Genomic DNA, 137,173 nt, shown 5'->3' with positions numbered 1-137,173 from the left:
GGCATTAAATCAGGTGCAAATGACTCCCATATCTCTCTCTCCAGCCTGGCCCTTTACCCTAAGCCCCAGAGGCACATGTCTCACAACTCCTTCACGTCTCCACTGGGAATTCTAACAGGCATCTCAAGCTTGATTGCCCCAGTACAAAACTCCTGGAAATCAGCCCCACATCACTCAGTCTTCCCCACCTCAGTCCAAGATGACTTCTTAGGCCCCAAACCTTGGAGTCACCCTCAACTCCTCTTTCGTCTGCTCACACTCTACATCCTTTGATTTCAACAAACCCAAAGACTCTGCCCCCACCCTCCCACCCCCCAAAGATATTCAGAATCCATCTCCTCACCACCACCACCACCACCGCAGAGCCCGGCTCTCTCCTGGATTACAGAAACCACCTCTTCCTTGAGTGATTGTTCTCAACATGTCACCAGGAGACCCAGAAAAGGCGAGGTCAGATTCCATCATATCCCTGCTCAAAAACTGCCAGGGACTTCCTGGCCTTTCAATTAGACTCAAAACCAAAGTCTTTATGATGAACTTCAGCCAGAGCCCATATGCTCTGGTTCCCAGTCGCATCTAAGATTTCCTCGCCCTCCACTCATCCCCCCCAGCCTCCACTCCAGGCTCAGTTCCTCAAACACCTTAGGAGTGCTTCTACCTCAGGGCCTTTGCACCTGCTACTACCTCTTCCTGGAAGACTCTTTCCAAGAGATTCCTGCAGCTCAGCACCCTCTGCCCACAGGTCTTTACTCAAATGTTGTCCCCTTGTAACTCAAATGTCACCCATGGGCACCTTAATTTAAATTTTCACTCTACCCCTTCCCTCCCCAAAACCTTCATATCCCAGCTTCCCTGCTGATCTAGTTAGCATATTTCACTCCCTAATACACCATATTAGAGAGTGAAATATGTTTATTGTTTATTGTCTGCGTCCCAGTGTCAGCACCACAGTGGCAGGGCTTTAGTCTATTTGGTGCACTACTGAATCCTTCACCAGAGCCTAGCACATAATAGACCCTCAATAAATATTTATTGAATGAAGAAATAGATAAGTGGATGGAGGGGAGACAATGGAGGTTCCTAATTCCTCTATAGGAAGGGGGATCTTAAAGATGGAATTTTAATTAGAAGTTTCCAAACTTCCTCCAGGAAGGGACTAGAATAGAAAGAGAAATGAGTTGGCTTTAATAATGCAATCAACTGACTGATGATTTACTACACCAGCCTTCTGGTTTATCAACCAGCCACAAAATAGCCTTGCAGCAATGGTCAGGCTAGTGCTTGCCTGACCAGACAACTGTGCATCATCATTTGGCCAAGTTGACCCCAGAACCAAACCATCACGCTGTGGAAGAACTAAGGATTCAGGACACTGAAGGCTTTGGGATAGGAGGGGATGGGAGTCAGACAGGCAGAGGTGACAGGTAAGTCTTTTTACTCTGAAGGCAGAGCTCAGCCTAATCAGAAGGCAGAGAATGAGAATTTGAAGAATGCAAAATGAACAAATGAATAATTGAGTGATTCATAATAAACTATTTTGCTAAACTCTTTATAAAGAGATTGGAAAACGTGGATGAAATGGATAAATTTATATGGGAAAATCTGATTTACCAAAAAGATCCCTGTTCTAGTTTGCTAGCTACTGGAATGCGATATACCAGAAACAGAATGGCTTTTAAAAAGGGGAATTTAATCAGATGGTAGTTTACAGTTCCAAGGCCGAGAAAATGTCCCAATTAAAACAAGTCTAAAGAAATGTCCAATCTAAGGCATCCAGGGAAAGATACCTTGGTTCAAGAAGACCGTTGAAGTTCAGGGTTTCTCTCTCAAGTGAGAAGGCACACGGCGAACACAGTCAGTTTCTCTCTCATCTGGAAGGGCACACGGCGAAATGGCATCATCTGCTATCTTATTCTCCTGGCTTCCTGTTTCATGAACTCCCGGGAGGCATTTTCCTTCTTCATCTCCAAAGGTCTCTGGCTGGTGGACTTCTACTTCTTGTGGCTATGTCATGCTGCTCTGCTCTCTGTGAATCTCCTCATTCTCCAAAATGTTTCCTCTTTTATAGGACTCCAGAAATTTATCAAGACCCACCAAATGGGTGGAGACATGTCATCACCTAATCCATCTTATAACCACTTTTGATTAAATCGCATCTCTAGGGAGATGATTTGATTATAGTTTCAAACATTCAGTATTGAATAGGGATTATTCTACCTTTATGAAATGGGATTTAGATTAAAACATGGCTTTTCTAGGGGACATACATCCTTTCAAACCAGCACAACCCCTGAAGAGACAGAAATATAAATATACCATTTACTAAAGAAGAAATAAGGAAAGTTGCCCCAAAGCTATCTCTCCCCGAAAGTACCAGAGCTAGAGAAATTCACAGTGAAATTCTACCAAGTGATTTTCTACCAAGCATCTGTTTTAGTTTGCTAAAGTTGCTGAAATGCAATATGTGAGAAATGGGTTGGCTTTAATAACGGGGATTTATTAATGTAAAAGTTTACAGTTCTCTCTTTTATTGCTCAGATGTGGCCTCTCTCTTTCAGCCAACATGACAAGCAAACTCACTACCCTCCAGCTGTCTACATGGGACATGACTCCCAGGGGTGTGGACCTTCCTGGCAACGTGGGACAGAAATCCTAGAGTGAGCTGGGACTCAGCACCAAGGGATTGAGAAAACTTTCTAGACCAAAAGGGGAAAGAGCGAAATGAGACAAAATAAAGTGTCAATGGCTGAGTGATTCCAAACAGAGTTGAGAGGTTATCCTGGAGGTTATTCTTATGCATTATATAGATGCCACCTTTTTGGTTAAGGTATATTGGAGAGGCTGGAGGGAACTGCCTGAAAATGTAGAGCTGTGTTCCAATAGCTATGTTTCTTGATGATGATTGTATAATGATAGAGCTTTCGCAATGTGGCTGTGTGATTGTGAAAACTTTGTGTCTGATGCTCCTTTTATCTACCTTATGGACAGATGAGTAAAACATATGGATTAAAAATAAATAAATAATAGGGGGAACAAATGTTAAAATAAATTTAGTAGATTGAAATGCTAGTGATCAATGAAAGGGAGTGGTAAGGGGTATAGAAAAAAATAGGGGAAACAAAGGCTAAAATATATCGGGTAGATGGAAATATGAGCAGTCAATGAGAGAGGGGGTAAGGGTATGGTATGTATGAGTTTTTTTCTTTTTTCTTTTTATTTCTTTTTCTGGATTGATGCAAATGTTCTAAGAAATGATCATGGTGATGAATATACAACCATGTGAAGATATTGTGAGTTATTGATTATAAAGCAAGAACATAATGATCATATGGCAAAAAAAATAATTAGTTAATTAATTAACTAAATGGGTTATGATGTCCAAGATCTTTCCCAATCAAATCCGAACACCTTCAACCCACTTTCCCCAAAATCCTCTCCTCTCTAGCCTGGCTGTCTCCTCACTGTCCCTCATGAAGCAAGAGAAAAATACCTGCCCTTTTTTTTTTTTTTATCATGTGTAGAAAAGGAAGGCACAGACAGAAACCTAGCAGCACTGAGCGTCAGTTCTTCCTTAGCGTGTGGTCTGTGTAGATGGCACGCAGGCCTGCTCCCTGCAGTTTCCTCCCCACGCCATCCCCTACTGGAAGTCTGACCAGTGGACATGTGCTGAGTTCATAAACGAATGAGGGAGGAAAGGGGTGGGGAGAGGAACCCAGCCTCTACTCTCACCTCTGTCCCTGGTGTGCTGGGTGGGCCTCTCCCTTCCAAGTCTCATCAGCCCCTCCATATAGAGGCTGAATGGACGGACCCCAAACACGACTCCGGTTCTCCCGTTCTGGGGGTAGGACCTTGATCCCCGCCTCCTCCAAAAGCAAAGCCAGAAACTACTTGTCGATCAAACACAGTCATAAAAAGAAGACATAACCTGTAGATGCCAAAGCCGGCCACCAGGGTCCTGGTAACCCCTCGCTGCTCCACAGGGTGGCAGTGCAAGCGAGGGAGAGGGGGACCCGGCTCCCAGCACAGACCAGGCCAGGACCCGCCGGCCTGGCAGATCCCTGCCCCAGGCGTGCCAGCGAAGCCTGGGCAGTGACAGTGTCACCTGCTGCACCCATTCATCACACCTTATGGAATCAGCAACTCTGGGTCTCCCTCTAGTTCAGCTGCAACCACAGCAGTGAATTATTTTTCTTTTTTAATGCAATTTCATTGAGATATAGCCACACAGCATATAATCCATCCAAAGCACACAGTCAATGGCTCACACTATCATGACATAGTTATGTATTTGTGCCTGTTTGAAACTGTCATACCCCCCAGAAAAGCGATGTTCTTTAACCCTGATTCAGTATTGCTGGGTGGGATCTTTTTTATTGTTTCCATGGAGATGTGACCCGCCCAATTGTGGGGGGTAATTTTTTTATTAGATGGTTTCCATGGAGATGCATCTCCAACCATTCAATGTGGGGTTGCTTACTGGGGCCCTTTCAGAGGGAACCAATTTGGAAAAAGCTTTAGAGCCAGCACAGCCCACACCGCCAGAGACCTTTGGAGATGCAGAAGGAAAACGCCCTCGGGGAAGCCTGAGGAAAGGAGGAGAGACGGCTAGCAGACTTAGCCCTGTGATTTCTCAACTGACAGAGGTGTTCCAGATGGTATCAGCCTTTCTCAAGTGAAGGTAACCTCCTGCTGGTGCCTTAATTTGGACGTTTTCACGGCCTTAGAATTATAAACTTGCAACTTAATAAATTCCATTTTTAAAAGCCATTCTGTTTCTGGTGTATTGCATCCCAGCAGCTTTAACTAACTAAAACAGTGTTCATCACCATGAAATGTTTTTTAAGTACTTATTTATTAAATAAACCTCAACACCTGATGAGGTAGGGGTTATTATATGTTCCATTCCTCCTAGACCTCTTTTTCCTGCCAGCCCGTCCTGAACTGCCCCTCTGCCTGTGTTTTTCAATTGAGAAATTCTCCAGAAATCCAGTTCATTCATTTTCTATACCTGCTGTAGCAAATCTGTTTATTATCTTACAGTTTTGTAGGTCCAGCACTACACAGCTGCGTCCTCCGCTCAGGGTTGTATAATTTCAGCTTTGCTGTGTTCTCATCTTTTGCTCAGGATCCTCTTCCAAGCTCATTCTCCTTATTGGCAGAATTCAGTCCTCATGGCTGTAGGACTAAGGTCTCCCTTTCCTTCTCAGCTCTCAGCTAAGGGTGACTCTCAACAACTTATGGCTGATCTTCGGGCATTGCTCAGGGTCCCCCCCATGTTCAGAGCCAGCAATAGCATGTCAAACCCTTCATGTGCTTTGAATCTCCCCTATTTCCTCTTCTGCCACCAACCAGAGAAAGCTCTCTGCTTTTAAGTGCTCATGTGCTCACACTGGGTCGACCATATAATCCGGGATAGTATTCCCTTTCTAAAAGCCAACTATGCCATATAATATAGCAATCACATAATCACAGGCTCTGGGCATTAAGGTAGGACATCTTTGGGGTGGGTGTGGGGTGTTTTTTTTTTAAGAAATCCCACCTACTGCACCTGGTTAGAGACTCTGCCTCATTTCCATGCATCATACCCCCTCTCAAAGTCCCTCCACATCCTCCATATCACTCACAGCAGTTCCTTGAGCTCCCACCTCATGCTCACCAGCCCGGTCCAGGCCAGTCTCATGAGTCACCTCAGCCTCCACAGTGCATTCCTCGCTGTCGCCATATTTCTGCCCCTTCCCTAAGCACGCTTTCCACCCCTCTATTGCCCCCTTGGCACCCGACATCTTCCAAAAACACAGAGCGAAGCATGGTACCCGCCCCTTCCCCCAACATCTGTGGCTTCCCAGAAGCCCCCAGATAAAAAACAAAACCCCATGAAGTTCATTCATTGCAGTGTCTTCTGAGCACCACCAGGTACCAAGGTCCTGCAAGGCAGTCTCTGTCTTGGAAGGAGCGATCCATGTAAGCACAAAAGGTGGCCATCCAAGAGGGCCCTTCCACCAGGCCAGCCTGGGCCCTGCCCTCGGCCCACCTGCACTCCTCCCCTTCTGTGCTGGTTTGAAAGGATGTATGCTCCCTAGAAAGGCCATGTTTTAATCAAAACCCCATTTCATAAAGGTAGAATAATCCCTATTCAATACTGTATGTTTGAAACTGTAATCAGATCATCTCCCTGGATGATGTGATTTAGTCAAGAATGGTTGTTAAACTGGATTAGGTGACGACATGTCTCCCCCCATTTGGGTGGGTCTTGATTGGTTTATTGGAGTCCTATAAAAGAGGAAACATTTTAGAGAAAGAGATTCAGAGAGAGCAGAGAATGCTGCAGCACCACGAACCAGAGAGTCCACGAGCCAACGACCTTTGAAGGAAAATGCCTCCCAGGGAGCTTCATGAAACAGGAAGCCAGGAGAAGAAGCTAGCAGATGACGCCGTGTTCACCATGTGCCCTTCCAGATGAGAGAGAAACCCTGAACTTCATCAGCCTTCTTGAACCAAGGTATCTTTCCCTGGATGCCTTTGATTGGACATTTCTATAGAGCTGTTTTAACTGGGACATTTTCTTGGCCTTAGAACTGTAAACTAGCAACTCATTAAATTCCTCCTTTTAAAAGCCGTTCTGTTTCTGGTCTATTGCATTCTGGCAGCTAGCAAACCAGAACACCTTCTCACCTCCAGGTTTTCCCAATACCCTCGCCCCTCTCTGTCCAGCTAACGCTCGTTCATCCAACAAATCCCAGTAGGGAGTAAGTCTCCCCAAATCCCTTCCTAGATTTCAAATCTATATTCCTAGAGCTTCCAATGCTTCCCCTTCATGGAAGGCAGCACCGAATTATGTGCAGAACCTCTGGGGAGAGGAGGACTTTCTCCCCTTAGTTTACCATCGCTGATTTCCCTGTATAGCACAGTAAATGGCATGAGCTCCTATTTGGTGCTCAGTATGCATGTTTTTGGAATGAATGGGAAGTTCAAATTACAGTGGAAACCCAAACCTCTTTGGTGCTCCCTCCGATCCTGGAAAGGGAATTCCAGGGTCCCAGGTAACTGGATACAGTCAGGGGGTGAGGACACTTTCCCTTGACCTACAGATTCCTTACCCCTTGGGGAAGGGCCCATCCAGAGGAGGGCAGAGTGGGGGCCTCTAAAGCTCAGGCCCGCAGCAGGTGCCCCGTGGCCTGGGTCTAAATGCGAGTCAGAGGAAACCTCCACACATTCAGCACATGTTTAATAGTGACTCCGGAGCTTTCCTGACGGCACCTCATTCAGTTCTCATCCATTTTAGAGGTGGAGGTGGAGAAACTGAGGCACGGTTAAGTTAGATGATGTGTCTAAGGCTAAAGAGCTAATGAACTGTGCACCTGGGGTTTCCATCCTGGTCTATTTGACTCTTGAACCTTTGGTCTCTCTGCCATATCATGCTTTCCTCAAGAATTGGCTGAATTCATTAAACTACCAAATCTTATTAAATAATGAAAAACAGTTTAAAATTGCATTATAGCCATCAAAGCGGTGTCTTACTAGAGAAAGAACAGAGAGGCTGGACTTATAATAGACCCAAAAACTAACTAGAATAGAGAATACAGCAAGGTATTTTAAATAAGTGGATGAGAGGGAAAGAATCCAATAAATGGCCTTGTGACAAACTGGGTGGTCACCTTAAAGAAAGTAAAGCTGGTGCCCTGCCTTGCTCCTAACACTAAAACTAAACTTAATGTATTAAAAAAAAAAAACAGATATGGGGTGCACGGGTTGTTCAGTGGTTAGAATGTCCACCTTCCATGCAGGAGACCCAGGTTCAATTCCCAGACCATGCACCAAAAAATATAAATAAAGAAAGAAAGATATGCAACACTGAAACCATAAAATCAATAGAAGAAAATATAGGTGAATATTTATATACTCATGGTATGAAGAAGTTCTTTGTAAGCACTGTTCAAAACCAAAAAGTCATAGAGAAAGACATTGGTACATCTAACCACCTAAACATTAACTTTGATTTAACAGTCAAATGGTAAATGATAATCTAACTTGACCTGTCTGAATAGACCATTTGAACAACCCAAACACAGAGAGCCCAGAATGGAAATGATGGCCTGTAATCCTGTATAGCTTAATGTAATGCCTGGATACATCCAGAGTATATTAAGCAGATAATCAAAAAGTATTGGCAGGGTGGTGTGACTGTGGCTCAGTGGTAGAATTCTCGCCTGCCATGTGGGAAACCCAGGTTCGATTCCTGGTGCTTGCCATGCAAGAAAAAAGAGAAAAGTATTGGCAAAGTCCCCTGAGGGATGGGAGAAAAAATATGGAACTATTAAACTTTACCACTGGAGAAATCCCTGGTACTAAGTCAAACTTTAGGGACTCCCAAGTGAATAGGCAAAGCCCTTGACCTTGAGGCTTGTTCCTGTGAAGCTTATTTAAGTAGCAGAGAAGCTTAGCCTAACAATTATTTCCAGAGAACCTCTTTTGTTGCTCAGGTGTGGCCTCACTCTCTCTAAGCCCAACTCCGCAAGTGAAATCATTGCCTTCCCCCCTACATGAGACATGACATCCAGGGGTGAAAGTTTCCCTGGCTGTGCTGGTTTGAAATGATGTATGTACCCTAGAAAAGTCATGTTTTAATCCTAATTCCATTTTGTAAAGACAGCGTTTCTTCTAATCCCTATTCAGTATTGTATGTTTGAAACTGTAATTAGATTATCTCCCTGGAGATGTGATTTAATCAAGAGTGGTTGTTAGACTGGATTAGCTGGAAGAATGTCTCCACCCATTTGGGTGGGTCTTGATTGGTTTACTGGAATCCTATAAAAGAAGAAACATTTTAGAGAAGGAGATTCTGAGAGAGCAAAGCAGAATGACATAGCCATGAGAAGCAGAGTCCACCAGCCAGTGACCTTTGGAGATGAAGAAGGAAAATGCCTCCTGGGGAACTTCATGAAACAGGAAGCCAGGAGAGAAAGCTAGCAGATGATGCCATGTCCATCACGTGCCCTTCCAGATGAGAGAGGAACCCTAACCATGTTCACCATGCGCCTTTCCAGATGAGAGAGAAACTCTGACTGTGTTTGCCATGTGCCCTTCCACTTGAGAGAGAAACACTGAACTTCATCAGCCTTCTTGAACCCAGGTATCTTTCCCTGGATCCCTTAGATTGGACATTTCTATAGAGTTGTTTTAATTGGGACATTTTCTCAGCCTTAGAACTGTAAACTAGCAACTTATTAAATTCCCTCTTTTAAAAGCCATTCTGTTTCTGGTATATCGCATTCTGGCAGCTAGCGAACTAGAACACTGGCAATGTGGAAGATGACTCCCAGGAATGAGCCTGGCCCTGGCACCATGGGATCAACAATGCCATCCTGACCAAAAGGGGAAAAAAAGTGTAACAGATAAGGTATCAGTGATGGAGAGAGTTCAAATAAAGTCAAGAGGCTACTCTGGGGGCTACTTAAAAAAAATTATTTATTAATTAAAAAATAAAGAAACAAAATAAAACATCAACATACATAATCAGTAATTCACAATATCATCACTTAGTTGCATAGTCATCATTTCTTAGAACATTTGCATTAATTCAGAAAAAGAAATAAAACAAACACAGGAAAGTAAAAAAAAGATTATACCTACCATATCCCTTACCCCTCACTTTCATTGATCACTAGCATTTCAAACTAAATTTATTTTAGCATTTGTTCCCCCTATTATTTATTTTTATTACATATGTTCTACTCCTTTGTTGACAAGGTAGATTAAAGGAGCATCAGACACAAGGTTTTCACAATCACACAGTCACATTGTGACAGCTATATCATTATTCAATCATCCTCAAGAAACATGGCTCCTGGAACACAGCTCTACATTTTCAGGCAGTTCCCTCCAGCCTCTCCATTACATCTTGAATAACAAGGTGATATCTACTTGATGCATAAGAATAATCTCCAGGATAACCTCTCAACTCTGTTTGGAATCTCTCAGCCATTGACACTTTGTCTCATTTCACTCTTCCCCCTTTTGGTCGAGAAGGTTTTCTCAATCCCTTGATGCTAAATCTCAGCTCATTCTAGGGTTTTTCTCAATCCCTTGATGCTGAGTCTCAGCTCATTCCAAGATCTCTGTCCCATGTTGCCAGGAAGGTTCACACCCCTGGGAGTCATGTCCCATGTAGAGAGGGGTAGGGTGGTAAGACTGCTTGTTGTGTTGGCTGGAGATAGAGGCCACATCTGAGCAACAAAAGAGGCTCTCTTGGGGGTGACTCTTAGGCCTAAATTTTAAGTAGACTTGACCTATCCTTTGCAGAGTTAAGTTTCATATGAACAAACCCCAAGACTGGGGGCTCAGCCTATAGCTTTGGTTGTCCACGCTGCTTGTGAGAATATCAAGAATTCAACTTGGGGAAGTTGAATTTCTCCCCCCTCTCACCATTCCCCGAAGGTGGAACAAATACGTTTCCAGTCACTGATCATATCACTCTGGGATTCATCGGGGCATCACTGACAAACCAACAAAATCTCATGTCCTAGCTGAGATTCCAAGTACTTATGGCATTCAATCAAAGTATCTACATAAGTTATATTAAGAAATGCACTAGTCAAAATATAAATTTTGTAACAAATAAACATTTTTTTTGCTTTAGTCTCACACATAAGGTGACATTTTAAAATATTAATTACCATTTATTTTCAGCACCCTGCAATAATGACATTCCTTTGTTCTTCCTCATGCAAAAACATTTTTAAAATTGTACCTTGTACATTTCACTATTATTGTACACTCTAGGCACTCCTAGATTATACCATCTCAGTCTTTAACATCTATCTTTCTTTCTGATTTCATTTATGTCCTCTGGGGGCTACTTTTATACAAGCTTCATCTAGACATTACTACCTGTCATGGTTTGCCAAACCCTAACTGAAACCATTTCTGCCAACCCTCAGACAAAACCTGAAATTCTACAAAGGTTCCATGCACTGTGATTACATTCCAGAAAACTACACCTCCAGATGGGTCCCGGAATGCAGAGAGGCCAGCCTCTCCAGAACATGAACTAGTTCCATACCCCTATCCCTTACTGTCAACAGCCCTGTCATGGTCAGGTTTGTGTGTCAACTTGGCCAAGTGTTGGCATCTTTTCATCTGGTTGGGCAAGTGCTGGCCTGTCTTTTGCTATGAGGATATTTCATAGAATTAAATCATGATCATGTTGGTTACATCCACAGCTGATTCCATTTGTAATCAGCCAAGGGGAGTGTGTCTTCTCTAACGAGCGATGCTTAATCTAATAACTGGAAGCCTTTTAAGGAGGATTCAGAAGAGACAGGTTCTCTTCCTGCTTCAGCCAGTGAGCCTCTCCTGTGGAGTTCGTCCAGACCCTCCATTGGAATCGTCAGCTTCACAGCCTGTCCTACAGATTTTGGACTCTACATTCCCATGGTTACATAAGACACTTTTATAAATTTTATGTTTATGAATATTGCCCATTGATTCTGTTTCTCTAGAGAACCCTAGCTAATACAAGTCCCCTCCAACACAAAATAAGTTAGAATAGGCATAGCCCAAATACCCCTAAAGAGTGGGAGAAAGATCAAAGAAGATGGTGGAGTTATACAGAGAAGGCAATGTTTAACAAATGAGTATGAGTGCTGAATCATTATATTGATTTTTCTTTTAGTCTCCAGGGTCATGGAGCAGGTAGTAGTAAAAAATGAAAGTTATGGAATTGCAACCCATACTGAACTTGAACTCTATTCTACAACTAATTGTTGTGGCATGCTTTGAAATATATTGCTTTTATATGTGTATGTTATTTTTCATTAAAAAAATCAATTGTGATGATGAATGCACAGTGTTCTAGTTTGCTAGCTGCCGGAATGCAATATACCAGAAATAGAATGGCTTTTAAAAAGGGGAATTTAATAAGTCGCTAGTTTACAGTTCTAAGGCCGAGAAAATGTCCCAATTAAAACAAGTCTATAGAAATGTCCAATCTAAGGCATCCAGGGAAATATACCTTGGTTCAAGAAGGCCGATGAAGTTCACAGTTTTCTCTCTCAAGTGGAAGGGCACATGGTGAACACAGAGTTTCTTTCTCATCTGGAAAGCACATGGCGAACATGGTCAGCATTCCTCTCTCATCCGGAAGGGCACATGGCAAACATGGTGTCATCTGCTAGCTTCTTCTCCTGGCTCCCTGTTTCATGAAGCTCCCTGGGAGGCGTTTTCCTTCTTCATCTCCAAAGGTCACTGGCTGGTGGACTCTGCTTTGCAGTTCTACAGCATTCTCTGCTCTCCCTGAATCTCTCATTCTCCAAAATGTTTCTTCTTTTGTAGGACTTCAGAAACTAATCAAGACCCACTCAAATGGGTAGAGACACGCCTCTACCTAATCCAGTGTAACAACCACTCTTGATTAAATCACATCTCCGGGGAGATGATCTAATTACAGTTTCAAGCATACAATAATAGGGATTAGAAGAAATGGCTGCCTTTACAAAATGGGATTAGGATTAAAACATGGCTTTTCTAGGGTACGTACATCATTTCAAACCAGCACACACTTTTATGTTTTATATATAAATATTATATAAAATAATATTTTATATTGAAATAATATAAATGTTATTTTATATTAAAATAATAATATATAAATATATATAATATTGATATATCAATAATATTCAATTAAAATTAAAAAGGCAAATGATTCTCATCATAATAAAGGGCATATAAAAATCCACAGTTAACATCACACTCAGTGATGAAAGACTGAAAACTTTCCCCCTATGACCAGGAACGGGACACAGATACCCACTGCCACCACTATTTTTCAACAATGTACTAGAAGTTCTAGCCAGAGTGATCAGGCAAGAAAAATAAATAAAAGTCACCTAAACTGGAAAAGTAAAACTTTCCCTATTTGCAGATCTGAAATATAGAAAATCCCAAAGAATCTATGAGAAAACTACCAGAGCTAATTAAAAATCCAGCAGAGTTGTGGGGTATAAGATCAACAAGCAAAAATACGTTGCATTGCCATAAAGAAGTAATGAAAAACCTGAACAGAAAGTTGGAAAATATTTCCATTTACAAATGATCTAAAAGAATAAAATATATTGAATGAATTTAACCAGGGACATAAAAGTCTTGTATGCTGAACACTACAAAGAAAGAAATGCTGAAAGAAATCAAAGACCTAAATAAATGGAAAGGCATTCCAGATTCATGGCTTGAAAGACTTGATATTGTTAAGATGTCATAGTACCCAATGTAATGCAATCCTATTCAAAATTTCAGAAGCACTTTTTTAGAAATGAAAAAAATCATCGGATTCATATGGATTGGCAAGGGTCCCCAAATAGCCAAAAACATCTTTTTTATATACAGCTTTATTGAGCTAGACCATAGTCCATAGTTTGCAATAGGTACATTTCCCCCATGTATCCATCTATTACTATTTTTTAAACATTTGTTCCCCCTATTATCTATTTATTTTTAATCCATATGTTTTACTCATCTGTCCGTACCATAGATAAAAGAAGCATCAGACACAAAATTTTCACAATCACACAGTCACATTGCAAAAGCTATATCATTACACAATCATCTTCAAGAAACATGGCTCCTGGAACACAGCTCTACAGTTTCAGGCACTTCCCTCTAGCCTATTTAATACACCTTAGACTAAAAACAGGAAATCTATATAATGTGTAAGAATAACCTCCAGGATAACCTCTCGACTCTGTTAGAAATCTCTCAGCCACTGATACTTTGTGTCATTTCTCTCTTCTCCCTTTCCATCAGGAAGTTTTTCTTAATCCCTTGATGCTGAGTCCCAGCTCATTCTGGGATTTCTGTCCCACATTGCCAGCGAGGTTTAATCCCTGGGAGTCATGTCCCACGTAGAGATGGGGAGAGCAGTGAGGTCACTTGCTGTGTCGGCAAAAACATCTTGAAAAAGAAAAACAAAGTTAGAGGACTCACACTTTCCAATTTAAAACAATCTATAAAGGTAGAGTAATCAAAACAATGTGGTGATAGTGGCACAAAGACAGACATATAGACCAATGGAATATAAATCAGAGCTCAGAAATAATCTCACGTATCTATGGTGAGTTAATTTTCAACAAGCATTCCAGGTCCACTCAATAGGAAAGAATAGTCTTTTCAACATACAGTGCTGGGAACACTGGATATCCATGTGCAAAATAATGAAGGTGGACCCCTCCCTTACACTACATAAACAATCACCTCAAAATGGATCAATGACATAAATATGAGCCCAAACTATAAACTCTTAGAAGAAAACATAGGGAAAATCTTCAGGACCTTGCATTAGGTGACGGATTCTTAGATATGACACAAGAAGTACAAGCAACAAAATAAAATACAGATAAATTGAACATCATAAAAATAAAAAACCTTCGTACATGTTAAGAATGTTCGTGTTTGTATGTTGATATGTCAATAAAAATTTAAAAAAAAACTTTGTACATCAAAGTACATTATCAAGAGAATGAAAAGACATGGAGGATATAGAGAAATTGGAACCCTTGTACATTGTTGATGGGAATGTAAAATGGTGTAGCCACTGTGGAAACCAGTTTGGTGGTTCATCAAAAAGTTAAACATAGAATTACTAAAAGACTTGGAAATTCCACTCGTGGATATATACCTCTAAAGAACTGAAAGCAGGGATCGGACAGATATTTGTACACCAATGTTCATCACTGCATTATATGCCAAGGCCAAATGTGGGAGCAACCCAAGAGACCATCAACAGATGAATGGATAAACAAAATTGGTACATACATAAATAGAATATCATTCAGTCATGAAAAGGAATGAGTAGTGATAAATGCTGCAACATGGATGAACCTTGAAAACATACTTGGTGAAAGAAGTCATTCATAGGACACCATATATCATAAGATCCCATTTTTATGAAATGTCCAGAATAGGCAAATATATAGACAGAGGGTATATTAATGGTTGTTTAGGGCTGAGGGATGGGGGAGTCAAGGGGTGACAGCTAAAGGGTATGATACAGGGTTTCTTTTTATTAAGCTTTTTATTTTGAAATATGTCAAAACTTACAGTAAAGTTACAAAAGTAATACAAGCCCCATAGAGAACTCCAACACACCCCTACTCCACCAGATACCAAGATTCACCAATTTTGACATTTTGTTACATTTGCCATATCATTCTATCTATCTGTCTCTGTCTATCCATCCATTCATCCGTCTACTTGTTCATCAATCCCTTTTCTGAACACTTGAGTGTAGATTACACACGTCATGCTCCTTGAACACTCAATACTACCATGGTCGTTTCCTAAGAACTAGAATATTCACTTATGTAATCACCTGAAATACATTTATCATGTTCAAGAAACTGAGCATCGATATAAAGCTTATAGTCTATATTCCAATTTTTTCATATGTTCCCATGATGTCCCTTTGAGCCCTTTTCCTCCCTTGCTAGGGTCTATCCATGATCCTGTATGGAACTGCCATTGTCTCGTTGCTCTTTTTTTAAGCTGTGGAAACATGTACAAAATAAACTTTCCCATCGTAAACATTCCCAAGCATCCTTTTCAAAGGGACTAAACATATTCACGATATTGTGACAGCCTCACTATTTTCCATTATCAAAACCTTCCTATCTCCCCAAACAGAAACCCTACAGCCATTATGCATTAACACGCATTCCCTCTGGCCTCCCAGCCCTGGAAACCTGTACTTTAATTTCTGTTTCTATGAGCTTGCCTAGTTTCTGTCGTTTTCTTTGTATTTACCATGGTATGTTAGTTTGTAAACTGCTGGAATGCAATATAATGGAAATGGAATGGCTTTAAGAAAGGGAATTTAATAACTTTACAGTTTACAGTTCTGGCCGGGCCACGGTGGCTCAGCAGACAAGAATGTTTGCCTGCTATGCCAGAGGACCCAGGTTCGATTCCTGGTGCCCGCCCATGTAAAAAAAAAAAAAAAAAAGCAATAAGAAGTTTACAGTTCTAAGGAAGTGAAAGCGTCCACATTAAGGCACTAACAAGAGGTTACCTTCACTCAAGAAAGGCTGATGGGTCAGGAACACCTCCGTCAGCTGGGCAGTCACGAGGCTGGCATCTGCTGGTCCCTTGCTCCTGGGCGCCATTGCTTTCAGCCTCTGTTCCTGTGGGGGCTCCTCACTTTGCTTCTCTAGGGCTGGCTTTCATCTCTTGGCTTCCCTTGGCTCTCTCCAGGTTCTAGCTTGCTTAATATCCCATGGTGACGTCTGCTGGGCTCCGAGCATCTCCAAACATCCATGTCACTGTTCTCCAAGTGTCGACATCTATGTCAGCTCTGCTCTGAAGTTTCTGTCGGCTCTGTCATTTCTGTCACCTCTGAAGTTTCTCTCCAAAATGTTTCCCCTTCTAAAGAATTCCGGTAAACTAATCAAGACCCACCTGGAATGGGGAGCATCACATCTCTGTCAAAGTTCACACCCACAATTGGGCATGTCACATCTCCATGGAAATAATCTAATAAAAAGTTAATAACCTATTGAATCAGGATTAAAAGAAACGGCTGCCCTCACAAGATTGGGTCTGGATTATAACATGACTTTTCTGGGGTATATAATAGATACAAACTAGCACACATGGTAGTTTAAATTTAACATTCTAAATCTGCAACAATCACATTTGCTTTGATACCAATTTAACTTCATTAGTGTACACAAACTGTGCTCTTGTGCCCCTCTATACCCTCACGCTTATATAGTTCTTGTCACAAATTGCATGTTATACCATATGAGTCTAAAACCACTGAGTTCTCATTACATGTTATGCCTATACCTTAAAGGTTATGCTCATACCTCTTAAGATCCTGCAGGAAGTAAAAAGGTGAAGTTACTAACCTAAAATCAACAGTAGTGGCATTTCTACTTACCCATGTCATTACCTTCACTGCAGATCTTTATTTCTTCCTGTGCTGTGATCTATTGATCCATTGTTCTTTCCTTCCAGCTCTCATTAGCAGCTTTTAGAGGGTCAGTCTAGTGGCGGCAAACTCCCTCAGCTTTTGTTTCTCTGGGAATGTTTTCATCTCTCCCTCATTTTTTTTCTCTCCCTATTTATTGAAACACAGTTTTGCCAGATATAGACTTCTTGGTTGGCAGTTTTTTGCTCTCAGCACTTTGAATATGTCATCCCACTGCCTTGCTGCTGTCATGGTTTTCATGAGAGATCAGCACTTAATTTTATTGAGACTCCTTTGTATTTGACAAGTTGCTTTTCTCAGCTTTCAGAATTCTCTATCTTTGGCATTTGACTGTTTAATTACATGTGGTATGTGTCTATTTGGGCTTATCCCTATTTGGAGTTCATTGAGCATCTTGGATATGAATATTCATGTTTCTTATTAAATTTGGGAAGTTTCAGCCACTCTTTATTTATTTATTTTTTTTGCATGGGCAGGCACCGGGAATCAAACCCGGGTCTCTGGCATGGCAGGCGAGAACTCTGCCTGCTGAGCCACAGCAGCCCCGCCCTGAGCCACTATTTTTTTTAATATTCTTTCTGCCCCTTTCTCTCCTTTCTTCTTCTGGGATTTTCAAACGCATAAATTGGTATGCTTGATGGTGTCCCACAACTTCCTCATGAGCTGTTCACTTTTCCTCATTCTTTCTGCTCCTCAGACAGGATGACTTCAATTGCCTTATCCTCAAGTTCAGTGACTCTTTCTACTGACAGCTGTTCTTCAACCTCTCTAGCAAATTTTTACCTACTGTTGCTTTTTCATTTTTTTTGCTTTGGAATTGCATGAGAAGAAATGGCCTCTCCCATGACTCTTTGGCCTAATTTTATGTAGGCTTAGCCTATCCTTTGCAGGAATAAGTTTCAAAGGGGCGAACCCCAAGATCGAGGGCTTGGTCTATTGATTTGGTTGTCCCCACTGATTGCAAGAATATCAGAAATTCTCCAAATGGGAAAGTTGAATATTTCCTCCTTTCCTCCCAGTCCCAGAAGGGGACTTTGGAAATATTTCCTTATTCACTGCCCAAATTACTCTGGAATGTATTAGAATATCACATTAACCTGACAAACCAACAAAATCTTACATCCTACTCAAGATTCCATGTACTTATAGTGTTCACCTAAACTGACCAGACAAGTTAAATTAGGTAATGCACTATGACCTAAAATATAAATTTTGTGCCAAATAAACATCTCTCCCTTTGATCCAATGGCTTTTTTTTTGTATGCTATATACCCGGGGTCATATTTCATTCTTTTTCCATGTGTGCATCTCGTTATTGCAGCACCATTTGTTGAATTTTTGTTTGTTTTCTCTTTCTTTCTTTGCTTGTTTGGGAAAGTGCATAAGCCGGGAATCAAACCCGGGTCTCCTGCGTGGCAGGTTCTATGAATCTCAAGTGAGCAATACATTTTAACAATAAAATTGATAAAGTTACACAAGCCATCTTGGAATCAGCATAGGTCACTGAGGCTGGCTTTAGAAATACACAGTGTGGTTTACTGAGGAGACATTTGTTCTTGGTATATCATTGTCTCTTGGTTTAAGATGCTGACACTTGTGACACTTGTAGCCAGGTTGAGGGTCCTTCACTTTCACAGTGGAGCCATGTTTCACATCCTTTGAGCTGAAGTCAAACACCAGTTTACATGGGTGGGGAGAATCTGAGCTTTCAAATAGGTGGACTTGGACTCAAATTCAACTTTTTTTAAAAAAAACTTTTTTTGTGTGAAATATAACATAGATACAAAAAAGCAATAAATTTCAAAGTACATTATATACAAGTTATAAAACAGATTTCAGTTTAGTATGGGTTACCATTCCACAATATTAGGATTTTCTTCCAGCTTCTCCAAGACATGGGAGACTAAAAGAAATATTGATATAATGATTCAGCAATCATACTCATTTGTTAAATCCTATTTTCTCTGTTATAACTCCTCCTCCTTTGATTCTTCTCTCAATCTTTAGGGGTATTTGGGTTATGCCCATTCTAACTTTTTCATGTTGGAAAGGGGGATGGAATGGATAGAGGGATGGAACTATTTAATGTTCTTGGAGGGGCTGGCCCCTCTGGGTTTCAGAATTTACCTGGCCTAGGAACCCATCTGAAGGTTATAGGTATCTGGAAAGCAATTTTAGTGCATGAAACTTTTGTAGAATTTCAGATAGTGTTCTAGTATTCTTTAGGGTTAATAGGAGTGGTTGGGATTTGGGAAGCTTGTGTTAAGAGTAGCCCTCAGAACAGCCTCCTGGCTGTATCAAGTTCAGCTTTGTGTGAGCTGGAACTAGTGACTCACCTCTCTGAGCCTCAGTATATCGTGAATAATAATGGTAGTTTTCATGAGCATTGAATGAGCTATTTTATGTAATGCCCTTGGCACAAAATGTTAATTTCATTCCTCCTTCCCTATAAGACCTGAATGGTCCTCACAGCCGAAGAGGCCAAGGACTCAACAGTATTTGTTTGAATTGGGTTTCTCAGGGATGGATTTCTCTATCACGTCACTGGACAAACAGTCCATATCATGCCCTGTGTGCTGGTTTGAAAGGAAGTGTGCCCCCTAAGAAAAGCCATGTTTTAATATAAGTCTAATTTCATAAGGTAGAATAATCTCTATTCAACACTGTATGTTTGAAACTGTGATTGGATCATCTCCCTGGTTGATGTGATTTAGTCAAGAGTGGTTGTTAAACTGGATTAAGGGATGACATGTCTCCACCCATTTGGGTGGGTCTTGACTGGTTTATTGGAGTCCTATAAAAAAGGAAATATTTCAGAGAATGAGAGATTCAGAGAGAGCAGAGAATGCTGCAGCACCACGAAGTAGAGAGTCCACGAGCCAGTGACCTTTGGAGATGAAGAAGGAAGACACCTCCCGGGGAGCTTCATGAAATAGGAAGCCAGGAGAGAAAGCTGGCAGATGACGCCATATTCGCCATGTGCCCTTCCAGCTGAGAGAGAAGCCCTGACTGTGTTCGCCATGTGCCTTTCCAGATGAGAGACAAACCCTGAACTTCATTGGCCTTCTTGAACCAAGGTATCTTTCCCCAGATGCCTTTGATTGGACATTTCTATAGACTTGGTTTAATTGGGACATTTTTTCGGCCTTAGAACTATAAACTAGCAACTCACTAAATCCCCCCTTTTAAAAGCCGTTCCGTTTCTGGTGTGTTGCATTCTGGCAGCTAGCAAACTAGAACACCCTGTGTGCACACTTGGCAGCACTTATCACCTTTGTGACCATGGTACATTTTCACACCAGATCTACAAGGCTCAAATTGTGTACAAGAAAATCCCTTCGAAACACGAACAGAAAACCGCTATGCAGTTTATCCTGGGAAATGGTAATAGAAAACCACTCCATGGAGCCCTGCCACAAGGCTGGTCTCAGGCCCTGCATTCCACTGGAAAGAGTTGCCCAGGGAGGATCAGAATTGCTGCCACATAGGAGGTAGGAGGACAGGGGAGGGTTTGGGATGAGAAATGGTACTGCAAAATCGTCTCTAGTAAGGTGAAAGTTGGCAGTAACTCAGTGTTTCTAAAGCTCTGGGAGAGGCCTCTCTTCTCATGCAATTTCAAAGCGAAGAAAATGAAAAAGTCCATCTTTAAATTGGACACGTTGGCTTAAATAACCCGCCACCCCCACTGCCACCCACCCACTTCTAAAGTTGTGCTTCCTGACCCCTTATTGCACCACACAAATGAAGGACCTACACCGCATAAGCAAAGGCAATTACTTTGCATCAGTTAATAGCCATCTAGCATTCCACAAGATCAAAGAGATTTATCAGTGATGACGAGATCCACCCTTGGCATCGCGATCCACAGTTCTCCACAGCTACATCCGAACTGGTCTGTCTTCTCAGATCTGCCTCCCTTACCCTATGTTAGCCTCGCGTGCGTTTCGCTCCCAGGGGCCAAGGCTGCACGTCAGCTGCCTTCCCCATCAGCCCCAACTCGGTCTCAGCCCCACTCCTGGGTAAAGGCAGGCAGTGGTAAGAACCAGGAGGAACATACAGGGCTGGGGGATGCTGGTGGGGGGCTGCAGTTTTAGATAACGGGCTCAGACGGGAGCCTCTCCCACGGGGAAATACGTGGGCAGAAGGTGCTGGAAGAGAACGGGCGAGCCGCGGCGCGCTCTGGAGGAAAGAGCTCCAGACCTAGGCGCCAGTGATCCCTTGCTCTGGGTTCTTCCGGAGCTGTGCATCCGGGTTCCTCAGAGAGGGAGCACGTAGGAGAAATGATGCCAAAACGGAAGAACGCGTTAGCAGCGTCGGTCTTCGGCCCTAACGTCCAGCACCTGGGGCGCACCTCCCAGGGCCGTTGGGGAGCCTGTTCTTCCGCCAGGGCCGCCCCCCGGTCGTAGCCACGCCCCCACAGGAACGGCCGCTTCCTTCGGCCACCGTAGCCGCGACGCGGGAACTCTCAGGACGGCGGAAGCCGCGGTCCCTTTCCCTCCTGTCCCATAGGACGCCGGCCCGGCCCGCCTCCCCGCCAAGACTCCAGCCGCTGCCCTAGCTCCGCCACTGAGCGTCAGCGATTGGCCTGCGTCGGAGGTGCTCGCTTCCGATTGGTTGTCGTGGCCTGCCGGCCTCGCGCACCGCGGGCTGACCCGGAAGTGATTCCTTTAGCGGCCCGCCGCGTGGATTCGCCTCCCGACTACCCGGACTGGGCGAGTGCCCCGGCCGCTGCCATGACCAAAATAAAGCCGGATCCCGACCGGCCGGAGGCTCAAGCCGAGGCGTGCGCCGGGGAGCGCACCTACCATGAGCTGCTGGTCAACCTGAACCCCATCGCGCAGCCCCTGGCTTCTCGCCGACTCACGCGGAAGCTCTACAAATGCATAAAGAAAGGTATGCCGGGGTCGGGGTCCGGCCGGGACGCGAGCGAGTCTGGCGGGGCGAGAGCTCCTGGCTGAACCGCCCTGTCATTACAGCCGTGAAGCAGAAGCAGATTCGGCGCGGGGTAAAGGAGGTTCAGAAATTTATCAACAAAGGCGAAAAAGGGTAAGGATTCCCCTCCCCGCCGGATTTGTCAAGTCTAGATAGAGGGAAACCCTTACGGCTTAATAGAAGGATATTCCTAAATCGGTTCTGACTCAGCCCCATATGCAGAAGATAAAGCAGCCGACGAATCCCCTGCAGTACAGATTCCGATAATCACTTATACGAGCTCAAAGGGACAGTGGACTCCGGAGGGAAGCCCGTTGTTGACACGGACTCAGAGTAGACCCCAGCTTCATTCATTCGGCGACTATTTATTGGGCATCCTTTTCTTGTCTGGCACCTGACTGTGGGGATGAAACACTGATCGAATAATCGCATGCACAAAAGTAATTACAAATTGTGATAACCGTGAAGGAAACGTACAGGGTGCAGTGAGAATGACATCATCGCCCTGCTTATCTTACGGCATTTATCAGAACCTGTGGTACTTATTTACATTTTCATTCCCTTCCTTCCCACATAGGACTGCAGGCCCCTTGAAACCAGGGCCTCTTTATCCCCAGTGTCTGACCCAATAGATGCCCAAGATAAAATGCTGTGTGTGTGTGGGGGGGGGGGGGGGAGGGGGTGATGTTCAGATAGGAATCTGCCCTACTTGGGGTTGAGATAGGTGCATCAGCGAGTTTCCCTGACAATTCACATTTGAGCTGAGATCTGAGGACGGGGATTAACCAGTGGTGGGAGGGTTGTTCCAGCAGAAGAGGATTCTGTATAAAAGTCTAGGGCAGGAGAGAGCTGAGGTGGGCAGAGGTCCTATCTTCTCATGAGTCCCTGTAAGCCACAGTCAGGAATTTGGTTCTTGTACTCTGTGCATTAGGTGGACCATTAAAGTGGTACAGCTAGGTAGTACCCTAAGTATGTTTACAGTTCAAGATTTTCCTGGCAACTGAGAAAAGAAAAAATTAGAGAGGCAGGAATAGATGTGAGAAAACTGGAGGCTACTTCAATCCAGAAAAGGTAAGGGTGATTTTGATTAGGCTGGTGATGGGATGCAGATGGTGAGAATTCAGGTAGATGGATTTGAAATAACTTTAGTATATGAAGAGTGAGGAGATAGTGTTTGGTTTTAGACAAGTTTTTGCGGTGCCTTTGAGACAGTAGGCAGATTGTTATATGGGATTGGTTATATGGGAGTGACAGCTGGTCTGGAGAAAACAGATTTGGGGGTTGTCAGTACATAGATGGCACTGATGCCATGGCTGAGGATCACGTCGGCCAGGGAGAAGGTGTTAAGTGACACAGGGCAGTCGGAGACCAGGCTGTGAGGATTACCAACATTTCAAAGGTACTTAAAGGAAGAGAATCCTGCAGAGGAACAGAGCCCAAGAAGCAGAAGGCAAACAGGACACTGAAGCAGTGCTCTGAGCTGGGCTTCTCTCCTGCCTGCCTTTCACCCACCCTTGGAGAACAGATTCTTTCATCTGTCTTCAGGGCTCCGGAGGTCCTTGGCCCAGAGCCCAACCTGGCCAGCTAGGAACCCTAGCTGAGGATTCTCAGACAAGCCTTTAGTGGTGTCCTGGCACTCAAGGCCGTTGGTATGGCGCCTGCCTGCTGTCTAGCATTCTTGGCTACTGCCCACCTCATCCCCATCCTGGATTTCAAAGCCATCCAGGCTGCCAGCAGCCTCCATGCTGTATCGTACCATTCTGCTTCTCTTCGCCTTAATGTCTTCCTCGCACTCTGCATCCCCCATGAGCTGCCTGCCATTCATTCGTTCAGCCTTGGTTCAAGTGCTGGCCCCTGGCTGAAGCCTTGTCTGACTTTCCAAAGAGAATTACTTACTCCTTTGTGCCCCTGCCATACTCTGTCACTTTACCACTTGTCACACTTGGTGGCATTTACTTGTTGCCATGTCACCTCCCACTGAATCAGTGGGTCTTAGGTCAGACCTAAACTATTTCTTAGGTTAGAGATACATTTGAATCTGTAGTTAAAAAATAGAGATCATCTCCCCCAGAATGCACTCACCCAAACACACTGTTTTTCTCCCACTTTCGAGGACTGTAGACATCCCCATTAATGACTATGGGTTCCTTGAGGACAGAGGCACTTTATTCTGAGCTGTAACCCCAAGGCCCAACCCAGAGGCAGCACTGAAGGGCTGAAAAAAGAGCAGGCTAGAAATGACAGTGTTTTCTTTCTTCTCAGGATCATGGTTTTGGCAGGAGACACACTGCCCATTGAGGTATTCTGCCATCTCCCGGTGATGTGTGAGGACCGGGATATGCCCTACGTCTACATTCCCTCCAAGACGGTGAGAAGCACAGCACCCTCCAACGTTTGTTGGCACTGGGAGGGGGTCTGGGACCTGGACTGTGGCACTAGGCTATTGTGGAAAAGGACACAAGCTCTGGAGTCAGGAGAGTTCTGGATCAGTGCTTGGCTCTGCTGCTGCTTAGTTGTGGAACCGAAAATAAGTTACCTTCCTGCACTTTAGTTTCCTCCTCATAAAATCAGAATCTATTCCTGTGTGGACTGTGAGACTGAAAACCAGTAGACTCGAGTGTGTATGCTTTCCAAATTAAAATGTGGCACAAGTGTGAGCCCTGTTAGGTGTTTCAGTATTTTGGGAAGCTGCAGCTGTCCTTATCTTTACGTAGCAGGGCCAGAGCTGGAGTGCCGCAGAGTTAGGGGTGGTGGGGACTGGAGAACATAGGCTCTGCCCTATGGAGATGTGACTTGAAAATTTGCTGAGTTTAAAAAGTGGCAACCAATTCAAAATGCTTTTGAGCATAATACGGACCCAGTAGGACAATTTGGGCCATATTAGGCCTGGGGTCATCAGTTGTGACTTCTGGTGTACAGGCTGTGCGGCATTTCCCCCAGCCTTTCTCTCCCCGTTCTCTGTAGGACCTGGGGGCGGCCGCTGGCTCCAAGCGCCCCACCTGTGTGATCATGGTCAAGCCCCACGAGGACTACCAGGAGGCCTACGATGAGTGCCTCGAGGAGGTCCAGGCCCTGCCCCCGCCCCTGTGAGACTCGGGCAACCACCTGTGAACCTGCTCTGGAAGCGGTGGGACTGGCGGCTGGCCAGCTGGCTGCCCTCTTTGCTGCCCACATGCACAGCGTTTCCACAGTCCCCTGAGGCATTTTTTCTTCCCAGGCAGCTCCAGCAGCTAATTCATGAAGGTAAAAGCCAGCATCTTTTCCATCGCTGCCATTTCCTGTTGAGCTTAAATGAAGACCATTCCAAGAATTTGGTGTGGGGGAAGTAAATGCTAAGACTAAAATGTGGTGAGTGTGTGGGTGTTTTTAAGCAGCAGCTGCTGGGGGTACCAAGGAGTTGGTGGGCAGCAAAGAGCGGAAGCAGACTTTCTTGCCAGAGAACCCTAAGCATTTTGAGACTGTCAAGACCTGGCCATCTAAACTGGTGCTTGGACTCAACTGGGAGATGGACTTTTTGCTGCCCACCCCAGAGCTTTCAGCCTGTACTTCCAGAGCAGGTGGGATCTCACAGCTGCAAGATAAGGCAGTACAAACCAGACCCCATTTCTTTGAAGCCTGCAGCCGTTATGTCTTGGGAACACCCCCATTCAGTTTTTCTTCTTTCCCCAGGAGCTACCATTGTGAAACAAGGAAACAATTTGCCTACCCACACAGTAAAATTTAACCCCAGGCCAGCTCTCTTGTTTAGCATAATAGCCCCTGGCCCCATGTCTTCACACATTTCAAATCTAAGGTTTAACTTCCCTTCTCATTGTCAAAGATCTAATGTAGGACACAGGACACACAGGGACCCAGCTTCAAGCCCCCTGGGATAAATTTGGGCTTGAGGGTCAGAAGGGATTTAGATTTCAAGCAGCTCTCTCCTTTACAAGCTGTGAGCCTTGCTGTGTAAGTCATTTCATCTTCCTAAATCCTCTTACACTGATTGATAACATGGAGGTAATAAGATTTATATATATAAATATATATATATACACACACACATAAAGCCTCTGGCCCAGGGTCTGACATTTCCCACATTTTCCCTGCAAGCCTCTGTCCTTATCTGGTGTGTGTCCCATGGAATTATGCCTTCGTTGCAGGATTTTTCCCCAACCAGAGATGGCGAGTTGGATTCCTGGGCACTGGCATGCTCCAAGCGGCAGCAGTAGTGGCCACTACTTGCCAGGTGCTGTATGTGGCAGACACATAGTAATTGTCAAGTGAAGCTTAAGGCAGACCAGGAGAGGTTAAGGAGAAGGGCTTTGAATATATTTGCTCAAAGTTATAAAACAATGTTATTCAGCGCTCACGTGGACTATTTACAGTGGGAAATGGATATGTATGGTCATGATACTGTACAGTGGGAGGGGGTGGGCCACAGCTGGACACAACATTGGTGTGGCAATGAGAGACCTGGCTGAGGGCAGGGGTGGAGAGGGGTCTGCTGACAGCCACATCCTTTGCTGCTCTGTCAGTTGCTATGAAGTCAACAGCAAATATAAACAGAGACAGCAGGATTAGGGAGGCCAGCATCGCCCTTTTCTTACAGCGAGGGAGCCAGCTGCCCAGGGCACGGTGGTTCGCTGTCCTCTGCCCCTGCCAAATGTCCATGTTGCTCTTCCCAAGGTAGCACTGAGGAGCCGGCTGCTCTGAAGTGAACTGCAAGACACTGAAGCCAGCTGGACCAAGGCTCATGGGTCCAAAACCCCTTTCAACAAAGTTCCTTCCAGGCTGGAATCAGAATATGATGCGTTTCCCGTCGGCTGGGTTCTGCTCCATGGGGCAGTATGGACACTTCAGCCTGCAAAGGGAGGGGAGACGAAGTCTTGGGGCCAACCATCGGGGCAGCCTCATAAGGTGGGGCTGATCCTGGGGAACTTACTTTCCTCCATTAATGAGCTTGTTCAGTGCATCTCGGGAGATGACATGGCCACAGATGAGCTTGATGGGAGGGTTGGAATCTGACGTCTGCTGGCGGAGGATGGGGCAAGCAAACACCGAGTGGTACCAGCACTTCATGCCTAGTTCGATCTCGATCTGGGGAGGCCCAGCAAGGGGTGAGTCCCACTTGGTGTTGTGGCTGACTCCCCAGAGTCCCTCTGGCCTACCCAAAGCCCTGCCCAGCCTCACCGGTAGTTCGTCCTTGTGGCTCCAGACCCCGGTGCACTGCCTCTGCTCAATCACAGCTTTGATGTTCATCAGCACAGGCAGGGCCACGCAGCCAGAGGCAAAGCTGCAGGGGAACAAACAGCAGGGGCCAGAGTTGGCTCAGGCCCCAGGAAGCCAGCAGGCAGACAAAAGGAGCAGTGCACACACGTCTCAGCATGGGACTTGGGACTGGATTCTACAGCGGTTTCAGCCAAACTGGTCCTTCAAATTCCTTTATAACATACTGAAGTACAGGTAATACATCACTATATAGACCCAACTCTAGAGGGGAATTCTGATGTACCATAAAACTTGAGAACCTATGGGGAAAACAAAAGGAAAATCCAAAGGCAGATGTCTGCTCATGCAAACCTTTCAGAAAATCTGGGTGATGGGGAATCAGTGATCAGTTCTAAAGGGCTCCAGCCTGCCTGTACAATGCACCCCATTCTGCTGTCATACTAAACCTGTGGAACAGTGGTTATCAACCAGGCTACTGAGAAAGGAGGAGGGAGGGGGTGGAGATTTACTTCCCATGATTGGGGCGGGGTCAGCCTACTGGCTGGAACCGTAGATGCAAAATACCCTGCAATGCACAGGGCTGTCCTGCACAACTGAATTGCCTTGTGCAGACTGCCAGTGGTGCTCCTGCTGGGCAATGCTGTTTTACAACCTGAATGTATCAACAAATTAGATGAGAGTCCTGCCATACTAAGTGGGAGATATATTAGATTCTCATCAGTCTAAATAAAATGCATTCCTGGTAAATACCCAATGTGGTGGAGTGTGTGGCTTTGGAGTCAAGTCTAATTGCCCTTGGTGTCCAAAACCCTAGATAACTTGAATTCAAGTCTCAAGCCTCTGTTTCCTCATGTGTAAAATGAGGCTAATGGTACCTGTAACTCCTGGGCCTGCTGGAAGGGGTGATATGAGAGTGTAAAGGAAAGGAGCCTCCTAAACCATAGCTCTGAATAATGATATACAAGTGCCCTCATTTACATTTCATTCCTAGAATGATAGAAGTGGTGAAAATGGGTGGGCTGGAGGAAGGGAATGGGCTAGTTAGGGAGGTCCTGCAGTAATCCAGGGGTGAGATGCAGACACTGGTCCTGCCACTGACCTTGGGGTGACTTCGGGTTACAACTCTTCCTACTCTCAGTCTCCGTCTGTAGAAACAATTTGTATCTCGAAGAATGTCTGAGAGTGCTAACTGAGCTCTGCGACAGCATCAAGCACCATGAACCCGGCAGGGCCTCTGCAAGCTTTATTTCCCTCTGTATCCTGTTTCTGCTGCCCTCACAGGGCTGGCTATACCTGACACTGAGGGGGGACTCCACAGAAAGCCCCAGCAGGGAACAAGCGTCCCGGGTGAAGGTCTCACAGATCTCGGCCCAGTGGCTGTTGTCCAGGAGGTGGCAGTAGGGTGACTTCTCCAGACCCAGCCGTAGGTACACAAGACTGCCCATCATCACCTGGATCTCTACGAGGCAACAGGGGGCAGCTCAGGAGGCAGCCTTTCTGCGGGGGTCCAGGTCCAGCCCACACCCTGCAGCTCCCAGGCAGTGACTCAACTGAGCCGAGATTAAAATGCCCACAGGCAATATTGGTTTTCCCTAAAATCCAGGGGGAGATTTAGTCTAGGGGCTTTTTCTTTTCCAGAAACTGGAAGGAGTATGGGCAACATGGGAGGCCAGTGTAACTAACACACTGACTGGAGGGAGGCTGGTCCCCTTTCACTTCTCTTCCCATCCCCGTGATCCCTCTTGCACATCTCCAGAAGGCGCTGACATCTTTATTCTCCCTTTTTAACAGCAGACCTCAGGGTCAGAGCTTTCAGGAGGCAGCAGTATCTAGCTAAAATTTGCCAGCATTGCTGATTTTTGTGATATTTATTCTTAAATAAAATTTAAAATAATAAATATGAGCAGAGCTTAAAAACAAGTTAACAGTGGTTACTAAACGTAAAAACGAACAAGGTGAATCTCAAGATTTGGCAAATCCTGGTGTAAAGTAAGAGGGCTCAGGAAGGTCACTCAGGGAAGGTGCCTGAACCACTTTTAAACGAGTAGGGCTTTTCTAGGCAGGGAAGATCTGAGGTGAATGATGTGGCTCTAATGGGGTGCATGCACACGGCCAGCTTGTGGCCTGGAGGTGGCTGAGAGGAAACTTAACAAGTATGGAGAAGGTGGATGAGGAGGAGTCTTGGAGTTTGCCATTCACCTTGGAGGCTGGGCGGGGCCAAGGACGTTTGCAGGTGGGAGAGGCATCTCAGTAACATACAGCACGTTGTGGGGCAGGGACTGGCCACCTGACACTGCTGGAGCCCAGAGCTCCAACCCCACCTCCCGACACTCACCCCGCTGGTGCAGCCGAGCAAAGGGCTGGAAGTGCCGGGCATAGCTGAGGGCCTCCAGCTGCTTCTCCGGACCACCTGCCAGGAGGCGGATGAAGTGCAGTCGGTGCAGCTTGAACTCCAGGGAGCTGTTGAGCTCCAGCAGGCGCTGCCTGTGGGAGACAGCCCATCTGGGAAGAAATGGGCCAGATTAGTGTGGAGCTGGAACCCTTGGCAAAGCCAGAACTGGGCTGCAGAGGGGCGGCAGGCATGTCAGATGACATCTGGGTGAGGTGAAGACCACAGATAAACCCTGTGCCCCAGGAGGTCAGGGGCACATCACCAAAGGCAGGAGGTTGGACAGGCCTCTGTGGGGCAGAGTGGCTGCTGGCCCTTCCCAAGGGTCTCCTTACTCCAAGGCAGGCCCCAGATCTTGTTCGTGCAGAGCTTCCAGGATTCGATTCAACTCCAGGAAAGGCTGCTTGAAATCCAAGTCCACATTCAGGGTTGATTCCTGTGGGGAAAGAAGGAATCCAACACGGGAGGACAGCATTTCCAAAATTCCCCACTATGCACGTAATAAAACCTCACCTGCAAAGACAGGCTGGAAAGAGCCAGGATTTGCAGGAGTTGTGGCCTCATGCTGGCCATTTGAGCCTCTTTCATTCCCATTTCAATTCTGGAGGGACCCACTGCTCAGAGTGTGGACTGCACCCTGCTTCATTCACTGCTGAGGACTAAAGATGGTCCCCAGGCCTCACATGGAGTCACATGGTCAGGACATTGTGGCCTGCTCCATTCCTTTCCAACCCTCCTAATTTATTGGGGGGAAGTCTTGGTTACCACCAATGTGTTCTTTACCTCATAAGCGCTACTTTCCCTTTTTACTGTCTTCCTTTTTAATAAAGGGATATCAGCGCCTCAATTCAGAACCTAATCTCACTAGGAATTTTGCACCCCAAGCCAGGCTGCTACCTGGCAAAGCTCCTCGGCGACACTGAGCATGCCCTGCTGGTACAGGTGTTCCACGATGGCCATCTGCAGGATCTGCTGCTGCTTGTCCCGTGAGTCCCACACCGCGTCAGACACGACACCACAGATCTCAGAGTCAAAGTTCTGGCAAGGAGGAGAGCCGGGGCCATGACTCAGGCCTTCACCTGCTTTCCTGGAGAGCCCCTATCCACACCTGCTCCAGGTGCCCCTGCGTGCTCACCCTGTCGATGGCTTTGCCAACCCGGGAGACACTGCTGTGGATGTCCTTGTGGTCTGAAGCCAGCTTCTGCACCGTGTCTTTGATCTTCCGGCAGCACTGGGACATCACCAGCGAGAGGGTGGCTGAGAGAGGCGTCCCCTGGAGGGCTGTAGAGAAACGCTGGCAGTGAGTCCAGACACAGAGGCAGGTACCTGCTCTGTCCTCTGCCTCATCCACTTAACACCAGCCTGGAGGCCCAAGAGGCAGCCCTCATCTCAGCAGTGAAACACCTACATTCTGTTTCAAGATCCTGCCTCTTTTTTTTGCATGGGCAGGTACCGGGAATTGAACCTGGGTCTCCGGCATGGCAGGCGAGAACTTTGCCTGCTGAGCCACTGTGACCCACGCAATCCTGCCATTTTTCAATGGCATGATTTGGGACAAGTCATTTTATCTCTCTGAGCCCTCGGGTAGTATCACCAGCCTTGCAGGTTGTGAAATGAAGATGATTTAGCATTATGGGGTAAGGCCTTTTGAAATCTGAGCTTATTGAGTCATCACAACCATGCCATACAGGGGGTTCTGTTAGAGTCTCCATTCCATAGATGAGGAGACTGAGGCACCACAAATTGAGGTCACTTGCCCAGGTCCCATAATCATGACAGGTCTCAGGCCTGTGCCCCTCAGATCACACTGGATTGCCCCTTATTACCTTGAGTGAGGTAATGTGTATGAAGAGGCTTTGAATTATAAAGCACGTCCTCACATCAGCACCTCTCTTCACCCGGAGGATACCAGACAGGCTGGGGTCTCCCAGGGAGGCACAGGGACACTACTGGCTCAGGACTCCAGGCCTGCAGGTCTCCCCAACATGGCCAGGCCAGAGCCAGGCCTACCCCAGGAGCATGTGAGGCCTGTGAGAGAGGAGGGCACATGGGGCGTCCATCCCTTCTTCCAGTCCAACATCTCTGCCCCTTCTTTAGAAGACAATACCTTGGTTCAAGGAAGGGAATGTAACACGAGGGGCAGCTAAATGTCCCAGCAACAAGACTAGAAGCTATGGAAGAGAAATGTTTTCCTTCTGCCAGGTTATTAAACAGGTTTTGAAATGGTACCGCTGGAGCAGCACAGCCACCTCGGGGGAAAGAAGCTCTAAGAAGGCAGCCAACACAGAAGAATGACAAGAAACTGCTTAGGATGTCCTGAGCCCCTGGATCCAGTGGGACCTGGACATTTCAGTTATGTGAGTCGGTTAACCCACCCCAACCCCTGCTTGTTTGTCTAAGCTTGTTTGAGCTGGGTTTCTGTCACTTGTAACTGAATGAGTCCTTACAGATACAAACAGGAGGCAGGCACCACCTACTCCAGGGAGATGGTGCAGAAACCCAACTTTATTCCCCACCCAGCGTCTATACTGCCCTCCCAACCCCCAACTGCCACCTTGTTTCTCACTGTCTACTGCTCTCCCCAGATCAGAGGGGTAACCTTGTGCACATTCCCCAGCCACACCTACCCACTATAGGACCCAGGAACCAGCTCTCAGGAAACCAAAGCCAAAGCCTTTGAACCTAGAAGTTCCCAAATTCCACTTCCCAAGGTCCCTGCTGACTATCACTGCCCCAACAATTCCATGTCTGTGGTCGACCTGTAAACACACTACAGCCTTTTCATGATGTTATCTGTTAGCCAAGGGCACAGAGAACTAAAAATAAGAGCTTCTGACCAGCAGGAGAAAGCTACTTCTACCTTAGACAGTTAACAGGATGTCTTCAAAAGCAAGGCAACCTGGGTGTTTACTGCAGCACTGTACAGCTATACCATGGAAGGCTAAGCAGCTGTTAGTGAGAATGAGGCTGCCATGGAATATTCTCCAAGATACGTTGTTTAGGGGAAAAAACAAGGTGCAACAAAACTGTGTATTTTATGCTACGCTTTGTGATAAAAAAGGGAGGGGGCAATAACACCTATACACACACCTATGTGTTCACATAAGACACTGTCTGGCAGGGGACCTACAGACGTGGGGACGGGATGGCTTCTGGAGAGGGACATTAGGACCTGAGGGTTAAGAGTAAAATAGAGACACTTTTCACCAATTTTGACTTTGGAGTTTTTTTCATGTGCATGCATTCTCTGAGAGGAAAAAATGTAACACTCAGATTTTTCTCAGTATTGGATACTGGATACAGCGATCCTACAAAGCCCTTCTATATATTATAGAGCAAACGGTATACTATACTGATAGTGTTGGAAGCTGGGTTTCTCACTGTTGGCGAAGGGAGCTGCAATATGCAGTGGAAGGAACATCTAGGAACAACCCAGTGATACTGGATTGGAATTGCAGCTATCAGAGGCATGGTTGGTAATAAAGAGGCACAGAAATGGATGGGTGGAAGGATGGATGGATGGATGGAAGGGAAAGAAGGGGGAGGAAGGGAGAAGAGGGAGGAAGGGAGAAGGCAAAGGAAGGGAGTAAGAAAAGAAAGAGATCTATTTTAAAAGAACCTAGAAGTATTGACACCCCAGTAGCAACCCAGATTTTGGGTTCTCCACTAATATTAACTAACAGAAAAATTAAGGAAGTGCTAAAAAAATTTTTAAAAAATGGTAGGGACATGTCAAAAGGACACAGCAGGGAAAAGAATGTTTTTTTTGACAAATGGTATTGAGACAATGAATATCCCCATGCAAAAGAATGACCTTTACCTCAAAAACCTAAATGTAAGAACTAACACTATAAAACCCTTAGAAGAAAATAGAGGAGTAAATCTCGGTGGCCTTGAATTAGACAATGATTTTTTAGATATGACTCCCAAAGCACAAGCAATCAAAATAGAAAACAAATCGGACCTCATCAAAATTAAAAACTTGTGTTTCTAAGAATACTATCAAGAAAGTCCAAAGATTACACAGAATGGGGAGAAATATTTGCAAAAAATATATGTGAGATATATATATATACACACACACACAGAATATATAAAAAAAAATCTTACAACTCAACAATAAAAGGACAACCCAATTAAGAACTGGGAAAAAGATCTGAGTATATATTTCACCAAAGAATATTCAAATGGCCAATAAGCAGATGAAAAGATGTTCAACATCATTAGTCATTAGGGAAATGAAACTCAAAACCACAAAAAATACCACTTCATACGCAGTAGGATGGCTATAATCAAAGACAACAATAACAAGTATTGGCATGGAGAAATTGGAACCCTCATTTACTGCTGGGGGAAATATAAAATGTGCAGAGATTTTGGAAAACAGTCTGGTAGTTCCTCAAAAGCTGAACAGAGAGTTACTATAGACCCAGCAATTCCACTTCTGAGGATATAACCAAAGGAATTAAAAACATTAGTTCACACAAAAACTTATATACAAACAATCATGGCAGCATTATTCACAATAGTCAAAAAATGGAAACAATTAAATGCCTATCAATTGATGAACGGATAAATAAAATGTGCTATATCTATACAATGGAATATTTTTCAGGCATAAAAAGGAATGCTATATTGTTACATACAACATGGATGAACCCTGAAAACATTCTGCTGAGTAAAAGAAGACAGACACAAAAGTTCACTTATTGTAGGATTTCATTTTTATGAAGTGCCCAGAATAGGCAAATCAACAAAGACAGAAAGTAGACTGGGCGGTATCAGGAACTAGAGGGGAAAGAAGGAATGAAGGGTGATGCTAAAAGGTAAAGAGTTTCTTTTTTGGAGTGATGAAAATGCTATTATTTCAATTAAAATTAAAGTAAATTGAAAACAAAATATAAATGAAAATAACCTCAGGTAAATGACTGACTTCTGCTGGGCTTTTTGAACTAGCTCAGAGACTTCCTCAAGGAGGCCTAAGGATCCACCAACCAACGTCCTAACCATCATCCTCCTTAGGGTCCGCGGGGAGGCTGGTGTGGGGTCACCTGGGGAGATCACCCACCTGCACTGGCCAGCTCGGCCCGCAGCTGGCCCACATAGCGCAGCAGCTCCTCCAGGCTCTGCTCACAGTGCTGCCCGTAGGTCAGGAACTTCTGCAGGACCTTGTCCAGCTCTCTCTCCACGCACGCACACTGCTCCATGGTGGCCTTAGCCTGGGGAGAGGGGACAGTTGTGGCAGACCCTCTTCTTCACATCCCCTGACAATGCCCATTTAATGACAGTACCCAAATCCCTGCCCAAGATATCTATCCACAGTTCCCCATCACTCACAGCCAGCGTACCCAGCACCTAGCGGAGGGTACAAGCAGGTGCGAGAACTGGGGTTCTGTGAATCATAATGAGAAAAGTACTGTTTTCAACTTTTCCATTCTGTAATCCTTGTTCATCTCCCTTTTTAAACAAAATAAAGAGTAGGCTTCGCAGAGCCCTCAGCAGGCAATACTAGCTAACTGGAAATCAATACCACTGTATGTCTTCATGCATTTACTTTATGGCCTCCTCTTATAGTAAGTGGAGTTAGTTTTCTGTTTATGCTAATGACACAAGCCTTGAAGGCAGTACTTGAATGGCTGGTATCAGGAAACCAGCCTAGAGAGTAACTGCCAGCCACCTTGGCCTGACTGGTCTTGCCCCCGATTCCAGGCTCAGCCCTCCCTCACTGCTCATCCAGGGTCAGGGCCCTCACACTCAGCCACCTGGGGCCCCCTGCTCTCTCCCTAGCACCATGTCCTTGGATGTGCTGCTGCTTCCACCTGCTGCCCATCATTGATCCCTTCCTGGACTCCCTGAGAAGATGCACGTCCTTTTTTGAGTTGGCTCAGAAGTCATCTTCGGCCTATGCCTACCCTGGCTCTCTCTGCTCCCGGCTTTCCCATGGCACCTTGCAATTTGGATCACTGGGTAATGATCTGTCTGAAAGCCCGTCTCCCCACCAGTCTAGAACCTCTCCTGTAACTCAACACCCCCAACCCTCATTGCATCACTGTAAGAGTTGACTTCCCTTGTCCCACCTTCCCTGCCAATGAGATCCCCTTCCTTTCCAGCCTGGGCCACTGTTTCCCTGTTTTAGAGCAGGCTTTGACATTGAATACATGGATAATCCTTAAAATGTTGGTGACAGGATTGATTTCCTCCATTTATGAGACCTAAAGTGAGAGGACTCTGTCCAAATGTGCCACTAAACATTAAAATCTAACCAGTGTCCACTCCCTAAGAGAATGACATCACAAAAAGGATGTCCAAGGCAGCCACTGGGATTCTCTCAGTTTTACCTGGACCTAGATTCCCTTCCCATTCCTGCTGGCACCATTAGTCCTGGCCTCATCATCTCTACCCAGCCTGTGGCCACTATCTCCCTTCCAAGCAGGGGATGAGCAATGGGCAAGTGACACCTGGGGACTTGGGATGTGTTTCCATCTTCGCCTTAGGGCTGATGCCATCACACTAGAGTTTGCAATCATGGTGCCCAGCAGATAAGCACTACTCCATGCCACCTGAAATGGGATGTGAGCCTTTTTGGGCAAAATATAACAGGAACTCCTTTCTGAAATAATAATGTCACCATTATTATGGTTATTGCTATTATTAAAGCTAATGTTTAATAGGTACTTATGTGCCAGGTACTATTCGATTGTGACTCATTTACTTAAGTCTTATAAAAACATCATGAAGTAGATACAGTTATTAGACATGTGTATAAGGATTTTCATCCCAGCATTGTTTGTTGTGGCAGGGAGTTGGAGACAATCTAGGGGGCCTCATAACTCAGGGGATCTATAAGTTACAGGGGTAAACCTCGGGGATGCATCTGTGGAAACCTGTGTACCATTTAGCTGTGTTCCACATACACCCACGGCAACCTCAATCAGATGTCAGGACAGGATGCTGAGGGGAAGAAAATATATAAAACAAAGTCTAAGCAGAATACCACTTGTGTAAATTTAAAATATATCCATTCAACAAAGAACACATACAAACAAAAGGACATGCACCAAACATATCCAAGTGGTTTCATATGGTAAGGGAGGAATGGGGATAAAAGGGAATACATTAATAAATACTAAGGTGAAAAAGGTCCTGCATGTATCAATTAAATGTGCCATGCAATGAGGAGTGATTTACTCAATAAAAAAAAAACTTTTTAAATAAAATCAATGAGCTTAAAAAATGGAGCAGCTTGAAGGTATTCCATCCAAAACACCATTTTTTCTGGTCTGTGCAGATTAAGCTGCTCTGCCCAAAACTCAAATCTGACATCTTCATGAGGCACAAGGATGTACAAGAGTGTGCGTGCAGGTCTTTGACAAAGCTTTATGATCAATATGAATGCTGAAAACAGGAATTTCCTGTATATTGGTCCTTAGCCCTCGTCCCCAAGGTCTCACATGTTTAGAAGTTATCCACCAGTGATCCCTCAAACATACACATCAGATCATGTCACCTCTTTGTTCAAAATCTGCCATCGCCTGACATACAAGCCCTTTGCAAGCTTACATTCACTTTCTTTGCACAAGCCATTCCTGTGTCTAGGGTGCCCCCTCCACTTCTCTGCAGAACATAAGATACAGTTTAATCATCAGCTCCCCATGAAACCCTCAATGACATTGCTTTGCTTCCCTTTCTGTTTCATTCATTCATTTTGGCAAGCTTCTATTGAAGTTGCCCATAGCACATATGTCTGAGTAACAGTAACTGCCTGTTCACATGTCTGTCTCCTCCATCAGGCTGGGAGCTCCTCAAGGGTTGGAGTCCAGTCTCTCCTCCCAGTACCCAGCCCAAATGCTGGTCCATAATGGGTATTCAGTAAACATTTGTTGATTAAATGGCTACATCTATTTCTTAACTCTTGGGCCTAAGCTAAATCTGAAGGCTGGGGCAGGAAGAGACATGAGTGAAATATTAACATCCCCACCAAGACAGGAACAGGGGTTTCGTCCCCAGTCTTCAGCATCCTGAAGCAAGAGGGCCTCTTTTGTGGGAGGAAGAAGTTTGTGCAAACCACAGGAAGATCCTCTTTGCCTGATACAGAATTGGACAGCCTCCACGGACAAACAGCAAAAGAAAAAACGGGTTAATGGGAACTCCTTAAGATCAAGAGTTTCTGTGCTTCAAAGGACTTTGTCAAAATGATGAAGAGGCACCAACTCAATGGGAGAAAATATTTGGAAACCACATATCAGAAAAAGCTTGATATTCTGTGTACATCAATTATACAGATCAACAACAAAAGAATAAACAACCCAATTACAAAATAAAAAAGGAATAGCCACTTATCCAAAGGGCAAATACAGGTGGCTAAAAATTACATGAAGAAATGCTCATCTTCATTGGCAATAAGGAAAATGCAAATCAAGACTATGAGATTCCACCTCATACCTAAAATAGCTGCTATTAAACAAACAGAAAACTACAAATGTTGGAGAGGATGTGGAGAAACTGGGACACTTATGCACTGCTGGTAGGAATATATAATGATACAGCCACTGTGGAAAATAGTTTGCAATTCCTCAGAAAACTAAATGTCAAGTTGTCCTATGACCCAGCAATACTAATACTCGGTATATATCCAGAAGAGCTGAAAACAGTGACACAAACAGACATTTGCACACTGATGTTCACAGCAAAAAAATGGAAACAACCCAAGTGCCCATCAATAGATGAGTGGATAAACAAAATGTGGAATATACATAGGACGGAATATTATGCAGCAGTAAGACGAAATGAGACCCAGTGTGGATGAACCTTGAGGACATAATGCTGAGTGACACAGTCAGACACAAAAGGCCAGATAATATATGATTTTGCCATTATGACTCTGTAAAGGTAATCTCAGAGACTGCACTGTAGACTATGGCAGATCTAGAGGTATGCAGAAGCTAAAGCTGGGGGAAAGGCTACCCAACGAGGTTGAATTTAAATGCAAGGGAATGGACAGAAGTGATGGTAACTTATTAGTGAGGTTATAAGTGACACTGCCATATGGAAAATGAAAATGATTGGAAGGGGATGTATAATGCCACGTATCCCGCTGATTAAATTTACAATTGATCACATGAACTATTTCAAAGGTTTGACATTGTACAAAAAGTGAATAGTAGAGGGGTCATAGGGGGAAAACTAAAATTGCTGCTATAGCCAATAGTTAAGGAGGACATCAAGAGTACCACAGCACTACCATGGGCAACTAATTGGGGGGCGGAGAAGAAATGATAACAGGTAGTTTTAAACTGACATTTGGTGAGGCTGTGTTTGTTGGCTGTCTCTATGGAACAATGAAAACTGTCTAAAACTGAGAGTGCTGTTGATGTACAACCAAGTAAGGATACCATAAGGCATGATTTATTTATTTTGGATATCATCCGTGATGCCCAAAGGTGGGAGGGAGCCAAAGAAAAAGTACAATGACTGAGAAGCAAAATGGGGAACTGTGATACATTTATATGATGGAATACGGTGTGGCTACAAAAAGGAAGGATGTCAAGAGGCATGCAACAAACTGAATGAACCTTGGGGACAATGTGTTGTGCAAAATAAGCCAGAAAAAAAAATATATGCTAAAGTCTCTTTCAGAAAATACTTATAAGAAAATTGGAGCCTAGATTGTAAACCCTTACAGCAGCCACACTTCCTCTGAAGTTGTAAGTGTATTTCCAGATTCTGAGATCCTGAGCTATATGTGTATCAGCTGGTATTTCCCTGGAACTCTGAGTAACTCTGTGACACCTAAGACCCAGAAATAGAGTGCTGCAGCCCTGAGAGTTAGCATAGCCATAGACAATAACAGTTAAAATAACTGAAAAAGAGATCAAGCCTCAGTTAGAGTTTAAAACAAGGCCAGTCTGGCTGGGACTAAGGTAAATTAGGATACAGGATAAAAGATAATAGTGTATGTACTCTAGACCGTCACCTATTGTATGAGACCAAAGGCGCAGAGGTTTATTGCGTCTAGAACCTAAATCTTCTGTAACCCACAATCTAAATCAACCTGTCTGGATAGTTCATTTAAACAAGCCAAACTCCTGGAGTTCAGAATGTAATTCTGTACAGCTTAATGTAATACCTGGATACATCTGACTATGGTGGGCTGATAATTAAAAAGTATTGGTAGAGGCATATTATGAAGCCACAGTGGTCAAAACAGCATGGTATTGGCATAAAGATAGATATATCGACCAATGGAATCGAATAGAGTGCTCAGATATAGACCCTCTCATCTATGGACATTTGATCTTTGATAAGGCAGTCAAACCAACTCACCTGGGACAGAACAGTCTCTTCAATAAATGGTGCCTAGAGAACTGGCTATCCATATGCAAAAGAATGAAAGAAGACCCATATCTCACACCCTACACAAAAGTTAACTCAAAATGGATCAAAGATCTAAACATTAGGTCTAAGACCATAGAACAGTTAGAGGAAAATGTAGGGAGATATCTTATGAATCTTACAATTGGAGGCAGTTTTATGGACCTTACACCTAAAGCAAGAGCACTGAAGAAGGAAATAAATAAATGGGAACTCCTCAAAATTAAACACTTTTGTGCATCAAAGAACTTCATCAAGAAAGTAGAAAGACAGCCTACACAATGGGAATCAATATTTGGAAACGACATATCAGATAAAGGTCTAGTATCCAGAATTTATAATGAGATTGTTCAACTCAACAACAAAAAGATAGCCAACCCAATTACAAAATGGGAAAAAGACTTGAATAGACACCTCTCAGAGGAGGAAATACAAATGGCCAAAAGACACATGAAGAGATGCTCAATGTCCCTGGCCATTAGAGAAATGCAAATCAAAACCACAATGAGATATCATCTCACACCCACCAGAATGGCCATTATCAACAAAACAGAAAATGACAAGTGCTGGAGAGGATGTGGAGAAAGAGGCACACTTATCCACTGTTGGTGGGAATGTCAAATGGTGCAACCACTGTGGAAAGCAGTTTGGCGGTTCCTCAAAAAGCTGAATATAGAATTGCCATACGACCCAGCAATACCATTGCTGGGAATCTACTCAAAGGAATTAAAGGCAAAAACTCAAACAGACATTTGCACACCAATGTTTATAGCAGCGTTATTTACAATTGCAAAGAGATGGAAACAGCCAAAATGTCCATCAACAGACGAGTGGCTAAACAAACTGTGGTATATACATACGATGGAATATTATGCAGCTTTAAGGCAGGATAAACTTATGAAGCATGTAATAACATGGATGGACCTAGAGAACATTATGCTGAGTGAGTCTAGCCAAAAACTAAAAGACAAATACTGTATGGTCCCAATGATGTGAATCGACACTCGAGAATAAACTTGGAATATGTCATTGGTAACAGAGTTCAGCAGGAGTTAGAAACAGGGTAAGATAATGGGTAATTGGAGCTGATGGAATACAGTCTGTGCAATAGGACTAGATACAAAAACTCAAAAATGGACAGCACAATAATACCTAATTGTAAAGTAATCATGTTAAAATACTGAACGAAGCTGCATCCGAGCTATAGGTTCTTGTTTTGTTTTGTTTTGTTTGTTTTGTTCTTATTATTATTACTTTTATTTTTTTCTCTATATTAACATTCTATATTTTTTTCTGTTATACTGCTAGTTCTTCTAAACCGATGCAAATGTACTAAGAAACGATGATCATGCATCTGTGTGATGATGTTAAGAATTACTGATTGCATATGTAGAATGGTATGATGTCTAAAAAAAAATGGTCAGCACAATACTGCCTAATTGTAATGTAATTATGTTGGAACGCTGAATGAAGCTGCATCTGATCTATAGGTTTTTTTTGTTTTTTTTTCTTTCTCTTATATATTTTTGTACTTTTTATTTTTATTTGTGTTTTCTCTGTGTTATCACTTTATTTCTTTTTCTGTTGTCGTGCTATTTCTTTCTCTAAATCGATGCATATGTACTGAGAAATGATGACCATACACCTATGTGATGATATTAAGAATTACTGATTGCATATGTAGAATGGATTGATTTCTAATGTTGTGTTAATTTTTTTTAATTAATAAAAAAAAAAAAGTAACTAGAAGACCCAAAAAAAAAAAAAAGTATTGGTAGAGTCCTTTAAGGGTCTGAAGGAAAAAAAAAAGGAACTATTAAACTCGCCCATCTGGAAAACCCTGGGTATCCTCTAAACCATTGGGACTCCCAAGAAAATAGGCCAAGCCTTTGATTTTGAGGCTTGTCCTTATGAAACTTATTTTTGTACCTATAACAGGGCCTAAGAGTTGCTTTCAGGAAACCTCTTTTGTTGCTCAGATGTGGCCTCTCTCTCCGCAGGCCCAACTCTTCAAGGAAAATCATTACCTTCCCTACTACATGGAACATGACATTCAGGGGTGAAAGTCTCCCTGACAATGTGGGGTGTGACTCCCGGGACAGAAAACCTCCCCCTACTTCCTGAGACTAAATCACCAAGCAGGATAGAAATCAACAGTCCTAGGTCCACCCCTGCAGCCACAACCAGTCAGCCTACATTGAAAACAATACAGAATTGAAACCCATAGTTCTAGGACCTCCCTCCATGACCACACATGGTCAGCCTATCCTAGAAACACTATCACACAGCAGAACAGAGACTTACCATTAGCTTTCCCCTGCCAAGTTTTTATGCACATCAACTCTCTTCACCCAAGCCAGAAAAACCCTGTTCCCTAGCGCTCCAGCACAGCTGCTCCCTTTGAGTACTGCACGAGTGGTTCTGTTTCTTCCTGAAATAAAACCTTTGCCTGAACTCCTTCATTCTTGCCTCATTCTTGGAATGAGTCTTGGCCCTGGCACCATGGGATTGACAACACTTTCATGACCAAAAGGGGGAAAAGAAGTGTAATAAATAAGGCATCAGTGGATAGGAGAGATCAAATAGAGACAGGGAGCTATTCTGGAGACTACTCTTACGCAAGCTTCATTTAGATAGTACTATTGCCATGGTCTGTTAAACCCCAACCAACATCACTCCTCCTAACTGTTAAGAACACATGGGGCTCGAACTGAGACTCTATAAAAGTTTCATGCACTAAGTTTGTTTTCCTGGATCCTGTCATTTCCAGAGGCTTCCTAGGCCAGATAAATCCTGAAACCCAGGAACCAGCCTCTCCAAGATGATCAACTAGTAACATCCCCCTATCCTTTAGCGTGGACACTCCTTCTCAACCTGAAAACATCAGAATGTGCATTGCCTAAAGATCCCCGTAGATTGGGGGAAGGATCAATGGAGAAGGAGGAGTTATAACAGAGAAAGGAGGTTTTAACAAATGAGTATGACTGCTGAATCACTGTACTGATATTTCTTCTAGCCTCTAGTGTTTTGGAGCACCTAGAAGAAAAAATCTGAAATAGCCAAATAGCCAGATGGTAACCCAAAACAAACTCTGAAATCTGTTCTGTAACTACTTGCTGAAATGTACTTCCTTTTCCTTATATATATATTATATTTCACAATAAAAAACTAAACAAAACAAAAAACAACTCCAATAGCTCGGGGGTACACTGGTAGTTCAGTGGTAAAATTCTTCCCTGCTGTGCTGGAGACCCGGGTTCGATTCCCGGCCCAGGCACTTAAAAAATAAAAAAATAGATAAATCAACAAATGGTGTGTGATATTCACACTATACAGCATGCACTATACAACATACAAAAAAAAAAAAACCTGCTTCCCACTGTAGTGTACTTAGAATTCAATTCAAGCCCCTCTGTACACTTACAAAGTTCTAGTGAGTCAACCTAAACCACTTCCCCAACCACATCTCCTAGCACAACCCCCTCACCAGCCATACCAGCCTTCTTTGATCCTTGATTACATCAAGCATCTTTCTGTCTCAGAGCCTTTGTAGTTTCTGTTCCCCCTGCCTGAACGAGTCTCACTCCAGATATTCCCTTGGCTGCTCTCACCAAAAAAAAAAATAATAATAATAAACAAATAAATAAAATGAAATGAAAATAAAGAGATGCACTCCTACACCGCAGTGTCTAATGCTGACCCTCTCCCCCCACCACCATCACACCTGTCATTCTATCTTATCGCCCTGTGTCTTTTCTTCATTGCACACACACACATACACACACACACCCTTGCAGTTTAAACTCTTTCTTTTTCTCATTAACCAAAACTGGGGAGAAGCAAAAGCCCACCATTTTCCCTGGAGAGCATCCCCTACTGGGAGTTTCACCCGCATTTATATGCAAAAGACTGGCGAACTCCTACACACCCTTCAGAAAACTCTGCTCAAATGCCCTGCCCGCCCCGTCAACACCGGGTTACCTTCGACTGAGTCGGGTCCCAGCAGGAGGATGGGAGGCTTGGAGACCAACGAGTCCTGGGGCAGATGAGGGGCCTCGAGGGCGGGGCCCGGGTCCTATCAATCGGTGGGACGCCCGGTCCCGGCCGGGGACCGACGACTGCAGAGAGAAGCGTCCAAGAACGAGCGCGGTCGGCGCCTGGCCGGGGTGCGGGTGGGGGGCACTTCCCGGGGAAGGTCTGCGAGCCCGGCCCCGGCGGCTTCCCCGCCGAGCCCCTCACCTCCGCCCGCCCGGCGCGCCCCGCTTTCGGCCCGCACCTCCCAGCCCAGACTCGGCCCGCCCTCACCTCTTCGCGCAGCCCCGGACCTGGCTTCCGGCGCTGCGGTCCTCGGAACCGGAAGCCGCGGCAGTTGCACGGAGGGTCCGGACTCGCCCACTCGCAGGTTTCGCAGAGGGGGGCGCGTTTTCTTCTGCGAGCCTCCCCTTCCGCGCACGCCAAGAGTGGAGCAGCCCGCCGGAGCCCACCGTCGTGGGGTCGCGCCGGAGCGCTCCCGGGTGCCGCGTGCCGCTGGCCGGGCCCCGACGCTCCCCGAAGACTGGAAGGAAGAATCGCCCCGAACCAGTCTCGCAGGCGGGGGTGCGGCGGGACCTGGGGGTGGCGAGGCCCCTGTGCTTGAGCGCGCCCGTCCCTCTCCGCGGCCCCCTCCCAGCTCGCTCCGGCCTGGCTAAGCGCCGAAACGACGGTGCCGCCCCCGCCCCCTGCCCGAACTCAAAGTCTAGGCAATGCCCGGGCAGCACAATGCCCGGCAGCGGTCCCGCCGTTAGCCTTCACTAAGGCTCCCCTTTACCAAGGCTCCCCGATGCTGTTTTTGAAATCTCAGATGATATTTAAAAAAGAAAAGGAGGTTTTTGGTGCCCCAGCTTTGCTGGTCCCCGAAACACGTGCTTAATCTGCCAACTGGGTATCCTACCGGTGAACTGGAGACACAGCTGGGGGAACACAGGCCCTGCCCTGCTGCCCTCCGTTTGTCGCTCTCCTTGGGGGGTCGCACATCTAACCGGAGGGGAAGGGCGAGGGCTCCGAAAGAGGAGGGTGGAGGCAATGACCCCAAGCCAAAGCTGGGACTGGATTGTTAGGCCTTCTGATTCCCCCCAGCTCTGCAAGGAAGGTGTAGAGAAACCCACACATGTCTCAGGACGTGGTCTAGAAACAGCCTCAGAGAAGAGGCTGGGTCTCTGGGTTCCCAGCTTTATGCCCACTTTTCCAGGGCATCCTCCCTTCCAGCACTCCACATCCCTTTTCTCCCTGACAAAAACACCTTGGCACTATCTGGTTTGGTTTTCCTTGGGGCACTTGCACAATTCCGTTTTGTTTTCTTTAAAGCACTTGACTCGAAATTATTTTGTGTTTATTCTATCTCCCATTACGTAACTGCCCCCTCTCCTGTCCCCCACCCACCTACCCATCCTTTCTAGGACAAAAAAACTCCATCGAGGCTTTGTCAGTGCTGTAACCCCGAGGCCCTTGTGTGTAGACCACAGGAGGGGCTCAAAGATGGTCTGAGGTGGCCAATACCCACTGCTTATAAATGAGGAAACTGGTTCTAAAAACTTATGAAACTTGTCAGGGAAGAGGTGGTCCAAAACCCTACAAAGAGTCCAGAAAAGCTGTTGTGTGCAGGAGCCTGGGTGGTCCTGGTCCCAGGAGAGAGCCACGGGCAGAGAGTTAAGTGAACCTTGTCCAGGGCCCAGGGCTCCAGCAGCCTCTCAGTCCACAAGGACCGCACAGGTTTTGGAGAATGCCCCACGCTTCCCTGCTTCCTCTCCTGGAGCTCTGGTCCACCTTGCAGCCAAGCTGGGTGTGAACAAAGCCAGGATTCTCCCACAACTCTGACTGTGTGAAGGCTGCTCACATATCAAAGCCCTTAGAATTTGTCATTGTTTCTGTCTTGCAGCCATTTTGCTATTTTTCATTCTGCACCACATTTTATTACATGATTAATTTTGTCCGTCTTTCCTCCTAGGGATTGTGTTTTTGTTTTTGTTGGAGTGAGGGTTCGGAGCCCCTAACTGGTCCCCTGCCTTCTCTCCCTGTCTCTAACCCTCCTACAAGGCTTTGGGTCAGTCCAGGGCTGGGTACATAATCTGTGGGGCCCAGTGCAAAATGAAACAGCGGGAGGCGTTGCTTCAGAATTATTCAAGACTTCAAGACTGTGACAGCAGCGTCTGACACCAAGTGCAGGACCCTTCTGAGCTGGGATCCTGTGACTACACAGCTTGCATGCCCATGAAGCTGGTCCTTCCCCTTAGCTGTTTCTCAGGGCCACCTGCATCTTGCAGGTGACGTCTTCCTGTGCCAACTGACCAGGCTGCCCAAGCTCTGTCTTGCCTCTGGTCTAACACCCTACTCTTCCTCATGCCTCCCCACCCTGCCAAACCTGCTCCACACTGCCCCACGTCCAAGTTCAGGCCCATCCCAGGCCTCCTCTGTGCCTGCCCCCTCCCTTTGGAGTGACAAATGGGACACCTCTCCCCTAACCTCCCATGGTACTCGAGCCCTGCCTCTCTTGTCAACATTCGCCACTTCGGTTTTTGTTGTAAGAAACATCACTTTTTCTTTTCTAAATCAAATAGAGTGCTGAGCATTTGATGCTATTCAGAATTGTCACCACGGGACCTTCCGTCTTCTTTGGAGAAAGGCTCCCTAATACCTGTGTAACCCCCGCCCCCAAGTGTTAAAGGAATTCACCCTCATGCTTGCAGAATGGCTCCCTGTGCCAGACGCAGCTGCTTCATTCATCACTATAAAAGGCCCTCGGTCGTTTGCATGTCTGTGGGTCTGAGAGCTTCCGATTTCCCTCTGTCCTGATTTCCTGCCTGGTCTTAGGAACTGTCGGCAATGGCCTCCACTAACTGGACAAGTTTGTGTTATCTGTCTCTCCCACCTCGGGCAAGGGCCTCGGGCCACCTCTGAGATCCACGTTTGGTCCTGAGTGAAGCACTTAGTACATCAGTGGGAGGTGAAAGGCGGCTGGCCCTGCAGTATAATGAAAAACCTTGGCTGGTCTTTGTCCTCAGTTCCTGGGGAAGTAACCACCAAATCTCTGGAATTTCCTGTGATAGGAGTGTCTGTTGTTCATCAGCGTGAAGCCAGGACTGTACTTGATAGCTCATAAACTAAAGAATGGCAGGGATGGGCCAACCACACCTGTAGTTTTAGGGTGGGGGCTGGCTCCACCCTAGAAAGACCAACCAGGTATTTAGGGATTTGGGACCTTCAGCCACATCCTATCCATTCCCGTCCTGTCCCCCCTAACCTCTGGGATGGGTGGGGGGCTGCAGATTGAGTTCAACCACTGGGCTTTGTGTCTTATCAGTCATGCCTACATAATGAGAACCCCATAGGGGGCCCTAAAACCCCTATGAACTTCTATGATCGAAAAAATACATTACTGCTATGCTGAAAGAGACATGTTGTGATTGCATGGGGAAAGGATGTGGAAGCTTGCACTTGAGACCCTCCCGAATCTCATTCTATGCCTCTCATTTGTACACTTTTTGCTGTAATAAAGCTATAATTGTAAATATAGCCCTTGCAATGGATTTTATGAGTTATTCTAGTGAATGATCAAACCCAAGGTGGTGGGGAAGGAACCCTCGAGTTTATAGCCAGGTGATCAGAAGTGTGACCTGGGCCCCCCAAACTTGAAACTGGTGCTTGAAGGACAATCTTGAAGAGGGCAGCCCTTAACCCGTGGGATCTGTCCTAACTCAGAGTACTTAAAAACGAACAAGTCAGAAATGAAGTGGATTGCGTGACACAGCAGTCCTTGCAGTTGCTGATTGAAGTTTCCAATACCAAGACAGTGGATGTCAAAAGCTGTGTAGTCGATTCCATGGGTCTTTGATAATGTTCTCGGGTCCTCTGGAGCCCAGTGCTCCCCACTGACCTAGCACGGGGCAGGCACCCGCCAATGAGTGGATGTTCAAAGAGCCTTCCACGGCTGTGATGGTTAAATTCAGGTGTCAGCTGGGCTCGGTTAATGGTATCCAGTTGTTAGGTCAAGTACCCACTGGCCTGAGTGGTAATCTGAGAGTATTTCATAGACAAATTTGTATCTACAGTCAGTTGATTGCATCTATTGCTGGTTGCATCTAGAATTAACCAAGGAGCTTGCTCTCACAATGTAGGGAGTCTCCATGTCCAATCTGTTGGAGGTCTTAAAAGCCAGAATTGAGTTCAAAAGTCAGAAATGAAGAATTTCTACCTTTACTTCAGCCAGACAGCTTCCCCTGGGGAATTTAATTTTTTTCATCGGAGTTTCCAGCTTGGGGCCTGCACTACAGAATTCAGACTTGCCAGAACCATGCTCATTATTTATATATATATATGTCATTACTGCTGGTCTGGAGAACCCTAACTGATTGACCAGCCTACACCAACCCACCCCCAGCACAACTCCTCTCCAGGGATGGGGTTCTGATAATTCCAGAGAGGGATCCAGGGGATGATAGCAGAAGACATTGTCCTGTTCTGGCAATGTCCACAACCCAGTAGGGACAGAGGCAAACCAGTGATCACTGGCACATGGAAAGAGCTGAAGGAGAGGACATGAGGGTTGTGGGTATAGGGAGGAGAACCAACGCATGTCAGAGGTGGGCAAAGGAATGTCCCACCCTGAAAAGGCAAGGGCTTAGTGCTGGGAGGGGCTGTGCCTGGAAGAATGAGGGTCCAGAGGCCTGGAAGGAGTGGCCAGGGTTGAAGCAGGGGTGGGTAAGTACCATCATCAGTGATCCTGGAGCCCAGACCACCAGGGGCCTCAAATGCCAGGCTGAAGAACCCTAAGAGCTGCCAGAGGTTTTTAACCTAAGGCATGACATGATCTTAGCAGAGAGGAATAGGCCGGATAGATGCAGAGAGCCCCAAAGGGGCTCCTGCAGGGAAGGGCTAATATGGAAAGGCTGGGCCTGAGGGCAACCTGAGAATGCATCCCCCTACTTCACTCTGGGGCTGCCCTGAAGCTGTTGCCACTGCAGGGGCACCTGTGACCAGCTGGCCCTGGAGCCACCCAGCCAGCTTGGGGACCTGGGAACTGGTTTGCCCGGCATGAATGAGCCAACCCAGGGATCCGGTTCCGCTGAGACGCTCAGGATCCTTCGCGCCCTCCCCTTCTATCTGGGCCTGGCGTTGGTTTCTAGCATAGCTGCCAAGTTTTGGTACCGCCCACCCGCTCCCCGCTGCTGTGCTGGCCAGCCCAGCTCCCTAATTGCTGGGTGGAGGAGCTATTCGGCAGAGCTGGTACGCCAGAAGGCAGACCCTGGTCACTGCAGGGCATGCGAGCACCTCTATCTACCCACTCCATGAGGGTTGACCCTGGCTTCAGGCCAGCATCCAGTTGCAGGGGGTAGGGGGACAGAGGGAGAGTCCCTTGCAGAGGCCATTGGCCCAAGGGCCTTGGTTTGGAGTGGTCTGTGAAATGAGCACCTAAGCCTGTAGGGGACAGGCCTGGCTAAGCCATGTGTGCCGCTTTGTCCAGACTCAGGTGTGTGCCTAGGTGGGTTTCAGGGAGGCCACAGCCTCCTATCAGGTCTGGCTAATGTTGAAGGGAGCTGGGGTGGGTGAGAAGGGTTGGGGAAAAAGGGAAAGGACAGGAAGCAGCCCTGCCTGCCTCCAACCCATGAGCCAGATATTGGAGGCCAGGTGCCCCAAACACACCCCCTTGGACACACCCACCTCCCACGAGCACACACCTCTATCCACACCTGCCTCTCGTAAGGCCAAACACACACCGTCCCCAAGACAGATAGCGCACACACCCCATTTCCTGCCCTACAAAGGTAGGGCGCACCAGCCCACAGCCAGGCAACCATCCTCCATCTATATGCTCCATAGTAGGACCCTCCTGCTGGGGACTGAAGGTGTTGCTAGGTCCTGGCCCGGAAGGGGAGAGAGTCTGTGTGCACTCCTGGGGCACATCTATTTCAACCCAGTGCCCCCCCATGTCAGAGGGCCTAGCAGTGTCTGGCAGATGGTAAGCAATGTGTGGCAGCCATAAGGAAGCTGAGTTTTACTGTGAGGGGTGGGAGAGGCTCCCTGTGCACAGCCAGACTGGGTGGATGCTCCAGACCACCCACTCAGGAGGAGAGCAAGGGCCAGGGGTAACATAAACCTGGAAGAGTGAGGCTGTGGGTGGGGATTAGGGGCTCTGGGGCCAGCCTTGGCTGACAGCTATGGTCAGCGAGCACTGAAGGTTCCAGAACCCCATACAAGACAGGAGGTCCCCCTGGGGAGAACTTTCCAGAACACAGATAGGATCGCATTTCATCTGGGCTTAAAAAATGTCCCCTGGTCCTGCAATAGTCTAAGGGGAAACGTCCTTCTTCCTTGCTGTGGTGGTAAAGGCTGTTTTAGCAGCTGAGGACCCACAAACTCCAACCTCCTCTTCTGCATCTTTCCAGGGGCCTCCAACCCTGTAGTGGGAAGGGCAGGACCCCACCAGAGGTTTTAGATGCTCGAAGCTGTCTTAGGTCAGGCTGCAAACCCAGCAGGGGCCTGGGGGTACCCAGGAGCCCAGATTTCCCACCGAGAGAATGTTCTAGAAATGCCTGGTTGGCTTGCCTTTGTTTTCCTAGGCTTCCCTGCTTTTGTTCCTTCTGAAAAATCCCGCTGGAGCTGAAGAAAAGAATTGCAGCCCACACAGCTGCAAAGGAACCAAGTAAGTTTTCTCCACTCCCCAAAATACAAGCCCAGCAGCTTCACACCCAGGTCACACACCCTCCCACGACCTTGCATAACCTGACATGGACTATAGTCGTGTCAACAGCCCCCAGACCCAACCATCCACGATCCTTCTGGATTCAGATTGGATCCAGGAGGGCCCAATGGATCACGTAGAAAACCTGGTTTTATTCTGGGGGAGACCAACGTTCTCCCAGCCTCCTCCCTGAGAAGCCCCAGCCTGGATCTCCAGCCTCCAGCCCTCAGGCCTGCCCCACTTCCTCTCAGGGCTCAGGTAGCTCAGCCTCCTTCCTTGGGCCACTCCAGGGAGCAGGGAGGGGCCCCCGCGCCCTTCCACCAGGAGGGTCTTACCTGGCTCTTTCTCAAACCCAGGGCCCCACTGGACCCCCTCCTTTCTGCGGGCCTCCCCATTCCCCAGGCGGGCCACCTGCAGATTCTGCCCTGGACCCACACACGGGAAGGAGCAGGCTGTCTCGGGGTATCACCTATTGACAGTACTCCTGCCCCCAGCTCGCTTGGGCTGGCCTCAGATCTTGGAGGACTCGAGCCGAGGACTCCAGGGCGTGGGGGGCTCCCGCAGGGCCCGCAGCTCCTGCTCCAGGGCCTGGTTGCGGCGGTACATGTCCATGTAGCCCCCCTGGATCTGCCGCTGGTAGCGCAGCACCCGCTCCTTCTCCTCCTGCCACGTCCGCCGCTCCTGCTCGAAGCGCAGTGCTTGCTCCTGGCCCCAAAGCCGCTCCTGCAGCAGCTCGGCGCGCAGCTGCTCGGCGCCCTCCGCGGCCTCGCTGCCTCCCGCCTCCCCCACCAGAAGTCCCCGGCTCTTGCAGTCATCGGTCTCACAGCTGCCCGGGGCTTCCTCCCGAGGGGCCTGCTCCTGTAGGCTCCGCACCGCCTCCCGCAGCCGCGCCAGCTCCGCGTCCTGGGCCTGAGCCTGCGCCCGGCTGGCCCGGAGTTGCGTCTTGAGATGGAAGATCTCAGCCAGCTTCTGGGCCATATCCGTCTGCGCCTCTCGCAGCTGCTGTTTCAGGAGACTAAGCTCGGCCGTCTTCTGGCACACCTGGAAGGAGGTCACGGCATGGGGCAAGGACCGAGCAAACCAAGCAGGGAGAGGGGAGACGATTGGGTGCGGGCGTGGATGGGATCCACCGACCGGGCATTCTCCGCGCACCTGGGGCCCTCTCACCTCCCATCGGGTATCCTCCTCTGGGCGGGTACTGGGGTCGGCCTCTGGGACGGTGCCTGGGGTCCGAGGTTCGGGGCCCAGGCCCTGCTGAGCCTGCAGTTCCTTGTGCAGGCGCCGCTGCTCCTGCTGGGCCACGAACAACTGCAGCTGGAGGTTGCGCTCACTCCGCTCAGCCCTCTGGGTCACCTCGTGCAGCCGCTCCACATACAGGCGCTTCAGCTCTGACAGCCACAACCGCTGCCGCTCCTCCAGCACCTGCTGGGGGGAAGGGACGCCTGATGGAGCCAGTGCAGCCGCACCTGGATGGCTCCCTGCAGCCCAGCTTCCTGGATGGGTACCTGCCTGCAGCTACCTAGCTCTTCACCCAATGCCATGACCCCCGACACCCACATCCTGCCTGACCCAAGATGACCTCCACGTGTGACATGTCCCTAACACATGGCCCTTCCAGGGAGTCTCTCAATGCCCAGACAGGGAACCTCCAGTGACATGACATACCCACCACATGGGGTAGGGGAGAATTGCCAAGCCCCCTCCCTGTTTCTTACTCTTTTTGTGCCCAGAGCCAAGTGAGTAAGCTGGCTGGGACCCTCTTCCGTCTGCCCTGCACCCCAAGGCCAAGGAACAGCGCAGCACCCCAAAAAGGGGTCTCCCTCACTTGTGTGAAAGGGTTGGGGCATTCCTCATTGCCGAGGCCCCTCTTGAGCTCCTCGCAGGTCTCTGGCAGCACAGCCACTGCCTCCTCCGCAGCGGGGCAGGAGAACTCGTAGGGGGGAGGTGGCTCAGGCAGGCAGCTCAGCATGGCCAGAGGCCCAGCCTCCTTGGGGCTCCGTGAGGCCCGGTCCAGGGAGCCCCCGAGGTGGTTAAGGTGGCCCAGGGAGGAGCTGAAGGGGCCAGGGCCAGTACTGCAGCTGAAACTACCTCCACTGGAGGAGTCAGAGAGGCTGGGCTCGGGGCCACCCTCGTCCAGGCTGAGGGCGTGCAGCAGCTGGGCCCGTGCCTGTGCCTGGCTGGTGCAGGGCCCCGGGCTCAGGGGCGGGTGGCAGGCCAGGGTGTGCAGGCTGCCGTTGCTACGCCACAGCTTCTGGCCCTTATGGGCCGCCAGGCTCTGCATAGACAGGAAGCCTTTCCCAGTGCCTGCTGCGGGCTTGAACACCGAAGGGCAGATGCGGCACTGTCAGGGAGAGAGGGCGAGTGTGAGGTGTGGGCTGACTGCTCCACCCCACCCCGGCCACCCTCGTTAAGAACCCAGGGCCCCTCCCCACTATGTGGGACATGACTCCCAGGGGTGTAAATTTCCCTGGCAACGTGGGACAGAACTCCCAGGATGAGCAGGGACCCAGCATCATGGGATTGAGAAAAGCTTCTTGACCAAAAGGGGGAAGAGAGAAATGAGACAAAATAAAGTGTCTGCGGCTGAGAGATTTCAGTCAAGGGGTTATCCTGGAGGTTTCTTATGCATTATACAGATATCCCTTTTTAGTTTGTGTATTGGAGTGGCTAGAGGGAAGTACCTGAAATGGCTGAGCTGTGTTCCAATAGCCTTCATTCTTGAAGACGATTGTATAAAGATACAACTTTTTTTTAAATAAAATTTTTAATTTTTTTAAAATGCCAAAAAACACCAAACACAAACATTCTTAACTTTTGATCGTTCCGTTCTACATTATAATCAGTAATTCACAATATCATCACATAGTTGCATATTCATCATCATGATCGTTTCTTAGAACATTTGCATTAAAGATATAACTTTTACAATGTGACTATGGGATTGTGAAAGTCTTCTGTCTGATGCTCTTTTTATCCAGGATATGGACAGATAAGTAAAAAAATATGGATAAAAAATAAATAATAGGGGGGATAAGGGGTAAAATCAATTGGGTAGATGGAATACTAGTGGTCAGTGGGAGGGAGGGGTAAGTGGTATGGGATGTATGAGTTTTTTTCTTTTTCTTTCTTTCTCTGGAGTGAGGCAAATGTTCTAAAAAAAATGATCATGGTGATGAATACAGAGCTACGTGATGATATTGTGAGCCACTGATGGTACACCATGTATGGATTGTATGTGTGTGAAGATTTGTCAATAAAAAGAAAAAAAAAAAGAAAAAGGGGGGGTGGGCCACGGTGGCTCAGCAGGCAGAGTTCTCGCCTGCCATGCTGGAGAGCTGGGTTCGATTCCCAGTGCCTGCCCATGCAAAAAAAAAAAAAAAAAAAAGGACACGGGGCCAATGATGGAGTGGCGCCCAGGGCAGCACCTCAAATTCCAGCCAACAACACCCCAGGGTCTGCAAGCTCCCCACCCCCCAGAGCAGGCCAAGAGCCCGGGCAGGACGCACCTTGTCGAAGCGACCCCTCTCCGGCAGTGAGGTCTTGCTGAAGTCACCAGCTCGCGGGTGCTCACGATAGTACAGGGTGGCGTAGTCGGCGGGCTCGTTCCGGGGCGCCCGCTTGGCGGTCTTGCCGTCCTTCTTGGGGAGGTGCAGGTAGCTGAACAGCTCACGCTGGCCCAAGCCCTTCCGGAGGAGCCCATCAGGCTGGCGGGGGCCCCGGGACCCAGCCAGGGCTGCCCGGAGCTCTTCGGGGGAGAAGTCTTGCCGTTCCAACAGGCTGCTCACGCTGCCCATGGCAATGCCAGCAGGGCCTGGCACTGTGGCCATGAAGTTTCAACAGGGCACAGGTACCTGCTTCTGGGGGTCGGGAGGCTCCATCAGGGGCAGGTGGGCACTTGCTGTTCGCCCTCCCCACCCCCTTATGCCCCTAAAACCAGGAGGCATTTGCTCACCTGGCTCAGACCCAGGGTCTCCAGGCTGGCAAGAGAAAGGGCACAGGCCCCAAAGCCACCTGCCCCCCTGATGTTCTGTTGTTTTAGGTGAGTCTGGGGAAAATGCAGTGGGTATTGTTCCACCTGGGGCCCCCAAGACCAAATGGGCCAGCTCCACCCAGCAAACAGTATATGCTAACATCTACTCTCTTAACAGTATATGTTAAAGGGCATGGGGTGGGGGTGGGTCCTGACTCTGAAGCAGCAGGAAAGGGCCCCCGTTCCCAGGCCTGGGCCAGCAAAGGGCTATGGAGGATGGACTCAGACTGCTTGGAACCTGACCTTGTTCATTCTCCTCCCAGACTCCCCATCCTATTGGAGGGGCTGGGAGCAGAGGGCACAGAGAATCACTGTGACCCCAGACTCTTCATTCCTTCTTTCTCCCTTGGGAGGGGAGAAAACCCAGTTCTGCTGCTATTCTTTCCCCAAGGGAAACATCTGGCTTGGGTGGAGCCTGGGGGCTACAGGGGTGGGAAACAAACAGGAAGGACCCAACGGGAGGAAGGATGGAATGAACAATAGACAGTTTCCCAACAGGTGTTTGAGACTCTGTTGCTGGTGAAGGCAGAGGCCCCCAGCCAGCCCAGGCATACACGACCTGAGCCCCCCAGCCAGCCCGAGCACCCCCCTGCCAGCCCAGGCATACCCGGTCACTCCAAAGCTCACCACCAGGTATGGAGGTTCTCAAATCCTGACCGGGCACGGAGCTCATCTGTGTGTGACCTTGGCCAGCCTCAACCGTAAAATGCAGATAATAACTCTTAATATTCAAGAGGGGTGCTGGGAGGACAGGGTGACATGACATGACAGAAACACTCAGTCCAAGGCTGGCCTGGAGCCAGTGTCAACACATGCTGGCTGAAGCTGAGCCTGGCTAGTCAGACCCATGGATGCCAGCTGGCCAGGGACCAGGCTTAGGGATGGCCGCACATGGGTGCTGGGACCCACACTCTAGGGGACCTGGGTCCCCAAATGCCAGCTGGATGCTCAGGAAGGAGCTACTGGATGAATGAATGGTTCCCTCTCTGCCTCGCACACGCGCACACACACACATACACAACTCACAAATATATCACATATACACACCACAGTCCTACATGCACACATCACATACACACCACACACTTGCATACACATTTATGCACACGGGCGGCTGCTCAGGTCCCGGACAGATGCTCGGCAGGCAGGCTGCAGCTGTGCGAGCTGGTCACCCACCCAACACACTTCCGCACCCACTGCTGCCCCAAACAATGATCTTCCTCAACCATTTCCAGCTTTTGTATTTGTGGAAGACAAAGCTCCCCGGGAGTGGGAGGGAGGGTGGTGCCCTGCCTGCAGGACACACATCTTAGAGTCCGTAACCAAAAGAGACCTTTGCAACCATCTCTTCCCAGCAACCTGCCCCGAGGTCGAGAATCTGAAGTCACAGGTTCAGAGTTCCTATAGCAACGGAGGCCTGGGCAGAGGTCTCATTGACTCCTGTGACCTAGTTACGGGCCCCTTTTTAGGTAAGGACAACGTGGCTCGGAAATGTTAAGTGGCTTGCCCGAGGTTGAGGAAAGGACGCTTGTGATCCCGGCACTCACGGTGCCGAAGAATCGGAATCCAAGCATCTCGCCTTCCAATCTGATGCCCCCTCGCCGAGACAGTCCCACCCAGCCACAGATACTGGTCTTTCTGAGAACACCCAGAACTCATGGCGCTGCTTCTCCGGGAGGCAACCTGGGAGAGAGAACAGCAGGAAACCTGGGCTCCTGCCCTGCCCTCACCCGCTCTCTGCGGGACCCCTGGACTCGGAGGCACCTCCCTTCATCATGCTTTGGTTTCCTGCATCTGTGAACTGGGCAAGCTGCTGCCTGTCCCCCTTCCTTGTCATGTGAATGTGACACTCACAGGGGCAATGGAGGGGAAAGGGGCTTGTGAACCGCGCTGGCACCAGTGCCAAATACACCACCTCTCTCCCATGACACACCACCCCCCTTCACCTGGGCAGATCCCTCACCTTCTGATTTGGAGACAGTAACTGACACCCCCTTTTCCCCATGAAGGTCTCAGGGGCAGGGGGTGAGGCCCTGAACTGGAGACAGCCACCACAGCCACCCGCACACCAAGACACGTAACTCATGTCTTCTCCCCGCCACCCCCCACCGCCGGCCCAGAGGCACCTACGTCAGAGGACAACAGTAAGGGCAGTCGTTTCCACCCGCAGACACGATCATTCATGCACAAGATCACCTACATGCACTGAGCGTCCCCCCCACGCCGGAACACACAGGCATAGCACGTGAACACGTCGCCCCCAAACCCAGGCGCCCTCCCCAGCCCCTGTGCTAGGCACAGGCAGGGCTGTCTGCTGTGGAAAGGGGGGTGGGCCTGGCTTCTCTCCTCCAGTGACCCCAGCTTTAGAAGCAGCCACAGAGCCTGATGACGGGGTGCAGGCAGACCACTCCCTTTGCTTTTCCTGAAGTCCCTTCCCCTGCCTTCCCCCGGCCCCCAGCCACTTCTCTGGCTGTATCACCAGTGCCTCCAGGAGGGCGGAGGCCCCTGGCTTTCAAAAGCAAGGTCCATTCCTGCCCAGGCTTCAGTCTGGGGACTAGTCCCTCCTTCTAAAGGGCCCACTGCATTCTCTTTTTCACCCCCTCCCCCAACACACATTCCTTCCCGTTGCTTAGACGCACAGGAATGGGTCTGGGGAGGCCAGGGCAGCTGTGCAGGCAGGGTTGGAAAGGATTTAGCAGGGGGAGGAGAAAGGGAGGGGCAGCCAGCACCTTGCAACCTCACTGGGGACCCAGCAAAGCAAACAGCCAGGATTTCCTGCAAATGCCTTGGCTTCCCTAACCGAAGCTGGGTGCCCACCTTGGAGCCCCAAGCTGCAAACCCACCGCCACCCAAGCAGGCCAGACTTAGGCTGGACACACCTGCCACACCCTCCACAGGCCCCAGCTGGCCCCCAAAGGGCTCCTTCACTTCTGCTTCCACCCCCCACCCCAAGATTAGTCCACGGTCCAGAAAGACCTGGACAAAAAGGGGCGTCTCTTTTTTTTTTGGACAAACCCTTGGTGGAGATGGGAGAATGGGGCTGCCCTGGCCACAAAGCAGGGGGAAGATAGGACATGCAGAAAGGCATTCTAGAGCCCTTTTTGTGGGTGTCTTTTGGGTCAGGCCCGATGGTGGGGACTACCACGGCCTCACCGCACACACAGGGGTGGAAATTATTATCTCCACTTTTCAGAGGAGGAAGCTAAGGCCCAGAAGACAAAACAATGTGCCTAAGATCACATTTAACCATGCAGGGAGAAAGTGCACAGGTTTATAGAGCGCATGTGTCTGCCTGATGAAGACGCCTTCCCTGTCCCCACCTTGCAGCTCCTCTGGGGTGGGGGTCAGCCCAGTCTCCACATGGGCAGAAAGCTGCCAGGCCAGTCTTGGTTGCAAGAGCCCCTCCTGAGCCCTGGCCCCAGGGAAGGGTCTCACACCTGCTGGGGGATCAGCTTTGCTGGGGGGCGTGGCCGCAGCTGCCCCTGAGGAATGGGACTGGAATGTCCCAGTTCCAAAAGCAGGGGCAGTGCACAAGGGGGACCAAGAGGGGGAGGGGAGAGGCCCCACCCTGTCAGTTGAGGAGACAGTATCTGGTCCCTGTACGAAGGATTCTGTGGACTACCATACGTTCACTCAGTTATACGGCACGCGACAATTTTTCTCAGCCGTCATTTCATACGCTCACCTCAAATCCACAACAGCCCCGTGGAGGCTGGCAGGACAATAATTCCCCTTACCCTATTTTACAGAGAGGAAAACTGAGGCTCAGAAAGGTGCCATGAGTTCCTCAAGATCCCACAGTAACAAGCAATCCTGACAATCCTAGGCAAGGACTTCTCTATGGCACCAGCTGTCCCAGACAGAGGTCAACTCCTGACTCTACCACGCCCCCGCTTAGGAGACACACACACACACACACACACACACTATATTTCTGCCTAACCCCCTATGCCCATGCCCACTTCTCGAACCAAGGGCATCTGTAACCAGGCTGGTTTGGATCTCAGTCCCCTTGCCTTGAACCCCTCCCACCTGCCCCTGGGTCAGGAAGAATTAGTGGGACCACTGCCCATAAAGGGCCTTGCAGTGCTGGAAGCTGCAAGAGGTGGTGGTGAGAGCAGGCTCATCGTGTTCACTCACAGTCTCGCACATACACACACCCACACACAGCCAGCTGCAGAGGAGCCCTGCCTGGGAGAGCCCCGGGACGAGGCTGTTCACCCAGCCCGGGGACTGCCAGGCTGAGCTCCTGGGGCAAGCCGGTGGAGACCCCTCCCTGCCCCACCCCCGTGACTGCTCCTACCCGGGTTGCCCGGCAGGAAATTGATGGTCCCAGGTCTCTCCCATAGAAGGGCCCTGAGTTCGGCCTGGCCCCAGGACGGCCAAAGGCTATGGGCCAGGTCTGTGACGGTGCTCCAACCCCCAAGCGCTCGGAGAATTCCCTATCCGTAGGTCGGGGCCCCTGGCAGCAGGCCGGCAGCTGCCGCCCCGACAGGACACAGGACGGAGGAAGGGGGTATTCAGAAGAGGGCGGAAGGGGGCAGGCGAAGGGTCTCATGGGGAAGGTGGAGGGTCAGCCGAGGTTGGCATCCGCACCTAATTTCCCTCGGTAAGGCTGTAGCGGAGACAAGGGATCCCCAGATCAGCTGGAGGTCCTCGGGGTACCTTGGGGAGGGGGCGCGGCTCTTCCCGGCCCCTCCTCGGAGCCCGCCCGGGGCTGCTGGGCTGGGGCGAGGGCGTGGAAGGGATGGGGTCAGACTCCGCGCCCCGGCGCCTAGGCCACCCCGCCCGCAGCGCAGGACTCCCAGGCGCTGGGCCCAGGAGAGCGCAATAGCAGGGGTCGGAGAGGTGCGTAACCGGACACCTGCCCCTCCAGCGGGCAGTGGGGATCGGTCCCTGATCCGGAGGCGCCTGGGTGCCCGGGAGCCGGGGGCACGTGGGCAACACACCGCGCCCTGCCACCCCCGCCCATATCTCCAACGAGGAGTTCAGCCTGCGAGGGGGTACACGGCTTGGCCGAGGACGCCCGGAAAGCGAGTCCTCCGCGGTCCGCCCCACCCCAGAACCCCGGGTCCGGCCCCTGCAGGAGCGCGCCCCACTTACCATGCCGGCGCCGCGCTCGCCGCCGGGCGGCCGCTCTGCACCCCTCGCGCGCTCCCTCCCGGCCGAGACTGCGAGCCGGGCCGGAGCTGCGGGGCGGCAGGCGCCGGGAAAACGCGGGCGGGCGGGAGGGAGCCGGAGCCGGATTGGCGAGGGAGGGACGCGCTCAGCAGCGCTCGCTCGCCTGCCCCAGAGGCGGAGGGAAAACCCGGCCTGACTCACCCGCGCGCGCGCGCGCCGAGCCCAGATCCCGGCCCGGGCCCCCGGATGTGGGGTGGGGGGCAGCCCCCGCCTGCTCCGGGTTGACCCGAGCCTCGCCCCGCCCTGGCTGCCAGCCCAGCCCCGAGGCGCCGAGCGCGGTGGCTCCTGAGGCCCCCTGTCGGCTGCGCCCCGCGCACCGGGCCGCTCAGCGCGCGCAGGTCTCGGACCCGGGCAGCTCAGAAGCCCCGAGGCTAGCGCGGCCGACACCTTCCGAAGGCGCGCCGCCCGCCCCGCTCCTCCTCCTCCTCCTCCTCCTCCTCCTCCTCCTCCTCCTCCTCATCCTCATCTTCCTCCTCCTTCTCCTCCTCCTCCTGGCCCCGAACGCCTTTCTCGGTTTCCAGAACTCCACGGCTGGCGGAGAGGCGCTCTCGGTCCACGACCTCCCCGCATCCCTGCAGCGAGAGGTAAGCATTATCATCCCCTGTAGAGGCCGAGCCAAATAATACTCCGAGAGGTGAAGAGACTTAGTCAAGGTGCCCGGCCAGTGAGCTACTGAACTGGGCGCTCTCCCAGGTTTTCTGCTGGTAGTTGGCTTCCAGGGGACAACCAATTCAGATGCCTTCGGGGGCCAGACAAATCGTGAGTCAAGCCCGCCGGATTTAAGACAATAGGAAGAGATGCTATCGGTGGCATCCACCTAACGGCACTCAATATCTCAATATCGAAACACAGTGTCCTCAAAAAATTAAACGTGGAGCTACCATATGACCCAGCAATTGCTCTCCTAATCAGGGACTTAAACAGATATTTGTAGACCAGTGTTCATAGCATCACATGTGCAGTAGCCAAAAGGTGGAAACAGACCAAGTGTGGTTACCTGATGAATGGGTAAATGAAATGTGGTCTGTCCACACTGCAGAGTAGTATTCAGCCAGAAAAAAGGAGTCAAGTGCTGAAACATGTGACAACATGGATAAACCTCAAAAGCATTATGCTAAGTGAAAGAAACCAGACACAAAAAGGTCACTGTATGATTCCATTTATATGATCTATCCAGAATGGGTAAATCCATAGAGAAGGAAAGGAGATTCATGGTGGCCTGGGGCTGGAGGGAGGGGGGAGTGGGGTGACTGCTTAATTGGTACAGGCTTTCCTTTTGGGGTGATGAAAATGCCTTGGAACTAGATCATGGTAATGGTTATACAACAGTGTGAATGTACTAAATTGCCACTGAACTGTACACTTTAAAATGGTTATTTTTATGTTCTGTGACTTTTACTACAATAAAAAGACAAAACACCATGTCACCTGTGGAACGAATTTGGCCAGTTTGCAGTCCCTTCACTCATCTACTCTCCTGATAACTTTCCTCACAGTGGAAGGATGGATCTCCAGTTCCATACTCGTTGGAACAAATGAAGGTTCAGAGCACCGACAGATTGTACCTTTTTGCGACGGGAAGGAAAGCCCTCAAGGGGAGGGTGTGCAGCTTTTGAGATGACATTTGAAGGATGGAAAGCATTTCCATCAGAGAGGATGTTCCTAGTGGCACACAAGCCTAGAGACTGAAGAAGGCAGGGTAAGTTTAAGTGAAGGCAAGCTTACTGGTGAGACCAAAGCCCTGGGGATAGGAAAGGTCAGCAAGAGAGTTGGGGCTAAGGTGGCACATTGGAGCACACTCAGAAAGGCATCTTGAAATAGGTGATGTGAAAGCTGTTGAGGGAGGGGAATGCATGGCTCAAGCTGAACTTTAGGTTAAGTGGGAGAGGCAGGGAGGCAGGAGTATAGGAATCCTGGGGAAAGAAATGGGGTCTAGGAAGGAGTGGCAGTGGGAAGAGGATGCGATTGGGGGCAAAAATTGATTTGTCTTGGAAGACAATTAAATGTAGAGGAGAGGAAAAGGGTCAAAGATAAGTTCTGATGAAAATTCAAATGCAGAGGCCACAAGCCCGCCTCTCCCCTCTCCCCTTCCTGATTGTCACAAATGCAGTGACTTATTCAAGATCTCTTCTAGTCCAGTGTTCTTTCCCTGCACCAGGCCACCTATGGGAGGTGGGAGGGAAAGGGCGTTCAGTATCTTGGAACATCCCAGGAGGAAAGAAAGAAATTAGAAGACACCCTGGAGGGACTGGAGGGGCCTAATTGAATGGAACCCACTAAGAAATCGTTAAGGACTCAGGTAAGGGTGACTGCAGGTAGGAGGCCAGCCTGCCCGGGCAGCTCAGCAGGTAGCTTATCCCCACCCCACCCCCAAGCTTTTCTGCAACGGGTTAGGGTACAGAGCTCAGGGAACTAGAGCAGCCTGGGGTAGAGAGAGAGCAGCCAGACTCCATCCCTCTAGCTGAGCTGTCATCTGGAGGAACAAAGCTCAGGTGCCCAGTACCCTCCCACCTGGACCTGGCTACCTGTCCCCAACTTCCTTTGGTCTACAGGCTGCTAAGAGCACCCTCCCCACCCCTGCCTCTCCGGAAGCTGCAAAGCTGACCTGACAGATACTCCTTCCAGTCTGCTGTCTCTGAGCCCTTTGAGGTTGCTGTGGACACTTGGATGGGGAGTGGCAAGGCAGAAGGGACCAGCCACCCCAAGGCAGAGGCATCTTTGGCTCTAATCCAGAGAATGCCTCCTCCTCCCCCTTCCTCCTCAGTTCCATGCGTCCAGCGCCCACACAGCTTCCCCTCCGCATTTGCAAGCATGAATTGTAGCGTTTAAACCGTAGGGTGCTACACTGTACCCTTGAATCCCCTGGTTTCAGTCTCCCCTGATGGGAAAAATGAAGTCCCAGAGAGGGACATCACCTATTCCACCAACCGACAAACCAACAAACCAAAAACCAAAACACATTGCAGAGCTAGTTCCTGGCAGAGCCTGGCTGGCAGCTGGGACTCTTGGCGCCTAGCCTGGCACTCACTGTCTCCCTCACTCCTCCCTGCAGATGTAGGCTTCTCACCCTGCCCCCTCGGCCCTTGGCCTTGTGTCTGCCTGTCTGAGGCTTTTGAGGCTGGAAGTTGGGATGAGCAGAGACGGGGGAGGAACCCAGCAGGAAGCTGGCCTCAGGTCCTGTGCTGCGTAGGAGAGGTGGGCCAGAGAGGGCCTTGCACCCGGTGAACTTTGCTCATTTTCCTTGGCTCTCGGGGCAGACACCCCTGCCTAGGGCCATTTGCCCCTGATCTTGACTTTCCCAGGGGGGTGGCACGTGGAGTCACGTGCTCAGGTGCCAAGGGGTGAGGCTCTTAGGACACCTTACCAGGGGAAATGAAACCAAGCCCCCTGGATGCACCCATTTCCTGAATCGGCTGACCCTGAGCAATTGCAGATCCCTCTCTGAGCCTTGGCTTTTCTCATCTGTAAAAGGGGAGAGTAACTACGCTATAAGCGCCTAGTCGACCAGAGTATTTCAAGCACCAAGCACAGGATCTGGCCGATGGTAGGCATCTGAAAGTGTTAGTGTGTCCTGCTTTATGGGGAGAGTTTGTTAAAAGGACAAAAGGCTTGACATGATGTCAGTCTTCAGTGGCTGGGACGTCTGCCACGCCCACACTGGCATGCGCTGTCACTGTTTTGGGTTTGACACTCTGGTCTGGGTAGTACGTGTGTTCATGCTTCCTGTGAATGTCCAAGACTGTGAAATCCTGGGGGCCACCAGCAGTGACTAGGAATTTCCTGCATCTATTTGGCCTCATCACCTTTCTCCTTGGCTATTGCAGCAGCCTGCCTGGGCTTCCTACCTTCCGGCTGCCATCCCCTCTGCCCCAGAAGATGCTTTCCAGCCCATGCATTTTGTCCCCAAGCTCCCTCGGATCCTTCTGGCTCAGCTACTGCCCCTGTGTCCCTGCGCGTCTGCCCTGGAGACCTGCCTCAGTATCCTCATCTGTCAGTAGCTGGGTTATTGTGAGAATCCATTTAAGAGCACCCACTGGGTTAAGGATCCCTTCTCCCACCCCCCGAGGCAAAATTAATAGTTGCATCCTCTGTCCCAGCTCAGTGCCTTTCCATCTCATCACAGAAAATCATAATTTGTGGTTACCTGAGTGTCTCCCCCTAGGCAGAAGTGAGCCCTGACAGGACAGGACAGGCAAGCCCTGGTGTCCAGTTTATGTCCCTATTTCCAGAGCCCATCCCTAGGCCTGACAGTTGCCTCCACTCAATATGCCATCTGCCAAGAAGAAACTTCATGGCTATCTTCTAAGCAGAAGGAGAAGGAAGAAAGGCAGCTCTGACTCTGAGTCCCATGAATATAACTTCCAGGTGAGCTTTCTGAACTTCAGTTTCTTCCTTCCACAGGCAGAATGGCTGTGAGGATTAAATGAAATAGACCAGGTACAGTTGCTGGCATGTACAGGGACTTAGCAGCTGTGTGTCTCCTACCTGCCCTTCACACCTTGGTGTCTCTTGGTGTCCCTTGGCCCTCAGGATGCAAGCCAGGCCCCAGCCTGTGGGAGGAGAGCTGGGTGTTCTGGACAGGTAGTGTCTGAGGATTTCAGACATTGCGAAAAGCAGGCTAACAGATAAACCCCGGTGTCACTCCACCTCCTGTCTGTACCTCCAAGTTGTGGTAAGCCCAAGAGCTGAGCCATGGAGGGGGATCCATTGTGGCTGGGTTGGATAGAAGGCAGTAGGAACCTGCTCCTGGGCTCACCCCCATTCGCCCCCTAGGAGATGGGCCCCACCCCCTGAAGGGGACCCTAATGCCCTCCCTGAGTCACCTTTGTTCACCCCTACCTGTCCCCCACCCCACACCCCTCCTCCTGGGGTGACCGGGGCAGCCCCAGGCAGGAGGTGGGGGTGGAAGCTGAGAGCTGCCAGGACTTGCTCAGGTGCCTCCCCTGGAGCAGAAAGCTCAGACCTGCAGGAGCCAGCCAGCAATCCCTTGTGAAACCCGCCTGCCCCAAAGCCCAGCTGGTCCACTGGCGGGTCACCAGAAACCTGGACCGGCCTGTCGCCAACTCCAGGCAGAGCTGCCATCACGGATGACAAGCGGGTACCTGCTCTGGGACTCAGGGAGACCTGGTCTCCAGTCCCTCGGTGCCTGGGAATGAGGGGGAGGGAAGGGAGAGTTCTGGGGAAGAAGTCACCACAAAGCTGGGCAGTGAAATGGGCTTGGATTCTCATATTCCGGGGTTGTCCACAAAGTACTAGTCATGGAGCAGGGTTTTTTTGTTTTTTTTTTTTAACAAGGACTTTACCTGGATTACTCTTAAAGCTTAATTATGGACAATTCTGAATATACACAAGGGTGGAGAGAAGAAGATAAAATAAATTCCCATGTTCTTATAGCAGGCACATTTAGTCCGGAGTGGTAATTATTATTTCTGGATTTTGAGAGGCTATTTTATATATCTATAACCAGGTATTTAGAGATAAGAATGAAGCCGATCAGATCGGGATTAAGGTAACTCAGAACACAGGGGTAAGGAAGATATTGTCTATATTTTAGAGCTACATCTACTCTTTGAGCCCAAAGGAAGAAAGATTTATTTTGTCCAAAACCTAAATTTTCTGAAGCACATAATCTAACTCAATTTTTCTGGATAGCTCATTTGAACAATTGAAACATAGGGAACCCAGAATAAGAATGAGGGCCTTTAAACCTGTATAGCTTAATGTAATGCCTGGATACATCCTAGAAGATATTAAGCAGATAATCAAAAAGTATTAACAAAGTCCCTTGAGGAATTGGAGAAACAATATGGAACTATTAAACTTTACCATCAGGAAATCCCCCGATAGTGTGTCAAACACTAAGGACACCCAAATCAATAGGCCAAGCCCTTGATCTTGAGGCTTACTCTTGTGAAGCTTATGTAGGTAGTGGAGAAGCTTAGCCTCCTTATAGGTGTGTCTAAGAGTTACTTCTGGAGGACCTCTTTTGTTGCTCATTATGGGCTCTCTCTCTCCAAGCCCAACTCTGCAAGTGAAATCATTGCCCTTCCCCTTAGGTGAGACATGACATCCAGGGGTGAAAGTCTCTCTGGCAATGTGGGATCAACAATTCCATCCTGACCAAAAGGGGGAAAAGAAGTATAACAAATAAGGTATCAGTGGCTAAGAGAGTTCAGATAGAGTCAAAAGGCTACTCTGGAGGTCATGCTTATGCAAGGTTCAGTTAGACATTGCTACTTAGTGGAACTTGCCAAACCCTAGCCAAAACCCTTCCAGCCAATTCTAAAGAGCACCTAGGGCAATATATAAGATTCTATATAGGTTCCATGCATTAGGGTGATTTCCCAGAAACCTACAACCTCGAGATGGGTCCCTGGACCAGGTAAGTCCTGAAACCTAGAGGGCCCAGCCTCTCCAGAGCATCAGCTAGTTCCATCTCCCTACCCCACATTATTGACAGCCCCTACCAACATGAAAAAGTTAGAATGGCCATAGCCCTAATACCCCTAAAGAGTGGGCTAGAAAGATCAATGGTGATAGTGGAATTATACAGAGAAGGTAAGGTTTAAGAGATGAATATGATTGCTGAATCATTATATTGATATTTCTTTTAGTCTCCAGTATCTTAAAGCAGCTAGAAGTAAAAACATAAAATTGTGGAATTGTAACCCACGCCAAACCCTGAAATCTGTTCTACATTTAATTGTGCTGTGCTTTGAAGTTTATTGCTTTTTTTGTATATAGTTTATTTTTCATAAAAAGAAAAAAATAGTCGATTGTGATGATAAAAAAATATTTATTTCTTCTAGCATCCAATGTTCTGGAGCAGTTAAAAGGAAAAATCTAAGTTGATGGTATGGTAGCCCATGACAGACTCTGGGATTTGTCCTGTAACTACTTGTTGAAGAGTGCTTTGAAAACTTTTGCTTTTTTCTTTCTTTGCTTTGTAAATATGTTATATTATACAATAAAAAAAGTTTTTAAAAAATCCCATATTAATGAAGGATAGTGATGGTAGCTCAATATTGTAAATCTAATTAACACCATTGAAGTAAATATCTGAATGTGGTTAAAGGGGGGGAATTGTAAGTTGTATATATGCTAGTAAAATAAAATCTTCTAATGCAGGAACAGAAAAAAAAAAGAGAGAGATTATTGGGACAATTGAAAAAAATTGGAATGTGGTGGATTGTATGCTTTATATGAGCATACCTCGGCAATATTCCAGACCACCACAATAAAGCAAGTCACAGGAATTTTTGTTTCACAGTGCATATAAAAATTATGTTTACATTATACTGTAGTCTAAGTGTGCAGTAGCACTATGTCCGAAGAAAACAATGTACATCCCTTAATTTAAAAAACAAATTATCGCTAAAAAAAAAAAGAAGCCAACCAATTTGAGCCTTCAGTGACTTGTCATCTTTTTGCTGGTGGAGGGTTTCCCTTGATGTTGATGGCTGCTGACGAATCAAGGTGGTGGGGGCTGAAGGTTGTGGCTGAGGCGCTTTCTTAAAATAAGACACAGTGAACTTGGCCTCATTGATCAACCCTTCCATTCACAAAAGATTTCTCTGTGGTGTGTAATGCTGTTTGATAGCATTTTACACACAGTAGAATTTCTTTCGAAATGGGAGTCAGTCCTCTCCAACCCGGTACTGCTTTATCAACTAAGCTGGTGGAATATTCTAGATCTTTTGTTATCATCTCAACAATGTACTTGGCGTCTTCCCCGGGAGTAGATTCCAGCTCAGGAAACCATTGTCTTTGCTCATCCGTGTGAAGCGACTGCTCAGCCATTCAAGTGTTATCATGAGAGTGCAGCAATTCAGTCACATCTCCAGGCTCCACTTCTAATTCGAGTTCTCTTTCTGTTTCCACCACATCTGTGGTTCTATCCTCCACTGAAGTCCTGAACCCCTCAAAGTCATCCGTGAGGGTTAGAATTAACTTCTTCCAAACTCCTGTGAATAGTGATACTGTGACATCCTCCCATGAGTCACGACGTGCTTGATGGCATCTAGAGCGGTGAATCTCTTCCAGAAGGTTTTCAATGAACTCTGCCAAGATCCTTCAGCACAATCACTATCTAGGCAGCATAATCTTAAAAAATGTATTTCTTAGATGACAAAACTTAAAAGTCAGAACAATTCCTTGGTTCATAGACTGCAGAGTGGATATTGTGTCAGCAGGCATGAAAACAACATGAATCTCATGCTGTACTTCTCCATCAGAGCTATTGGGTGACCAGGTGCACTGTCAGTGAGCAGTAATATTTTGAAGGGAATGTTTTTGTTTTTTTTTAATCCTGGGCAGTAGGTCTCAACAGTGGACTTCAAATACGCAGTAAACCGTGTTGTAAATAGATGTTCCATATATAGAGCACAGGCAGAGTAGAGTTAGCATAATTCTTAAGGGCTTAGGATTTTTGGAATGGTAAATGAGCGTTGGCTTCAACTTAAAGTCACCAGCTGCACTAGCCCCTAACTTCTTTTGAAGCTCTGATGCCAGGCTTCGGTGTCTTCCACTCCAGTTCAGAAAGTTCTAGATGGCACCTTCTTCCAATAGAAGGCTGTTTCATCTGCACTGAAAATCTGTTGTTCAGTGTAGCCGTCTTCTTCAGTTATCGTAGCTAGATCTTCCAGACAACTTACTGCAGCTGCTACGTCAGCTCGTGCTGCTTCCCCTTGCACTTTGTTATGGAAAAGGCTTCTTTCCTTAAACTTCAGGAACTGATATCTGCTCACTTCAAACTTGTCTTCTCACCTCTGTCAGCCTTCATAGAATTGAAGAGAGTCAGGGCCTTGCTCTGAATTAGGCTTTGGCTTAAGGGAATGTTGTGGCTGGTTTGAGCTTCCATCCAGACCACTAAAACTTTCTCCATATCAGCAATAAGGCTTTTTATCTTTCTTATCATTCAGGTGTTCAGTGGAGCAGCACTTTTAATTTCCTTCAAGAACTTTTCCTTTGCATACACAACTTGGCTAACTGGTTGGTGCAGGAGGCCTAGCTTTTGACCTATCTCAGCTGTCAACATGACTTCATCATTTCTAGCTTTTGATTCATAGTGAGAGACATATGGCTCTTCCTTTCATTTGGACACTCAGGGGCTATTGTAGGTTTGTTGATTGGCGTAATTTCAATATTGTTGTGTCTCAGGGAGTAGGGAGGCCTGAGGGGAGGGAAAGAGATGGGGGAATGACCAATCAATGGAGCAGTCAGAACACACAACAATTTTCAATTGAGTTTACTGTCTAATGTGGGCGCAGTTCGTGGTGCCCCCAAACAATTACAATAGTGACACCAAAGATCACTGATCACAGATCACCACAACAGATATAATAATAGTGAAAAGTTTGAAATATTGTGAGAATTAGCAAAATATGACACAGAGACATGAAGTGAGTATATACCCTTGAAAAAATGGTGTCAATAGATTTGCTCAATGCAGGGTTGCCACAGGCCTTTATTGTGAAGTGCAATAAAATGAAGTGCAATAAAACGAGGTATGCCAGTAGAGAACAAGGAAGCTTGCCGCTCTTTCTTCCTCTTAAGGGAAGGCCAGAAAGCCTTTGCCCTCTCTTCTTCTTCAAAGGTATCCCAGATGAAGAGGAGGGAGGGTCCCCCGTGGGATTCCTGCCCTTATGGGAAAGATGGCCAAGAGGCTGAAGTGGACCGCCTTGGCACCAAAGGAGGATGTCTCTGTCCCATGGACAGAACCACAGACCTGTCCAGTGAGGTTCTGGTGTTGGGATCTCAGCCACCTGGCCACCTTGGCACCCCCGCACTTGCATGTCCACACTTCTGTCCATGCCCAGGCAGTCAGCCAAGCCAGGGATATAGACCTCCCTCCCCTAATCCCTGGCTAATTGAAACATCACAGGCTTCAGATTCTGTGCAAATCAGCCCTCTTTCCCTAGCACTTTCTGCTACGGCAGAGGTTTCCCTGGTCCCCGCACCCCTCTCTCTTCCGCTCCCTTAGCCCCATAAGTAGATGTGCCTGACACAGCCCTCCTCCTTGGCTTCCATCCCAAAGCCTCAGCCAGACCTGAGGCACCAGGTCACGTGACAGTTGCCGCCTGTACCCAAACATTCAACCAGCCCCACCCGGGAGAGCTAGACAGGTATGCACACACCCTCACCTGCCTGGCACTGCCATGCCCCCACCCCGTCCTGCCCCAACCAAGGGCAGCAGCTCCACCTCTACGAGGTCTGGGCCCCACACAGGACCTCCCACTGGCCCCCAGGTCTCTCCAAGTGCACATTCTTTGCACCCTTGGCAGGATCAGAGGGCAGGAGGGACACTGGATCATGCAGTGAGGGGAGGGTAGGTACTGGGCCAGCTTCGGATCTGGGGCTAGCAAAAACTGTATCCTTCTGCACACAGCTAGTAAACCCCAAGGGGTGCTTAGCCTGCTTATGGGACAAAGACGACAAGCAGACTGGGCGAAGACCACCTCGCCCATCCCTGGATCAGCTTACTTATGTGAACTGGTGGCAAGTTCACACAAATGGACTGGACAGCTTGTCACAGCTTGGTCCCCTGGCAGTAGATGCTGAAATGGAGTTAGATTAGAAGTACAAGAGGTTTGCTGGGGAGTAATGTCTATGAAAGTAAAGGGGAGGCAGAATTGGGCAAGAAACACCATGCAGAGTGACCAAATCTCCACCTGCCCAGCACGGAGCTCCAGATCTAACTGCCTGGTGGAGGGAATTCCCCACTGGACAGAAAAGCTTAGGTCCTTATGCCCACTGCTTTGCTCAGGCATTGCGGCTGTCCCGAGAATTAAGCAACCTCAACCTGAAAGTTGAGTTGGACCCCTGATGAGGGTCCATACTCCTGGTTGCTGGGCAGGGAGTTCTTCCTTCCTTCCTTTTTCTCCCTTAAACTGTATTTTGAGATAATTTCAAACTTACGGGATAGTTGCAAAAATAATACAAAACCCATACAGAGAACTCTTACATGATTCCATACCCAGATCCAACAATTTTAACATTATGCCACATTTGCCGCATCCATGTATATCTGTCACTCTGTTCTACTTTGCTAGCTGCTGGAATGCAATATACCAGAAATGGAACAGCTTTTAAAAAGGGGGAATTTAATGAGTTGCTAGTTTACAGTTCTAAGGCCAAGAAAATGTCCCAGTTAGAAATGTCCAGTCAAAGGCATCCAGGGAAAGATACCTTGGTTCAAGAAGGCTGATGAAGTTCAGGGTTTCTCTCTCAAGTGAGAAGGCACATGGTGAACACAGTCAGGGCTTCTCTCTCTCAGCTGGAAGGGCACATGGCGAATACGGCATCATCTGCTAGCTTACCCTCCTGGCTTCTGGTTTCATGAAGCTCCCCGGGAGGCGTTTTCCTTCTTCATCTCCAATGGACTCTCCGCTTCGTGGTGCTGCAGCATTCTCTGCTCTCTCTGAATCTCATTCTCCTTTTATAGGACTTCAGAAACTAATCAAGGCCCACTCAAATGGGTGGAGACATGTCATCCCCTAATCCAGTTTAACAACCATTCTTAACTAAATCACATCAACCAGGGAGATGATCTCATTACAGTTTCAAATATACTGTATTGAATAGGGATTATTCTACCTTTAAGAAATGGGATTTATATTAAAACATGGCTTTTCTTAGGGGGCATATTTCCTTTCAAACCAGCACATTCCACCCTCTGGCCCCTAAAAAAGACATGTTTTTCCCATATACAAAATACATTACTTTCATAACAATATCAGAAATCCTTAAACCTATCAGTAGCAATACAGTGAAGTACTAAATTAGAGACAGTATGAAATCTCATCAAGTCAGTTACAGGCATGGTCTGTCCTAAGGCAAAATTCTCTCCATTTGCTCTGGACCTTTGAAAACTCATAACAAGTTATTTGCTGCCAACACACAAAGGAGGAACATTCATAGGATACATAGACACATTTCCATAGGGAGGAAGGAACACAGGGATCACCGGACCCATACAGTTTTGAAAACCTGCAGGGCAAAGTCCATTAGATTTCAAAGTCTGAGACTCATTTAACCTCAGGGCTTTAGAAAGTGGCAGTTCCACCCTTTCCAAATGCCTATGCCTGCCTCTTTCTGAATGCAACCTTGGGGGATATTGATGAGACCACCTTTCTCTTGACTCCACCCTTTTGAGTGGGCCTTGATTAGTTTCTGAAGTCCTATAAAAGGAGAATGAGATTCAGAGAGACCAGAGAATGCTGCAGCACCACGAAGCGGAGAGTCCATTGGAGATGAAGAAGGAAAATGCCTCCCGGGGAGCTTCATGAAACCAGAAGCCAGGAGGGTAAGCTAGCAGATGATGCCGTATTCGCCATGTGCCCTTCCAGCTGAGAGAGAGAAGCCCTGACTGTGTTCACCATGTGCCTTCTTACTTGAGAGAGAAACCCTGAACTCCATCGGCCTTCTTGAACCAAGGTATCTTTCCCTGGATGCCTTTGATTAGATTCTAATTGGGACATTTTCTCGGCCTTAGAACTGTAAACTAGCAACTCATTAAATTCCCCCTTTTTAAAAGCCGTTCCATTTCTGGTATATTGCATTCCGGCAGCTAGCAAACTAGAACAGATTTGGTACCAGGAGTGGGGTGCTGCTGTGGTTTGCAGATACCAAACATGTTGGAACGGCTTTTTAAATGGATATGGGAAAGATTCCGGAAGAGTTGTGAGAAGCTTGATAGAGAAGGCCTAGACTGCTTTGGAGAGACTGTTGGTAGGAGTGTGAACTCTAAAGATACCTCTGATGAGGCCCTAGACAGAAATGAGGCACATGTTATTGCAAACTGGAAGGAAGGCGATCCTTGTTTTAAAATGGCAGATAATCTGGCAAATTGACTAGTGGCTTTGGCTGGAAGGCTGATTTTAAAAGCCATGAACTTGGATATTTAGCAGAAGAGATCTCCAAGTTAAATGTGGAAAGTGCAGCCTGGTTTCTCCTCACAGCTTATAGTGAAATGCGTCAGGAAAGAGATAAGCTGAAAACTGAACTCTTGGGTACAAAGAAACCAGAAATTGAAGTTCTGGAAAATTCTGGGACTCCAGAAATGGAGACCCCAGAGAATAGTGCTCCATGTGAGGATTTGACCAGATGTGGAACCAGTCAGCCATCTGGTTGGCTCAGAGAAAGCCAGGATTGGACATGGAGTTATCCAGGAAGGATTTGTGGAAATTCCTTATGTCTGATGGGCATGATCTGAGGCTACTGCATAGAAAGCCAATGAGAGTGCTGTGGGACCTGTATGAACTGAGCCACTGCCAGTCTGGACTGAGGGGTTCAGAGAAGGGACACACTGGAGGAAAAATAACTTCAGAGGCAGAACCATGGAGGCTGGAGTCTGAAGTCAAGAAGCCTCGGCCCAGGGGAGCGGACCCACCCAAGCCCGTGGAGAGGGTGAGTTTGCCCCAAAGGCAGAGAATGGGCCTTCCACCTCATTGCAGTGGAAGAGTCATGCCGCCTCAGGCCTTGGGGAAGGTAGAGCACGCTCCTTGGGGGACTGGGAGAGCCTGGCTGCCACCACATGGAGGGGTTTAGCATGTGCCCTAGAAATGGCAGCGAGCCCAGGGGTGGCCCTGATACCTGGAGAGAGTGGAGCCAAGAGGTGGTCTCCTCGATGTTCCCCAAGGTTGATTTGGAAAGAGGCTGGCCACTGCATAGGCCCTTGGAAGGGGTGGGACTGCCACTTTCTAAAGCCGAAGGATAAATGACTGTCAGACTTTGAGATCCCACGGCGCTTGCCCTGCAGGTTTTACATCTGTGTTTCTTCCAATTTCTCCCTATGGAAATGACAATCTACATCCTGTGAATATCCTCCTTTGCATCTTGGCACCAGACAACTTGTTTTGAGATTCACAGGTCCACAGCAAGAGAATTTTTTATATCTGTGTAAGGTGATGCTTGAAGTTGCCAAGTTGACAAGGGGTGGACATGTGTTAGTTAGATTCAGTTGTCAACTTGGCCAGGTGAGCATACCTAATCTTGTTGCTGCGGACATAAACCAACGGTACGTGAACCTCATCTGTTGCCAGTTACATCTGCAGTCAGCTAGGAGGCGTGTCTGCTGCAATGAGTGACGTTTGACTTAATTGGCTGGTGCTTAAATGAGAGAACGCAATGTAGCACAGCCAAGCAGCTCGGCATTCCTCATCTCAGCACTCGCAGCTCAGCCCAGGCCTTTGGAGAAGTCACCCCGGGGAAAGTTGTTGGAACCCAGGGGCCTAGAAAGAAGACCAGCAGAGACCATCTTATGCCTTCCCTGCAAGAAAGAACCTCAGTGGAAAGTTAGCTGCCTTTCCTCTGAAGAACCAACAAAATAATTCCCCTTTTTAAAAGCCATTCCGTTTCTGGTATATTGCATTCCAGCAGCTAGCAAACTAGAACACACTCCATCTATCCATCCATCCATCCATCCATCCATCCGTCCATCCATCTATCCACCCATCAATACATCCACCCATCACCTACCCATCCATTCATCCTTTCATTCATTTATCTGCTTTATAAATATTTGAGAGTAGATTGCATATGCTGTGCTCCTTAAACACTTAATACTGCCATGTATGGGCAGGCCACAGTGGCTCAGCAGGTAAGAGTGCTTGCCTGCCATGCCCAAGGACCAGGGTTCGATTCCCGGTGCCTGCCCATGTTAAAAAAAAAAAATACTGCTGTGTACATTTCCTAAGACACAGACGTTCACTTATGTAACCACTTTAAATATGGTTACAAAAAGTTCAGAAATTTAACATTGATACTAAGCTTACAGTCTATATTCTGCTTTTTTCCTATGCTCCAGTAATGTCCTTTTGAGCATTTTCTCCTCCATTATTAGCTCCAGTCCAGGATTGTGTATTACATTTAGTCCTCATTGTCAGGGAGTTCTTTCTTGACAGGGGCATATCACCTTGTTGCCATCCAGCCACGCTGGGCCAGGCTATGTAGTGGGTGCTGCAGGCACAAAATTTTTGATGGAAGATGCATCCATCTATATCTGTCACTCCAGCTATCCATCCATCCATCCATCCATCTATCCACCCATCAATACATCCGCCCATCCACCTTTGACTTTGACTCCCCACCATCTGCCAAGGGGCCTGGCACACAGGGGTGCTGGGCATTTGAATGAATGCATGCATGAACAAACGGAGAAACTGATTCTTAAAGCATCAAGTTGTAGTGAGATTGTGGAATTTGGTGTCAGGCTACCTATGATTGCTTATTAGTTGTGTGATCCTTAACTACCTCTCTACCTTAATTTCCTTAGTTGGTATTTTAACTTGTAAGCTGCCAGAATGCAATATACCAGAAATGGAATGGTTTTTAAAAAGGGAATTTATTAAGTTCTAAGGCCATAAAAATGTCCAAATTAAGGCATCCAGAGAACGATACCTTAATTCCAAAGAAAAGGCCAATTAAGTTTGGGGTTTCTTAGCTGGCGGGCGGGGGGGGCACATGGTGGAATCTGATAGCTTTCTTCCTCATTTCATAAGGCTTCCCTGGGGACGTTTTCCTTCTGCATTTCCAAAGGTCTCTGGACCTGTGAGCGCTCTTGGTTCTGTGTTCTCTTTCCAAAATGGTCCCCTCTTAAAAGGCTTCAGTAAGCAACCCCATCTTGAACTGGTGGAGACACAGCTCCATGGAGACCATGTAATCAACAGTCAGCACTTACAGTTCACAGAAAAAATTAAAAGATCCCACCCAGCAATATTGAAAGAGGATTAAATGGCATGGGTTTTCTGAGATACAGGAGAGTTTCAACCTGGCATATTCTACCCTTTGGACCTCCAAAAGACATGTTCCTTACAAATGCAAAATACATTCATTACATCACAATATCACAAAGCTTCAAACCATTTCAACAAAAATACAAATATAATACAAAATCAGAAACAGTACACAGTCTCATCAAAGTCAGCTACAGGCATGATATGTCCTAAGGCAAAATTCTCCTCTGGCTCTGGACCTGTAAAACTCAGAACAAGTTATCTGCTGCCAACATACAAGGGAGGGAGAGTCATAGGATAAGTGTTTCCGTTTCCATAGGGAGAAATTGGAAGGAATGCAGGGGTCAGGAGTCCCAAACAGTTCTGAAAACCTACAGGGCAAAGTCCGTGAGGTTTCAAATTCTAAGAGTCATTTATCCTCAGGGCTTTAGAAAGCAGCAGTCCCACCCTTTCCAAGGGCCTACGCAGGGGTCCAGCTCTCTCCAAATGCTGGGGTGAGAATTGCAACCTTAAAGGACATTGGGGAGACCACCTTTTTCTTGGCTCTACCCTCCCCAAGCATCAGGGCAACACCTGGGCTCTCTGCCATCTCCAGGGCATATGTTCAACCCCTTCAGAACAGACAGCAAAGCTCTCCCAAATCCCCAAGGGGTATGCGCCACCCTCTCCTAGTCCGGGGCACTGAAACACCTGCCCTCTACCTTTGAGGCAAACTTGCCCTCTCCAAGTGCCTGGGTGGGTCTCCTCTCCTGTCCCAAGGTTTCTTGGCTTCAGACTCTAGCTTCCATGGTTATGTGTTTGAAGTTATTTTTCTTTCAATTTGTCCCTTTTCTGTCCCTTTTAGTCCAGACTGGCAGTGGCTTCATTTATCTAGAGTCCACAGTACTCTGGTTGGTTTTCTATGTAATAAGCAGAAATCATAACCATCAGACAATAGGACTTCTCACAAATCCTTACTGGATAGCTCCATCTCCAATCCTGGCTTGTCTTGTAATGGTTTTCTTCCATGTTTGGTTAAATCCTCACGTGAGGCACTATTTTCTGGGGTCTCCCTTCTGGAAACCCAGAATTTTTCAGAACATCAATTTGTGGTTTCTTTGTACCCAAAAGTTCAGTTCTCAGCTTATCTCTTTCCCGTCACATTTCACTATAAGCTACAAGGAAAAACCAAGCCATACTTCTAGTTTGGAAATTTCTTCTGCTAAATATCCAGCTCATCACTCTCAAATTCTGCCTTCCATCCAATTCCATCACCTAATTTTTAAATTAAATTTAATTTTTTTAGGTGCATGGTCCAGAAATCAAACCCAGGTCTCCCGCATGGAAGGCGAGCATTCTACCACTGAACCACCCATGCACCCCCATCACCTAATTTTGCCAAATTTTCTGCCAGCTGAAAGCAAGGATCATCTTCTTTCCAGTTTGCAATAACATGTGAGTCATTTTTGTCTAAGTCCTTATCTGGGAAGTATCTTTAGAGTCCACATTTCTACTAACAGTCTCTTCAAAGCATTTTAGGCCTTGTCTATCAAGGTCCTCACAACTCTCCAGAACTTTCCTTTACCCATTTAAAAAGCCATTCCAACATGTTTGATATTTGCAAACCACAGCACCCAACTTCTCTGGTACCAAAATCTGTTTTAATTTGTAAGCTGCCAGAATGCAATATACCAGAAATGGAACAGCTTTTAAAAAGGGAATTTATTAAGTTGCAAGTTCATGGTTCTAAGGCCATGAAATGTCCAAATCAAGGCATCCAGAGAACGATATCTTAACTCCAAAAAAAGGGTCAATGAAGTTGGGGACTTCTCTCTCAGCTGGGAGGACACATGATGACCTCTGCTAGCTTTCTCCATTTCATAAGGCTTCCCAGGGGGCATTTTCCTTCTGCATTTCCAAAGGTCTGGCTGTGTGGGCTCTCTTGGTTCTGGTGCTCTTTCCAAAATGGTTCCCTCTTAAAGGACTCCAGTAAGCAACCCCACTTTGAATGGGTGGAGATGCATTGTCATGGAAACCATCTAATCAGAAGTAACAACCCACAACTGGGTGGGACACATCTCCTTGGGAACAATTAAAAAGGTCCCATCCAGCAATATGAGGATTAAGGAACTTGGCTTTTCTAGGTCCATTGCAGTTTCAAACTGGCACAGTTGGGAAGTGGGGTCATGAGGTTTAAATGTAGTGATGTTTCCGAAAGCCCATTATGGACTAAAATTGTGTTTAGGCATCCTTTTCTTTACGTGGAGTTTTAAAACAATACCAGATATGATATTTAGAGATAAGAATGAAGCTGAACAGGTTGGGATTAACGTAATTCAGAATACAAGGGTAAGGAAGCCATTGCCTGTATTTTAGAACTTCACCTACTCTTTGGGACCAAAGGAAGAAGGTTTTGTAATGTCCAGAACCTAGACTTTCTGTAGCAAATGACTAACTCAACTTGTCTGGATAGATCATTTAAACAATCCAAGCACAGGGAGACCAAAATTAGAATAAGAGCCTTTAATCCCTTATAGCTTAATGTAATGCCTGGATACACCTAGAGTATATTAAGCAGATAATCAAAAAGTATTAGCAAGGTCCCTTGAGGGATGGGAGAAAAATTATGGAACTGTTAAACTTTACCACTTGGGAAACCTCGGATATTGTGCCAATCATTAGGGATTCCCAAATCAGTAGGCCAAGCCCTTGATCCTGAGGTTTGCTCTTGTGAAGCTTATTTAGGTAGTGGAGAAGCTTAGTCTACCTATAGATATGCCTAAGAGTAACCTCTAGAGGACATCTTCTGTTGCTCAGATGTGGCCTCACTCTCTCTAAGCCCAATTCTGCAAGTAAAACCATAGCCCTCCCCCCCACATGGGATATGACATCCAGGGGTGGAAGTCTCCCTGGCAATGTGGGAAATGACTCCCAGAGATAAGCCTGACCCTGGCACCATGGGATCAACAATTCCATCCTGACCAAAACGGGGGAAAAGAAGTGTGACAAATAAGATCTCAGTGGCTGAGAGAGTTCAAATAGAGTCAAGACGCTACTCTGGAGGTCACTCTTACGCAAGCTTCAGTTAGACATTACTACCTATCATAATTTGCCAAACCCCAACTAAAACCATTCCTGCCAATACTAAAAAACACTTTGGGCAATATGTAAGATTCTACAAAGGTTCCATGCACTAGGGTAAATTTCCAGAAACCTACAACCTCCAGATATGTCCCTGGGCTAGATAAGTCCTGACACCTAGCCCAGCCTCTCCAGAACATCAGATAGTTCCATCTCCCTACTCTATATTATTGACAACCCCTTCCAACATGAAAAAGTTAGAATGGGCATGTCCCAAATACCCATAAAGAGTGGGAGAAAGACCAAAGATTATGGTGGAGTTATACAGAGAAGGTAGGGTTTAACAAACAAGTATGATTGTTGAATAATTATATTGATATTTCTTTTAGTCACCAGTATCTTAGAGCTGCTAGGAGTAAAAACCTAAAATTGTGGAATTGCAACCCACACCAAACTCTAAAATCTTTTCTACAACTAATTGTTGCACTGTGCTTTGAAATTTATTGCTTTTTTGTATATATGTTATTTTTCACACACACACACACAAAGTCAATTTTGGTGATAAAAAATATTTATTCCTTCTAGCCTCCTATATTTTGGAGCATCTAGAAGGAAAAACCTGAGATGATGGTATGGTAGCCATGACAAACTGTGGGATCTGTCCTGTAACTACTTTTTGAAAGGTGCTTTGAAAACTTTTGCTTTTTTCTTACTTTGCTTTGTATATATGTTATATTATACAATAAAAAGTTTTTAAAAAATTCTTCCATAAGGGAGAGCTGCCTCTTTACCTCCATTTATTTATGCAATCATTTGCTTATATCCTTATGCAGTCATGGATATTTAATTTATTGCAATACTACTGTTATTTTAAAATTTTACATACAGCAACATTCATTCTTTGGGGCGTTCAGTTCTGTTGGTTTTGACAAATGGTTAGAACCATGTACCCACTGCCATATTTTAATATAAATCCCATTTCTTAAAGGTAGAATACTTCCTATGCAATACTGTATCTTTGAAACTGTAATGAGGTCATCTCCCTGGTTGATGTGATTTAGTTAAGAATGGTTGTTAAACTGGATTAGGGGATGACATGTCTCCACCCATTTGAGTGGGTCTTGATTAGTTTCTGAAGTCCCATAAAAGGAGAATGAGAGATTCAGAGAGAGCAGAATGATGTAGCCATGAGATGCAGAGAGTCCACGAACCAGCAACATTTGGAGATGAAGAAGGAAAACGCCTCCCGGGGAGCTTCATGAAACAGGAAGCCAGGAGAGTAAGCTAACAGATGATGCCATGTTCACTATGTGCCCTTCCAGCTGAGAGAGAAGCCCTGACTGTGTTCGCCATGTGCCTTCTCACTTGAGAGAGAGACCCTGAAGGTCATCGGTCTTCTTGAACCAAGGAATCTTTCCCTGGATGCCTTTGATTGGACATTTCTATAGACTTGTTATAATTGGGACATTTTCTCAGCCTTAGAACTATAAACTAGCAACTCATTAAATTCCCCTTTTTAAAAGCCATTCCATTTCTGGTATATTGCATTCCAGCAGCTAGCAAACTAGAACACCCTGTTGATGGAAACGTAAATTGTTCCTTGTCTTTGATTATAAGAGTCTTTGATTGTAGCATCATGCATTCAATGTCTTGCACGTGTGTGTGTGAAGGTCTCTGGGGATAAATTACTACAAGTGGAATTGAGTCAGAAGCTGCATGCCTATGCAATTTTCATAATGAGAATCAAATTCCTCTCCAAAAAAGGTTATACCAATATACATTCCCACCAGCCATGTGAAGTACCTACTATACTTTTTATTATTGGATAATAAAAACCATGCATAATGTATGCTTCTGCAGTGAGGATAAAGTCACCCTTGGATGGGGACTAGTAACTGGACAGGGGCAAAAGGGGTTTATGGGAGCTTGTTCTGGGAGCTGGTTGCATGGATATTTTCAGTTTGCAATAATGTATGCTTATGATTTGGACACTATTCTGGGTATCCAATAAAATGTTTTTTAAAAAATCCATAAATGTTCAAATTAAAGTAATAACTAAAACACGTGCTTTAGTAGTGGAGGGAGAGAAGCATGGGGAGAAAAAGTGGGGGTGGGGTGGGTAGTAGCCCTATAATAGACACCTGCGATGTCTCCCAGGTCTGTCACTCCAATAAGCTGAGAGTGGCTGATTCAAAGTGAGAGATTCTGACCCATGAAGGTTTCTCTCTCATCACTTTCTAGCTGCTTCTAGTCCTGCTTTCTCAGGTCTTGACAAACTTCATAGCCACATGTCACTTTAATGAACCACCTAGAAGGGGCCACTTTTGGAGAATGTGCTTAAGGCGACCAGTGGTTCCCAGCTTCTCTCAGCCCTGCACTCCCCAGCTCCCAGTGGTCCCACGTGGTCCATCTGCTTCCCTTCCCAGGACATAAGAGAGAGAATCTGCAGAAACGTGCAGGATTCCTGGGGGTTCAGCCTGCCTGTGACTGTCCAGACTCGTTCCTCTGACATCTCACCGGCTTGGGCCACTCCCCAATATGAGAAATTACAGTCCTTTCAAAAATACACTCTGCTTTCCCCAGTTTCCTGCCCTGCCCTTCCACAGCTCAATCATGCTAGACAGTTCAGCCAGGGTCCCCTGCATCTGAGGCAAAGATTTTAGTCCCTTGTCTCTTTAGCTTAATGACACATTTTTAAAGTCCTACAAGAAAACATGGACGGGTACATCTTAGAACCAAAGGGAACAGTGAGATGAATGGGAAAAGATCAGGGGCTTTAATGTCAGATTGTTATGGACTTGAATCCTGGCCATGGGATTTATATATGACATGTGACCTTAAGTCTCAATTTATTCATCTCTAACTTGGGGCTTATGAGGAATCAGAGAAATGGTGTTTGTAAACATACACAGGGCCATAACACAGCAGACACTTCATGGCCTGCTCTGGGATGGTAGCTCTTGGTTTCGGTGGCAATACTGTTCAGCTGGTAGGGAGGTGAGGAAAGAGAGGTTCAGACCAAGGTGTGTAAATGCACTTTGCAAATCATAAATGCTGGTTGGCTTAAACATCAATGAGGAACCCTCTGCATTCTGGTGATGGGGATCTGCGTCTGATGATGGGGATTTTCAACTAGTAAACGCTTTGGAAATAAAGATTAGAATAGAAGGGTGAGGGGCTGAGAGTCATGGCTTGTGACAAAAGAGAAGAGCTGTGTGAGGGCAAGAGGCAAGAGATTACCTCTGCTCCAGGTGTCTCAGAGGTGGTGGGCATGGAGGAGCAAGGGCAGATGTGGGCCCAGATGACAGTTCCAGAACCAGCTGGTAGAAGAGCCACAGAAGACAATTTCTTCTTCACCTAAGGTCCTTAACAGGGAGTGTGCATCTCCTCTGCTAGGGGAGTTGAGTTCACTTATTTGGGCAACAGACATGACCTATTGACCATCTGCACCTGGATGTCAACTAGGCTTCCTGACTTAACAAGTCCTAATCAGAATGCTTGATTTCCCCTTGCCTTTCCTTTGGTCTTTCTCATTGCAATAAATGATGCAACCATCCACTCAGTTACTGAAGTCCCAAATCAGGGCATAAACTTCAGTTCCTTCCCTAACCTCATCTCACACCCTTCCCATCCACTCCATAGCAAATTCTGTAGGTTCCACCTCCACGCATATATCATTTGCGTCCACTTGTTTGTATCTCTATGGCTTTCACTCCAAGCCACACCCTCTCTCACCGTGTTTACAGCAAGAACCTCCTACCTTGCTTTTCTACTTCTTTTCTTGCCCCCACCCTAATATGTTCTCTAGACCTCAGTCAAGATGACTTTCTAAAACTTGAATCTGATCATGTTCCTTCTCTGCTTAAAACTTTCCAGTATACCCCCTACATGGGACATGACTCCCAGGGGTGTAAATCTCCCTGGCAACGTGAGACAGGACTCCCTTGGATGACCTGGGACCTGGCATCATTGGACTGAGAAAGCCTGCTTGACCAAAAGGGGGAAGAGAGAAATGACACAGAATAAAGTTTAAGTGGCTAAGAGATTTCAAACAAAGTCAGGAGGTTATTAGTTTATGGTATATTGGAGTGGCTAGAGGGAAGTATCTGAATTATTGAACTGGATTTCAGTAGCCTTGATTCCCAAAGACGGTTATGCAACTATACAGCATTTACAATGTGACCGTATGATTGTGAAAACCTTGTGTCTGATGCTCTCTTTATCTAGGATATGGGCAGATGAGTGAAAAAATAAGGATGATAAATAAATAATAGGGAGGGATAAGGGGTAAAAAATTGGGTAGATTGTAATACAAGTGATCAGTGAGAGGGAGGGGTAAGGGGTAGGGGGCAATATGATTTTGTTTTTCATTTTATTTCTTTTTCTGGAGTGATGCAAATGTTCTCAGAATGATCATGGCGATAAATATACAGCTATGTGATGATATTGTGATCCATTGATTGTATACTTTGGATGAACTCAATACAAATATCTAAAAAAAAAAAAACTTTCCAGTGGCTTCCCATGGCATGTCCAACAAGGACATATATGGTGTGGTTGTGGCTTGACTGACTTCATCATCTACCACTCTTCCCCTTATTCATTAAGCTCCAGCCACACTGGCCTACCTCAGGGCCTTTGTATGTGCTATTTCCCTATCATCTTCATCCCTGGTTTTTTTCCTCCATAGCATGTATCATTATGAGATGTGCTGTAAATCAGTGCTTCCCAACCATTTGAACATCAGGGCATGTAGAAAAATTACCTTGTTATATATTATTAACCTTACCATGTTAATAGGTGCATACAGATTTGGAAATGCCTGGCCATCCTGGAGTATTGGACCCTTTGTCATTAAGTAGTTACCTGCTTTGTCTCTGTTGTCCACCTCCTTACTCATTGGCTTAACATCCATTTTGTCTGTTCTTAATTTAGATACAAAAATGTCTATTTGGTTATTTTCCATGAGATATATTGTTTTACAAGTGTAGATATTTTAAATTAATTGATTGATTAAAAGTTTTATTATATTAAAGTGTCTATAACTCAAAATTTCCCATTTTAACCACAGTAAAGGGTATGATTCATTGGTATTAATTATACCCACAATATTGTACTACCATCACCAACATCCATTATCCCAATTTTCATCATCTCAAAAAAAAACAACTCTGAACCCATTAAACAATAACTTCCCCTTTCCACTCCCCAACCTCTGGTAACCTCTTATCTTTCTGTCTCTATGAATTTGCTTATTCTCAATATTTCATATAAGTGGAGTCATATAATATTTGACCTTCTGTATCTGACTTATTTCACTCAATAGGATGTCTTCTAGGTTCATCCATGTTGTATCATGTATTAGAACTTTTTATAGTTGAATAATACTCTATTGTATGAATGCAACATATTTTATTTCTCCATTCATTTGTTAATGGACACATGGGTTGTTTCCACCTTGCGTTTATTATGAATAATGCAGCTGTGAACATTGGTGTACAGGATTTGTTTGAGTCCTTGTTTTAAATTTGTTAGTGTCTGTATTAGGAGCGGAATTGCTGAGATACCTGATAACTCTATGTTTAACTTCTTGATGAACTGCCAAACTGTTTTCCACAGCAGTTGCATGATTTTACATTGCCACCAGCCGTTCATGAAAGTTTCAGTTTCTCCACATCCTCATCAACACTTGTGATTTTCTATTTCTTTGGTTATAGTCATCCTAGTGGATGTGAAATGGCATCTCATTGTAGTTTTGACTTACAGCTCCCTTATGGCAAAATTATAAAGTCTCTTTTTCATGTGCTTATTGGCCATTTGCATATCTTCTTCAAGGAATAACTATGCATGTCCTTTGCCTATTTTAAAATTGAAGTGCTTATGTTTTTGTTGTTTTCAGATTTTGATTATCTGAAAATGTCTTTAGCTTTTCTTCGTGAAAGGTATTTTCTCTGGGTATAGAATTATAGCTTGTGATATATATATATATATTTTTTTTTTTTTTAACACACTGACGCCACCATTCAGCTGTCTGCTGGCTTCCATTTTTGCGGTTGAGAACTCAGATGTAGTCTAATTCTGTGAATCAGTCAGTTTTCACTAGATTGTAGTGCATTAACAAACAGTTCTTAGCTCATTGGCTTGTAGAAACAAAGGTTTGTTTCTAGCTCATGGCTTGTGTCCTTTGTGAGTCAACTCTAGCTCCTACCTGGGACACATCAGTCTCCTCAATGCTCCCCTCCTCAAGGAGGTGAGACACCACGTGGACATGATGTGCCCTTGATGTAGTGCGATGAGAGGGTCTTCTTTGTATTCTTTCCCCAAGACCATAACCCCAGTCTAGGCAGGAGGAAAATACACAAACCCAGATTGAGGGACAGTACAAAATATCTGGCCAGTACATCTCAAGTTCATGTCTGGATCGTGAAAAACAAGGAAAAGACTGGGAAATTGTCACAAACCAGAGGAGACTAAGGAAATGATGACTAAATGGAATGTGGTATCCTGAATAGATCCTGGAATAGAAAAAAGGATATTAGTAGAAAAACTAATGAAATCTGGAGTTCCTTTAATAATAACATACTGATGTTGATTTCTTGGTTTTTATAAATATTCCATCTTGTATTATTGTAAGATGTTAACAATAGGGAAAACTGGAAGAGGGGTATATATATGGGAACACTCTGTACTATCTTTACAATTTTTCTATAAATCTAAAATTCTTCCAAATTAAAAAGTTATTGGAAATTTAAAAAAATTACATTGTGGTTCTTACATCATGACACTGGACAAAGCATAATGTCAACAGGATAAGGAAATGCTCTCCTCCTACAGGGAATGGCAGCAAATAACTGGGAACAATAATGCAGCCTACCACACTGTGGCTCCTTGTAAGAGTTCTCTATCAGTTAGGGTCCACTCAGGAAAATATAAACCATGCTAGGTTTTTCAGACAAAAGGGATGTAATACACAAGATGGATTGTTTACATAGATTTTGGATAACCAAAAAAGCAGAATACTGAGGTTACTCGGATATTAATCACTGCAGGAAGCAACCATCACCCTAAGGCCTGGGGAAAAAAAAAGGGAAGAAATGGGTTTCCAGGACCTAGAACCTTGAAGGAGGCATCTGAGCTGATGCTAGGACCGTAAGAAGAGCCCTGCTGGCTTGTGCTATTGCCTCCAAAGAGGTGGAATGTGGCTGGTGCAGGGAGTGTTGAAAGAAGGTGAATGCTGTAACTATAGCTATCCTTTCCAGCATCCTGAAATAAAGCCAATAGAAAACGGAAAGAAGAAGGAAGCTCCCTTCCCATTCTCTTACCTGCCAATCTCCCCACCCCTTTCTATTAATAAAACAACATACAAACATTCTCAACATACAAACACCACACAGCTGTGCACTCATCACCATGACCATTGCCCGGAACACCTGCCTCACTCCAGAAAAAGAAACAAAACAGGAAAAAGAAAAAATCACACAGACCACACCCCTCCCCCTCCCTCCCATTGACCACCAGCATCTCCATCCACCCAATCCACTTCAACCCTTGCTCCTCTCACCATCCATCCATTCCCTATCCGTGTTTCCCACGCAGCCCTCCACATCCCAGTCAAAAGGAGCATCAGATACAAAGCCCCCACAACCAGACAGCCACACTGCAAAAGCCGCACAACTACACAATCATCTTCAAGAAACAAGGTCCCTGGGGCCTCTCTCCCCAGCCAACACAACAAGCAGTCTTACCACCCTCACCCTCTCTGCGTGGGACATGACTCCCAGGGGTGTGGACTTTCCTGGCAATGTGGGACAGAAATCCTAGAATGAGCTGAGACTCAGCATCAAGGAATTGAGAAAATCTTCTCGACCAAAGGGGGAAGAGAGAAATGAGACAAAATAAAGTGTCAGTGGCTGAGAGATTCCAAACAGAGTTGAGAGGTTATCCTGGAGGTTATTCTTACGCATTAAATAGATATCATCTTGTTAGTAAATATGTAATGGAGAGGCTGGAGGGAGGTGCCTGAAAATGTAGAGTTGTGTTCCAGTAGCCATGTTTCTTGAAGATGATTGTATAATGATATAGCTTTCACAATGTGACTGCGTGATTGTGAAAGCCTTGTGTCTGATGCTCCTTTTATCTACCTTATCAACAGATGAGTAAAACATGCAGCATAAAAATAAATGGAACAAATGTTAAAATAAATTGAGTAGATTGAAATGCTAGTGATCAATGAAAGGGAGGGGTAAGGGGTATGGTATGTATGAGCTTTTTTCTGTTGTCTTCTTATTTCTTTTCCTGAATTGATACAAATGTTCTAAGAAATGATCATGACGATGAATATGCAACTATGGGGTGATATTGTGAATAACTGATTATATACGTAGAATGGAATGATCATTTGTTAAGAATGTTTGAACTTGCTTGTTGTTATTTTTTTAATTAAAAATTAATACTAATAAAAAAGAAACAAGATGACTGGAACATAGCACTACAGCTCAGACTCTTCCCTAATTCTCCTTTTAAAATCACCCACTGGTAGAATCTAACAGGAAGCCAGCTGGCAAGAGGGTCTTGGAAGTGTGGTGTGCTTTGCATACCCTAGCCCCAGCATTACAGAGCATATTATGGAAGGGTGGGTGTTCTAGTTTGCTAGCTGCCAGAATGCAGTATACCAGAAATAGGATGGCTTTTAAAAAGGGGAATTTAATAGGTTGCTAGTTTACAGTTCCAGAATCTTCCTCTTATCCATTTAAAAAGCCATTCCAGTATGTTTGGTATTTGCAAACGGCAGCAGCACCCCACTCCTGGTACCAAAATCTGTTCTAGTTTGCTAGCTGCCAGGATGCAAAATATCAGAAACTGAGTGGCTTTAAAAGGGGAATTTAATAAGTTGCTAGTTTACACATCTAAGGCCAAGAAAATGTCCCAATTAAAACAAGTCTATAGAAATGTCCAATCAAAGGCATCCAGAGAAAGATACTGTTCTAGTTTGCTAGCTGCCAGAATGCAATATCCCAGAAATGGAATGGGTTTTAAAAAGGGGAATTTAATAAGTTGCTAGTTTACAGTTCTAAGGCCGAGATAATGTCCCAATTAAAGCATGTCTATAGAAATGTCCAATCAAAGGCATCCATGGAAAGATACCTTGATTCAAGAAGGCTGATAAAGTTCAGGGTTTCTCTCTCAAGTGAGAAGGCACATGGCGAACACAGTCAGGGCTTCTCTCTTGGCTGGAAGGGCACATGGCGAACATGGCGTCATCTGCTAGCTTTCTCTCCTGGCTTCCTGTTTCATGAAGCTCCCTGGGAGGTGTTTTGCTTCTTCATCTCCAAAGGTCGCTGGTTGGTGAACTCTGCCTCCTGGTGTTACTGCATTCTCTGCTCTCTCCGAATCTCTTTCATTCTCCAAAATGTTTCCTCTTTTATAGGACTCCAGAAACTTCTCAAGACCCACCCACATGGGTAGAGACATGTCATCACCTAATTCAGTTTAACAACCACTAGTGATTAAATCACATCTCCAGGGAGACAATCTGATTACAGTTTCAAATATACAGTATTGAATAGGGATTATTCTGCTTTCATGAAATAGGATTTAGATTAAAACATGGCTTTTCTAGGGGACTTACATCCTTTCAAACCAGCACAGATACCTTGGTTCAAGAAGGCTGATGAAGTTCAGGATTTCTCTTTCAGCTGGAAGAGCACATGGCAAACATGGTAGTGTCTGCTGACTTTCTCGTGGTGCTACAAAAAGGGACTCTCTCCAAAATGCTTCCTCTTTTAAGGATTCAGCAAGCAACTCCACCTTCAATGGGTGGAGACACACCTCCATGGAAATCATCTAATCAAAAGTTACAACCCACAATTGTGTGGGTCACATCTCCATGGGAACAATCAAAATGCTCCCACTCAGCAATATTGAATGAGGATTAAAGGATATGGCTTTTCTGGGGTCCACCACAGATTCAAACCAGCACAGTGGGCCTAGCCCTAAGAACAAGAAGGAAGGAACCAGTACTGCTATCTCTTGCCTTCTTCTACAGTTTTTATTTTTGTAGAAAATTTTCTCCATTTTCACCCTGATGGATGTGGATTTCTCTTTATTTATTCTGCTTGGGATTTATTTGAGTTCTCAAATCTACAGATTGATGTCTTAACCATATTTTTTCATATATTGCCTCTTTCCCAGGCTCCTGTTCTCCTCTTCTTCTGGGACTGCAGTTATACACATGAGCTCTTATTGTAACTTCCATAGCTTTAACCTTTTCTTCTACATTTTCCATCCTTTTGTCTCTATATTCCTTTCTCTATAGTTCTTCTGATATGTTTTCCAATTTTCTAATTCATTCTTCAGCCACATCTAATCTGCTTTTGAACACATCCATTGAATTTATAATCTTACTTTTGAAGTTTTTAGTTACAGATTTTCTATTTATTCCTTTTTCACATAGGCTATATAATTTTATAGACTTTCCAGCTCCCCACTGAAATTTTCAAGTTTGACATTTAACTTCTTTTTTTATCTTATTTTATTGGAATAACATTTATATTACATAAGATGACATTTAATGTATTCAACATGGGAGTGTAATTGTTTCACAGATAGAGTTCTGATTATATTTTTGTTGCCTATTATTTTGATGATTTTTAGCTGCAGGTCGTCTTGCTTCCTTCTGTATCTTATTATTTCTGTATGTTGAATATTGCATTTGTGAAATTTTTTGTAGAAATAATATGACATAGGATACTTTGTCATTCACCAAAGGAAATTTGCTTTTGCTTTTGCCCGGCGCCTGGAGGAAGATTAGTAAAATGAGATCACCTTAGTTCATATTTGGGGCATGATGTTTTCTGGGGCACCTAAATGACTCAGAGCTGGGCTGCCATACAGGTAAGGGCCGGTTTAGTTTCAGCTCACCTTTGCTTCTGGAGTGTAGTCCTCAAAGGCCTGCATCTAATGTGTGTGCGAGAGGGTTGTTTATCAGTCCATCAATCTGCTCTGTGATTTTGTCCCTAGCCCTGAAAGACCAACACAAGGGTAGCTTGACCTCTCAGCCACTTCTTTCCAATTGGCAAAAGCTTCCAAGGCAAATGTAGCCTCAAGTATCACCTTATTGGGGTCCTGCCCTCTCCTGGACCTCAACACAGCAATTCCTTCTCTTGTTAGTGCTTTGATACTTTTAAGTCTGTGTGTGTGTGTGTGTGTGTGTGTGTGTGTGAATGTTTTAAACATTTTGACCAGTGTTCTACTTTGCTAGCTGCCAGAATGCAATATACCAGAAATGGAATGGCTTTTAACAAGGGAAATTTAAAGAGTTGCTAGTTTACAGTTCTAAGGCCGAGAAAATGTCCCAATCAAAACAAGTCTATAGAAATGTCCAATTTAAGGCATCCAGGGAAAGATACCTTGGTTCAAGAAGGCCAACGAAGTTCAGGGTTCTCTCTCAGCTGGAAGGGCACATGGTGAACACGGCGTCATCTGCCAGCTTTCTCTCCTGGCTTCCTATTTCATGAAGCTCCCCGGGAGGCGTCTTCCTTCTTCATCTCCAAAAGTTGCTGACTGGTGGACTCTCTGCTTTGTAGTGTTGCTCTCTCTGAATCTCTCCGAATCTCTCTGAATCTCTCATTCTCCAAAATGTTTCCTCTTTTATAGGACTTCAGAAACTAATCAAGACCCACTCAAATGGGTGGAGACATGTCATCCCCTAATCCAGTTTAACAACCATTCTTAACTAAACCACATCAGCCAGGGAGATGATCTCATTACAGTTTCAAACATACAGTATTGAATAGAGATTATTCTACCTTTACGAAATGGGATTTATATTAAAACATGGCTTTTCTTAGGGGGCATACTTCCTTTCAAACTGGCACAACCAGCTTTTTTTAGTTGTCTTCAGCAGAATGTTTTGTCCAGTGTACTTAGTATGCCTTAACTGGAAGGGGAGATCCTGGTTTGCCTTTTAAACTATCAACTGGCCCTCAATGTGGGGGGATGGATTAGAGGGTGCAAGAGTGGTTGTGGGGAGGCCAGTTGCCAGGAACACAGTTGCGTTAATCCATGTGGAAGATGCTGTAAACTTGGATGAGGGTATTGCAGATAGAGCTGGAAAGAGGAGAGATGTGCAAGATATTCTAGATGCTGAATTGGCAGGACCTGGTATTGGATTGTATTTGGGAGATGGAAGAGGAGAATATGAAGGATGCTGTGAGTTTTTGGCCTGAGTAATTGAATGGGTGACAGTCCCATCTGGGAGGGTAACTGGGAGAAAGAACAAATTGATGAGTGAACATCAATAGTTTGAATTTGGTGTATATATGTATATATATTTTTCCTAAATATTTTTATTATGGTAACATATATAGAACATAAAATTTACGATGTTAACAATTTTTAAGTGTATAATTCAGTGATATTGATTACATTTACAATGTTATACTATATTACCACCAGCCTCTCTTTCATTTATTTATTTTTAGTCCTTTCCCCTTTTTTTTGTGAAAAATAACATTTACAAAAAAAGCAATACATTGCACATCGCAGCAATTAGTTGTAGAACAAATTTCAGAGTTTGGCATGGGTTACAATTCCATAATTTTAGGTATTTATTTCTAGCTGCTCTAAGATACTGGAGACTAAAAGAAATATCAATATAATGATTCAGCAATCGTACTCATTTGTTAAACCCCACCTTCTCTGTATAACTCCACCATTACCTTTGATTTTTCTCGATTTAGGGCATATATTTTTGATGAGCCCAAATGAGAACATTTCATGGTCCGCTGCGTATTTGAGTCTGAAAATCAGGCAGAGATAATATAAAAGTGGGAGTCCAGTGGTTAGGGGACATTTTGACACTGTTGTTTTGACCCTGTGGTCATTTCAAATAGGAATATTTTAATTAGGATTTTTACCAACACTGATGATTTTCTTTGTTAAGCAGTGTATTTTGGAATAAATTTCATTAAGGCAAATTATTTAAACACAGCACCATTAAACCATTTTTTAATTTTTGCATTTAAGTTTTAGTTTGCTGAAACTATTTTCATAATCTTTACTTCTTTTCAATCTAATTTTATTCAATTTAAATTTAAACCAAAATTGATTTCTTCATTAATCAGTTTGAGTGTTCTTTTACATTTCTGCCAAGTCCAACCTCCTGGAGCTGAATATGCAGATTTAGATTTTGTCGCGAGCCCTTGGCTTTCCTGGCATTTAGGTCGCTGTTGCTCGTAAATTTTACCGTGTGCAGCTTCAGCTGTTGTCAAATTTAGTGATATTTTGTGTAATTTCTTAAGTAATCCAGGAGAAATTTGTGAGCAGTTCTGTGAAGAGGGCAGAAAGGGAGAGGAGGGAAAAAATAATAATAACTTGGGGAGTAGGAGGAGGCGAGGAGCGGGGGAGGGACGGGAGGAGGAGAGAAAAGGAGGGACAGAGGGAAAGGGGCGGGAAGGGAAGGAGGGAGAGTCCGAGAGACCGAGAGGCAGAGGCGGAGGAACCTGGGGATTAAAACTGGCAGGAGGAAAACAATGCCCTGCCTTGGACCTCAAGATAAGCTAAACACTCAAGCCCGGGAGCAGGGTGGCGTCGTCGGGAGAGAACGCAGAGAGCAGGGCTGGAGGGACCTGGGGGAGACCTGGGGGAGATGGGGGCAGAGCAAGGGGTAGCCACGTGCAGAACCCCGGCCCTCCCAGACCCGCGGAGACTGGGCGCGGGCGGGACCGGCCAGGGGTCGCGCTGGGGAGCCGACGGGAGCCACGCGGCGCGGGGAGGACCGAGAAAGAGATGCTGCTGAGATGCGGGGCTGGGAGGAGAGGATCCCGGAGCGCGCGGGGACCGGATCGCCATTCTTCCCGGATCTCCGGGGCTTCTGGAGCATCCCTTCCGGATTCGGGAGCGCAGCCAGAGGGTCACCGGCCAGGGAGTCGACTGGGGGGAAGGAAGCAGCAGGAGCGGGAGTTTGTGTGACCCAGCCGGCTCTGGGTTTCTAGGGCCCGGAGCCGCCCCTCTGCGCTCCCGGGGCGCAGCTGCCGGGCCGTGTCCCACCCGGAAGGCCTGGGGGCCCTGCACTGCACCCCCACGTTCACCCCACCTGTTGAGTGATGTGTCAAGTGCTCTGGGTTCTACGGCCATAGGATCCCTCTCTAGAGCTAGCAAATAAAAATACGGGAAGATCTAGACCTAGCAAATCAAAATATAGCAAGCGCGGTTAAGTTGGAACGTCAAATAAACAACAATTATATTTATGCCATTAAAAAAATAATAACCCCTTTATTTTATTTTATTTATATGTTCTGAAATACCAATAAACACCAAACAAACGCACATTCTTAATTTTTGAAAGTTCCGTTCTACATATATAATCAGTAATTCACAATATCATCACATAGTTGGATATTCATCATCATGATCATTTCTTGGAATATTTGCATCTATTCAGAAAAAGGAATGAGAAGAAAACAAAAAAATTCATACATATCATACCCCTTACGCCTCCCCTTCACTGACCACTAGCATTTCAATCTAAATTTATTTTAACATTTGTTCCCCCTATTATTTATTTTTATTCCATATGCTTTACTCGTCTGTTGATAAGGTAGATAAAAGGAGCATCAGACACAAGGTTTTCACAATCACACAGTCACATTGTGAAAGTGATATCCTTATACAATCATCTTCAAGAAACATGGCTACTGGAACACAGCTGTACATTTTCAGGCAGTTTCCTCCAGCCTCTCTGTTATGCCTTGACTAAAAAGGTGATATCTATATAATGTGTAAGAGTAACCTCCAGGATAACCTCTCCACTCCGTTTGGAATCTCTCAGCCATTGACATTTTATTTTGTCTCATTTCACTCTTCCCCCTTTTGTTCGAAAAGGTTTTCTCAATCGCTTGATGCTGAGTCTCAGCTCATTCTAGGATTTCTGCCCCACGTTGCCAGGAAGGTCCACACCCCTGGGAGTCATGTCCCATGTAGACAGGGGGAGGGCAGTGAGTTTGCTTGTTGTGTTGGCTGGAGAGAGAGGCCACATCTGAGCAACAAAAGAGGTTCTCTTGGGGGTGACTCTGAGGCCTAATAACGCCTTTATTTTAGAATAGTTTTAGATTTATAGAAAAATTGCCCATTAGTAGAGAGTTCTCCTATGTCCGGCATCTCTCATTGTTACCATCTGATATTAGTATGTGGTATGTTTGTTGTAATTCATGAACCATTACTGATCCATGATGCTCTGTGAAGCCCAGAATGTATTTGGATTTCCTTAGTTTTTATCCACACCCTTTTTCTGTCCCAGGATCCCTTCTGGGACACCATATTACATCTAGTCATGTCTCCTTAGGATCGTCTAGGCTGTGACACTTACTCAGATTGCTTGTTTTTGAAGTCCTTGACAGTTTTAAGGCGTGCAGTTCAGGTGTTTTTGTAGAATATTCCTCAATTGGAATTTTATCTTATTTTTATTAGAGAAGTTGTGGGCTTACAGAAAAATCATGCATAAAATGCAAAGTTCCCATATACCACCCTATTATTAACACCTTGCATTAGTGTGGTACATTTGTTACAATTCATGAAAGAACATTTTAATAATTGTACAGCAAGCATAATCCATCGTTTACAGGAAGGTTCACTCACTGTGTTGCGTAGTCCTATGTGGGCAGTTTAAAAAATTTTTATTCTTGTAACATATATACAACCTAAAGTTTCCCTCTGTAACCACATTGACATAATTCAGGGTTGTTAATTACATTCAGAATGTTGTGCTACCATTACCGCCATCCATTACCAAAACTTTACAATCAGGCGTTGCAATGGTGCTCAGTGGCAGCATTCCCTCATCTGCCATGCCGGAGACCTGGGTTCAATTCCCGGAGCCTGTCCATGCTCAAAATACAAAAAACAAAAAAACTTTACTACCAACTTAAATGAAAACTCTGAACAATGTAAGCATCAATTTCCCATTCCTTACTCCTACCTTGTCTCCTGGCAACCTAGATTCTAGATTCCTCACTCTGTGAGTTTGTTTACTCTAGTTATTTTTTATTAGTGAGGTCATACAATATGTGTCCTTTTGTGTCTGACTTATTTCATTCAATATGACGTCTTCAAGATGCATCCACGTTATCACATGTATCAGACCTTCATTCCGTTTTTATGACTGAATAATATTCCAGCATAGGTACATGCCACATTTTATTTATTGATGGACACTTGGGTTCCTTCCATCTTTTGACAATTGTGAATAATGCCACCAGGAACATTGGTGTGCTTTTTATGCCATTTTTATTCTAAAATCTGTTGTCTAGCTGGATTCTGGTTTAACTGGGCATTATGTGTTTTATCTGGCAACTTTACGCCTCTCCCAGCTCTCCCCACCTTTTCACCCTGCTCTTGGTTTTGACCCCCTGAGCCCCTGCAGCCCCCTCCCTGTGGGCCTCGATGCTTCCTCTCTGCCCTTCTCCTGGCCATTTTCCACACCCATCACCAGAGTTATCCAGCCAGGGCTCAGCTCTGATTGTGCCACTAAAACCCTGCCCCTGGAGGTTGTAAACCCAAGATCCATCTCTGTGTTTTGATTGGCCCACACAGTGGGTGATGGTTTTTTTTCAATCAGGAAATTTCATTTTATATGTAGACTTTCACTTTATAGAAGCTTTGCTGGCCTCCTCTTCACCCCATTGGTGAGGAAGGAAATCCCGCCTTAGAGTTCTGGGGACGGCCAAACGCAGGGCTCCCAACACTGGACGGATGAGGTCGACAGATATTTGTTAGTCGCACTGAAGGAAGGAGGGCACAGCACCCCATGTCAGGTCACACGGGGGTTGCACTTGGGACCAGAGTGAATCAGTAGGGCCTGTGTGGTGTCAGGCTGTGTAGTAACAAGAGGGTGAGGTGCCCCCTGGTTCATTCACAGGATGTGATTGACTTACTTGAATAATTTCACAGGCTGGCAGGAACCGAAGCCCACTGAGGACCAGGTGGGAAACCTTTCCACTGGGTGGGTGGGGTATATCTGGTGAGAGCTGAGGAAAGCATGGCTAGGACTTTCGGGCCCTGTGAGGTTCAACGATGTCAAGGCAGCACCTAGAATTTTCAGCTATACAATAAAATAGACAAGATTTCTGGCTTAATAATATGAAGCTCTGGCATCCCTGAGCTCAGGTTTCCACCTGACCCCATCAGCATGAGCAAAGATCGTCTTCCTTTTAGAAGATTCCGTGGCCCCCATGTCTCCCTGTTGTTCAGGCCTCGTTTCTCTATATAACCTGAATTTGTCCCATCTGAGCTTTGGATTCCTGACCTGCTGGGGTCAGATGCCTTAGCTTATTGTTCGAGGACTGTCCCGTTGGGTGACAAGCCCTCTTTTCCACCTTCCTTCTCTATCCCTTCCCTTTCCTCACCTCCTTCTCCTGGCCTCTGGTGACTGGGCCAAACGTGCAGCCCCTGTGGGACCCTCCCCGTCAGAAAGTGCTCCCTGCTTCTCTCCTTTGGCCAGTCACAAAATAATTGGTGCCCTTTACCTGCTACTTTTGAAACACAGACATACACACACACATACATACACACAAACACGTCCCTATGGCTGAGCATCCACTGTGTAGATGCTGGGGAAACAACAAGGAAAATCTCCTTGGCTGAGCCCCCTGATGAGTGTGTCTGCTGGCAGAGCTCCTGGAGAGGAGAGGTCCCCGATCCTGGCTGTAGGCAGGGCTCAGGAGAGGTACCCCTATGGAGAAACCATTCAGCAGCCTCTGGCTTGGAAGAGGAGTTTCCCATACAGAGAAAATAATCTGTGCAAAACCTGGAGCGTGAGAGGCGTGGCTGAGGGGTGAGGCCCTTGGAGCTCCGAGCCTTCCTTTCCTGGCACAGTAGGGAGGGGGCTTTCCCTGGATCACAAAGAGTTCTGTAGGTCAAGGTCAAGACTTCTGACTCTCGCATAAGTAATTGAAAGCCAGTGGAGGTTTTGTTTTTTTTAATTAAAAATTTTAAAAATATTTTTTTAACATGGGCAGGCACCAGGAATCGAACCCAGATCTCTGGCATGAGGGCAGGCGAGAACTCCGCCACTGAGCCACCGTTGCCTGCCCTCTAAAAATATTTTTATTGTTGTTTTTATTAGAGAAGTTGTAGGTTTGCAAATCATGCGTAAAATACAGAGTTCCCATATACCATATTATTATTACTCCCTTGCATCAGTGTGTGTACATTTGTTACAATTCATGAAGGAACATTTGTATAGTGGTACTGTTAACTATAGCCCACTGTTTTCAACAGGGTGCACTGTTGGTGTATACAGTACTATGTTTATTTTTTAAATGTTTAGTCTAGTAACCTATATACAACCTAAAATTCCCCCCTTTAAACACATTCACATATATCATTCATTTCTGTTAATTATGTTCGCAATATTGTGCAACCATCACCACCATCCATTACTAAAACTTTACGATGATCCTAAAAGGAAACTCTGTACAATTTAACCACTAAGTCCTCATTCCCTGCCCCCACCCTGTCCTTTGGTAACCTACACTCCAGATTCCAACTCTGCAAGTTTGTTTATTCTAATTATTTCATATCAGTGACATCATAATACTCGTCCTCTGCGAAGACGTTACATAACGAGGTCTGTTTTACTAGAATGTAAGACTCATGAGGGCCAGGACTGAGGTCTGTTTTCTTTTCAGAACATCTGGCAATGAGTGAAGAAATAGTTGTGCAATGTGTGAATGAGTCAATGAAGGAATGTGTTGTAGAAAGTTCATTCCTGCAACAGTGAGAGGGTTAACTGCAGGGGGAAGAATTAAGAAAGGCAAGTCAGGAGGCGTGGAAATCCAGGAGAAGGGTGGAAGGGTCAGCCTGGCCTGCAGCTGACGATGGGAGCTGGGTGGAGGGAGGTTCAGAAGTCATCTATAGACAGGCTTTACTGCCTTCACTTAGAGGATTGGGGCTCTGTCCTTGCAGTGGCTTTGCAGTGGCTTGAGCATGGGTAGCTGCTCATGAACTATTGGTTGGATGAATGAACGCTGAAGATCTCATGAAATACAGAACCTCCTGCCCTTGCCATCAGTGATGCAGATGCTGTTCTGGATCTGTTGCTTCTTCCTGCAGTTCTTCCCAGGTTACAAGGAACAATCACAGGCATTATCTCAACTGAGCCTTATCACAAACCTGAAAAGTGGGAATCCTTAGCTCCATTTCACAGATGCAGAGAGAGAGAGGCCAAGAGAGGATCTGTGACTTCACCAGAGTGATGAAAGGGAAAAGACAGGCTCAGACCCAGGGCGACTTTATCTCCAATCGAATGTCCTTTCCCCTGGCGGTTTATCTGGAAAGACACATGATTGGTGAATGCTAAAGAACGCACGATCCAGTGTACGGATTCCCTGCTTTGGAGGATATTAGCAGTAGGAGCTAATGTTTATTGAACACTTCCTCTGTCTAGGCTCTGCTCCGAGCAGTTGGCACAAGTCCCCTCATTCACGTCTCAAACAGCCTTTGGGGCGGGCCTGCCATTCTCCCCCGCGTGCAGATGTGGCATTGCACAACGCTTAAGAGGAAGAACCCGTGGGGGGCGGACATGCCAAGGGAAGGCTGGGGAAAGGAGTCAAGCCAGAGCCTGGGTAGGATGTGGGCAGGGGAAAAGGAAGGCATTCCTGGAGGAAGGCGTGGCTTGAGCCAAGGTATGGGGGGATGGGCAAGAAAGGAGGGAGCCCGGTTCTATCTGAAGAGAGGGTTTGTGTTGAGTGATGGAGCAGGAGAAGCCAAGGGGGTGCATTAACCGAGGCCCTGGTCTTTCAGCTAGTCTGGCTGCTGGAGGCCCTGGCCAGGACTGGTCCCAGGGCAGGAGCTCCAGGCCAAGGTGGGTGAGTGGGAGGATGCACCCGGCAACAAGCGAGGAGGAGGGGCTGGAGAGGAAGAGACAGCTGGCTGGTCAGGGAAGCTGCAGGCGTGGTCCTGGTGAGAGGTGAAGACCTGAAATAGTGGATACTGAAAGGGAAGGAAGAGGCAAGACAGGTCAGCCACATCCTCTGAAGTGTCATCGGGGATTTAAAAAAAAATTTCTATTGTAGTCAGGTATATAAAACTCAAAATTTCCATTTTAAACCCCTTCCAAGTGTACAGTTCAATGAATTAATGACGTTCGCAGTATGGTGCTACCATCACCAACATCCATTGCCCCAACTTTTTCATCACCCCAAACAGAAATTTTGTACCCATTCAGTAATAATTCTTCCTTTCTCTCCCCGGCCCCAGGTAACCTGTAACCTACTGCCTGTCTCTATGAAATGTGCTTATTCTAGGTATTTCATTTAAGCGAGATCAGGCATTTGTTTTTGTGTGTCTGACTTATTTTACTCAACACGATGTCTTCAAAGTTTATCCACATGTTAGCATATAACAGAACTTCCGTCCTTTTTATGGCTGAACAATATTCTATTGTGCGTATAGCCGGTTTGTTTATTCATTCATCTGTTGATGGGTGCTTGGGTTGTTTCTGACTTTTGTCTACTATAAATAATACTGCTATAAACATTAGTGTATAAGCCACATCCAGCTTTACATGACACATTTTAAGATTGCAAAAAACTAAAGGTTGCATGCTGGGACCCACTGGCTTTTGTTTGCCTGCACATGGTTTTTGTTTGCCTGCACGGTGTTGCTTCATATACTTAAAAAAAAAAAAATACTGACTTAAAAAATCAGGACCCTTCAAATAAAAATCTGGATTTCCTGTTTCTCTTGGAAAATGAGAAGATCTGGCTATGCCTGGTCCCTCTTCTGAGTAGCAACAATTGGCTGAAATGAAAACAGCTGTTTCTACGAGCCAGGGCACATACTCTACTCTTTGCCACAGTCCCCACTAGTCCCTATATACCACCCACCTCACTCACTGAGGTCATTTGCTTGGCCCCATAGGATTTGCAACCTGTTATTTAGTTCAGCTGGAGCATGTTGAGAGGAGGGACCAGACTTGGTTAGTGACTTGAAACCATGTCATGTAAGGACTTGGCTGGAGGGATCCTAGGGTGGGGATGGGGGTGGGGGAAACACATGTACAGAGCTTATGCATTTCCAAAGCATTTGAGATAGGGAGGTATTGGGTCTGGCCTGTAAAATCCCAGGGAGAAAAAAAAACTAGGACTAGGAAAAATTTGGTGGGGGTGGGGGTGGGGGTGGGTTGTGCAACAAGGGAGGCAGATTTCAGCTCCACCTAAGGCAGACTTTTGAACATCATAACTCTTTCAAGACGTAACAGGTCATGTCAGGAAGTGGTGAGATCCCTGGCCCGGAGCTGGGGTGCAGTGTTTAGACTGAGCCTGTGGCAACAGCTTCACTAGAACCATTTGGAGGAATTCTAAGCCCTGCGTGGGCAGCTGAACTGGATGCCCTTAGCAGTTTCTTCCAGCCCTCCGGCGATGGGTTCTGTGCCCACTGGTGGGATGGTTGGGCAAAGGATGAGCTAAAAATGGCTCCTCCTATAAGGACTGGCCTGAAAGAACAGCAGGCTTGCTGCTAGCAGTTGGAGTGGCGAAGATAGGATAAAAACGCTTTGGTGGGAGAGAAGATCATGCTTATCCAGGGGGCAGTGTTAAAAAGCAGGGACTTTGGGTCAGACCCGTTAGGTCTTTTAGCCTTTCCAAGCCTTGGTGTCTCTCTCGACAGAGTCTCTTGCTCACACAGTGTGTAAGGATTTATATAAAATCACCTGGAAAAGACGCTGCCCAGTGCTTGATTGATGGGAGAGGCTCGGTAAAGGTGGGTGCCCCGGCCCCAGGTTCCAGCCTGAGGGGCTTCACCAACCCTGGATGGGGCCAAGTGGAAGGTCTGGGTCCTGCCGATGTGGCCATAAGTCCAACAGCCTTGACTCCTGTCTGGAGGATGGAGAGGCCAGTGGGGGCTCTGCCGCCTCTCAGGCCATCCAGTGCCCTGGCTCCGGGAGGCAGCTGGGTGTTCAGGCTGCAGCTGGGAGGAGGTCAGCATGGCCTGGGGGCTGGGAGCAGTGGGTGCGGAGCAGCTCCTGGAGGCAGCTGTCTGCTGTCAGTGTACTTCCAGAACCAGAAAGGAAATGAGATTCCTCCAGGTTCACTCTACTGACAGTTTTGACTTTTGAATCAAGAAACCTGTATTGCATATTCAAAAAGTAAAGTTCACCCCCCCAAAGAAAGCAAAAAGCAAACTCCAAATGGAATACAAATAGAAAAAAAATCCACCTGATTTTATATCCAATTAATAACACAACCACACACTTAGGAAAAGTAACATTTTATAAATGGTGTTTCGGTGTCTTAGGCTGCTCCAGCAGATACCATGCAATGGATTGGTTTAAGTAGTGAGCATTTATTAGCTTACAGTTTGGGGCGTGGGAAAATGTCCAAATCAAGGCATCAGAAGGCGATGCTTTCTTTCCAAAGACTGGCTCCTCTGCCACATGTTTCTTTTCTGGATTCCATTTCAGCTTCTTTCTGTTTATAAAAGACCCCAGTAAGAGGATTAAGACCCTTCCTGAATGAGGTGGGTCACACCTTAACTGAGGTAACCTCATCCAAAGGTCCTGCTTACAGTAGGTTCACACCCACAGGGGTGGATTCATTTCAAGAACAGATATTTTTTTGGGGGGAGGGAGCGCAATACAGTTCCAGAGCACGTGGAGGGGGGTGCAGTGGTGGTGCAGTGGCAGTGCAGTGACAATGTGGTGGTGGTGCAGTGGATGTGCAGTGGCGGTGCAGTGGCGATGTGGTGGCGGTGCAGTGGATGTGCAGTGGCAGTGCAGTGACAATGTGGTGGTGGTGCAGTGGATGTGCAGTGGCGGTGCAGTGGCGATGTGGTGGCGGTGCAGTGGATGTGCAGTGGCAGTGCAGTGGATGTGCAGTGGCGGTGCAGTGGCAATGTGGTGGCGGTGCAGTGGCGATGTGGTGGCGGTGCAGTGGATGTGCAGTGGCAGTGCAGTGACAATGTGGTGGTGGTGCAGTGGATGTGCAGTGGCGATGTGGTGGCGGTGCAGTGGATGTGCAGTGGCGGTGCAGTGGCGGAATTCTTGCCTGCCATGCCGAAGACAGGTTTGAATCTCAGAGCCTGCCCATGTTTAAAAAACAAACAAACAAAAAACCACCACAGTAGGTGATGGAAAAAAAAAAAAAAGAAATTTGAACATGGGTTGGATATTAGATGATTTAAGGGAATTAATGTTAGTTTTGTTAAATGTGATAGTAGCATTGGCATTATGTATGAAAAAGCCCTGTCTGTTAGAGTGATACATTGAAATAATTTCGGTGAAATGATATGACATCTTTACACTATAAAGTATCTGCTTTGACGTCTTTACACTATAAAGTATCTGCTTTATAATACGGCAGCAAGAGGGGAAAAGTGGGAGGTTGATGAAACAAAATTGACAAAACGTTGATCATCACTGAAGATAGATGATGCATACGTGGCAGTTTATTATATTCTATTTTTATGTATGGTTGAAATTTTCCATAATAAAACATCTTCAAAGCAAAAAAAATAATAATTTTTTGAATTCAGGACTCTGACTTTACACCCTTAACAAGATATTCTCTGAGGATAAAAAGACATGTCCTGAACTCTGACTTATGGTTGGTAGGTGTGTCCTAGAAATGTTTTCTGCGGTGTTTCTCTTAAACTACTATTTGTTTTTCATATGGGATGCATGTGTTTTCTTGTGATTTTCAAGAAGGGTCTTATTTGCTTGTATTCTCTAGGACTGCTTAGAGCAAATCAAACATTTCAATAAGCAGATACACAGCAGTGAATAACCCCTGAGCCCTGGGAGCTGAGACCTGGCTGTGTGTGTTCCATGAGTGGACAGCACCCCCTGCGGGACACTGTTTGCCAAGCGCCTGGGCCCAATAACATTTTGTCACACATAGGGTAGTATTTATGACTTGTCTTAAATAAGTGTCAATGGCTGAGAGATTCCAAACAGAGTCGAGAGGTTATCCTGGAGGTTATTCTTACGCATTAAATAGATAGCACCTTTTTAGTTAAGCTGTAATGGAGAGGCTGGAAAGAACTGCCTGAAATTGTAGAGCTGTGTTCCAGTAGCCATGTATCGTCAAGATGATTGTATAACGATATCGCTTTCACAATGTGACTGTGTGATTGTGAAAACCTTGTGTCTGATGATCCTTTTATCTACCTTATGGACAGACGAGTAAAACATCTGGATTAAAAATAAATAAATAATAGGGGGAACAAAGGTTAAAATAAATTTAATAGATTGAAGTGCTAATGATCAATGAAAGGTAGGGAGGTGTTAGGGGTATGGTATGTATGCATTTTTTTCTGTTTTCTTTTTATTTCTTTTTCTGAATTGATGCAACTGTTCTAAGACATGATCATGATGATGAGTTGAAAAAAAAGACAACTTGTCTTTCCCACGATTCGGAGTTCTGCGCAGCGGAGCTTCCACCATCAGACAGAAGGAGGGTGGAGTCCTGGTTTCGCACTCACTATTCCCTAGACTTCTTAACCAGGGGAGCGTCCTGACGCCTCACGTAGAGATCATCAAAAGGCGCCTCTCACCAGGGTGGTGAGGGCCAAATCGGATGCGGGACGAGGCTGTCCCGGTGGAGGTGGGATTATCAAACCCAGGCTGGATCCAAGCAAGGAGGGCATAGGGCCAAGGCGCGGAGCCCATAGGAGGCAGCCAGGGTGGGAGGGCAGGGTCCCTGCACCGCTCGCCGCTGCAAACATCGCGGGAGGGGTATCTACTCCCCAGGGGTTGACAGAGGTCCCCCCAAGGCAGAGCTGTCCAGTGACGGGCGGAGGTCCGTCCAGGGCTGTGTGGGCGCCACGTCTGTCTGACTCCAGATCTGTTCATTCTCCTCCTGGATGAGAGTGGATTTGCAGCGGCTGCGTTCCCGAAGGGGCTTCTGATCAGACGGGAAAGCAGAGCCTCTTTTTCTTCCCTTTTTGTCGTCAGATCTCAGCTTCTCAGCCGGGAAGGGAAGGCTTGAGAGACCACCCAAGGTGTCCCCCCCCACCCCACCCCCACCTCAGGGTGCCTGCAGCCCACAGCCACCGCCTCGAGCGGTTAGATAACAGAGCAGGGCAGGGGAAGGGTCCGGCGGTTCATATCTGGGAGACAGAAGGCCATCTAGCTCGGAGCCTTATCTCGTGAGCTCAGCGACAGCATGGGGGAAAGCAACCGCTCTTTCAGACAGCTTTACCACCCCCCTCCCACACACACAATGGCATCTGAGCCTTAGAGCCTTGTGGAAACCGTGCTTCATAAGTAAGTGTGAAATGTACTCCCTGCCAGCCACTGACCTAAGCACTTAGAGGTGTAATGGGGATTTTTGAATGGTACAATTCCATTTTTGAGCCCTATCGTTGTGATTATTTCATTATACATGACCTCTGGCCAAAGGCGCAATGTTTACCTTAGGATTAATGTCCAGATGCAAAGCCTTTACTCCAGAGAACTGAGAGCCAGTTGTGTTGAAACGGAAAAGGTTTCTGTAAATATTTTTTAGTTTACAGGCCTGGTTGACAAGCTCAGAAGTCTTCAAACTGTGGTCCACAAACCCCTGGGGTGCACAAAATCTTTCTTGGCTGTGAGGAAGACCAGAAAATAGCTTTTACTTCTTCAGTGACTAATATATGGAAACTGAAAAAAAAAAAAAATCTTATGAGGAATTTATCCAAGCCTCTTAGCCAATGCAGCTTGGAAAATCTGAGGAGTGCTGGAAAATATTTCAATTACATTGGATACCATGCAACTGGATTTCATTGCACTTCCATGGGTAGTTTTAGGAGAATCGATTTCTGGAGCGTCAACTTCCATATGTCATCTTTCCTAAAATTGATCTGCCAGGGACAGCATCTGAGGTGACAAACTCTCTTCTCCCACACGACACCCACCCCGGGATCTGACTATGGGAGTTGCTCCAGGTTAAGAGGGAAACCTCCCTTGGCAATCCCCAGGAATTTTCCATAAAGCCTCCTCTGTTTTGCTGTTCCCCGTGTACCCTTTAAGGACAAAGGGTGAAACCTTGGCAGTTGGGAAGTTCCAAAGGCAGATGTACAGGGCATAGGGTGAGGAGAGTCTTGACAATTTTTAGTTATATTGCTTTATCCTTCCCGCTGCTGCTTTGGCAAAGAACGCAGTTCTCATCAAGAAGCCTCTGCGGAGGAAAGTAAAAAGAGCAAGAGAGAAATGCGGGCCTTTGGGAATGTCAACCTAGAAATAACAAATTAAGCTGCAAGGCGATAAAGGCATTATTTGAGGTCTTCGTACTGCAATTTGGAGAGAACAGATTCAGGTGGCAACACAAATTCGTGTTCTCAGGCTTGGCATTTCCGGGCAAGTGCATTTTTTCAATTGAAGAATTTACTATTTTTTATGGGTACACAGATGACATATAGACAAGTTTTGATACATAGGAAAACCCTTCTGTCCACCTTTCTTTTTTTTTCTAATTTGGATGCATGGTTAGGGAATCGAACCCAGGTCTTCCGCATGGAAGGTGAGCATATTCTACCACTGAACCACCCATGCACCCTTGTCCACCATTCTTTTTACTAAATGAACCATCACAATCATTTTTACAATTTTTAAGACAATGCACAGCATTCTTGGGCTGAAGCAGTCACACGAACATACCAGAACACACTGGTATCTTACAGCTACTTACAATGTTCAAGGACAGCAACCGAAAAAATAAGTTACTTAAATATTGATTTTATATGCAGAAGGTACAGTGTTGCTAGTTGTTCTATAACTTGCTCAAGAGTTTCTTTTTCTCTACATCAGTTTAAAATCTAAATAACTTGGACCCAGACTACTAGATTTTTTTCCTAAAAATTACACAGTGTACACATGCAGCATGATTTAGTGAAGTGACCTCTTTTGCTGCAGTTGTGAAAGCAAACTTTGCTACATCCGGAACTGGTTTCCAGTAGACCAGCAGTTTCCAATCTCACCCACACCTGGGTCAGGACAGAGAAAAGGGCCTCTGTGATGATTAGGTTCTGGTGACAATGCCCAGTTTTCTGGTCAGGCAAGCACTGGCCTGACCATTGCTGAAAAGCTATCTCATGGCAGGTTGAGAAACTGGAAGGCTGGTGTATTAAATCATCAGTCAGTTGATTGCATCTGTGGCTAATGACATCTGCGATCAGCTAAGGCTCGCCTCTCACCGACGAAATAATGCAATTGATCGCAGGTGTTTAAGGAAGAAAAGAGAGTCTTTCACTGTTTTGTCAGCCAGCAAGCCTCTCCTGTGGAGTTGGTTGAGACTTTTCATCGGAGCTGCCAGCTTCACAGCCTGCCCTACGGGTTTTGGACTCTTCCATTCCCGCAGTTGTGTGAGACACCTTTCTAAATCTCCTATTTGCAGATATCTCCTGTTGGTTCTGTTTCCCTTGAGAACCCTGACTAATACAGCCTCTGGGTAAGGTAAGGCCATGAGAAGACGGTTGCTGCTCGGTCATCTGGAAGTGTAGACTGAGTTGGGATCAGCTGCATTTCCTTCTAGACAGTGTTTGTTTGTTTTTTTTCTTTTTCGTTTTTTTTTTTTGCATGGGCAGGCACGGGGAAATGAACCCAGGTCTCCAGCATGGTGGGTGGGAAATCTGCCTGCTGAGCCACAGTGGCCCCGCCCTCCAGACGGTTATTGAAGTAAAATGTATACACAATGGATGTGTCACTACTTGAGCCAAACCACCATTCCAGGTTTCTTCCGTGCTTTCCAATAAACACCAAAAGAACACTTATTAGTGTGACTCAGAATTCTGCACCAAACATCACTGATTAGAACTGGATCTCGCTCAAGCCACCACCCTTCCATGGATGGCCACAGATGCTGAGCCACCTCAGCAGATGGCACACATGAGCCGGCAGGCTTTTCTAGGGCCAAATTAAAGGTTTAAAGCAAAAGGAGAATCAACAAACACTAAAGATATTTGAAAATAATAAAACAACACAGTAAAATAAAAACTCAGACCCCTTCCAAGTGAAAATCATTCATAGTCTCTAAATTTGATTTTCTGTGCAAAGGGAATGATTTCCAAAGAAGGGTGACAAATATATGGTTTGGCATTGAAATACTCAAATCCAGAAAGTTTCCTTCTTGGGTGCTACTTGGAAATTCACTATTCTTTTCCTGTGCTACTGTGATGGGAGTTTTGTGGTCTTTTTGCTCTCAGAATGTCATGCTGAGTAACTGCAAAAGCAGAAAGAAGATCGCTTCTCGGCCTTTTGGCTAAGATCAAGTGTAGCATCTGTTCTTATCAGTTTAATATCTGATACATCCTCTATCCGAGGACAATATATTAAACGGATTTTTGGAGCAGGGAGATGGAATAGGAGCTTGCTCCGTCCACTCCACGTATTCACCTGGTATTGCAGCACTTCCAGGAACGGTGCACCCCTCCCTCAACTGTGATGTGAACTGACAGACTTGACTTTTTCTTGCTCTCCAGCCTTGCTCCTTTTCTTTACCAGACCGGGATGTCCTGAGCTCTCTTCGTGTCTTTCCCCCTGCCCCTGAGCTGCTTGTGCTGTCATTTCTTCTTCGTCTCTTTCTTTCTTTTCTTCCTGCTGTCACGTCCTTTATTCGTGGCGATGGCCAACCCAGGTGTGGCGCAAGTGGTAAATAAATGCTAGGTAGTAAGTCTTGAGTGAGCACTTGACTTGTGCTGCACGCGGGCCCTTGGTTCGATTCTTTCTCCAGCCTGCGAGAGACCTTCTCCTCCTCGCCATCACCTGCGTCCGCTGCTCCTGGCTCCCTTTCTCTGTTCTATCCTGGGTCTTACGGTGGTCGTCGCCCCCTTTGTTACTAGCATCATCCTCTCAGATCACCTTCTTTCTGCCTTACCTGCCGCCTTCCTCTGCCTCCAACCCCGCTCACCGCGTTCTTGACCTCTCGCTATTAACCTGGATCGATTTCCTTGCTTACACCCTCGGCTCCCTCGCCGCACTCCGGATTTTGTTTTTTTAAAAAAAAGCAGAAAGAGCTGTCCATAGGGTGCTATGCCCCCACCCCCTGACACATTCAAAGGGTGCAGCTGCAGAGAAACCCACAGCCGCGCTACAACCCAAGCAGGCTGTGTTCACAGAAACGCCACGACTGGAGAGGACTAAAACGAGCTGGCTTTAAGAGTTCCATAGAAATTTGGTAGCTTTAGCTTATTCTACATTTCCACACATTTCACATGGGATCTTATGTAAGGTAAATATTACTGGAGAAATGCATTATCTTAAAAATGCACTACAAAGTACAAAAAAAATACGTCACCTGAGAACATTCTTTTCCTCAGAAACATGGATACAGGGTTTAAAACAAACGCTCGAGATGGCTTTGTAATTAAGGAAATCACTCATCTTTCTCTTTCCTGAGGGAAATAATTTGTTTTAATGAGTAGATAAAATATGACAACACTTTTGATAAAGGCCATCTGTTCAAAGCGTTTCTATTGTAAATGAGCACATTTGATGCTTAAAAGAGAGTTCACAATAAGAATGTAAAGGAAAATCATTTTGTAAGCAATGGAAACCTTAATAGTTTACAGTCCCCTAAATTTGCTGTTTGCAAATGAGCAAGTAAGATAAATTGTTTGTGGTTGGTGGATATTAGGGGTAACTCTAATTGTCCTTGGTTAGCTAGTTACCTGAATTCTTTATCTTCGCATTTGTTTATGGATGCAGACGTCCTTAGGATTTTCCAGGGACATTATTGCTTGAGCAGTGTGAATGACTTACTGACCACATTTTAAATCTCTCGGTCGTAGTGTGCTGGCTTGAAAGGTTTTATGTACTCCAGAAAAGCCATGTTTTAATTCTAATCAGTCTTGTGGGAGAAACCACCCCTTTTAATCCCTATTCAATAACGTAGGTTGGAAACTTGATTAGGTTATCTCCATGGAGATGTGACTCACCTACTTGGGGGCATTAACTTTTCATTAGAGGGAGATGTGACTCCGCCCATTCCAGGTGGGTCTTGATTAGTTTACTGGAATCATTTAAAAAGAGGAAGCATTTTGAAGAAAGCTTGAGTGTGATGAGATAGTCACCAGAACTACCAGAGTCCACCAGCCAGCAATCTTTGGAGATGAAGGAGGAATATGTCCCTGGGGGAGCTTCATGAAACCAGAAGCCTGGAGAGAAAGATGCCAGACGTTGCATGTTCGCCATGTGTCTTTCCAGTTGAGAGAGAAACTCTGAACTTCATCGGTCTTTCTTGAGTGAAGGTGACCTCTTGTTGGTGCCTTAATTTGGACATTTTTAATAGGCTTGCTTTAATTGAGACATTTTCATGGCCTTAGAACTGTAAATTTGTGACTTATTAACTTCCCCTTTTTAAAAGCCATTCATTTCTGGTATATTGCACTCTGGCAGTTAGCAAACTATAGAATACATAGTAACTATATTTTGTTTTCTTTCTTTAATTCTTTGTGTGTGTGTGTGCTGTATGGTGGGGCCACATTTCATCCTTTTTCCATGGAGTATCCCATTATTACAGGGCCATTTGCTGAATTTTTGTTTGTTTTGCTTGGGGGAAGTGCATGGGCTGGGAATCAAACCACATGGAAGGTGAGAATTTTACCACTGAACTACCATTGCACCCCCTGTTTTCTTTCTTTTAAGGGGAAGCAGCTCTTGTTCCATCCTCAGTGACCATCCTAAGTGGCATTCCTCACTGGGAGGACAAGACTCGAAACAATGGAAGCAGCAGAGGTTGGTGATGCTGAGACTTTCACATGGAGCTGCCATGTTTTCTGGGACCACCAACACTTTCAAGATACATTGCTGAAACGCACAGACAGTATTTTCATGAGATTTCTTTTAGATTCCGTGTGTTATTCAAGAATGGAGTCAAACCTGTTTTATCAAATCCAACCATGAAATGTTTATTCTAATTACAGTTTTCACCTCATTTCATCTTCTAAAATGTTAAATATTTTCTATCTTCTGTTGTTAAAAAAATAGACCTGAGGGTGGGCCATGGTGACTCAACAGGCAGAGTTCTCACCTGCACCTGCCATGCCAGAGACCCGGGTTCGATTCCCGGTGCCTGCCCATGCAAAAAAAAAAAAGGTTCATGGATTAAAAAATAGGCCTGTCCCAATCAGGATGGTAGAATGAGATGCTTTAGGGCTCTGTGCCCCCACAGAAGCTTTGTTTTTATTTTATTTTAATTTTTTTCCCACAGAATGTAAGGAAAGCACTGTCATAGTACTAGCTAGATACAGGCTTAAGGAACAGATGCCTTAGAGTCTAACTTCCAGAGATAGCACCTTAAAATATAAAAATGCTTATGTTTCAACAAAAGATTAGAAAACATACAAAGACTGGAAATGATGGCCTAGGAAAAGGGGAAAATTAAAGCATTAGAACCATTGGTGAAGAAGACCAGACCTGGGAGGTGCCAAAGACTTTTAAAAAATGGCCCTAAATATGCTCAAAGTATTAAAGGAAAACATGAACAAAGAATTAAAGAAAGTCAGGAAAACAATAGTCGAGCAAAGAGAGTATATCAATGTAGAGATGGAAATTATGAAAAGAAACCCAACAGAACTGAAGACCACAGCAACAGAAGCAAAAGATTCCCTAGAGGGTTTCAGCAGTAGGTTGGAGAGGGCAGAAGAAAGAATCGTAAACCTGAAGACAGGACAACTGAACACATCCAGCCTGAGGAGTAGAAACAAGAAAGAATGAAGAAAGATGAACAAAGCCTGAGTAACCTGTAGGACACCAGCAGGTATACCAGTATACACATTGTGGGAGTTCCAGATGGGAGAAGAAAGAGAGAAGGGCAGAGAGAATATCCAAATAAATAATGACTGAAAAGATCCAAAATTTAACTAAAGACATGAATATATACATTCAAGGTGCTCAGCAGACTCCGAACAGGTTAAACCCAAACAGATCCACTCAGAGTCAAATGCCAAAGAAGGAGAGAGAATTCTGAAAGTCACAAAAAAGAAGTAATGTGTCACACATGAGGGAGCCTCAATAAGATTAAATATCAGTTTCTCATTGGAAATCAAAGAGGCAAGAAAGCAGTGGGATGACATATTTAAAGTACTGAAAGCAAAAAACTGCTAGCCTAGAAGCCTGTATCAGGCAAAACTGTCTTTGAAAGATGAGGGAGAGGTGGAACACAAAAATAGTGTAAATAAATAAATAAACAACCAGGGGTGCGGTTGAAGCAGAGAGACTGGGATGGAAAGAGAGGGGTGAGTGTCCTCAGTCACAAACCCACTGGGGGTGGGCAGCATGAGGAGGACTGTGGGTCCCAAGGGAGCAGCACACTTCTCCACCCTGACCAGCTCCCACAGCAGGCTTGGGAGGTCTTCCCTTGCAACCCTGCGGCTGAGAGTTCATGTGGGGAGTCTCGAGGGGAGCGGACCTGCTTGCCCTGTGCGTGGTGAGTGGAGGGTCGGTGCATGGTACATGCCCCCCACCCCTGAAGTGGGTCACCATGGGCCTCTGGTTTTGGCAGATTCCAGGAGGGGACCTGGAGTGGACGGGGTGAGGGATGCAGAGCAGAGTCAATCCAACAGCTGGCTAGCAAGGGAGGCTTGTGTAGTCCCAGTCCCACTCCCCTATACACATGGAGGCTCTTGAGCATGCACAGCAGAGAAGCGGGGCTGAGGAGGTTGTGCAAGCTGCACACCATCTTTTTCTTTTTTTTTTCCTTCCTGGTACATGGGCCAGGAGATGAACCAGAGTCTCCCACATGACAGGTGAGCTTTCTACCGCTGAACTACCTATGCTATCTTTTCTGCCTAGTTCTTAACAGACCCTCAGGTAATTTTTATTTTCTTCTTTCTTCTTCTTTTTTTCTTTTCTTGGTTCATGGGCCAGGAGTTGAACCAGGTCTCCCATATGGCAGGCGGGAGTTCTGGCACTGTACTACAAGTACATATTTTCTGCTTAGCTTTTAATAGGCCCTCAAGTAGAACTGCACTCCCTACATGAAATCCAGGACTTGGTTTGGTGGGGAATTTCTGACTTACTTTAATTGAGACATTTTTATGGCCTTACAACTGTAAACTTACAACTTAATAAATTCCCCCCTTTAAATGCTGTTCTGTTTCTGGTATATCACATTCCGGCAGCTAGCAAAGTGGAACACAAGAGAACACTATAAGAGCATAAAGAAGAATTTGAAAGATTGCATAGAAAAACAGCAGATTTCATAGAGATGAAAGATACTGTAGACTAAATTAAAAGTATACTAGAGACACACAGCAGCAAATTTTTAAAAAAATTTTTATTAATTAAAAAAAATTACAAGGAAGAAACACAAACATTCTTAATATATGCTCATTCCGTTCTACTATATAATCAGTAATTCACAATATCATCACATAGTTGCATATTCATCATCATGATCATTTTTTAGAACATTTGCATCAATTCAGAAAAAGAAACAAAAAGACAACAGAAAAACAAAAGGAAAACAGAAAAAAAAATTCCACATACCATACCCCCTATCCCTCCCTCTCACCGACCACTGGCATTTCAAACTAAATTCACTTCAACATTTGTTCCCCCTACCATCGACTGTTATTCCATATGTTCTACTCGTCTGTTGACAAGGTAGATAAAAGGAGCATCAGACACAAGATTTTCACAATCACACAGTCACGTTGCACAGCAGCAAATTTGAAGAGGCAGAAGAGTGAGTGAAATAGGACAATGGTACTTGAACACATAAAAGAACAAATGGCAAGAAAGATGGGAAAATGGAAATAGATCTCATGGAAATCGTAGATAACATGAAGCATGCAAATATAATAATTATCAGTGTCCCAGAAAGAGAAGAGTAAATAAATAGTAAGTCTAGTTGAAGAGATAATGGGAAAAAGTGTCCCAACTATTATAAAAGACATAAATATGTAAATAAAAGAAGACCAATGAACCCCAAATAGAATGAACCCAAATAGGACTACTTGAAGACACATACTGATCAAAATGTCAAATATTGAAGAGAAATAAAAAGTCATGAAAGCATTAATGAAAAGTGATTCACTACATATAAGGGAAACCACGTAAGACTGAGCTCAGGCTACTCAACAACCACAACAGAGGCAAGAAGACAGTGCTATGATATATTTAAGTTTCTGAATGAGAATGATTTCCAGCCAAGAATTCTTTATCCAGCCAAATTGTCCTTTAATGTTGAGGGAGAGATTAAAATCTTCAAAGACAAACAAAGACTGAGAGAACTAGTCAACAAGAGATACTAAAAGGAATTCTGTCAGTTGGAAAAAAAAGATAGGAGAGGAAGGTCTGGAGAAAGGCACAGAATTGAAGAGTACCAGTAAGGATAACTTAAAGGATAAGAAGAGAGAGAGAGAGAGGGAAAAGAATGTATAGATCTAACAAATAAAAACTAAAGGATAAAATGGTAGATTCAAGAACTGCTTTTACAGTAATAACTCTGAATGTTAATGAACTAAATTCACCAACTAAAAGATACAGATTTACAGAATGGATTAAAATATGATTATATGATCTTTAAAAGAGATGCATCAACTCTGAAATATGTTCTACAACTAATTGTGGTGCTGTTCTTTGAAATTTATTGCTTTTTTGTATATATGTTATTTTTCACAAAAAAGAAAAAATAATTGATTGTGATGGTAAAAATTATTTATGTCTTCTAGCCTCCTATATTCTGGAAGAGCTAAAAGGAAAAAATCTGAGAGGATAGTATGGTAGCCCATGAAAAACTCTGGGATCTGTTCTGTAACTACTTGTTGAAGAGTGCTGTGAAAGCTATTGCTTTTTTATTTCTTTGCTTTGTATATATGTTATATTATACAATAAAAAAGTAAAAAAAATGCATCTTAGACTCAAGTATACAATTAGATTGAAAGTGAAAGGATGGAAAAAGATGTTCTATGCAAGGTGTAATCAAAAGAAAGCAAGTTGCTATACTAATATCGGGTAAAATAGACTTTAAATATAAAGACATCATAAGAGATAAAGGTGGACACTATGTATTAATAAAAGGGACAATTCACTAGGAGGAAATAACAATCATATATGTCCCTCAATCAAGGAGCTCCAAAGTACATGAGGCAAACACTGGCAAAACTGAAGGGAGCTATAGACATTTCACCAAAAATAGTGGGAGACTTCAATATACCATTCTCTCCATTGATAGAACGACCAGACAGAGGATCGCCAAGGAAATAGAGAACTTAAACAATGTGATAAATAAATTAGACCTAATAGACATATATAGATCATTACATCCCAAAACATCAGGATGTACATTTTTCTCCAGTGCTCATAGAACATTCTCCAGGATAGATCATATTCTGGGATACAAAACAGGTCTTTGTAAATTTAATAAGATTTAAATTATCCAAAGCACTTTCTCTGACCACAAAGGAATGAAGCTGGAAATTGATAATCATCAAAGAGCCAGGATTCTCACAAATACTGGAGATTAAACAATGCACTATTTATTTATTTATTTATTTTTATTTTATTAAACATGACAACATACAAACATGTATGATCATTCCATTCTTGGTATATAATCAATAACTCGCAATATCATCACATGATGATGAACTCGTATATTCATCACCATGATCATTCCTTAGAACATTTGCATCAATTCAGAAAAAGAAATAAAAGAAAAAAGAAAAAATCTTATACATACCATACCCCTAGCCCCTCCCTTTCGTTGATTGCTAGTATTTCCATCTACTCAATATATTTTAGCCTTTGTCTCCCCTATTTTTTCTATACCTCTTATCACTTCCTTTCATTGATCACTATCATTTCAATCTACTAAATTTTTAAACATTTGTTCCTCCTATTAGTTATTTATTTTTAATCCATATTAAACAACACACTCTTAAACAATGGGTGGGTCAAAGAAGAAATTGCTAGAGAAATTGCTAAATATCTGAAGATGAATGAAAATGAGAATACAAAATGTTTTAGTTTGTAAAAGCTGCTGGAATGCAATATACCAGAAACAGAATGGTTTCTAAAAAGGGAAATTTATTAAGTTGCAAGTTAACAGTTCTAAGGCCATGAAAATGTCCAAATTAAGGCACTACCAAGAGATAACCTTCATTCAAGAAAAGCTGCTGCTGTCCAAACCCTTCTGTCAGTTGGGAAGGCACCTGGTGGGTATCTCTGGCTTCTGGGCACCTCTGTCAGCTGGGAGGGCATTTGGCGGTATCTGCTAGTTTTCTCTCCCAGCTTCTACAACAGCTTTCCCTAAGGTGTTCTTCTTCTCTATCTCCAAAATTCTCTGGCCGTGTGTGCTCTGTTGGCTCTGTGGCTCTTTCCAAAATGGTTCCCTCTTAAGAACAAAGGAATGTCATTACTACAGGGTGTTGAAAATTGATAGTAATTAATATTTAAAAATTTTAACTTATATGTGAGACTAAAGCAAAAAATATTTATTTGGTACAAAGCTTATATTTTGACTAGTACATTTCCTAATATAACTTATGTAGACAGCTTAATTGAACACCATAAGTACCTGGAACCATTAGATTTTGTTGGTTTGTCCAGAGTGATGCCACAATGAATCCCAGAGTGATTTGAACAGTGAATAAAAAGTATTGCAAAGTCCCCTTCAGGGAATAGGGAATGGTGAGAAAGGGGGGAAATTCAACGTCCCCAAGTTGGATTCTTGATATTCTCACAAGCAGTGTAGACAACCAAAAACAAAAGGCTGAGTCTCCAATCTTGGAGACTCATATGAAACTTAACCCCACAAAGGGTAGGTCAAGCTTACTTAAAATTATGCCTAAGAGTCATCCCCAAGAGAACCTCTTTTGTTGCTCAGATGTGGCCTCTCTCTCCAGCCAACACAACAAGCAAATTTGCCACCCTCCCCCTGTCTACATGGGACATGACTCCCAGGGGTGTGGACCTTCCTGGCAACGTGGGACAGAAATCCTAGAATAAGCTGAGACTCAGCATCAAGGGATTGAGAAAACCCCTAGAATGAGCTGAGACTCAGCATCAAGGAATTGAGAAAAATTTCTCGATCAAAAGGGGGAAGAGCGAAATGAGACAAAATAAAGTGTCAATGGCTGAGAGATTCCAAACAGAGTCAAGAGGTTATCCTGGAGGTTATTCTTACGCATTAAATAGATATCACCTTGTGAGTCAAGATGTAATGGAGAGGCTGGAAGGAACTGCCTGAAAATGTGGAGCTGTGTTCCAGTAGCCATGTTTCTTGAAGATGATGGTATAATGATATAGCTTTCACAATGTGACTGTGTGATTGTGAAAGCCTTGTGTCTGATGCTCCTTTTATCTACCTTATCAACAGATGAGTAAAACATATGGAATAAAAGTAAATAATAGGGAGAACAAATGTTAAAATAAACTTAAAAGCTCCTAGAATAAGATATAGGGAAACATCTTTAAGCCCTAGTAATAGGAGGTAACTTAAACTTTACACCCAAAGCAAAAGCAACAAAAGAAAAAGAATGATAAAAGGGAACTCCTTAAAATCAAAAGATTTGGTGCTTCAAAAGACTTTGTCAAGAAGGTGAAGAAGCACCCAACTCAGTGGGAGAAAATATTTGGAAACCATGTATTGGATAAAGGTTTGATATCTTGTGTACCTAAAGAAATTATACAACACAAAAACAAAAGAACTAACAGTCCAAATATAAAATGGGCAAAGGATATGAATATACATTTTTCTGAAGAGGAAATACAAATGGCTAAGAAACACATGAAGAAATGTTCATCTTCATTAGCTATAAGGGAAATGCAAATCAAGACAACAGTGGATATCACCTCGCATCTATAAGAATGGCTGCTATTAAATAGAAAACTACAAATGTTGGAGAGGATGTGGAGATTGGAACACTTATTCACTGCTGGTGGGAATGTGTAATGGTGCAGCCACTGTAGAAGACAGTTTGGCGATTCCTCAGAAAACTAAATATTGAGTTGCCCTACAACCCGGTTATACTACTACTTGGTATATACCCAGAAGAGCTGAAAGCAGTGACATTTGCACACTGATGCTCACAGTGGTACTTTTCACAATTGCCAAAAGATGGAAATAATCCAAGTGTCCATCAATAGATGAGTGGATAAACAAAATGTGGTATATACGTATGTGCTGGTTTGAAACTGTTGGGGACCCCAGAAAAGCCCTGTTCTTAATCACATTTCATATTGTTGGGTGGGATCTTTTTTAACGTTTCCATGGAGATGTGACCCACCCAATTGTGGGTGGTACCTTTTGATTAGGTGTTTTCCATGGAGATGCATCTCCACTCATTCAAGGACTGGAATCCTTTAATAGGGAACCGTTCTGAAAAAAGCTTTAGAGCAGACACAGACAAGAGTCACTGGAGTTAAAGAACGAAATTACCCCCTGGGGAAGCTGTTTGAAATGAGAAGCCAAAGAGCCCAGCAGATGCCAGCTATGTGCATTCCCAGCTGACAGAGGTGTTCTGGATCCACTGGCCTCTCTTGAGCCAAGGTGTCTTTCCCTGGATGCCTTAGTTTGGACATTTTTATAGCCTTTGAACTGTAAACTTGCAGCATAATAAATTACCATTATAAAAACCATTCAATTTCTGGTATATTGCATTCTGGGAGCTTTAGCAAACCAAAACAATATATGATGAAATATTATGCAGTAGTAAGGCAAAATGAGGTCATGAAGCATATGACAATATGGAGGACATAATGCAGAGTGAAATAAGTCAGACTCAACATAATAGATAATGTATGATTTTGCATTTATGACTCTGATAAAGATAATCTCAAAGGTTTACACTGTAGAATATAAGGTACCTAGAGGTACACAGAAGCAAGAGATGGGGGCAGGGTGAAGGCTACCCAATGAAGTTGAACTTAATGTGAGGGACTGGATAGAAGTGATGGTAGCTAATTAGTGGGGTTATAAGTAGCATTGCCATATTGAAGATGAATATGATTGAAAGGGGTTGTATAGTGCCATGTATCCCACCCATTAACTCTATAGTTATAAATAAGTTCTTTTTTTAAAATATTTTTATTGACAAAATGAAACAACATGCAAGCACGGACTTTTTTTTAATCTACTAAATTTATTTTAACATTTCTTCCCCCTATTATTTATTTATTTTTAATCCATATGTTTTACTCATCTGTCCATAAGATAGATAAAAGAAGCATCAGATACAAGGTTTTCACAATCACAAAGTCACATTGTGAAAGCTATATAATTATACAATCATCTTCAGGGAACATGGCTACTGGAACACAGCTCTACATTTTCAGGCAGTTCCCTCCAGCCTCTCCGTTACACCTTAAGAGAGATGATAATTGATTTGATTTTTGATGAGGCTTTCCATGTCTGTTCGAACATTCTGACTTAATTATCTCAACTCCCATAATTCATTTGAATTGTTGGCTTGTTCCTTTCACTGGGTCATATCTTCAATTTTTCATTATCTTTTGCTGGTGTCAGGCATTTAATTTCCTTAAGTAGTCTAGTCTGGAGATTGTTTTCACTTTTTTTTTTACCTAGGATTTCTTCAGGTCCTGGCATTAGGTAGGCAAGCCTTGTCCCGCATTAGATCTTTTGTGACAACTTGTAATGGTTCCCTGAGTGCAGAGTGGCAGAAAAGAAGGAATGGCTTATACTCCAAGCTGAGCCAGGCATAGGGAAAGGACACAATCAAGCAAAGCCCAAAGGAGGCACAGGGTAGCCTTTTTCCCCATGCATTTTACTCCCTTACTTTCCTTAGAGGTGCTCTGAATTCTTGACAGGCATGATCTCTGTCATATGTAGGACTTGCCTAGAAGTCTTCAGCAGGTAGACAATACCATCTAAAATAGAAATGGGAAATTGGATGCCAAGGGCATGCCAATGCTCTGGGGCTCTAACTGGGCTCTCTAACTAGAGTGAATAAATCCAAAAATATAATTTTCTCTTCACACTCAAAAGTTGTTCTCTGTGTTCCCAGGGTTTTTTGTTTGTTTGTTTGTTTTTCCTATTTGCCACAACTACTACAGGGCACATCTTTTTTCTCATCTTCTCTCACTCAAATTTAAGAAACATCCAAAACATTACTAAGGTAGGATGACACTTTCTTGGCAAGCTGCCGAATACTGGCTACTCTCCAAGCTGAAACTGGTATCTTGATTAGGCTGTCACCCATATCAGCAACTAAAACACCTCCTGCTTTAAGGAGAACCAGTGACTAAAAGTCTCCATCACCACTCACCACATCAGCACTTACCATTTTAGGATATATGCTGTACAAATGGTGGGAACTAACCAGCTTGATCCAGGGGAATTTGGACCATAACATGTGATAGGCCTTATGCCTTGATTCAAATAACCCAAAGTAGGACCATTTAAAGTTCAGTTTACACTGAGGTATTTCAAGTGAAATGAAGAGATGATTGGAACCTCCCTTAAAAATCTCCAGTAAAAAAAAAAAAAAAAAGGAATTATGTGAAACAAGGTTAGCAAAATGATGGATAGTAATCATTGGAGCTGGTTGAAATTACCTGGGGATTCACCATACCACCCTCTCTATTTTAATGTATGTTTGAAAAAGCTCATGGTACATTTGTGGAAACCACAGCCAATGTAGTTAGAATTTTAAATATTCAAATCCAAAGCCGTAAGGTCACTGAATCAATTTTTACAACTGAATTTGGAACTTTAGTTGATGCAATAAATATAGGCCTCAACCAAGCAATAAGATCAGTTTCCAAAAGGCATCTTTCAGTTTTTATTTTACCTTTTCTCCCCACTATTATTTGTTTATTTTTATTTTTTTTACTCCTCTGTCCATACTCTAGATAAGAGAAGCATCAGACACAAGGTTTTCACAATCACACAGCCACATTGGAAAAGTATATCATTATACAATCATCTTCAAGACAGAAGGCTACTGGAATACAACCCTACAGTTTCAAGTACTTCCCTCCAGCCACTGCAATACATCCTAAACTAAAAGCAGATATTTATATAATACATAAGAATAACCTCCAGGATAACATCTTGACTCTGTTTAAAATCTCTCAACAACTGATAGTTTATTTTTTTCTTATCTTTGTCTTCCCCCTTTTGGTCGAGAAGGTTTTCTCAATCCCTTGATGCCAGGTCCCAGCTCATCTCAGGATTTCTGTCCCACATTGCCAGGGAAGTTCACACCCCTGGGAGTCAGGTCCCATGTAGTGGGGGAGGGCAGTGAGTTCACCTGGGAACGCTGCACAGCCAGTGTGTGCTTCCAGCCCAGGACCAGAAGCCGTGCGCTCTGCTTGGCCAGATGAGATCCCACATCTAAGCGCTTCGTTCAAGAAGGCCGATGAAGTTCAGGGTTTCTCTCTCAAGTGAGAAAGCACATGGCGAACACAGTCAGGGCTTCTCTCTTGGCTGGAAGGGCACATGGTGAACACAGCATCATCTGCTAGCTTTCTCTCCTGGCTTCCAGTTTCATGAAGCTCCCCGGGAGGCATTTTCCTTCTTCATCTACAAAGGTTGCTGGCTGGTGGACTCTCTGCTTCATGGTGCTGCAGCATTCTCTGCTCTCTCTGAATCTCTCTAGCTTAAGTTTTGTTTAACAGATTAGAATTTTTCAGTTCTTGTTTTCTTGTTTCTTGCAATGCCTGTATAGTACCTGTTTTTTACCCCCCTTAGGAGGGTCTGCAGACCCTACGTATTACAGACCCTAGTCAGATTTTCCCAGACCAAACTGGCCTCCTGTCATGAGGAAAGAATCACCTGCATAAGTTTTCCCTGAGGGTGAGACCCAGCAGATTAAAAGGCTTTCCTATGAAGTCTCTGGACTCTGTTTTTCCTGTCCTGCCTGGTATGTGGTGCTTGTCTGCCTGCAGGCCCCATCAACATAAGGTGATGTGGTATCTTTAACTTCAGCAGACGCTCCCTGCTGGGGCCATGGTGGAGACAGAGGTGAGGTTGCATGTTGGCTTTAATCACTTCAGTTTTCCAGACCCTGGGGTCTGAATTCCTTGAGGGAAGGATTCCACCTGAGCTGGGCCCCACCCCTCTCCTGGGGAAGGGACAGCCTCTAGACAAACTCAAACAAGCGTAATTCTGCCCATGCCTGGGGCAGTTGAATCCTGAGAAGCCCTGCAGCTGTATCCAAAGAGCAGTCAAGCCATAGACGCACAGCCATGAAAAAGAGAAAGAAAGCTTTTTCAGATTTATAGGACCCCCATTAGTTGGATTTGCCAATCAAGAGCTTAAATTGGTACATTGCTCTGTGTATCTCCAGGTCCTGTGTGCCCTCTCCCTTCTTTCAGGGCCCAGACCCTTTCAAGTATTGTGTGCTGTCCAATCCAAAAAACCTCTGTTTCTTTCTATTTTGTTTTCTTTTTCTGTCTGCCCTGACCGCTCTGTGCTGGGGTAAAAAACAGCAACCTCAGCTTTTACTGAAGGTTCAGCTGGGCTGGGGGCATATTTTTAGTAGTCAGATTTTGTGAATTAATTCCACAACTGGAGCTTGGTTGAGCTCAGCCCCTGCTGCTGGTAAAGTCTCTTTCCTTTCCCCTCTGGGAAGCAGCCTGTAGGGGAGGGGCGCCGGCCACTGCAGCCTGGGGGACTCACAGTTCTGGGTGGGATTGCATCCGGTCCAGCTTGTCCAGACTGGGGTACATTTCATGTGTCTGGTCACTGATGTGGCCCCAGCAGTTGTTCTGTCCTATTCCTGGCTATTTGCTAGCTGCTCTGGGGGACGAACTAAATCCCACATGTCACTAAGCCACCATCTTGGCTCCTCCTCTCACGAACATCCTCCACATACGAACATTCCATACTTGGTGTACAATCGATGGCCCCCAATATCATCACATAGTTGTATATTCATCAGCATGATTATAAATAAATTCTTGTATGAATTCCTTTGAAGGTTTGATCTTGTACAAAGAGTCAAAATAGAAGGGTATGGGGAAAAATTAAAATTGCATGCTGTGGAGAGCCGCCTCCCGGGTCGGGCCTAGTGGACACGCCGCAGCCTGCCCTAGAGTTCCCCCCGCCCATCGAGTGAGCCAAGATGGCGCCCGCATCCTGCCTCCGCGTATGACGTACGCGCCCGCCTGCCCTGTCTACCAATCACCCTTGTATACGTGGCGTTAGCCCATTGGGTTTGGATTTTGTATATAAAGGCGTTACCCGGACGGGGAGGGGGATAACCCACAAGGAGCCGTACCTGACGGCCGCATAGAGGTTGTTCCCCCGTGGGGTGTCTTCCCCCGCGTGGAGCCAGTATTAGAGAAGCTTGCTTAACCCCAGTAAAGATCTGTACTCACAACCGCTGCGTGTTCCGGACTCGTGTCTTCACCAAGCGTTTCCTTTCGGAGCGCAGCGCCTCTACCTGTGTCCTCCGCGCGGCTCGCCGCCCTGGGGCCCATGGTGGGTCCTGCCGGACGTCTGCAGGCGGGGTCGGGCCGGAGACCCGCTGCCTGGAGCGGACTGGAGGCCGCCGGGCGGGAGGAGCGCGGCGCCTGGGCCCGTCGACCCGGGAGCTCTTCGTTGCACCAGCGAGGCAAGGCACGGGACGGCAGCCAGGCCCTGAGCTGAGTGAGAAGTCGCGGACAGCATGCCATGTCAGTTTGCTTAATGATGTTGGAATGCAATATACCAGAAATGGAATGGCCTTTAAAAAGGGAATTTATTAAGTTACAAGTTCAGTTTGAAGGCCATAAAAATATCCAAACCAAGGCATCCAGAGAAAGATAACTTGACTCAAGGAGGTCCAGTGTCTGTCACATGGGAAGGCACATGGCTGGCATCTGTTGGTCCTTGTTCCCAGTTCCATTGCGTCAGCTTCTGATGCCAGTGGTTTCCTCTCTAAGCATCTGTGGGCCTTCACGTAGCTCCTCTGAGACACAACCCTGTGTTCTGGTTTGCTTAGCATCTCATGGGAATGTCTGTTGGGCTTTGCATCTCCAGACATCTTGTCTAGGTGTCTGCTCTCTCTGTCAGCACTCCAAGCATCTCCGAATGTCTGTATCTCTGTCAGCTCAGAAGCAACTGTTCTCCGAGCATCCGAGCTTTCTCCAAAATATTTCCCCTTTTAAAGGACTCCAGTAAACTAATCAAGACCCACCTTGAATGGGTGGAGTCATATCTCCATCTAATCAAAAGGTCACACCCACAATTGAGTGGGTCAGTCTCCATGGAAACAATGTGATCAAAGGTTTCCACCCTACAATATTGAATCAGGATTAAAGGACATGGCTTTTCTGGGGTACACAGCGCTTTCAAACCAGCACACCCTACCAACCACAAGGGATAGGAAAGTGGAATCCTACTCCCTGTCTGTAGCACTGAAAGTGGAAAATATCTGGTGAGCTAACTCACGGCTACCACAGCAGCAAAATGCCTGATGACCAGTGGGCCAGACCATAGAGCTTCTTCCATGGTGTGGAGAAATCCCACTAAGGCTCCTAGGAAGTCAGGTGCCTGGAAGTCCAGAATGCTTCTTCCTCCTTTTGCCCCAGGGTGAGGGAAGGAGGAGAGATACAGAGATAGGGCAGGTGGACAGAGGCACATGTCCTTCATTTTCAGGGTGAAACCACAAGGCCGCTAAGGTTGATATATACATCTAGACAGACTCAGGGGACCCCAAGGAGCTCCAGGGACCCTGGTATGTTTCCCTGATTCTATGCATAGAAGTCTTTTGTAGCAGATGCAGGAATGATAGCAGCATGGACAGACAGATGTGATTGATGGAGAGATGAGCCAGAAGCAGAGTTCCTGGCTCTCTGTGGTCCAGGCAAGGCATGCAGGGATCCAGAAGTTCCCACATGCCCTGGAGGGGAGCAGGGAGGTGGTGGGGTTGGGATGACTGGTGGGCCAGTGGAGACTTGGGGGACAGACGAGCTGTAAGATGCATGGCCTGTGTTGTCACAAACAAATGGCAGAACCAGACTCTAGCAGTGGCTCAAAGGCCAGATGGGGACCATGCCACCCCATGTCAGTCACTTGTTCAAAGGCAAATCAGACCCTCTCCTGCAGAGCTCAGCACGGGCCCAAGGACCTCTAAAGGATCCCTGGCCCTTCTCCACCCTCCCAGTGCACCTGAGACCCTCTCCCCCTGTGCTGGCTTGAAAATATTATGTACCCTAGAAAAGCTATGTTTTAACCTTGATTCTATCTTATGGGGGCGGCTGTTTCTTTTCCTTTCTTTTTTCTTGGGGCGGGGGTGCTGCATGGGTGGGAAACTGAACCTGGGTCTCCAACTTGGAAGTCAAGCACTCTACCACTGAACAACCCATGCACCCCCCACATCCATTTCTTTTAATCCTGATTCAATACCACAGGTTGGAATCTTTTGATTAGATTATCTCCACAGAGATATGACACACCCAATTGTGGGTGTGATGTTTGATTAGATGCAGATGTGATGCCACCTATTCCAAGTGGGTCTTGATTAGTTTACTAGCATCCTTTAAAAAGAGGAAATATTTTGGAGAGAGCCAGATATGACAGAAGCCTCAGAGCCAATAAAGAGAGAGCTGACAGAAACTTCAGAGCAGAGCTGACACAGATGCTGACATTTGGAGGACAGAGACACAGGTGTTTGGAGATGCTTGGAGCCCAGCAAACATTGCCATGAGGAGTTAAGCAAACCAGAACTTTGAGAGAACTAAGGGAAGCCAAGAGATGAAAGCCAGCCCCGGAGAAGCAAAGTGAGGAGCCCCCACAGGAGCAGAGGCCAAAGGGAATGGAGCTCAGGAGCAAGGGACCAGCAGATGCCAGCCTCGTGACTGTCCAGCTGACAGAGGTGTTCCAGATGCATTGGCTTTCCTTGAATTAAGGTATCTTTCCCTGGATGCCCTAGTTTGGACATTTCCATAGGCTTAGAACTGTAAACCTGTAAATTATTAAATTCCCTTTATAAAAGCCATTCCATTTCTGGTATATTGCATTCCGGCAGCATCTAAGAAACTAATATACCCCCACGCACATTATGTATACCCAGATGCCATTTTGGAGAGGAGCGAAAGGAGTGGGCTATGCTAGATGCAGGTGGGGTATGCTATTCCTACCTTGAATGATAGAAAACTTATCTGAAAGAGACTGTCATTCAAGAGACCCTTTGGACCTTTCCTGATTCAAACTTGAACTTTGGAAGAGAAACTCAGAAGACACTAAACCAAGCTGAAGTCCAGAACAACCCCCCCCCCCAACTTACCCCCACCCCTGTGACTCGTGGAGAAACTCACATGACCACATTCCTTTGTATACCTACAGAGTGGTGTGAGCAAATCTCCTGCACATGTGTCACCTTGCTTAAACCCCAGCACCCTCTGAGGTGCTAGTGTCCTCCCTGTTTTAGAGAGGAGAAGGAAGCCAGGCTTTAGAGGGGGAAGCAAGTTTCCCAAGAACATGTGGTTATTTTCAGGTAGCTCTCATGCTACCCTGCCTGAGCAATTGTCCACCGTACTCATCTCCCTCTGGCGGCTTCAGCTTCTCCAGGTTGGCCTCTCCTAGGTTGCAGGGACAGCAGGACAGCTAGTAAGGCTGGTACATAGTCGAAGCCAGAAAAGCAAGGTCAGGCTGAGAAAGCACTGCTTGCTGGCACACCATAATTACTGGAAATATCAGCAACTTAGATGAGAAATCCGTTTCCAGTCGAGGGCTTCTGGGAGGAGGTGTGGAGTGACTGGGTTTTGGTGCTCTCTGCGTGGGTGTTCGATACCTAGAGTTGCTGGGGACAGACCCGCCCCTCAGTGAGCTGAGAGCTAGCGGCACAGGGAGCAGCAGGCTGCGAACTGGTTTCACCAAAACATTTCTCCTCCAATCACTTGCCTGTGTCCTCCCCGTCCTTAGAGTCAGAAACCTCATTCTCGGTGCCTCTAATGTGGTCACGATAGTTTGAGGCACTTTGCATAGAAGCAGAGGGGTTAAGTGGCTTTCCCGGGATGGGATGATATGTTTATCTCCTGTTTCACACTCTCTTGCCACCTCATGCTGTTCTGCTGGGACCAGCGCAGATGCTAATTCACCAAGAGCGATCGGTGCTCCTAAAAGGATGACTAGAAGTTTTGTTCTATTCATAGCCCTGTACCCCAGTGTCTGCTAGGGCATCTTTTTTTTTTTTTTTAATATGGATTAGGGATTCCTTCACCCAAAAAGATGCAGAGAACATTTTCCTGATCCCCTACCCTAAGTTATCCATAATGGGAAAACTTAGTGGTTTCTTTTTATTAAAACAAACAAACAAACAAAAAACTTTAACAATAAGGTTTTTAAAAAATGTATTGTGGCAGGGGGGTGCAAGGGTAATTCAGTGGTAGAATTCTCACCTGCCATGCAGGAGACGGGTTCTATTCCGAATGCATGCACTTAACAAAGAAAGAATGAAAGAAAGAAAAGAAAGAAAGAAAGAAAAAGCAAGCAAGCAAGGAAGGAAGGAAGGAAGGAAGGAAGGAAGGAAGGAAGGAAGGAAGGAAGGAAGGAAGGAAGAAAGAAAGAAAGAAAGAAAGAAAGAAAAAAGAAAGAAAGAAAGAAAAAGAAAAAAGCTCAACAAATGCTGCTGTAATAAGGGGATACTCACATGGAAAAACAATGAAATGTGATCCCGGGCATATAGCATATAAAAGAGAGAGAGAGAGAGAGACAGAGAGAGAGAGAGAGAGAGAGAGAGAGAGAGACAGAGAGAGAGAGAGAGAGAGAGAGAGAGAGAGACAGAGAGAGAGACAGAGAGACAGAGAGACAGAGAGACAGAGACAGAGAGACAGAGAGAGAGAGACAGAGAGACAGAGAGAGAGAGAGAGACAGAGAGACAGAGAGAGAGAAAGAGAGAGAGAGAGAGGGAAGGAAGGAAGGAAGGAAGAAAGAAAGAAAGAGAAAGAAAAAGAAAGAAAGAGAGAAAGAAAAATGTATTGTAAAAAATATATATATAACATAAAATTTGCCATTTTAACCATCTTTAAGTGTACAATTCAGTGGCATTGATTTCATTTCCAATGTTTTGTAATCATCACCGCCATCCATTACCAAAATCTTTTTATCACTGCAAACATGAACTTTGGACCCATTAAGTGGTAACTCCCCATTCCCCCACCTCCCAGCCCCTGGTAATCTCTAATCTACTTTCTGTCTCAGATAATTTGCCTATTCTCAATATTTCATAAAGGTAGAATGGTAAACTATTTGTCCTTTTATGTGTGCCTTATTTCATTGAGCATAATGTTTTTGAGGTTAATCCATGTGCAGTATGCATCAGAACTTTATTCCTTTTTATGGTTGAATGATTTTACATTGTGTGCATTTAACACATTTTGTTTATCTGTCCATCCATTATAATGTTTAGGTTCTGGTGTCAACTTGGCCCAGTGATGATGCCCAGTTGACCAGTCAGGCAAGCACGGAACTGACCATTCCTGCAAGGGTATTTCGTGGCTGGTTGAGAAACTGGAAGGCTGGTGTATGAAATCATCAGTCAGTTGATTGCATCTGTAGCTGATGACATCTAGGGTCACCCAAGGCCTCCCTCCCACCAGCGAGATAATCTAATCAGTTGAAGGCTTTTGAGAAAGAAGAGACTCTTTCACTGCTTCTTCAGCCAGTGAGCCTCTCCTGTGGAGTTCATCCAGACCTTCATCAGAGCCACCAGCTTCACAGCCTGAGCTAGGGATGTTGAACTCTTCCATTCCCATGGTTGTGTGAAACATCTTTATGAATCTCATATTTACAGATCCCTCCTGTTGGTTCTATTTCCTTAGAGAACCTTGAATAACACATCTGTTGATGGACATTTGGTTTGTCTCCACCTTTTGGCGATTGTGAATAATGCTGCTATGAACATCATTGTGCAAATGTCTGCTTGAGTCCCTGCTATCAGTTCTTTTGGATTTATACCTAGGGAGTGGAATTCCCAGGTCATACGGTCATTCTATGTTTAGATTTCTGAGGAGTGGCCAAGCTGCTTCCCACAGCAGCTGCACCATTTCATATTCCCACTAACACAATGGGCAGGGTTCCAATTTCTCCACATCGTACGGAGCGAGTATCACCAGCTCACTGTTACCAGCTCAGCATTGCCAGCTGAAGTTGGTTCTTCAGATGCTCACACAGTCCGGCAGAAGTTCTTTTATTTCTATCTTATGAGAAAGGGCACTCACAGGAACAAGTGGTGAGTGAGTGCAAAGCATGGGAGCACGCAGGCTCCTTCTGTCTTAGTCCCTAATGCAAAGGGGTTCCTCCCCTGGTGTGCCATTGGCTGGCTACTTGGGAGTTACAACCTAGTCTTAGAAACTAGCCAATTAAAAAGTGAGTTTTCATTGCTAGGTATCTACTCAGAGGACATAAGGACAAAGACACAAACGGACATTTGCACGCCAATGTTTATAGCAGCATTATTTACAATTGCAAAGAGATGGAAACAGCCAAAATGTCCATCAACAGACGAGTGGCTAAACAAACTGTGGTATATACACACGATGGAATATTATGCAGCTTTAAGACAGAATAAATTTACGAAGTATGTAACAACATGGATGGACCTTGAGAACATTATGCTGAGTGAGATAAGCCAAAAACAAAAGGACAAATACTGTATGGTCTCACTAATATGAACTGACATTAGTGAATAAACTTGGAATATTTCGTTGGTAATAGAGACCATCAGGAGATAGAAATAGGGTAAGATATTGGGTAATTGGAGCTGAAAGGATACAGACTGTGCAACAGGACTGGACGCAAAAGCTCAGAAATGGACAGCACAATACTACGTAACTGTAATACAATTATGTTAAAACACTGAATGAAGCTGCATGTGAGAATGATAGAGGGAGGAGGGCTGGGGGCATAAATGAAATCAGAAAGAAAGATAGATGTTAAAGATTGAGATGATATAATCTAGGAATGCCTAGAGTGTATAATAATAGTGACTAAATGTACAAATTTTTAAAATGTTTTTGCATGAAGAAGAACAAAAGAATGTCATATTGCAGGGTGCTGAAAATAGATGGTAATTAATATTTTAAAATGTCACCTTATGTGTGAGACTAAAGCAAAAAATGTTTATTTGGTACAAAATTTATATTTTGACTAGTGCATTTCCTAATATAACTTATGTAGATAAGTTATATTAGGAAAGTTGATTGAACACCATAAGTACTTGGAATCTCAGGTAGGACATGAGATTTTGTTGGTTTGTCCAGAGCGATGCCTCGATGAATCCCAGGATGATTCAATCAGTGAGTGGAAAAGTATTTGCAAAGCCCCCTTTGAGGAATGGTGAGAGTGGGGAGAAATTCAACTTCCTCAAGTTGAATTCTTGATATTCTCACAAGTAGTGTGGACAACCAAAGCTATAGGCTGAGCCCCCAATCTTGGGGTTTGTTCATATGAAACTTAACCACACAAAGGATAGGTCGAGTCTACTTAAAATTCAGGCCTAAGAGTCACCCCCAAGAGAGCCTCTTTTGTTGCTCAGATGTGGCCTCTCTCTCCAGCCAACACAACAAGCAAACTCACCACCCTCCCCCTGTCTACGTGGGACATGACTCCCAGGGGTGTGGACCTTCCTGGCAATGTTGGAAAGAAATCCTAGATTAAGCAGAGACTCAGAATCAAGGGATTGAGAAAACCCCTAGAATGAGCTGAGACTTAGCATCAAGGGATTGAGAAAACCCCTAGAATGAGCTGAGACTTAGCATCAAGGGATTGAGAAAACCTTCTTGACCAAAAGGGGGAAGAAGGAAATGAGACAAAGTGTAAATGGCTGAGAGATTCCAAACAGAGTCGAGAGGTTATCCTGGAGGTTATCCTTACACATTAAGTAGATATCACCTTGTTGTTCAAGATGTAGTGGAGAGGCTGGAGGGAACTGCCTGAAAATGTAGAGCCGTGTTCCAGTAGCCATGTTTCTTGAGGATGATTGAATAATAATATAGCTGTCACAATGTGACTGTGTGATTGTGAAAACCTTGTGTCTGATGCTCCTTTAATCTACCTTGTCAACAAAGGAGTAGAACATATGGAATAAAAATAAATAATAGGGGAACAAATATTAAAATAAATTTAGTTTGAAATGCTAGTGATCCATGAAAGTGAGGGGTAAGGGGTATGGTAGGTATAATCTTTTTTTTTTCTTTCCTGTGTTCATTTTATTTCTTTTTCTATTGTCTTTTTCTTTTTCTGAATTAATGCAAATGTTCTAAGAAATGATGACTATGCAACTAAGTGATGATATTGTGAATTACTGATTATATATGTTGATGTTTTATTTGGTTTGTTAATTTTTAAATTAATAAATTAAAATAGATAAATAAATAAAAGTGAGTTTTCTACTCCTTATTATCATAATTATTCATTTGTCTTTGACCAATCATAGATGAAGGTATGTTGAGTCTTTCATTTGTGCATTTAGCTGCCCTTAGAGAGGACCAATCAGGTAAGCCTCATACTTGACCAATCATGGATGAAGGTATGTTGAGTCCTTCAGTATCATATGTTGTTTCATGGGGATGTGGGCCAGGTTAGAAGGTCAAGGCTTATGTTGTTTCCTTATTTGAGTGGAAGGAGTCCACCGAACCTTACAACATCCTCACCAGCACTTGTTATTTCCTGTGTTTTTGATAGTAGCCACCCCAATAGATGTGGGATGTTAACTATAATTTTATAGAACATAGGATATTTTTCAGGGTTTCCAAAAGCACTGTTGGTTGGGGTTTGCCATATGGTGGCAGTTGGCAATATCTGGCTGAAACTTGCATAAGAGTAACCTCCAGAATGACCTCTGTTCTAGTTTGCGAGCTGCTGGAATGCAATATACCAGAAACAGAATGGCTTTAAAAAAGGGGGAATTTAATAAGTTGCTAGTTTACAGTTCTAAGACTGAGAAATGTCCAATTCAAAGGTATCCATCCAGGGAAAGATACCTTGGCTCAAGAAGTTCAGGGTTTCTCTCTCAGCTGGAAGGGCACAAGGCCAACACAGCATCATCTGCTAGCTTTCTCTCCTGGCTTCTGGTTTCACGAAGCTCCCTGGGAGGTGTTTTCCTTCTTCATCTCCAAAGGTCACTGGCTTGTGGACTCTCTGCTTCGTGGTGCTGCAGCATTCTCTGCTCTCTCCGAATCTCTTATTCTCCAAAATGTTTCCTCTTTTACAGGACTTCAGAAATTAATCAAGACCCACTCGAATGGGTGGAGACATGTCATCATCTAATCCAGTTTAACAACTACTCTCGATTGCATCACATCTCCAGGGAGATGATCTAAATACAGTTTCAAACATACAATGCTGAATAGGGATTAGAAGAAACGGTTGCCTTTACAAAATGGGATTAGGATTAAAACATGGCTTTTCTAGGGGACATACATCCTTTCAAACCAGCACAACCTCTTAACTTGATTTGAAATCTCTTAGCCTTTGAAACTCTATTTCTTTTCCCCCTTTTGGTCAGTTCATCCATGATGTCAGGGCCAGACTCATCCTTGGAATTTATGTCTCACGGTGTCAGGCCCAGTTATGTTTCATGCTGCACTGCCAGGCTTACACCCCTGCAAATTATGTCCCACATTGAGGAGAAGCTCAGAGTTTGGCTTAGAGAGAGACTGTATTTGAGCAACAGCAAAGATTTTTCTGGAGATGGCTCTTAGGCACTAATCCTAAGTAGGTTCAGTCAACTATTACAGAAATAAGTTTCATAAGGGCAGACCTCAAAATTGAGGCCTTGGCTTATTAAATTGAAAGCCCCTCTTGTTAAGAAAAGTGTCAGAAATTCCCCCAGGTGGGGAAGCTTAATATTTCTATCTTTCCCAGTCCCACAAGGGACTTTGCAAATACTTTTTCATTTTCTGTCCCAAATACTCTGAAATGCATTATTGCATAATGTTAACCTGTACACAGCATTAAGATTTTGTTCCTAGTTCCAGGTTCTGTATCAAATAAAGCTGAATTAGGTTGTTTAATTGACAAGACTTGATTAAATTAGATAGTACAAATTTTGGATAAAATAAACAATTTTTTTTAATCTGACACAAAAGTTAAATCCTTAAAATATAGACAATATTGTTCTTTATTAATTTACCTTGGTTTTAACCAGATTTGCTTCATCACATCTTTAATTGGAGTTTGCTCTCTTTCAGTTCTTTTTTTAATTGTTGCTGTGTGGACCCATACAGCAACTTTCAGAGCTGGAGAACTAAATCTGAGTTTCAGGTGTCACACAGACACTTAAAGTTCCAGGGAATTACTGGGCTATACAAAGAGTAAATCACCTCAGAATTTAATTACAGTTAATGCTTACAATCTGAGCTTAAATAAAGCTTTTTTCAGAAATAAAAAACATTAGACAGTTGTTTCATATTAAGAAACCATAACAGAGGTTTTGTTCTTTCACTTTTACACATTTATCAGAATTATGTTATTTAACAGATAAAATAATGTATACATATACTTTTAGAGTAGTATTAGAGCAAAGCAGTGCAACTGACAATTTGGCTGTTTCTATGATCTGTAGCGTTTTTAGAATAACTAAAACCATGGCTAACAACACCATACCATGGCTTAACATGATACAGGTTAGTATGAGGATATAACATGGATAGTGAGAATATTGTCAAATTTTTAGGAATTTATACGATCTCTAAATATATGGATATTTTACCCATACAAATTTAATCAGCAGCAGAATAGAAAATCCCTTTTAACCACTGTAATAGTTCCCTAGTACCTCCTATGCAATAGGTTAGACTATTTTACCACCTTGCTCATACAAGGTGAAAGAACAAATAATTTATAACAGATTTTCCCTTAACAGTGAGCAGACTTGCTTTCTGAAATAAAGGGTAATGCCTACATAAACATTAGCAAGGACATTATTCTGATATTTATGTTATTTTAATAGGGAACAAACCAAACTTTAGTTTTATATGAGTGTTCAGCTTAATACAAAAGCTTCCTTTTTAAAAATATATGATACACATAACTTTTGAACATGCATACTTCCTTTCAATAGTAGTATTCATGAAGGGGAAAGAGACAGAGATACTACAAAATAATGGAAGAAGGAAGAAATTTGTGCTTAGGTTTAGAACACAGCCAGTTATCTATATACTTTATACTCAAAACATACAAGTGATTATTTTATAATATGCCTAAAATATCTAAATCCAGTTTAGCATTACTTTCGGAGGTCAGAAAAGCCCAAGTTTGAAATACAACTAGCTTTTTATATTTAAGGGATTTATATCCAGAAAAAAAGCCCCCCAATTTTTCAACATTATTCCCAACTCCTAAGTAATGCCAGGAATGTGTTACCTCACAAAATTAAGTTATGGTTTCTAAAAACAAGTTCAGAATTCTGCTTTAAATGCTACTTGCTTATTTAAAGGACCTATACATGTCATCTCTTCTATGAGAACTTCTTAGGTTATTTTTTATCTCTCTGCTTTTTAAATTCTTCCAACATTTTAATTCCTTTGTTATTCCTTGTTTCCAAAGAACCACTGGAAAAGTTCTTTGCTTTTTCCAGAGGCAGCCCTTTGGCATGTCTTATACTGTACATTCATAAAAGTATATTCTAACTAGAATATAAACCTTAGAAGCCAAGGCCTATGTCTTTTTATTATGACAGACTGGCATTAACAAAGCCATTACAAATTTAAACTTTTATACATACTGAGGTAGCAAAGGGACAAGTAACAAAAAACCAGATTCTTTGAAATCCAGGTAATCGAGAATATTAAAAAAATTTCATTTATATTTCTTATTAAACTTATTTATTAAATAGGATATATTTGGAACATTATCATATCCTTATTTTTATTATATTTTAATAATAATCTGATTATTAGTTACCACTGCAAAAAATAATATTAGCAGACATAACCTATACTATAGCATTTCTTTTTTTTTTTTTTTTTCACATGGGCAGGCACCAGGATCAAACCCTGGTCCTCGGGCATGGCAGGCAAGCATTCTTGCCTGCTGAGCCACCATGGCCTGCCCACTATAGCATTTTTATGCTTATCACTTCTAATCTCTTCTAATCTCCAGGCTCAGTAAAAAAAAGAATTCTAAACCGCACCTTCCCCGTATCTTTCTGTGCTTAGCCCTTTCCCATGACTACTTTATGTGGTTGGGCGTTAGGGCAGAGACAGGTGGCACAAACAGAAACATAGTTGGCTTTTTGTGTTTGGATTTGAAAGTTTTAGGTAAGGGCCATGGAATTTTGAGAGTTCCTATGTTCTTCTTTTAACTATTTCCAATTATTAGATTTATTTTACTAAGAGATGTGACCAGGACCATTGGAAAAGTTCTTTGCTTTTTCAGAGGCAGCACTTTGGCATTTTCTGCTGCCTTAAGGAAGTTCCAAGGATGATTTCTTTCTAATATCCCAGCTTGTTTACAGTAATTGCAAAATTAAGGTTTTGAATCTTGCCATTCAGAGAGTTTTTTCTCTTTTAACTTTTTTACTTCAGAAGTACCAATTTATCTATTTATATCAAACATCTAATTATTTCTAAACAGTTCAAATATAGCTTTTAAAATTAATTTTCTTATTAATTTGCTATTATCATCTGGAGGTAAGAGAATATACATTGAAAATGCATACAAACACAAATAGAAAATTAGTTTAAAAATGTACAGAAATACTTTTGAGAGGGACAAATAAAAAATTGATTATATTTTCTCATCCCATTTCTACCTTTTTTGTGAAACACTTTTAACTGTAACTATAAATTTAGTATTTTCATTTTAAATCATATTGAGGGCAGATTTTGTTACAGAAATAAAGCCTTTTGTATAAATTCAGAACCAAAATCTTTTCAATTTTCAATGTAGCCCAAAGTTTTCCTTTTTAAAAGAACTTCCATAATCAGTAACCAGATACAAATATTTCACCAATACACATGCAGGAACACCAATTAATAACTATACTGAACACACCAGCTAACAAACAGGCATTCAATGCTTAACACACTGATTAGCAATTAAACAAACATCAACTTTTACTCTATCCAGGTAACACACTGGCTAGCATTTGAACAGGCTTACTTAACTTCATTAAATGCCAATTAATTGTTGGATTATTCATTTTTAAGAGTATAATCAACAGACAAATTTAGGTCAGGACCTTAAACCCTGTACAGAACATACACTGAATATGTCAGTAAACAATTGAACAGACATAAAACACTATCACACCAATTTAACAATAAACCGATATCTATGTAACATGCCAGCGAACACTTAAATAGGCCTACTTAATTTCATTAAACACCAGTTAATTGTTGAATTAGGTCAGGGCTTCAAATCATGTATAATATGGCGCCCAAAATCAGAAGGTGCAGAGGTCAGAGCAAAGAGGATTGTTCTGGAAGCGTGACTCTGGCCTTGGTCAAGGACACTTAAACCTCCTCTTTACTCCCTGGTCCACTTTTACCCGGATGATGCACTCATGAAGTCAGATGAGCGGACATGGAACTGGAAACAGTTCCTCTCTTTAAAGCTTTCTTAAGGCGCCAAAAGTCTCTGGAATGCTGGCAGAACACAGAAACCTGGTTGCCAAGCTCTAGACTAAATTCAGTCCAGCAGCTGCAAAAGGCTCGGTTACCAGCTCACCTGCTCTGCTGGGGCTCCAGAGATTCGGGCATTTGTCCAGGAGGGTCGCCGAATTGTTACCGGACAAAGGCCGTGGGTTCTTCTGCCCGAGGTGCTCAATAGCCAGTTCCTGAGACACCGGGTTTCAAAGAGAGAAAGAGTTCATTACTACACGTGTAGTAGGAGAGCAGACAGCCTAATGGTCCCAAATCTTTCTCAAACCAGTAAGGTTTTATAAAAGAAAAGGAGCTGTCTGCAAGACACTCATGTACCAGAACACTCTGGGAAAGAAATTTTCCCACTATGAAGACAAATTTTCTCACTAACCCCCTCAAAAAAGACTGGCCCAATGCTAGGTTTGGAGGTGACCAATATTTTTTATATGTATTTCTATTGAGATATATTCATATATCATATTGTCATCTGAAGTATACAATCAGTGGTTCGCAGTGTCATCATATAGCTGTACATTCATCACAATATATTTTTTTACTTTTTTTATTGTACAGGACAATATATATGAAGCAAAGAAATAAAAAAGTAATAGTTTTCAAAGTACTCTTCAACAAGTAGCACACAGATTTTTGAACATTTTCACAACTCCAAAAACATAAAAATAGGAATAAAAATAAAAGTAAGAACACCAAAAACATCCCCTACCCCCATTCTCCCTATTAATTATATAATTTTTGTCTTTATTTTCTTTCTCATCTATCCATACACTGGATAAAGAGAGTATCAGTCACAAGGTTTTCACAATCACATGGTCACACTGTAAAAGCTATATAGTTCTACATACATTTTCAAGAATCAAGGCTACTGGATTACAGTTCAACAGTTTCAGGCATTTCCCTCTAGCTACTCCAAAACACAAAAAAAGCTGAGAAGGGATATCTATATAATGCATAAGAATAACCTCTCGATTCTATTTGAAATCTTTTAGCCACTGAAAATTTATTTTGTTTCATTTCTCCCCCCCTCCCCTTTTGGTCAAGATGGCTTTCTCAATTCCATGATGCCAAGGCCAGGCTCATCCCTGGGAGTCATGTCCCACGTTGCCAGGGAGATTTACACTCATGGGTAAAGTCATGTCCCACATAGGGGGGAGGGCAGTGAGCTTACCTACAGAGTTGACTTAAAGAGAGGCCACATCTGAGCAACAAAAGAGGTTTTCTGGGGGTGACTCTTAGGCATAATTATAAGGGCAAGCCCCAAGATTGAGGAATTGGCCTATTAAATAGACACCCTCCAATGCTTGTGAGAATTTCAGGTCTTCTCCACGGGGGAAGTTTAATATTTCCACATTTTCCCCACAGTCCTTCAAGGGGACTTTGCAAATAATTTTGAATCTTTTGCTCCGATTATTCTGAGATGTATTGGTGCATCACACTAACCTGTACAAACCAAAAAGATCTCACTCCCTAGTCAAGGTTCCATGTAATTAATGGTATTGAATAAACTTACCATACAATTTAAATTAGTGTGCTATAGAAAATATAAATTTTGCACCAAATAAACATTTCTTTCTTTGGTCTCACCCGGAATTGAAGTTTTAAAATACAGTCAATATCATTCTTTACCCTTTAGTCTGATTTACAACTCAGGAACAGATGTGACTGCTGTAAGAGCTTACAATCTAGGACCCTTTAGAACAAGCCTTCCACTGATAAACTGTGGTCTCGAATTCAGTTCTCAGAGTTTGCACGTTATTACGTTAGTCCATATTAGTGAGGCATTATAATATCTGTCTTTTCATTTCTGACTTATTTCACGCAACATATTGTCCTCAAAGTTCATTCATCTAGTTACATGACTCATAACTCCATTCCTTTTGCAGCCGCTCAATATCCCATTGAATGCATACATTATAGTTTAGAGGCAACCGATTTTGACACCTGTGATGTGGTGTCAATGATGAGATGTAGATAAGATACCTTCAGATTGCCACAAGGGGGCAGTAAAAGCTGGTAGAAGAGTCAAGCTGTGTGGAACCAGGGAATGAACTTCTGTTCAGTGCTTGGGTCTTGCTTGTTTTCCGTATTTGTAGCATG

The 137,173-nt window shown here is 45.1% G+C and overlaps 3 protein-coding genes, 1 long non-coding RNA gene and 1 other non-coding gene across 11 annotated transcripts; 3 read left to right on the top strand and 2 right to left on the bottom strand.

Moving 5' to 3' along the window:
* Nucleotides 1–21,632: 21,632 nt before the first annotated feature.
* On the top strand, nucleotides 21,633–27,878 carry NHP2 (NHP2 ribonucleoprotein). Of its 2 annotated transcripts, none has more exons than XM_077137811.1 (4): nucleotides 21,633–21,874; nucleotides 21,958–22,027; nucleotides 24,176–24,281; nucleotides 24,833–24,942. In XM_077137811.1, exons 1-4 carry the CDS (start codon nucleotides 21,715–21,717, stop codon nucleotides 24,875–24,877), a joined length of 381 nt encoding a protein of 126 aa, XP_076993926.1. In that variant the 5' UTR covers nucleotides 21,633–21,714; the 3' UTR covers nucleotides 24,878–24,942. The 2 variants fall into 2 exon arrangements, with proteins under 2 accessions (XP_076993926.1, XP_076993925.1); XM_077137810.1 differs by having other exon boundaries at nucleotides 21,636–21,874; nucleotides 24,878–27,878.
* Nucleotides 26,203–44,228, bottom strand: RMND5B (required for meiotic nuclear division 5 homolog B). Of its 2 annotated transcripts, none has more exons than XM_077137809.1 (11): nucleotides 44,190–44,228; nucleotides 43,866–44,002; nucleotides 34,582–34,732; nucleotides 30,649–30,794; nucleotides 30,411–30,551; nucleotides 29,849–29,949; nucleotides 29,460–29,626; nucleotides 28,418–28,583; nucleotides 27,086–27,188; nucleotides 26,838–26,992; nucleotides 26,203–26,756 (listed from the first exon to the last, which is right to left on the bottom strand). In XM_077137809.1, exons 3-11 carry the CDS (start codon nucleotides 34,718–34,720, stop codon nucleotides 26,693–26,695), a joined length of 1,182 nt encoding a protein of 393 aa, XP_076993924.1. In that variant the 5' UTR covers nucleotides 34,721–34,732; nucleotides 43,866–44,002; nucleotides 44,190–44,228; the 3' UTR covers nucleotides 26,203–26,692. The 2 variants fall into 2 exon arrangements, with proteins under 2 accessions (XP_076993924.1, XP_076993923.1); XM_077137808.1 differs by lacking the exon at nucleotides 44,190–44,228 and adding an exon at nucleotides 36,406–36,464 and having other exon boundaries at nucleotides 43,866–43,938.
* Nucleotides 44,229–50,730: 6,502 nt separating this feature from the next.
* N4BP3 (NEDD4 binding protein 3) lies at nucleotides 50,731–59,817 on the bottom strand. Of its 5 annotated transcripts, none has more exons than XM_077137802.1 (5): nucleotides 59,732–59,817; nucleotides 54,105–54,455; nucleotides 52,424–52,939; nucleotides 51,766–52,023; nucleotides 50,731–51,639 (listed from the first exon to the last, which is right to left on the bottom strand). In XM_077137802.1, exons 2-5 carry the CDS (start codon nucleotides 54,423–54,425, stop codon nucleotides 51,109–51,111), a joined length of 1,626 nt encoding a protein of 541 aa, XP_076993917.1. In that variant the 5' UTR covers nucleotides 54,426–54,455; nucleotides 59,732–59,817; the 3' UTR covers nucleotides 50,731–51,108. The 5 variants fall into 5 exon arrangements, with proteins under 5 accessions (XP_076993917.1, XP_076993922.1, XP_076993921.1 ...); XM_077137807.1 differs by having other exon boundaries at nucleotides 51,766–52,020; XM_077137806.1 differs by having other exon boundaries at nucleotides 54,105–54,452; nucleotides 59,732–59,790.
* A 497-nt stretch (nucleotides 59,818–60,314) lies between these two features.
* On the top strand, nucleotides 60,315–66,792 carry LOC143664631 (uncharacterized). The gene is made up of 4 exons (XR_013166561.1): nucleotides 60,315–60,393; nucleotides 61,306–61,508; nucleotides 64,039–64,174; nucleotides 66,619–66,792. It is a non-coding gene; the product is annotated as an uncharacterized LOC143664631 (long non-coding RNA).
* Nucleotides 66,793–106,815: 40,023 nt separating this feature from the next.
* LOC143665070 (U2 spliceosomal RNA) lies at nucleotides 106,816–107,006 on the top strand. Its single transcript, XR_013166745.1, has one exon. It is a non-coding gene; the product is annotated as a U2 spliceosomal RNA (small nuclear RNA).
* Nucleotides 107,007–137,173: the final 30,167 nt, after the last annotated feature.

The sequence above is a fragment of the Tamandua tetradactyla genome, chromosome 20 (assembly GCF_023851605.1).
Source record: "Tamandua tetradactyla isolate mTamTet1 chromosome 20, mTamTet1.pri, whole genome shotgun sequence".
NCBI lineage: Eukaryota > Metazoa > Chordata > Mammalia > Pilosa > Myrmecophagidae > Tamandua > Tamandua tetradactyla.
This window is presented reverse-complemented; position numbering and strand designations above follow the sequence as displayed.

What these genes read in the sequence shown, in the direction of transcription:
- NHP2 (XM_077137810.1), top strand. Translation starts at nt 21,715, where the DNA reads ATGACCAAAATAAAGCCGGATCCCGACCGGCCGGAGGCTCAAGCCGAG. An exon ending in CTACAAATGCATAAAGAAAG is followed by an intron (nt 21,875 to 21,957) that starts GTATGCCGGGGT and finishes CTGTCATTACAG; the next exon opens with CCGTGAAGCAGAAGCAGATT. An exon ending in TCTACATTCCCTCCAAGACG is followed by an intron (nt 24,282 to 24,877) that starts GTGAGAAGCACA and finishes CGTTCTCTGTAG; the next exon opens with GACCTGGGGGCGGCCGCTGG.
- N4BP3 (XM_077137802.1), bottom strand. Translation starts at nt 54,425, where the DNA reads ATGGCCACAGTGCCAGGCCCTGCTGGCATTGCCATGGGCAGCGTGAGC. An exon ending in GCCCCAACCCTTTCACACAA is followed by an intron (nt 52,024 to 52,423) that starts GTGAGGGAGACC and finishes CCTTCCCCCCAG; the next exon opens with CAGGTGCTGGAGGAGCGGCA. An exon ending in AGGAGGATACCCGATGGGAG is followed by an intron (nt 51,640 to 51,765) that starts GTGAGAGGGCCC and finishes ACCTCCTTCCAG; the next exon opens with GTGTGCCAGAAGACGGCCGA.
- RMND5B (XM_077137808.1), bottom strand. An exon ending in GGCCGAGCTGGCCAGTGCAG is followed by an intron (nt 30,795 to 34,581) that starts GTGGGTGATCTC and finishes GTTTCTCTACAG; the next exon opens with CCCTCCAGGGGACGCCTCTC. An exon ending in TCGCCGAGGAGCTTTGCCAG is followed by an intron (nt 29,950 to 30,410) that starts GTAGCAGCCTGG and finishes CTTTCCCCACAG; the next exon opens with GAATCAACCCTGAATGTGGA.